The sequence below is a fragment of the Neovison vison genome, chromosome 2, assembly GCF_020171115.1.
Source record: "Neovison vison isolate M4711 chromosome 2, ASM_NN_V1, whole genome shotgun sequence".
Classification (NCBI taxonomy): Eukaryota; Metazoa; Chordata; class Mammalia; order Carnivora; family Mustelidae; genus Neogale; species Neogale vison.
In genome coordinates, this window is record NC_058092.1 from 164,596,140 (window position 1) to 164,708,393 (window position 112,254).

A 112,254-nucleotide genomic window follows, 5' to 3' on the forward strand; every position below is an offset into this window, starting at 1 on the left:
CATTCTGCAGAGAAAGCTCGCAGGTGGCAGCGAGTCCCCGCGGCGGCCTAGAGCGCCCGGGAAACCGCCCGCTGCCACTTTCTACTCTGAAACGCTGCGCGTCCCCTCCCTAGCCCGGAGCCCCTGCGACCGGCGTGCGCTCCACCATCAGCTTCACCGATGGCCCCGAGAGGGTGGCTCCGAACGGCGCGGTGCACGCGCGCCCCATGCAGCTGGCCGTGGCCGTGAAACTCGCACTGGAGTCCGAGGAAGGCCGGCGCGTGGGTGCAAAACCCACTCGTCCTCGTGTTAGATATTCCGCCTGGAGGTTCATACATAACTCACCCCACCGTGCAACACGTTAGTCCTCTTCCTCCCCTCCCTGCCTCGCGTACTCGGGTGACGCGATCGAGTCAGCCACCTTCTGGGTATCGTGTTATTATCCTGGGCAGTGTTTCTTAGTATGGTCCTGGCGCAGGGTGCCGGGCACCCTCGGTATGAAATCTTATTTTATCCTCTCCACAGCCTGATGAAAAGGGCTCTCACGGTTCTCACGACTGCGACCCGGAGAAACAATTTGTCCCCGGGTACCCACTTAGAAAGTAGTACAAGTTAAGATTTAAATTCTGAGATGACGTCACTACGCGGTATTTCTTTCTGTGGGCCCGGCAGGTTTTATGAATTTATAAACATCTTACAAACACTGCTGTTGCTGAACATCCACGGACACTGTTCCACAATTTAGGGAGGAGGCTATTTCCAAGAGAAGTGATTGCAGAGATGGGGAGTGAGAAAAGGTTAGGCTTTTCCTAACCTGCTTTCCTTGGGGAGACCAAACTTCCGGTCCTGGCTCTGCCCCCAGCTGAGCTGCTGGGCCTCGGCATGTCCCACCTTCTTAGGTCTCTCCTCTCCTTGTGTTGGTGTTTCGGGATGAAAAAGTTTGACTCTTGGAGGCGGCCTGCAGCCCTGATTTTTGAAAAGCGATGGTGTCATTGTTTATCTCACTTTGAATTTAGTTCCCAAGTTTAAAATCAGGAAATTTAAGGGAAAGACTTTTGGTGCGTTCTGAAAAGTTGAAAGAACTGGCAACGTTTGGTTCATGGTGGGTTCCAGCACCCATCAGCTGGAGCCAAGTCGGAGGTGTCCCTTTGACCCTGGGATGATGCTCTTCATTTTTCCACAGTCCCCACCATTCCCGTATGCCCCCACCCCACTGACCTTTGAAGATAGGATAGACATTGGAGTGTGCAGTTCCAGACTAGATAATCTCATGACCTACTAGACAATCTAAAAATTCAGTTGTAGTTAAGAAGATCAACCAGATTCCTAAAAAAAAATACTATGAAACAAAGAATTTCATGTGAGCATTTATAGTGGTCATTGATAAAGATCTATGATAATAAAATCATTGATAAAAGATCTACCTAGAATCCAAACTCTCATAAAAGCCAAAATGTCCCAGTACTCACTGTCTCCACCCTCTGGCATCCCCGGAATCATCCTATGACTTCAGTTCAGAGGTCTGTGACACAAACAGGAGACATTCTAAAAATAATGTCATTCTCTATGAAGTGATGTTTGTGGTCACAGGCAGCAATGCCAGAGCTGACAGTTGGACATGTCCAGTGGCAATACCAAGTGATGTCCTACATGACCTATGTGACATGTACTGGTTCCAAACTACCCTACCTGTTTGATGGACTTGATTCTTCAGCCTTCCTGTCTCTTTTGGTTTGCTACCTGCTGGCCTTCCGAGACATCTCTCTTCCGATTAAGTGATCAGAATTGGTTTCAGTGTTTGCCACCAAAACTCTGATCTAGGGACTTTTGGGACGATCCAGGTCTGTCTTCCTTTCACTAATTGAATTAATGAAAAGGGGGCACCAGTGTCTTCATTCTGCTTTTATCTTGGAATTTTTAAGTGTGCTATAATTTTATCTGCACTTAAAAAAAAAAAAAAGATTTTACATGAGCCACGAGCCAGGCAGGGGAAGGGGCAGAGGAAGAGGGACAAGCAGATCACCCTCTACACCCCCCACTGAATCCGGCAGATTCCCAGCCCCGAGCTCAGAACCACAACCAGCCAGAGTAGAAGTCAGATGCTCAATTCACTGGTCCACTCAGGTGGCCCTTTACTAACACTTTTAAAGATTTTATTTTACTCTGAATCCAATGTACAATTTTTTTTAAAAGATAGGATTTCCCCCCCTTACTAATCATATTAGCAAAGATTGTGTTTTAATAACCATTGCCCTCAATACCAGTGAGGGTGCCATGAAATGACCCCTTCGTCTGGTGGTATCATTTTATACACAGCCAAGGAAAGGAATTCGTCAGTGTGTTAACAGAAGCTATGAAACATAGACTTTCCCCCAAGTAATTCCACCCCAGGAGGGAGCTGGTTCTCAGGAAATCTGAAATGAGAAGTAGGATTTCTCCACTGAGATGTTGATCATCACCTTTAGGCATTAAAGTTAGGTTTATTATTTTTATTTTAGATTTTTTTAAATTTATTTATCAGAGAGAGAGAGGGAGAGAGAGCGAGCGAGCACAGGCAGACAGAATGGCAAGCACAGGCAAAAGCAGAAGCAGGCTCCCTGCTGAGCAAGGAGCCCGATGTGGGACTCGATTCCAGGACGCTGGGATCATGACCTGAGCTGAAGGCAGCTGCTTAACCAACTGAGCCACCCAGGCGTCCCTAAAGTTAGGTTTATGATGAGTTTTTTTTTTTTAAAAGATTTTATTTATTTATTTGACAGAGAGAAATCACAAGTAGACGGAGAGGCAGGCAGAGAGAGAGAGAGAGGGAAGCAGGCTCCCTGCTGAGCAGAAAGCCCGATGCGGGACTCAATCCCAGGACCCTGAGATCATGACCCGAGCCGAGCCGAAGGCAGCTGCTTAACCCACTGAGCCACCCAGGCGTCCCTAAAGTTAGGTTTATGATGAGTTTTAAATAACATTGAAGCTGCTGGTGATCCAGTGTGATCCAATGTTAAACAAATCAGGGTATAAAATGGTGTCCATATATAATCTCAACTAGGTGAAACCACAGGGAAAAAATCTAGAATTTATTAAAATTATTCCTAGAAATTAGCTATTGGCAATTATACTTGATTCTTTACATTTTACTATAATTTTAATGTCTTATACTGGGCATTCTTACTTAGGAAAAAAGATTATTTAACAATGACAAATATACAGAATTGGTAGCCAGAAAAATATGAGGTTGTGTTTTTCACAGTGCCTTGTTCATAATGGGTACATAATCAATATTTAAGGTAAGAACAAAGGGAGAAGAAGGGAGGGAAGGAGGAAAAGAAAGGGGTCACATTGTTTCACAAAGAACAGTGAATTAAGGGATTGTAATTACTCTGTCATTCGCTTAGTTGATGGCATATATAGAAACAAGGCAGTGCATTCTAAATTGCTTTATTTTTTTTTTTAAGGTTTTATTTATTTGAGAGAGAGAGAGAGCATGGGCAGGGAGAGGGCCAAAGGGAGAGGGAGAAGCAGACTCCCTGCTGAACACAGAGCCCAATATGGGGCTCGATCCCAAGACTCTGAGATCATGACCTGAGCTGAAGGCAGATGCCCCCTAGGCACCCCCTAAGTTGCTTTATTAAGTCACACTACATTTAAGTGTTTCCCAGTTGTGGTGTGTGGCAAAACATTGAATGTTGGGCGCCTGGGTGACTCAGTGGGTTAAACCTCTGACTTCAGCTCAGGTCATGACTTCAGGGTCCTAGGATCCAGCCCCGCGTCGGGCTCTCTGCTCAGTTGGGAGCCTGCTTCCTTCTCTCTCTCTGCCTGCCTCTCTGCCTACTTGTGATCTCTCTCTCCCTCTGTCAAATAAATAAATAAAATCTTAGGGAAAAATCCCCAAAACATTGAATGTCTTTCTCATTGGAGGAGTAACATAGAACCGGTGCTCAGCCTTTTTCCTGTCCCCGGACATCAGAGAGAGATTCGAGAAAGTGAAAGAGCCACAGGGTCTTGGTGCGCACGACAAGGAGGCCCCCTTTTGCCTCTGACTGGCCGCCATATGGAGGTCTGCCCTTCTCTTTGGGGCCCCAAAATTCCAAGAGTTTGGAACAGCCTCTAATCAGCACATCTGTTGACATCCTAAGAGAATCTTACTTGCTGGCACTCACGGTACAAGGATTAAGTGGGTCGAGTTGAATTTACGTAAGTCAGGAGACCAAAATTACATTCGTACACTCCAGTAATTGTTTGGTGTTTGCTCATAAAGTGATCGTCCCTGGGGTAATAACCTCCTCACTCGTGGTCCTTGCTGAGTTTAGATGGACTGGAGTCCTTGTTCTTTGTTTACAGTTTCCTGGCTCTGGATTATCTTTAAAGTTGAGGGAAAGACAAGAGCTCTAAGACCCAGTTGATTCTATTGCAAGGAATATTCATCTCAGAGATTGTGTGCTTAAAAAGGCTGTATCTTAAAAACATGTGTTCTAAAATTAGGGGTTTGCTGTTGTTCATTCCAATAGTTCTTCAACTATGGCTCAGTGACCCCGCACATCCTTTCAGATGGATTTCAAGATCAAAACGATTTTCTTTTTTTTTTAAGATTTTATTTATTTATTTGTCAGAGAGATAGAGAGAGTACAGGCAGGCGGAGTGGCAGGCAGAGGCAGAGGGAGAAGCAGGCTTCCCGCGGAGCAAGGAGCCCAGTGTGGGACTCAACCCCAGGACGCGGGGATCATGACCTGAGCCGAAGGCAGCCGCCCAACTGACTGAGCCACACAGGCATCCCCAAAATGATTTTCATAAACACATGAATACATCATTTGACTTCTTCACTCTCCTTCTCTCATAGGCTTCCCATGGAATTTTCCAGAGCTACAGGTATGATGTCACCACAGCTGGAACACAGACCCAGACCAGAGAATGCAGCCAGATCTCTGAAGCCAGATGTGAAAGAGATTTCTAAAAGTATATAACAATGCCCAATTTCTCACCAATTTTTGTTTTGCTTGGGAAAATAGCGTTATGTTGTAATGAAAATGAGATATTCCTTTTCACATGTGATCAGTTTCTTATTTTTTAATTAATTAGTAAGGTATTTAAAATTTTTAAATTTTATTTTCTAATACAGTACAAATGGGTAGTTAGAAGTCACATAAACAGAAGCTCTCTGGGGGCCTCCATAGTTTTTAAGATCATTTGAAGAGTGTAAAAAACCCCCAAGACCAAAAAGTTTGCAAACCACCAGTCTAGGCTATTACGGAGCTAGTAAGTTCTAAATGATCTGTTCTTTGAGGAATTTCATCATAACTATGGCAACTAGTCCGCGTCACTGAACACAGGAAGTGCGTTCAAAAGTGCTCCAAAAACAGACACGGCAGGCACCTTTGACTTTTTCCATTTGTGAGATTCATTTTAGTGCTCCCTTCCTGTTAGTTACTCTAGGAACTAACAGATTACTTTATGTCCACCGTGTTCCTGTAGCCAGTACACTGCGTGAGGCTTCAGAATTGCTGCAGCTGTGTCTTCTCCTACCACCCATCTCCCTGAGCCCAGTTTTCCCCCTGGAAACACAAGAATGATGGCTCCGCATAGCTCTCCAGGTGGTCATGAGGCGAATTAATATACAAGCATTTTGCAAACTCGCATGTGCTTGAAAGACTTGCTACTATCAAACATTTCAACACCCAGGCAGACATGTGATGAAGATGTAAATTCTCTCTTGAGCTGATACTATTTGATGCCTTGGATTTAGGCCCATGACATGTGGATAAATGAGAGATGTTTTAATAGGGACGCCTGGCGGGCTCAGTGGGGAGAGCCTGTGACTCTTGATCTAGGGTTTGTGAGTTTGAGCCCCAGGTTGGGTGTATGAATAGTGTTTGGGGTGTTGCTGGACTTTTTTCTACAGATCTTTTTTTTGCAGGTTGTGGGGAAGTCCAGAAACGGAGAGAGGAGGGTAATGATAGAACAGCATCTGACCTTCACCGTCAAAACATGTCCTAGAACAGTCACATCTCCCCTGGGACTGCTCCCACACAATAGAAATCCTTCCATGGTAGGCTTTAAGTATTATTTAAAAGCTATTCAGTAGGTCCAAGGGGCATCCCTTTGAAAGAGAAAGTGCAAAACACACAAGATGGTGTGATATTGGTTCTTTAAATTTAAAAATCTCATTGGTCAGCAGAGAAACGAGGTCATCTTCTGTTATAGGGGAAAAAAAAAAGTGCCCACTAAGGTTTTTACCAGAGTGAATAATACTGTTTTAAAACACAATTCTTGGGGTGCCTGGGTGGCTCATTCAGTGTCTGCCTTTGGCTCAGGTCATGATTCCAGGCTCCTGGGACCGAGCCCCGTGTTGGGCTCCCTGCTTGGCAGGAAGCCTGCTTCTCCCTCTCCCACTCTGCCTGCTTCTGTTCTCTCTGTGTGTCTCTCTCTGTCAAATAAATAAAATCTTAAAAAAAAAATACAATACACTTCTTAAATTTGTGGCTCTGTAGACAAAGACATGACCTTTTCCAAGGACACATAGTTTAAATAGCAGATCTGTAAATATCTATTGGGGCGTAGGCTACTGGGCTTAAAACTCAGGCTCGTAATATGGCTAACATGTACGTCTGAGCCTGCTCAAGCTGCCCCCACCAAATACCCAGACTGCATGGCTTTAAACAACAGAATTTTTTTCTACCTGATCTGGAGACTGGAAGTCACAGTCAAGGGGCCGGCTGATTGCTTTCCTGCTGGGAGCTCTCCTCCTGGCTTGTAGTTGTTCCCTTCTTACTGTGTCCTCACATGGGTGGGGACTGGGGAAGATCTCTATCTTCCTCTTGTCTATTTTTTAAGATTTTATTTAACTTTTTTTTTAAAAGATTTATTTATGTATTTTAGAGAAAAAGAGAGAAAGAGAGAGAGAGAGAGCATGCCAGCAGGGGGAGGGGCAGGAGGAGAGGGGAAGAGAGAGAGAGTCTTAAGGAGACCCCTGCTAAGTGCAGAGCCTGCTGTGGGGCTCGATCTCACAATGCTGAGACCATGACAGACGAAACCAAGAGTCAAACCCTTAACCGATCGAGCCACTGAAACATCCCATATTTTATTTTATTTTTAAGTAATCTCTATACCCAGCATGGGGCTCGAACCCACAACCTTGAGATTAAGAGTCACACATGCCATCGACGGAGCCAGCCAGGCACCCCATCTCCTTCTCTTCTTATAAGGCCGCCAACCCTGTAGGATTAGGATCCCAACCTCATGACCTTATTTAAACTCGATTATCTCCTGGAATCCTGCTCCAAATATGGTCACACTGGGGGTTAGACCATCAACATGTGAGATGCGGGGGGAATGAATTCAGTCCATAGATCTCATTTGCCGTTTAAACATAAGTACAAAATAAACCACGAATGAAACCTCATAGTTTCCTATGTGTCTCTTAGAAACTACAGGATTCTTTGTACTCCAAGGGACAAAATAATCATGAGTGTGTCATAACACACAATGATTTATTCAGTTTCTCTGACTGAATGTCAAAACTTTGCCATCATAGGTACTCTGTCATAGCACATGACTTAATTTTGAGAGACTCAGATGAACCCAAGGAAATACCCCTTCCTCCGGAAAGAGAAGGGGGAAATTCTTTCAAATTTTTAAATTTTTTTTATTAACATATAATGTATTATTAGCCCCAGGGGTACAGGTCTGTGAATCGCTAGGTTTACACACTTCACAGCACTCACCATAGCACATACCTTCCCCAAAGTCCATAACCCCACCACCCTCTTCCTTACCCCCTCCCCCTGGCCACACTCAGTTTGTTTTGTGAGATTAAGAGTCTCTTATGGTTTGCACGAAACAAACTGTGGGTTGCTGGGGGGAGGGGGGTTGGGAGAAGGGGAGTAGGGTTATGGACATTGGGGAGGGTATGTGCTTTTGGGTAAATTGGAAGGGGAGGTGAACCATGAGAGACTATGGACTCTGAAAAACAATCTGAGGGGTTTGAAGTGGCGGGGGGGTGGGAGGTTGGGGTACCAGGTGGTGGGTATTATAGAGGGCACAGCTTGCATGGAGCACTGGGTGTGGTGAAAAAATAATGAATACTGTTTTTCTGAAAATAAATAAATTGGAAAAAAAAAAAAAGAGTCTCTTATGGTTTGTCTTCCTCCCGATCCCATCTTGTTTCATTTATTTCTTTCCTACCCCCCAAACCTCCCACGTTGCCTCTCAACTTCCTCATATCAGGGGGGGCATATGATAATTATCTTTCTCTGATCGACTTATTTTGCTCAGCATACTATCCTCTAGTTCCATCCATGTTGTTGCAAATGGCAAGGTTTCATTTCTTTAGATGGCTGCATAGTCTCCCATTGTATATATATACACATACCACATCTTCTTTATCCATTCATTTGTTGATGGACATCTAGGTTCTTTCCATAGTTTGGCTATTGTGGACATTGCTTCTATAAATATTCAGGTGCACTTGCCCAGAAGGGAGAAATTCTAGAAGCTTGAAGATATTGCCTTTCTCTGACTTAATTATTATTTTTTTTCTTTTTTTTTTCCAGTTTATTTATTTTCAGAAAAACAGTATTCATTATTTTTTCACCACACCCAGTGCTCCTTGCAAGCTGTGCCCTCTATAATACCCACCACCTGGTACCCCAACCTCCCACCCCCCCCCGCCACTTCAAACCCCTCAGATTGTTTTTCAGAGTCCATAGTGTCTCATGGTTCATCTCCCCTTCCAATTTACCCAAAAGCACATACTCTCCCCAATGTCCATAACCCTACCCCCCTTCTCCCAACCCCCCTCCCCCCAGCAATCCACAGTTTGTTTCGTGAGATTAAGAGTCACTTAATTATTATTATTTTTTAATCAGAAAAACCTATCATTCTTTGAGGTGGGAGATAGAGTACATCTGAACAAGGAGAATCTTCAAGTTCTAGAATCAGAAGGTACCACAGATATCAGCTGATCCAACCTCCTTAGTTCACAGAAGAGGAAAGGGAAATCTTAGAAGGTGGTGGTGGGTTGTCAAGGTCACTGTTGCCTACACAGAGCTGTTCCATTATAGTTGGGAGACTGATTAGCTCGCTACGAGCTAGTGTGACTAGATTTTACCTTTATTGGTCGTACGTCCTTTCCCAAGCATTATGCCAATTGGTTCTCTTCACAATCCTGTGAAAGGAAGGCCTTGTGTTAGGGCAAAGGATGAAGGCTTGTGTTTCTAGAAATGATACACAGAAAGGAATGGGGAGAAGAGTACAAATCTGCAAACCAGGGAACGATAAAGCTCAGGGTTAAAATGGGACTCAGATGCCACCTAGAAACAAATGGGCATCAGTTACATATTATAAAGGCTAAGTCAGTTTGTGAAAGTGGACTATTTGCGTGGCAAAGTCATTGATCACAAAGAATGGGGGTACTTAGAGTTGGACAGATTGGACTTCAAAGGGAAGTTGATTACTTCTCCCAAACCCGAGTTTCTTAACTAGTAAATACAGTAAAGTTCTTATGAAGAGTAAATGAAATCACATCTAGAAAGCATGTAGCACGGTGTCTAGCACAAGAAAGGATGCCGAGTCAAGCAATAATGGAGGTTGGAGTAAGATGGTGAAGAGCCAGATGGAAATGTCGACCTAGTAATCCCATGAAATTAATCTTGAGATGTAGACCTCGGGGTCCTCTGCTGAGGAGTGATGAGTACAGCCCAGAAGATGGATGAAAGCCTGAAGGACAGTGAACAGGAAAGGTCTGAGCACCGAAGATTGAGCCTCAATGAATGTCCACGTGTCCAGGGCTGCAGAAGGTGGCTGTGTTTCCAGAAGAGGAGTGAGCACATACACCAGGTTACAGGAATGGCTGAATGCTGGGGCAGGGCTGGGATGCCCACTATGGACCAGGTATCCCAACAGAAGGCAAGAAATAGATGGGGTCCGGGGGTCCTCAGAGCCCGGGCAGCTTCTGCCTCCAAGGTGGGGCAGCAGAAAAAGGATGTGGTAAAAAGAAAATGAAAGACTGTGGGAGTATGGAACGACATAGAGAAAAGAGTAAGATCCTGAAGGGATCTGGACAGGCTGAGATCAAGAATGCAGGTGTGGGGGCGCCTGGGTGGCTCAGTGGGTTAGGCCGCTGCCTTCGGCTCAGGTCATGATCTCAGGGTCCTGGGATCGAGTCCCGCATCGGGCTCTCTGCTCAGCAGGGAGCCTGCTTCCCTCTCTCTCTCTCTGCCTGCCTCTCCATCTACTTGTGGTTTCTCTCTGTTAAATAAATAAATAAAATCTTTAAAAAAAAAAAAAAAAAAAGAATGCAGGTGTGAAGATTCATTTTCAGGAGGAAGAAGACCAAAATGAGTCATGTTCTCCTGCTTTGTAACTCCTCCTCAGCAAGCTTTTGCATTCAAAGAAAAATCCATTCAGCATCCAAACTTTTATTTTTAAATTTTTAAAGATTTTATTTATTTATTCAGAGCAGGAGGAGGGGCAGAGGGAGAGGAGAGAGAGAACCTCAAGCAGACTCACAGTGAGTTCAGAGCCAAGTGCAGGGTTCAGTCTCATGACCCTGAGATCATGGCTTGAACTAAAATCAAGAGTCAGAGGCTTCACTGACTGAGTCACCCAGGTGCCCCAGCATCCAAACTTTAGATGGCAATTTTAAAGCCTTGCTGTGTGTGTCACAAAAATGTTGAAAGTGTTGCTTTCATAATGTTAATTTTTTTCCCTTTTTTTCCCTTGTCTTCTAAATGGTGGTCATTGCAAGGCTTTTGTTCCAAGGCTCCTTCTCTTTATTTTAAATCTGTAAGGCTTCCTAGATTCTTCCTACTGATCTGTTCTCACATTACCCAGATTCCTTCCAAAGGAAGAGAAACCAGGATTAACTTAGCAAGCAAGGGTCCTTTCAGTACCTCCCATTACCTCTCCAACTCTGAGAAAATGGTGGAAGCCTGAGAACCGATAGGAACTTGTATCCTTGTCACATACCATTCATCTGAGACATTAGGAAAGAATGAAAAGTATGGAGTCAAAGATACATTGTAACCACCCCCAAATGAAGTTCTTTTATTTGATATTCCATAAGGTAGAAGTGCTTCCCGGAGCCAGGAGCTGTCTTACCAAATATAAAAATTCAACAGTCATCTGTGCTCAGCCAAACAGCAGTTACTGACTTCACAGCATTGGATTTTAGGATCTTTAGGGAGATAAGGTTTGAATGGATGACCCCTTACACTGTGTTGGTCCAAGGTTTTTCCTCTGTACTTGGACCATTAGCATCATGAACGTGTCTGTAGAATGTGAGTTTATTTACTAAGAGAGGGTCTGCTAAGTAGACCAGTTAAGAGAATGGGTTTAGACTGAGACAGACTTGGTTTGAATCTTGGTTCCAGCACTTTGCAGCCCTGTGACCTTTGAGCCATTAAGTTAACTCCTCTGAATTTGAGTTTTCCTCTCTATAAAACAGGGATTGTCAGGGATGCCTGGGTGGCTCAGTCGGTTGGGCGTCTGACTCTTAATTTCAGCCCAGGTCATGATCTCAGGGTCAGGAGCCGGAGCCCCGTGTCAGGCTCTGAGCTGAATGCTGAGTCTGCTTGAGATTCTCTCCCTCTGCCCCTCCCCCTGCTTAGGGTCTCTCTCCTCCTCTTTCTCTCCAATTCTCAAATAAATAAATAAACCATTACGGCTAGTGGTAAAAGAGAATTTCTGATTAGTAAGTCGAACAGATGGGTAGAGTCAGCTGGAGAGACCTCCCTGAGCTCTCCTGCAAGTTCATTAGCCACATGGTGACACAAAGCTATGTGTTCTGGGGGAGGAGAAAGATGGGGGAGACAGAGTCTGCCTCCCTGTCTCTGTCCTTACAGGCCATTTAGCATGCAGATACCCAAGCAGCCTTTCCTAGAAAATGTTGTGCTCTTCTTAGAAGCCCTGGTTCATCTTTCAGCCCCAATATCAGAGCCAGAAAGTGATGTCTGCAATGCAGGCTAGACTCAGGAGACAAAATGCATCTTTCAGCAGATGTTTCATTAATCTCTGACTTAGCTTGATTAAAATCTAGATTGACCTGGCCTACAGAAGCTGTTGCAAGGGAAACAACATCCCCTAGCGTTACGTCAGTGCCTAGAGAACGATTTCAATTCCAGACGTGCCTGGATGGTGGAGAACAGATTTGTGTGTCATCTTTGCTTTCCTCTCATCCTTTGTAATTTTTCTTTTTTAAGATTTTGTTTATTTATTTGACAGATGGAGATCACAAGTAGGCAGAGAGGCAGGCAGAGAGAGAGGAGGAGGAAGCAGGCTCCCCACAGAGCAGAAAGCCCAATGTGCGGCTCGATCCCAGGACCCTGGGATCATGACCTGAGCGGAAGGTAGAGGCTTTAATCCACTGAGCCACCCAGGCGCCCAATCTTCCTTTGTAATTTTTCTAATTATATTATTTTTCCTAACCTTCCTGCAAAGAACATCTATTACTCGTATGATTGTACAAACTTAAATGTTACGAAGGAAATACATCTCCTGTCTTACTAACACACCAGTGTAAAAAGCCAGTGTGAAAGGAGAGTTGGACCACTGTGTTCAAGAAGATTTGGAGAAGGGAGGACCTGGAGGCAAGCATGTGGGCATAAAGTGGGTTGAAAACTTTGAGTTTATCTCTAATATGTTCTTTTTTTTCCTCTCCTGTCTTCCCATTCACTGGAAAAAAAAAATCCATTATGGCAAGATAGAGATTTCTTTTTTCTTTTCTTTTTTAAAATTAATTTGACAAACAGAGACCACAAGTAGGCAGAGAGGCAGGCAGAGAGAGATAGAGAGAGAGAGAGGGAAGCAGGCTCCCCGCGGAGCAGAGAGCCTGATGTGGGGCTCGGATCCCAGGATCCTGGGATCCTGACCTAAGTCAAAGGCAGAGGCTTTAACCCACTGAGCCACCCAGGCACCCCAAGATAGAGATTTCTGATGCTGCCAAAAAGACGGGGTGGAAGGTAAAGGCTTTGTTTAGGAGACAGACCTGATTGCTCTGAGTTTTATTTAAAAAGCTAAGGCCCTTCAGTAATTCTTCTGATGAGGGGATCAAGGATAAGACGCCCAACAAGCTGCTTTAATCTACGAACCCCTGGTGGGTGTTTTGCCTCATAAATCTAGGATGGCTTTAAAAAAGCTCGTATTCACATCTCCTTCCCCCAGTACCCTTTCTGTGATGATACAAATATTCTTTTCCTCTTACCCCAGGCTTTAGGATGTTGGATTCCATTTGTGACGGTTAATTTTATGTGTCAAGTTGACTGGCTAAGGGATGTGCAGAGTTGGTAAAACATTATTTCTCGATGCATCTATGAGGGTGTTTCTGGAAGAGATTAGCATTTGAGTTGGGAGACTGGGAAAAGATCATTCTCCCCAGTATAGGAGGCACTCCCCACCCCATCCACTGAGGGTCTGAATATGACAAAAAGGCAGAGGAAGATCTAATTTGCTCTCTCTAAGCTGGGACATCTGCTTCTCCTGCCCTCGGACATAGGCTCCTGGCTTCTCAGGCCTTTGGGCTCAGACTGCAGCTACCGTGTTCCAGACTCGTCTGTCAAATGTGAGGGCCTGGGTCTCTCAGCCATTTGGATGTCTTCTTTGCAGAAACATCTGCTCATGTCCTCTGCCCATTTCTTGGCTAGATTATTTGTTCTTTGGGTGTTGAGTTTGATAAGTTCTTTAAAGATTTTAGATACCAGCCCTTAATCTAAGATATTTGCAAATATCTTCTCCCATCCTGAAGGTTGTCTTTGGTCCACTGTTTCCTTTGCTGTGCAAAAGATTTTTATCTCGGTAAGTCCCAATAGCTCATTTTTGCTTTTGTCTTCCTTGCGTTTGGAGACGTGTCTGGCAACGGGGTAGAATGAGCACTGGGTGTTATAGATAACTAATGAACCACCAAACTCTACCTGTGAAACTAATAATACACTCCATGTTAATTAGTTGAATTTAAATTTAAATTTTTAAAATATGCTTGCATAGCAGAAGTCTTGGAAAGTGAAAATTTCCCTATAGAGCGAATGGGTAGACATGCTTACTGCCCATTATAAAGATCCAGTGTGTTCTTCTGTGTTTGGGTATCTATCTCTGGCTCATGGGCTTTGCTCCCACAGGAACTTATTAGCTTGAAAGTAGGGCAAATTCTCATACCCTTTAGCTTTTGCACTTGCTGCTAGAATTGCTCTAAATTGCTCTTTAGAAATGGGAGCCAGTCAATAGAAGAGAAATGGCGTCTCAGCTTTTTCTCTTCTGAACTTCTAATTCTAAGCTCACATGGCAGATTGCTTCTAATTGGTGGGCCTAGATCATGTGATGCTTGGGGTAAAAGGAGTCTGGGGAAATCCAGTATTTGTTTTTCTACAGTTTCCATAGTAGGATAGTCTCCAAATACAGCTTGTTCAGGATGACAGGAAAAAAAAAAAGAAAGAAAGAAAAAGAAACAGACAAATGTCCACTATATCAATAGTTATTCTGTATTTCCCAAATTGATACATAACAGGAATTCTTAGGACTTTGTCAAAGGTTAAATGCAAAGCCAGAGGTCTGTAATATTCCTCAGGGAAAGACTTAATTCCACGGCTCCCAGCGGAGATGTTTGTGTCACTCAGCAAAAAATACGCCAGATGGCGCTCTAAGTAGTAATTATACTTCTCTCCCCTAGTTGCGTTGGGTGCATTGTTAGAGCAGAACAGAATCCTTCTAGGAAAAGAAGATCGATGTGGCCAGATTCCAGTTGTTCCTATCATATTTCTCAAATGAGATGGCTTCTCGGGCTGTGGGTGATTCAGGGCTAGAAGGAACACGTGCTACAGGTGTCCAAGGCCTACCATAACAACAAGCAGTGACTCAGTTGCCACCACCTGGGGTAATAAAGGGAAGGCAGGACTGGAGATGGGAACGTTCTCCAAGAGGATGGTGAGCTGGTAGGAATGAGCAGTCCTCGGGGGAGAGGTCCTAGAGAATCATACTTATTGGAGGTTTTAATCTATTCATTCTACAGAAGTCTTGATGTGTGTGTGTGTGTCTGTGTGTGTGTTATGTTTAAGAGTAACATACATGTAGAAACATGATAAGCTCAGTTAATTATCCTAAAGTGAACATAACCATGAAATCATACCCCAGGTTAAGAAATAGAACTTTGTCAATATCCAGAAACTCAAGTGCCTCCCAATTGCCATTTCCTTCCCTTCCTCAAAGATAGTCACTAATAATTCTAATATCTTATCACTTTTCTCTTTTGAACTTTATAAAAATGGAATTGTGGGGTGCCTACGTGGCTCAGTTGGTTAAGCAACTGCCTTTGGCTCAGGTCATGATCCTGGAGTCCCGGGATCGAGTCCTGCATCAGGCTCCCTGCTCAGCAAGGAGCCTGTTTCTCCCTCTGCCCCTTGCCCTGCTTGTGCTGTCTCCCTCTCTCTCTCTCTTTCAAATAAATCTTTAAAAATAAAAATAAAAATGAAATTGTATGTACATCCTTTGTTGTGTCTAGCTTCTTTGTTCAACATTATGGTTGTGGGATTCATCCGTATTTTTGCATGTAACAGGAGTCTGTTCATTTGTATTGCTGTCTAGTATTCCATTATATTCCTATATAAAATTTTATTTATCTATTCCACAGTTCATGGAGTCCAACTTTTGTCCATTGCAAATAATGCCCACTTGAATTTTTTTATGTCTTTGGTATTTACATTTTGGTTAAGCGTATGCTAAGAGTGGAATTTTTGGTCACAAGTGTACTCATGTATAGAACTGCAGTAGATGTTCCAAAAAAATTTCCAGAATGGCTGTAACATTTTGCACTCCACCTGCACTGGGTTTAAACTTGGAGGGACATCAGGCATTTGAAGATGAATGGAATTTTCCATCTTGGATCCTCAAACTTCTTTGGTTGTTAACTGATGTTGGGGAGGAAGAATTCTCTCTTCCATTCGAAGTCCTTCTAGTTGGAATAAGAATCAAATTGACATTGACATGAGGCAGATTAACAAGAGATAATAAAATTTAATTTTATGTGTATGTAGAATCCACATGGACATGGAAATTCCAAAGACAGTCAAGCAAAAGGAAGTATACATATATACGTATGAGTTAGAACTGAGGTGGTAGGGGTCTGGGACTTGAAAGCGAAGGAATGCCGTTCACAGGAAGATAAAAGAGCCAATGTTTGTAAACAAATCCATACTGGGCCCTTCAGAAACAATGTGACATAGAGGACTTTGATCTAACAGTCGTTGCTAGGTTCCTCCTTGATTACCACACCTAGTTCATAGCATAACGAAGTTATCAATAGTGATATCTCTCTTACTGGAGCAAGTCTTCTATCTGAATTAATTTGAGCTGGAAGGTAAAAGCTTTTCCTGAATCTACTGGGTTTTGATTGTAACTCAAGATGATATTCATGCCCAAGTGGCCCATCTTGGGTCTGCCTGCCCTTGGCCCCCTGCTGAGTGTGTGGGCTGAATGTCTGTATAAGAACCTCTCATATTTCTTTTTTTAAAAATAGATTTTATTATTTATTTGACAGACAGAGATCACAAGTAGACAGAGAGGCAGGCGGGGGTGGGGGCGGGGGGGAAGCAGGCTCCCTGCCAAACAGAGAACCAAAAGCGGGGCTCAATCCCAGGACCCTGGGATCATGACCTGAGCCGAAGACAGAGGCTTTAACCCACTGAGCCACCCAGGTGCCCCAAGAACTTCTCATATTTCTTAGCACCAACTAAGTCACTTCCTTCTTTGTGAGATAGTTCCTTCCTTCACCCACACTTTGTTTCTTCCTGAATCACTGCCAAATTCCCGAGTATATAGTCCCCTAAGGGTCAGAATTATAAACTAGGAGTCAATATTTGGTTCAAATCAGGTTCAAAAGCTCTTGAGGAGCACAACCCCTCAACTCACTTGGCCACACCATAGATTTCTTTAGGGGATGTTTATCTTTTTCCTCTAAGGAAATGTTTTTGCATAATTCTCTCCTTTGCAGTTTCAAAGCCACGCATTGAAATACGGATTTCAGTTGGAAAATAACATTTCTTATCATCTTCTACTTGGAGACATCACATAGCCACAGAGAATATGGATACTTCTGTAACTTTTCTTTTTCTTAGTATTTTAAACACAAAATAGAAAAAAATATTGACTCCTATATGTTTAATATTTTTCTTGTTGAAATGACACAGGAAACCTGACACTAGCTCTTAGCTAATTCAGCTTTTTTGTTTGCCCACCTACAAATAATGCTGCAAATGATGCCATTTGCCTCTGGGCCAATGACCCACTCTGAGAGGGGAACATTCCAAGAATTATGGACTTATCTTCTGTGCCATTTATTTGGTCAGAGTTAATAACACCCACGTTGGAATGCAATGGGACGATGGCTGGACGAGTTGAACTTGAAAAAGGTCAGGGAATCCAAGCTCACGGTGACCAATCGGAGCCCCAGTAGTCTAGGGATGTCTAGCCAACATGAGTCAAGGTCTGGAAATCAAGACACCATCATGGCAGCAAGTAGTCTACCTAGAGGAAGGTTTTTGGCTACATTCTGCCTCTTGTCAGCTGCTGATTTGGGGCAGATAATTTTGCCTCTCAAAGTCTCAGTCTCCTCCTCTGTACAAGTGGGGGTAATAGTGGTGTCAGCCTCACTGGGTGATTGTGAGAGAGCACTAACGTGAACGAGGTCCCTCAGATGTGCCCAGTGAATAGGAAACACTCCGTACATTCAAGCCATCATTTTTTTTTATTATCTCGAGAAATTACTATCCTCATAGTTTGAGCCAGATGATATGTGAGAAGCACCTGGCAGACAGCTTGGCCCTGGGAAATGCTAAGTAAATGAGAGCTGTTGTCATCAATACCAAGGAAATGTTAAGGCAGTCACAAAAAATCATACCGAGGGCTATCTTGTAACAGGAAAGGGAGTCACTAAGTAGCAGGAAAGGGCACATGTGGGATGCCAATAATTGCACAAAAAATATCTCACTTTTTGCAAGCTAATTTATGAAGCACACACACATCCTTAGGAAGATTGGAAGGCTGTTTACCAAAAGAGAGGCCAGATAAGGTGATGGCTCTAGTGATAGATTCTGAGGCCATGTGTCCTGGGTTTTGGCTCTCATGTTGCCATTCAGAGTCAGGTCACCCTGGCGAATTATTTTATGTCTCTGGGCCTCCGCCTCCTCATCTGTTAAATCATTGTTGGGTTTACTGTGGTCAAAGATTGTTGACCACGTTAGAGAAGTTAATATGTATAAAGGGCTCAGACTACTCCCTGAAACACCAAGTATCAACTATGTGTTTGAGGGGGAGAAAGAGGGAGGGAGAGCGCCCCAGCAGGGGGGAGGGGCAGAGGGAGAAGCAGACTCCGCGCCGAGCAGGGAGCCTGACAATGTGGGGCTTGACCCCAGGACCCTGAGATCATAACCTGAGCCAAAGGCAGATGCTTCACTGACTGAGCCACCCAGGTGCCCCCATAAAAGATGTCTATTTTAAAAACTAAAAAACTAAGATTGAAATTAGGTGCAGCCATGTTTCTCAAACTTTACTTCCTGTTTCTTTTTAAGGAAGCTTTGGAGCCACCCCTCCCTAAGTGACATTTCTCCATGAAACTGTAGTGCCACAGGTACATTGGATCTCCGTTTACGTACTGTGTTTATACCTGTGCTGCAGGCACAAAAACCGAGTTTCTCTTCTCCCTCCAAGAAGTGAAGTTTGCTGGGAGGGGAGAGTGACAGCATCCTCATTGAGCACACGTTAGTTAAAAGAAACAAGCAAATATTGATGGCCAAGGAAGAAAAACCTGGGGTAAAAAATGTAGTAGGTCAAAACCCTGGTAGCAGGGATTCAGACCCGTGCGTGAATGTGTTCCTATTCCATGGGTTATTTACCATAAGGTCTTTTTTAGGTTTTATGCCTAGAATAGAAATGAGCAGGCAGTTCTGGACCAAAAATGGCCTGTGGAGAAATGAGTATCATCATTGAGAGGGTAGGGCCATTAAGGTCAGGAATAGTATTTGTTATACAGCTTTATTACTTTTTTTTTTTTAAAGATTTTATTTATTTATTTGACAGAGAGAGATTACAAGTAGGCAGAGAGGCAGGCAGAGAGAGAGAGAGGAGGAAGCAGGCTCCCTGCAGAGCAGAGAGCCCGATGCGGGACTCGATCCCAGGACCCTGAGATCATGACCTGAGCTGAAGGCAGCGGCTTAACCCACTGAGCCACCCAGGCGCCCAGCTTTATTACTTTTAAAAAAATTATTTATGCATTTGAAAGAGAGAGAGAATGAGCATGAATGGGGCAGAGAGAGGGACAAGCAGACTTCCCACTGATCAGGGAGCCTGATCCCCAGACTCCAAGGTCATGACCTGACTCCAAGGTCATGATCTGAGCTGAAGGCAGACACTTAACAGACAGAGCCACCCAGGCGTTGCACTTCATTAATTTTATGTGAAGAAGTCTTAGAATCTCAAACTCAAATGGATTTACTTATCCATTTTTAATATTTTATTTATTTTTTTGGAAGTAGGCTCCTCACTCAGTGTGGGGTTCAAGCTCATGACACCAAGATCTAGAGTCACGTGCTTTACCAACGAGCCAGCCAGGCGCCTCACAAACGCGTTCATCTACAAGTCCAACACTGCCTTTGGAGCCAGATAAATGCTTCCTGTCCAAGCTTCTAGATCAGAAAGATAAAAAAATCACAAGTGGCCATGGACACCAGCTTCAGAATCATCTGGAATGTTTATCAACACGTTGTTCCCCAGGTCCTCACATATTCTGGTATGAGTGTGGGGAATTAACATTTTAGCAAGCTGTCAAGATTTTTGTAGGTACGTTATGGAATAATGACAAGGAGGAGGCTAATAACCACCCTAGCTCATTTGCCTAGAGCCACGTGTGCCGAGACCCCAAGGGTTCTGGTACATCCCAGGAGAGGGAGAAAGCCCAGGGAACTTGAGCAATCTTGGATTTCTTCAAAGCCTCGGAGAGTGGGCTCCACCCACTTACAATCTGATTGAAAAAGTAAAGATGTAGATGTTTCTTATATTCTAAATGGCCCGTGGAATGCCTATGCATCCGTTTCATTAGTCGGTTTAAGCCGTGCACCACACAGCTGACTCATAACATGATTGTGAGAGTAAACGCAAACTGGGAAAAGGGGAAGAGAGGCTGAGAACATAGACAAAAACTCCCATCAGGCAGCATGCTGAGAACCTTCCAGAATGGTTGTCCCCAAATGCTATGCTATGGTTTTTCAGCATTTTAGAGGTGCCATTCTTCATGCTTTCAAAGCAATATTAAAATGGCAACATAATGGAATGTCTCGGGTTCACTAGTTTTGGTGGATTCATGATCGACAGGGAGAAAGAAGGAACGCCTTGAATTAAAAGAATGATACGTGAGATGATGACCTTGGGACCCTGCCTTATTCTATGAGAAATGGTTGGCCGAAAAGCTCTGGGCTTTACCAAGGACTGGGGGGCATAGGTCAAGCTCTAAAGAGGAAAGCTCAGAATCTGGGCCCACCACCAGTCTGACAGGCCTGACCTTAACAACAGCTGAATTCAAAAAAAACAAAACAAAAAGTCCAGAAAGCCACCCTTTATTAGGACATAGAACAAAACAAACAAAACTCCAGAAGAAATTGAGATTGCATTTCATAACCTCAGAAGAGAACGTAATAGGTTGAACGTTAAGGCCCCACGAGAAAGTAGACATAACTTCTCTCTTTGTCAAGTCCCAAAAGGCACCAAGAGCGACGGAAAATTGCAGTTTGAAGTATAAATAAAGTAGGTAATGTCTTCTACCCCAGGACCAAGTAGTAAACCCACACCCTAAAGAGTATAGCTTGTCTCCCATTGTTTTTATTTAAAAACTGGTTTTACTGCAAAATGGCAAAAGCCTTATAATTTAATTCTACCAGCAGGTTCCCCCATCCCTGGAGGAATAGTGGACGGTTTGCCAAAGTAGGTATATCCCGTAACAGTCATCCAATGTAACAGATTCATCAGTGATATAGTGACTTTTTAGCTTCTTTTCTGCTTTTACCAAGAAATAAAAATAAACTCTCATCTCAGATATGTGAAGTTATCTAGAAAATCACAGCATTCCAATGACGGTGGGAGCATGGTATTTACTCTTGATGTTTCCATTACAGCACATGATAGTAACTGATTCTGGGAATACATTATGGAGGGTGACACAGAAGTAGAAGCCTCCGAGGAATTAAATGTGGTGTAAGTGTTAAGCAATGAAGTGACCTACTTCAAATTTAAACTTAAAATGTCAATTTTTTTTTTTTTTTAAATTCTCAGGGATGGCTGACCCCATTTCCTTTCCCATTATCATAAACCTCTTTCTGGAAAATTCAAGACTGATTTCAAATTTGACAAGATTTTTTTTTTAAGTCTTGGAGGAAGGACCCTATCTTAGTACAGAACAACAATTAATGCAATTTGGTCTCAGAATCCGGGACTTTATTTTAAGCGAACAAGCGACCTAAAAAGCTTTCACAAGCAGAATTGTAGAAAGAGATGGCGGAACTCCAATGCATAACACTCAGAAACACAAACATTCTGGTGAGCACAAGTGCTTATTTGATTGAATAGCCATTGTTCACCTTTAAAGGTGCTAAAATGAAAAGAAAAAGTTGTTATGTTATTTAAAGAAGAAATAACCCTATACAGTGAAGCTGGAAACGTGCATGCCTTTCTTGATCTGGGATTCCGAATGTCACTCATCTGTAGCTTCTACACATCTCCAGCGTACTACATCAGCTAGAGCGCAGTAAGGAAAACCATACAACTTACTTTTTTATTTTTCATTTTTATCTGTATTTATGTATTTGTTTATTTATTTATTTGAGAGAAAGCCAGGGCGAGGTGGGGAGGGGTGGAAGGAGAGGGAGAGAGTGAATCTTAAGCAGGCTCCATGCCCAGCACGGAGCCAGAGGCAGGGCTCGATCCCACGACCCTGAGATCATGACCTGAGCTGAAATCAAGGGTCAGATGCTTAACAAATGGAGCCACTCAAGTGCCCAACCACAGTTATTTTAACTGAAAGAATTTAATATAAGGAATTAATAAAGTGGGTCTTTCAGGTCTGAACAGGCAGAGGGGTAACACTTTGTTACACTGTTACAACAAAATGGCAGAAGCAGCCACCACTTCTTGGACTGGGGGAACAAGAACCAGAGGTTGGGGTTACCAGAATGGAGGAGCTGCAGGGAAGGACCCTGGAATGCTGGGGACCCAGGCAGTGAGGGAGGACATGGTCTGCTTGCTGCTGTGGGAGCTCAGGGGAGGAGCTGCACCTCGTTGGGCTGGAGGAGGGGGTGGTGGGAGTCGGTACTTCTGAAGGGCTCGATTCGGCTCTTCCAGGCAGTGCAGGGAAAAGCCAGCCTATGGCTGTTTCCAGGATGAAGGGCTATTGCTGGGCTTAGGTGGATGGGATCAGCTAACACATAGGAATGAGCAGCTCTCTTTCTGCCTCCTTCATCTTGTGTCTTCCTGAAGTGCTCCCTATGGGGGAAATCTAACAGGAGGCCAGTGAGGCAAAGAGAAATATAATTGACAGAGAGCTCTTGTGAGTGTCACAGATCAACGTACAGGGATGTGCTTTTGGTGCCAGGAGGAAATGGTTGTCAAATGACAAGAATAAAGCAATTTAGTTTGATATCCTTTGGACTGGGGGAGTACCGTGCCGCAGGAGGACTAGGACACTCTTCTCAAGGGAAGTGGGGCAGAGGCAAGTTTTATTGAGCGTTAGAAGCAGCGATATGGACACAGGACACCCCCGGCTAGCAGGTCAATCAGGGAATAAGGTAAATGTCTTTGATTTAAGCTGATTGGCCAGGATTGACGATCTGACCTTGTTTAAAACTATGATATTAGCACAGATTCTTGGCAGTTGGCTATGGGGTGGCTGGAAATGCCTCCTTTTTGGTAAAATGGAGCATTTACAGGAACAGGAAAGTTCTCTCAGTTTTGGTTTCCTGATGTGACATTCTGGGCAAGTGTGGCCCATCTTGGGCATAGAAGTTTGTTTCAACACAGCCTAACAATGTATTTTCAACAAAATGCCCCTTATTTCTACCTCCTACCTCCTCTTCTCTCTGTCCCCACTGCTGCTCTCCTGACTTCCGCATGATATCTCCGTAGCCTCTTAACTGGTCTTTCTGTTTTTTCTCCTGCCTGCCTCAAATCCACTTTCCACACAATGGCTAGAGCAATGGTTTTATTATTTTATTTTATTTTTTTGAAGATTTTCTTTGTTTGTTTATGGTGGAGGGAGAGAGAAAGAAAGAGCATAAGAGCACGGGGTGAGGGGCAGGGAGAACCAGGCTCCTGATGAGCAGGGAGCCCGACCTGGGGCTCCATCCCAGGACCCTGAGATCATGACCTGAGCTGAAGACAGACACTAAAAGGACTGAGCCACCCAGGCGCCCATTTCCTTTTAAGTTAAACAACATAGTTGTTCAGTAGAAGCATTCCCCATGTGGTATTTCAGAAACTTATCTAAAATTCAAATTTAACTAAACATCCTGTATTTTTGTTTGCTATATCTGGGAGTCCTACCTGCGGACGAAATCGTCGCTGTTTGAGACTCACTGGCCTGGGGTGTTTTTACCAACTGCAATGAGTCAATTGCTTTTTTACTGGTTTGTTTTTCAGGTTCAACCCTACATCCAAACAGTTCGTCTACCATAATTATAGTGAGTATTGTGCCTTTAGAACCAGATTGTAGGGAAGGAAAAAGAATCTTTCCCCTACCCTTCTAGGTTCTGTGGCTGAGAACCCTCTTCACAAAAGACGGATTAACAAGAGAAAAACAAACCGCAGGTAATAACGTATGTACCTCATGTGTACACACAGGAGACCCAGGAAAACTGAGTAAAATCCCTTGAAATGGCCCAAACCAACATTTTAACCATCATCTCCAGCTGAAGAGAATGGAAGATGGGGGAGGGGCAGTTACGGGACGCTACCAGGAAAAGCACAATAAATAGCATCCGTTGTCCCACAGATTTGTTATTACTTTCTCCGTTAATCGGAGAATTAATCTTCAATGGAGATTTAGAATCAACCTCCTCTTCCCCAGGGAGGCACCTTAGTAACTGGGAAGTTTCTTTTATATATGTAAATGTCCTTTACAAAAAAGTAACTTCTCCTCTGTTCAGAGATTCTCTTGTGTGTCTGAAGGTTTTCAGAAACAACCGTATCAAAACAATCCTTATGTCCAAGAGGCATATGTTAGGGTGGTGTGTTTTGCTACCTTTCTAGATGAAGTCAAGAGAGAGATACGGAATCCAGTTAGGTGAGTTTTGGTCCTGATGGGAAGTTGAAGAATCCTTTGGATCAGGGAGGAAGGAGCTTGGAGAAGGAAGCCAGCAGCAGCCTTAGAGAGGCAGGGAGGGCGAAGAGTTCTGGAGCCAGCAATTTGTTGAAAGAGGTTATAAAGAAGCTGGAAGGGGTTATAGAAGACTTGCGTAAGAACGTGAAGCACCCAGTGGAAAAAACGTTAATGTTTACGTCAAAGGGAAAGATACTCAAATGTCTTAAGTGTTTTAAGAAATGCAAAATCAAACCAAGCCAAAAGGAAAGTCAGCTGCTACGTTAGTGGTTACTGCAGACTCTCATCCTCAACAGAAGAATTCGTTAATTCTTAACTCCTGGGAGGTTGGTCCGAAAGCCAAGTCCAAGGTAAAGTATGTAATTCTTATTATAAAACTCAAAAAAATAGCTCATGATGTCCATCAGGGGAGTAGGAAGAAGTTCCCTGAATATATGTAGGCTCAGGTCTTGGATCCTGGCCCCTTTTTCTTGGCCACTGAAGAAACTTCAGAGACTGGAAAAATCACATCAGTTTGATTGGGATGGTTGAAACTGGTTTTTTCATGGGTATGTGTGGATTTTCTAATTCTGGAAAATTTCCACACTTCGCTGTGATTGTGTTCATAGATAATGTGTGAATGGTTGGCATTATATTTATTATATAAAATGTTTAGAATGTTGAAGAGATTTGTTGTATTACCGTGTTTGACCAAGTGGCCTGGTGATCCCGTTTAAAACATGTAATGCGGCAATTGATTTCAGACTTACAATGTTAAAATTGAATATTATAAAAGAATTTGGCTGAATTTATATTAGAATTTTTAAGAGAATTAATATTTATTATGTTAATAAGTTTATTAGATATATGAGACCATTTCGCTAGGTAAGTATTACTTGTTAGGTTCAGAATTAAAGTACTTATTAAAGAAAATTAAATATAGTGATATTATAAGTATAATTTAAACATTGAAGGATAATTTAATTACCTAGGATATAAATGGGACTGAAATCTTCAAAGATCTGAGTTTTTTCAACTTGAATTGCTCAAGCTTTATTCAAAATGCCCATGCAAGTGAACACATTTATGTCTATAAAATAATATAGCTTAAAAACTTCATCTATTATTTAATTTATTACTTTAATTTATTTATATTAATCAGGACCATCAAGGAGAAACAATTGACTTTATCCATGCTTAAGTACAGTAATCCAGGACTCCTGGGTGGCTCAGTCGTTAAATGTCTGCCTTCAGTTGTGTCGTGATCCTGGGGTCCTGGGATCGAGTCTCGCATTGGGCTCTTTGCTCAGCAGGGAGCCTGCTTCTCCCTCTCCCATCCACCTGCTTGTGTTCTCCCTCACTGCGTCTCTCTCTGTCAAGTAAATAAATAAAATCTTAAAAAAAAAAAAGGATAGCAAAATTCCATAATGACAGTTTAGAAGGTTATTCTTCTATTCCCCTGCCCCCTTTTTTTGAGCAGGATGGGGAGGCAGAGGGAGATGGAGGTGATCTTGGGGCACCAGGGTGGCTCAGTGGGTTAAAGCCTCTACTTTTGGCTCAGGTCATGATCCCAGGGTCCTGGGTTCGAGCCCCATATCAGGCTCTCTGCTTGTTGGGGGGCCTGCTTCCGCCTCTCTCTCTATGCCTGCCTCTCTGCCTACTTGTGATCTCTGTCAAATAAATAAATAAAATCTTAAAAAAAAAAAAAAGGAGACGATCTTGAGCAAATCCATGCTGAGTATGGAGTCTGACAGTGGGCTCGATCTCAGGACCCTGAGACCATGCCCTGAGCCAAAATCAAGAGTCGGCTGCCTAACTGACTGAGCCGCTCAGGTGCCCCTTCAGGATTATTTTTCATGAAAGTCAAGCCCAGGGTAGATATACATGGTTCTATCAAGCAAGTCTGCTCATCCCTAGCCTTTCTCAATAGCCACTGAAAACCAGATTTCAATTAGGGAATGTCTTAACTACCATGCCCTATTTTGAACCCCGAGTCCTTCCTGTGAGGCTGGGAACTTCCCTTTCCCCTTGACTTTGCTCCCTTCTCTCCACATATCACTACTGGCAGAACAAATGTGACTCAGAAACCGGTTCCTCGGGCTTGTAACTTTAGATGATGCACACTTAGGTCATTGCGCTGTAAACCAATGCCCGTGTTGCGTTGGGCTGGGCTCTCTAGTAGGTATGTTGCTGCCTGTGTTATTGGAAGAGTGTTCTACAAGTGTGGGAAGAAAGGACGTGCCACCAGCCTCAGCTTCTAGGGACTTTTCTCTTGGCAGGGAAGGATTTTATGTTAATCAGAAATACTTTCAGAAGATTCAAGAAGCAGTAAGGGCGACGCCAATCTGCAAAGGGCCGGCATGGGAATCCTATACTCTGAGGTATGTGATCTTTCTGGAAGTAAGATTCCAAAGGTGTTGAAAACTGCTCTTGCCTTTCAAATGTAATTTCCTGCTCCCATAAAAATGTGCCTTTTTCTTGTTTAGCTTTCTGTGAGTGTTAAGCCCAAACAAAGAGCTGTGTATTCATCTTTTTGATATATTTAAAATTTTAAAGCCAATTATTTTGCAATTCTAAAACTCTACCCACGTCCAAAGAGAGAGCAATACGCTATCTATGTCACGATGTCTAGATATTTGTGGGGGTAATTTGGATCTTGCAGGAACTTCTGAAAATGGAGTTAATGGAGTTAATGGTGTTTTCTGATGTCAAATTTCCAGTGGAAAAATGAAAATTGTATCCAACTGGATTTTCTAAACATACAAAAATAGACTGGCTCCTTTATGGAACCACAAGGACAGAGCGACACCTTTCAGCTTGACATTTGAAAGAAATTCACTAGCGGCAATTATAAATAGAGATTATCCCTGTATAAAAGAGGATAAATGCAGAATATATTTGTGATACTTTGAGTTTTTTCTTTTCCCATCTGATCAATCCAAAAAATGTTTTCCGCTGTATTGAAAGTAACCTATTAGAATCAAATAAATTTGTAATAATGTGTCAAAGGAGTACAAGTAATGTATACACAAGAGTGTAAGGGGTAATGATGTTATTATGCACAACTTACTCCCTTTCCTCTCTAACACAATTAACCGGTTATTCTGCATTTCATCACAAATGCTCAACGCAACCTCCTTGGGTGGTTCTCCTCCTTGTATTAAAGACAGTTTCTCTGCATTTGCAATTGTTTCTAATACCGGTCCGGTGTGGGAGCGTGTCTGTGCATGTCTTTCTATAGTCAGTATACTTGTTGATTAGTTTAAAATTCCAGGCGTGTCTTTCTCAGTGATTCTAGTTTGGTGAAGAGATCATATATATGAAACCGACAATTACTACCCCAACCCAGACAGTCCATTTCATGCACTCAGTCTGTAGTAGGGTCGGGAAACAGCTTTTGGGGGAGCATCCCAGGTGACTCTCCCATAGGTGATCGGCTTGCCACCCATGGGAGAGAAGCATTGCTGTGAGGCTTGGGCTTTTCAAATTTTAATATGAGTACAGATCACCTAGATCTTGTTCAACTGCAGATTTTTTTTTCTGTAGATCTGGGTGGGGCCGAAGATTATGCATCTCCATTCGTCAAAGCTTATGTTGTTGGTCCCCGGACCACACTTGGCAGAACACACTTGGAGTAGCCAGGTTCGATCTAGGTCCTGAGAATAATTATGTTTAAAAAAAAAAAAAAAGTCTCTGCGCAGTACAATTGTTTGTTGATGGGGTGTTGATTTGGCAAGTAGTTGAATGAGTCAAGGCAAGGTAAGATATGTTGAATTGTTTTTGTTTCGTTTTGTTTTGTTTTAAGATTTTACTTATTTGATAGAGAGAGACACAGAGAGAAAGGGAGCACAAGCAGGGGACGTGAGAGAGGGAGAAGCAGGCTTCCCACTGAGCGACACTGTTGCGGGGGGGGGGTGGGCTCAATCCCAGGACCCTGGGATCATGACTTGAGCTGAAGGCAGACACCTAACAATTGAGCCACCCAGGCGCCCCTGCTGAATTGTTTTTAAGTATTGCTACGGAAAAGAAAATTTTCCTCTACTCTTCAAAATTTCTTCTGACTCGTCTAAGAACCAAATTGATCTTAGATTAACAGAAGAAAATCAAATTTAATTTTGTATATATGGGAACCCTACCAACCTGAGAGTTCAAGGACAGAAAGGTAAAAGGAGGTACATATGCCATCCTGAACTAAGGCATGCAGTAGGACCCAGGATTCAGTGGAGAGAAGGCCATTCACAGGTGAAAAGGAGAACAGATGTTTAACCATGAGATGTGTGCTCTGCTCTACTAATGGTCCCTCAGATAACATTTATTTCTGGAAAAAACTCATTCTGGGAGAGACCCCTAATTTAATTTCTTCTCAGTAGTTCAGGGAAGAGCAAAATTTTCTTTTGAGCCTGCTGGATGTTGATTGCCTCTAGCTCAAAAGATTTCACATGCTAAAAGTGGGGAGACTTACCCTGAACCCCTTCAGTATCTATGAGACTATCCCCAGAAGTGGAATCAGTGTTTCACTTTCCAAATATATGGAGGACAAAGCGACTTGGAATTTACCGTATTTAAAGACAGATCCAACAACCACACACACACAAACCCACATGTATGCACGCACCCCTAAAAATCCCTAACATACCTAGAAGATCAAAGATAATTATTCAAAGCTCATAATTAATATTGAACCAAAGGTAAGCTAAGGTAGTGTTGAATTAGATGTTTTGGCCATGCCAATCCACGGCATGTGGATTCTAGAAACTTCCATCTGATTGTGCACACTTGTCCACTAACTCCAGCATCAGTGACGTGAAACCCATGATCCCTGGGAAGTCCACTGTTTCCAGAAAGAAGGCAGTTGACTATCATTTTGGCAAATAGTTTCTCAACTTGCAGAATTCCCCCTTGATATCAACTTCTTTTTTTTTTCTTAAGGTAAAAGTGGCCACCACTGAGGATTGTAAAGTCATTAGTAGGACTAGCTCTAGTGGCAGGTTTGTACTGGGAGTAAGTGTTAAATCTTCTCCAGTGTCAGCTGGGCCCAGGATGCTGTTTGCGGAGTGGAGGTGTCTGTTCTGAGGTCTCGTTCCGTCTCATTCCTCCCCCATGGTTGATATCGGGAGACCCTCAGCCGGTATGAGCACCCTCTCCCTGGGCTCTGCTGCGGGGACTGCGGCGTGTTTGCTGGCTTTAGATAGAGGGATGGGGCCCAGGGCAGTGGGTTCTAGAGCTGCGCCGATTCTGCCCAAGGTTTTAAAGGTACTCAGTGTCCCCAGATGTCCCCTAGACTAACACTGCGTGTTACTCCATGCCCAGGACTGGAACAATCTGGCCTGAACAATGGATGTAAGCGCTGAGGAGAAGTGGGTCCTTTTTTTTTTTTTTTTTTAAGATTTTTATTTATTTATTTGACACAGAGAGAGATCATAAGTAGGCAGAGAGAAAGGGGAAAGCAGGTTCCGTGCTGAGCAGAAAGCCTGACATGGGGCTCAATCCCAGGACCCTGACCCACTGAGCCACCGAGGCACCCTGGGTCCTTTTAACTCGGAAGAAAGCTTAGCTTGCTTTCTGTAAGCGGCAACTGCAGTCGCATGTGGGGGTTACCTCTAAAAGGAAAACAAACAAAAAAAACTTAGCCTTACTGTCTGGTGTCTTGAGGCAGAAGGTCTGGGGTGGCCCTTCTGTGAGACTCTCCCATCTCTGATTTCAAAGAAGTTGTGATGCTCTGGAGTAATCCCTCAAATACATAAATGTAACCGACCCATCTGTGATGTATGTCCCAGTCTCTCTTCTGCCCTGGGCCAACAGCTCTGCATTGCCTGAGTGTAAAGAATGGGAACCACTAAATTAAGAACAGGGCAAGAGCCCCCCAGGCCTGCCCTTTCCTTGGTCCTAGACTGCCTCAAAGTACCTTTTAAAAACAATTTTAGGGGCGCCTGGGTGGCTCAGTGGGTTAAGTCTCTGCCTTCAGCTCAGGTCATAATCTCGGGATCCTGGGATCGATCCCCACATTGGGCTCTCTGCTCAGCAGGGAGCCCTGCTTTCCCCCCTTTCTCTGCCTGCTTCTCTGCCTAATTGTGATCTGTCAAGTAAATAAATAAAATCTTTTAAAAAAAGACAATTTTAATTCCAGTAGAGTTAACATACAGTGTTATATTAGTTTCAGGTGTGCAGCATAGCGGTTCAACAATTGTCCACATTGTTCAGTGCTCATCCTGATAATTGTGCTCGTCATCGGGCATCTGTCTGAGTGGTTTGAAGTGGTGGGGGAGTGGGAGGTTGGGGTACCAGGTGGTGGGTATTATAGAGGGCACGGCTTGCATGGAGCACTGGGTGTGGTGAAAAAATAATGAATAATGTTTTTCTGAAAATAAGTAAATTGGAAAAAAAATAGAAGACTTTTAGTAGAGTTTAACTCCCCAGTTTGAGTGGGAAGATCTTCTACACTGGGGAGGTAAGCTTGTCATTTATTTCCCTAGAGGGGAGGGAAAAATTCTTTTTCCCTCTATTTATTTTGGGTTGATTGGCTGGAGCCCTGCAAATCTGACTGACAACTGAAATCGTAACAAAAGAAAAAGAAACAGAAGTTCATTGGCGTGGGCCTCGTGCATCCACGTGGGAGGACCCTGCGGTGAGAAACTCCCAGTTACTCTGACAGCATCTCAACCAAGGGACCATACGTTTCTAGAGAAGCAATCGGACCCAGGAGAAACTCAGACTTTGAGTTTGTAGGGGTAGCAGACTGTGGAGGACAAATATACGGTGGAGCTAATGGACTGGGGCTGCTCAGTCCATTATTATGCTGAGTCCTTTGGTGAATTCTCTGAGCTGACAAGGGGGACTTTTGTCCTTCCTGGCAGAGAGCGGAGGGGAAGCCCCTTCATAAATTTATGTCAGGCTTTTAGCTGAATGGGAGGAAGGTAGAGCTTTCCTTATAGCTGCTTCCTCTCAGTCGACTTCAGCACAAAATAATCATTATGCCAGAGGTATATTTTGATACACACACACACACACACACACAGAGTGAGAGAGAGAGAGAGAGAGGGGAATAATTGACATAACATTATATTAGTTTCAAATGCTTCAATAGTTTCAAATACACAATGACTCTGTATTTGTCTGTGATCATCACAGTAGGTTCCGTTAATATCCATTGCCACAGAAAGTTACACATTTTTTTCCTTGTGATGAGAACTTTCAAGATCCACTCCCTTACCTACTTCCAAATACACGGTACAGAATTAACTACAGTCACCACGCTGTACGGGACGTCCCAATGATTTATTCATTTTATAACTGGAAATTTGTACCTTTTCACTCTTTTCACCAATTTAGCACATTTCACCTTCCCCACCCACCCCACCCCAGGCAACTGCCAATCTATTTTCATGCGCTGGATTTTTTTGTTTTTGTTTTTGTGGTTTTTATTTTGGTGCTGTTGACGTTGCTTACATTCCACATATAAATGAGGTCATATAGTATTTGCTTTTCTGTATCGCATTTACTTCGTTTAGCCGAATGCCCTGGAGGTCCATCCATGTTGCAAATGACAAGGTTTCATTCCTTTTTATGGCTGAGTAATATTCCTTGCCATGTATATGCCACACCTTTGTCCATTCATCCATCCGTGGACACTGGGGATGTTCCTGAAGTATTTTTAAGAAAGAAGGAGAGCATAAGGAAGCATTCCCGGATTGTGCTAACATCTGCAACAGAGGATAGTCTTAGAGCTCAGTGAGAGAACCTGGATTAGAATGATCTCTCCGCGCTCGGAAGGCTGGATGCTGAAACAGGGCTGACTCACGTAAGCCCTTATCAAGTGTATTTGTTCACACTCTTTACAACCACAGCAAACATTTAATTAGGGCTTGTTACATATGTGGTCATGTTCTAAGCACTTCATGTGCATTAATGATTTAATACTCAGAATAACCATATAAGAGAATCACTATTATTATCTTCATTTTACAAATGAAAAAAATTGAGGCAAAGAGAGTTTAAGCAACTTGACCACAGTAATGCAGCTAAACATACTTCCTGGCTGGAGATCGGGGGCTGCGAGAGGAGACCTGTGTTTGTCTACTCAAGGGAATTATGCTTACCCCACTGAGGAACACGCAAAGCTCTGTGTCTGCTTGCTTTCTTGAGAGGGACACATGCTTCCTCCATAATGTGTTGATCTTAACTGCCCTGCTCTCTGCCAGTGTGCTTCCCCACTCGGATACACTGTTGCCTGTTTCTCGGAAGAAAAAGAATAGGGAACCCTGAATCCAGGTTCCAGAGAGCTGCCTTCTACCCCTATCCAGCAGACAAGCACTGCCCTGCGCAGTACTCCAAAAATTAGAAAGAAGGAAGATGTGTAGGAACTCAACTCAAAGAGGTCAGGAATTCATGCTTTAGAGAACTGTAGAACATTCTGTAGACTTTTGGCCCTGTCAGCTGGGGAAAAGGCCCCCAAAGAAATGAAAGTCATATCAGAATGATGTATCTCTTTAAACCTGGAAAAGTCTAATGATAAGGAGATCTATGAGCAGAAGGACTCACAGACACATACCCACCCCCACCCCCACCATTAATGTTAATCTTTTGGGCATGGGCCTGCTTGTCAGCGAGGCAGATGTTACTACAGAAAAAGGCACATGGCAAGTAGGAGAAAGACTTATTGACGTATAATGTCCACAGAGCAGTAGAGGTTAAACAGGGCTTTTGGGGAGAGCTGGTAAAGTCGAGGGGAAGAACTCAGGGAGATAGGAAGAGAGTTGTGGGCAATGGGAAGGCCGTTGGACCAAAAGTCAAGAAAATGTAGAATTTATACTGACCACGCTGGGAACCCTGTGGGACTTTCTATCTATAAAATGAGAGCAGGGTGAGATCTGGTTTAGCGTCGAGTCATTCCGTGATACGAGAAACAGAAAGGCAGAGACGATGGAAACAAGATGCCTCCTTCACGATCTTACCAGCTCTCTCTACTTTGTGTGTGGAACCCCTAGTACTGGCACCGTGTATTCAAAAAAGAAAAAAAAAAAAAAGCACTCCTCTAATAGGTTTCTTAATTCTTTCCTTAAAGAAATATTTTTACAAACGATAATGTACCAAGTCACATTTTTAAGAGGAAATGATTACTTGAATGTAGGAATAGGAGCCAGGACCAAAAATCTGTAAATATTTCTTCCTTTGATCACTCATCCATTTATCGAATCCACAATATTTGCTGATCAAACATTCCAAGCCCACGCTGCTCCTGGTAGCTAGTGATAAGTAAATAGAAGTGGACCCTGACCTCTTGGGAGTCACCAGTTTCAAAAATGAATATATGCAGGGCGCCTGGGTGGCTCAGTGGGTTAAAGCCTCTGCCTTCGGCTCAGGTCATGATCTCAGGGTCTTGGGATCGAGCCCCGCATCAGGCTCTCTGCTTGGCAGGGAGCCTGCTTCCTCCTCCCTCTCTCTGCCTACTCTCTGTCAAATACGTAAATAAAATCTTTTTTAAAAAACGAATATACACATGAGGGGCGCCTGGGTGGCTCAGTGTGTTGGGCCGCTGCCTTCGGCTCAGGTCGTGGTCTCGGGGTCCTGGGATCGAGTCCCGCATCGGGCTCTCTGCTCAGCGGGGAGCCTGCTTCCCTTCCTCTCTCTCTGCCTGCCTCTCTGCCTACTTGTGATCTCTCTCTGTCAAGTAAATAAATAAATAAGTCTTTGAAAAAAAAAACGAATATACACATGAAAAAAAATAAGTATAAATAAAGTGGCATCGAGGAAGCATCGGGCTGATGAGAGGATATACAGGGCAGGGGGGGGCGGTGGTTGCACGTATGATCTTTGACCTGAGGCTCCTCTTAGATAGTGACACTGGAGCTGAGCACTGAGGAATGAGCACCAGCCTTGGGAGCTTGGGGCGAGTCCCAGACAGGGGACAGATATGTGGGGAACTGGAAGCATGGACGGTTGAGCCCGTTGGAGTGATGGACGGAGGGTATACGAAGGTGTGCTGGTGACAGCGGCTCGTCCAGGTGCGAGCAACAAGGCTCACCATCTATATGGAATTTAGAGACTCACAAATCTGACTAGAGGTTGTTTTGCTTCGTGGCATCACCCGTGCTCCAGTCATTCTAGCTTGGTCCTCTTCTCCCTTGGGTAGCCATTGTTTGACAGAAGGTCCGCGTGTTCAAGAGGCTGTGAAGCGGGGTGCCTGGGTGGCTCAGTGGGTTAAAGCCTCTGCCTTCGGCTCAGGTCATGATCCTGGGGTCCTGGGATTGAGCCCCACATCAGGCTCTCTGCTCAGCAGGGAGTCTGCTTCTCTGCCTGCCTCTCTGCCTACTTATGACCTCTGTCAAATAAATAATAAATAAAATATTTAAAAAAAAAAAAAAAGAGGCTGTGAGGCTGAGGTTCTTGCTTCCTCCAGGCTCTGCACTCACCTGTTAGGTGGTCGGAGGCAGGAGGGAGATATCTGGGCTTCTGATCGGCTCCATCCTGGCAAATAGAATGCGCCCTTTCTCCTCCTAGTGCGGGAGAGGCTGTCTTGCTTTCTCCCGGTCGTCATCACTGACCTCAGAGCTTCTAGGGTCTGAAGTCAGCAGGGAGGCTCCTCTGCCCTCCCGGCAGTGAAGGCAACGTATTCCCAAGCGGACCTTGTAGGAGAAAGAATACGAAACAGATAACTGTGTGCCCTGCCTCCGTGTCTCCTCATTGCTACCATTCCCCACAATCCAAGCACTTCTGGGACCTTCCTTCATGTTCCATAAAGGCTCCATGGGCCTAATAAAACCCTCTAAAAACAAAACAAAACAAAACCCTGTGCCTTTTAATTGACCCGGAAGAAAGAACTTACCAAGAAATTTCCAAATCCCAATGTGCGACAAAATGAGTCATCAGAAAGAACGGCCAGTGATTAAGTGTACCAATAAAATGAAGCCTTTGATATCATTCCCTAGGATTGCTTAATCTGAAGGGGAAGAACATGTCTTCTTTTGTTTTCTGAGAAGACTTTTCTTGAGTGCATCAGAATTACCCAAATCATTTTGCTTCAAAAAGCACAAATCTTCCTCAGATCTTTGGCTGTGAGAATGGAGAGAAGAGTACCAAGGGACAGAATCATCACGACAGTGTTCCAGTTCTCCACGGGCTTCCCCTTTACCGAGACTTCTCCCAAGTTCCAGAAGCTTCAGAGGTCAACAGAATCCATAATAACACTTCCCTCAGCCCCAGGGGACAGCCTCTTCCTCTTTCTGGGCCTTAGATTTCCCTCAGACTTCCCTCCTGTCCTTGTCCGTGCTTTCGTGACCCCGAGCTGCCCCCTGGTGGACACTGGGAGTTCTCAACAGCATAGAGCCTTTTCTGGGGTTCACTCAACTCCTACACCTCTTGTGTGGGGGGACCCACGGAAACTCTGTACCTGGGATATAGGAAGCTTCGGAAAGATTAAACGATAAAGTCAGGTTGATGTGTTAAGTACAATCCCCCGAATGGGGTTAAGAAAGCCCTGAGAGTCACTGGGTGTCTTTTTTTTTTAATTAAAGATTTTATTTATTTATTTGGCAGAGAGAGAGATCACAAGTAGGCAGAGCAGCAGGTGGCGGGGGCAGGGAAGCAGGTTCCCTGCTGAGCAGAGAGCCCTATGCGGGGCTGGATCCCAGGACCCTGGATCATGACCTGAGCCGAAGGCAGAGGCTTTAACCCACTGAGCCACCCAGATGCCCCTGGCACTGAGTGTCTTAACATTTAATACTGCTGTATTTAGCTCCATTTTGTTATTTAAATTTAAGTGACAGGGCATCTCCCTGGGAAGTTTCTGTGCAGTGTTTGTGCTTAAAAAGAACTAGCTCTCTGGGGTGTCTGGGTGGTTCAGGCGGTCAAGTGTCCCACTCTTGATTTCAGCCCAGGTCATGATCTCAGGGTTGTGAGATCAAGCCCTGCTTTGGGCTCTGTGCTCAGTGGGGAGTCTGCTTGAGATTCTCTGCCTCTCCCCCACCCCTTTGCCTCTCTCCCCGCTCGCATTCTCTTTCTCTAAAATTTAAAAAAAAAAAAAAAATCTTTTTTTTTTTAAAGAAAAAAAGACTATGTGTTGACCTTACTGTTGATGCGGAGGAGGCATTGGTTGGAGAAAGACTTGCAGTCTGGGTTGTGACAGTCATAGGGTGTGACAACACGAAACAACTTTTACTTTATTCCTTTGCTTTGTGACTGAGGACACAGAGACACATAAGGGGAAAATATTTGTCCGCGGTCACCAAGGAGTTAGGCGCAGAATGGCAAGGACAAGCCAGTTTGCGTCCTTTCAAGGGCTCTAGTCACTTCTGCGTTGGCCAGACAGAAAATCCGGGGACACTGCTGAGCCCAGCTGGTGACAGTTCTAGTCAAGGGATGACTTCAGGGTAGTAGAAAAGTGAGTTGTATGATTGTGCATTTCTACTGCATTTCAGACCCCGGTATGGTGCTCATTTCCTTTTGGGGTACAGAAGCTCGCCTCTTCCCTGCTCCCCAGCTGACTTTCCTTTGGGATGTTTCTTTCATGAGTGGGGCCTTGCGTTTAAAAGCATTTTACTTTTAAAAACTCACCGGTTGGGCGTCTGGGGGGCTCAGTTGGTTAAACAGCTGCCTTCCACTCAGGTCATGATCCTGGAGTCACAGGATCGCGTCTGGCATCGGGCTCCCTGCGTGGTGGCGAGTCTGCTTCTTCCTCTGACCCTCCCCTTTCTCAAGCTCTCTCTCTCTCTCAAAGAAAAACAGGTTGTGGCGTTTGGCCATGTTAGAACATGAACTGATTAGCCAATGACCCTGAGGTCCAGCTGGTCCGCCCCAGCTGGCGCTGAGTAACTCGAATCCGTGCTTCTTGAACTCTTGAACTGTTGAGGCGGTGTGCGGGCGCGCATGCGCACACCGTACTCCCGGCTGGTACATACGTTTCACGGGGTGCAGACGGACACGTTTTATTCTCCTCCCTGATCCCCCACAACGGCGGCTGGCACCCAGGGGAGGTCTTTGTTTCCAAACTAAAGAAGGACTGAGTGAGCAGGAACAATAATTTCCATAAACTGAGTCCCATCTCTGTGCCCGGTATTATTCTAAGGGCTCTTTTCTTTGTCTTGTCCTTCTTTCCTTCCTTCCTTCCTTCCTTCCTTCCTTCCTTCCTTCCTTCCTTCCTTCCTTTCTTTCTTTCTTTCTTTCTTTCTTTCTTTCTTTCTTTCTTTCTTTCCTCTCTAATTAAAATCGGTCTGAGGGTATTCAGTATTTGCCTACCGTGTGTCGGTGCTGTGTAAGCACTGGGGATAGGACTCGAATGGGTTCCAGTGATGACTGCACAGAGGTAGCCTCTGTCCGCAGGGCGCGGACAGCCTGCACTCGGACTCCCGGGCCGTCTCCCCTCCCGGGGCCTGTGCCCCGCGATCATAAACCACTAGGAAAAGATTGACCATTACCCAGTTGCGACGAACCAGCGCCGACCCTGTCAGGAAAGATGGATAAAGTAAAAATAAAGTGAGGGTACAAAGGACGGGTCAGCAGGCAGCCAGGAGGGCAGAGAAGGGGAAAATGGGTTTGCACCGAGGGAACAGGGAGGGCAGAGGCCCACGTGGAAGGAACCGAACATGAGCTATTGAAAACAGAAGAGAGATCCAGGGGCACAGTGGGTGGTTCAGTGGGTTAAAGCCTCAGCTTTTGGCTCAGTTGTGATTCCCAGGGTCCTGGAATCGAGCCCGGAATTGAGCTCTCTGCTCAGCAGGGAGCCTGCTCTCTCTCTCCCTCTAGGCCTGCCTCTCTGCCTACTGGTGATCTCTGTCTGTGGAATGAATAAATAAAATCTTAAAAAAAGAAGAAGAAGAGAGGTCCAGAAGGAGGGACAAAGTGAGCAAGGGGAGGTAGGCTTCTGTCTTGCTGGTGAGCCCCCATCATGCTTTGCAAAGCTCCTTCTAACATTCTGGAGATAAAAAGCATCGAATGCAGTTAATTAATTTGTTGTTTATATATTATTTGTCTAAAATAGGTCTTTGCTCCTGTGCTGGGTTCCTTGAGCACAGGGGACAGATGTCTTCATCTCATCTCCCAGGGCTGCCCTCAACTCCCCCTGCCCCCACATGCCTATTTTGTCTTCAGTGAAGTCCTGCCTATCTGACAGGCCTCCTCTACCCAGCTGCCCACCAGGCAGTTTTGTCCCTGACCTGAATCTCCAGTATTGCTTCCACCTTTTCCCTCCTTCAGCAAACACATCTGACTGCCAAGCAATCTGGGAAATCCCAAGAGCTCCTCATGGACTTAGGCTGAGTTTTAAGCCTAGGCAAAGGGAGACCAAAGAGCTCACCTACAAAGCAATATATTACAATTTGGAAACACGCAAGGTTTAAGTGACTGCCTGAGGATTTCTCTTCTATGGGGGGGGGTAGTCTCATTATACCCCTATTGCAAAATCTGCTTCTGTGTTTCCCCCCTCAGCCCATCTGCCAGGCGGCCTACCAGAACGACCTGGGTCAAGTGTGGCGATGGGTGAGAGAAGACAGCGCTTGCATCAATGTGCGAGATGACTTCAATGGAGACACGCCCCTGATCTGTGCCTGTAGGCGAGGACACCTGAGAATCGTTTCCTTCCTTTTAAAAAGAAATGCGGATGTGAACCTCAAAAACCGGGTGAGGCCATTACACACGAGTAGAGAGAGTCAATGACCATGGTAATCCTTTCTCCTCATAGCAATGGAAGTAGTGAATGCCATTCTCTTGTTGCTTTGATACCAAAAAAAATTTTTTTTTGCCTTACTTTAGAGGGACAGATACATACTATTCTATTAGGCTAAAAAGCCAAATAAATCACAGTTCATTCAGCAGGCATATTTTGTGGTTCAGTATGTCCTTGTACTTCTGAAAAGAAAGGTAATGGTTCACTCACTTGACTAGTAAGAGACTAGTGAGAGCTTCTTCCTTTCTTTTCCTCCTCCTCCTCCACGCTGTTCCCTGCCTTCCGGCATCCCCCTCCCTGCTCTTCTTCCTCACTATCACAGAAGTAACGGGAAAGACTTCCTGGAAAAAAAATATTGACCCAGTGGTGTTGTGTCTTTAGGTTTTTATCTACTGGGTCTACTGGTTATCTTCTGGTTTTCCAGAAGATCTGTAGTTTGCTTTTGGACTGAAGGATGCCAGTGAGACATTTGTCAAGGACAAACAAGCTCATGAATCAGAGGCTCCTTGAAGCCACACAGAAAGGCATAAAGATTGTATTTAAGATGCAGGGTTAGCCGATGGAAACTTCAGAATCAAGGAAGAGCAGAACACGTGTGTATTGCCCCGAGCATCCTTTCAGAACACCTTTGAACATTCCGTGTGTGCATCATAGCAACAAGCAACATTTAAAGCACACCAAGTAAATATAAAAAATCATTATTTGTAATAATTATGAGTGCCCTGTTCCCACTCACATATATTCAGTGAGGAAAAGCAGCCTGTAGGGCTTCCTGACCCCTTCCAAGTCAGGTTCAAGACCAGCTCATTTAGAGCAATAATATATTACCAGAAAATGGATCGCTCCTAGGCCTTCTTGTTTGTACTTTTTTTTTTTTTCTTGGTTGGGTTTAAAAGCAAGTCAGGCCTGCACAGGGTCTCACAGATATGCAAGCTTAGTGGAGACTATGACACGCTCTCCCCAGCTCGCAGCTGAGGACCTAGCCGTGTGTGCTTTGCAGCGAGTGGCAAAGACAGACATCTGCGGATTCACGACCTCTGTTGGGAGACATACTTATTCGGAAGGTGTGGGCAGGAGATGCTGGTCGACACAGGGGTGGGGCCCGGAAGGGACAGAACCTGAGCATAGCCCTACTGGATCCTCTGGTATTATGTACATCTTGGAAAGGACTTTGAGGGATACTTTAGAAAATTAGAGATCTTATTACAAGAAGTGTTTGGCTCCCATTTTTTATTTTTAGAAAATTTTAAGTCATTTTTAAATGATTAATCTTCTTAATTTTCCCCCAGTGCTAATCTTGGTATGTTAATAATTTAAAGTGCCTTCTCTTTTCTTAAATCTATGCTTAGGACTTATTTTCAGAAGTACTAAATAAACAAAGGCCTTAAAATAGAACACACAGTTCTGCTGGTGATTTCATATGCACAGACCTAATAAAGAACATCAATTCTATGGAAACAAATCAGATATATATATATATTTTTTGTTTGTTTGTTTGTTTTTGTTTTTGTTTTTGTTTTCCCTGTCAAATTGACCAGGATTAAAAAAGGAAACCACGTGTTGATCAGGAAGGAAGTTTAAATCATTATGATTTTACCAGAGCACAGTTTAGCAATACAATATGAAAAGCATTCATACTTCTCACGTCAACAATTATACTTTTGGAAACTTTTGCTAAGGACCAATTTGGAAATGTTGACAAAGCTTTATGAATGAGGATGTCCACAAGTAGTGTAATTTATAAAAATGAAAAGTTAAAATCTCGAGATGTCCAACAGATAGGGTTTGGTTAAATAAATTAGAATAGCTCCAGTCAATAGGAAGTCATACAGCTGTTATAGTCCTATGTTTAAAAGTTTTAAAGGGCATGGGAAAAAGCGGACATGACTTTGTACATACAGTATGACAATACATTTTAAAATTCGGCATAATGTATTTTATCTCATTTTATTTTAATATTTTGTTTATTTATTTAACAGAGAGAGAGAAAGCACAAGCAGGGGGAGTAGCCGAGAGAGAGGAAGCAGCAGGCTCCCCTCTGAGTAAGGAGCCTGATTTGGGGCTCGATCCCTGGATTCTGGGATCATGACCTGAGCTGAAGTCAGTCGCTTAACTGACTGAGCCAAGGAAGTGTCCCCATATAATGCATTTTAAAAGACTGGAAGACAATATAGCCAAAATGTCAAGTTATTTCTGGGCTATTTGATAATGGATGATTTTAAATTCTGTAATTACATCCTTATCTAGTTTATAAAATTTTTACAAAGAACATATATATTAAAAAAATTTTTTTTTTCTTATGCAACAATAGCACCTCCCTCCAAGTGGAAACTAGCATCTCTTTTCTCTCTGGCTTTCTCTCTCTTCGCATTGATTTGGTTGGTGTTCCAGTCACCATGGACTGTTTTGCATTACATTTATTGGGCTTGTTTCTGTCTACCTTTGTTTGATTATGAGGCCTGGAAGCTTTACATCCCCCCACAACCTCTAGAAGCTTAAGTCTGTTGCCTGATAAATATTCACATATTTGAAGAATTAAATTGATTTAGTTCCATTCTTCCAGCACTGCGTGTATGCATGTAGGAACAGGAAAATATATGCCACGTGGTTAAGATTTTCCCATAAACAAACCACAAAATGAGTAATCATATACCATAGATGAGTCAGGGATAATGATAGCTTTTCACACTGAATTCAGTCCTATGTTTATATCTCAATGTATTTTTCCCCCAAAAAACTAACATGCATGTGAGAATCCATCTTTTAAAAAAAAAATTTATGGGGCACCTGGGTGGCTCAGTTGGTTGGGTGACTACCTTCGGCTCAGGTCATGATCCCAGACTTCCAGGATCGAGTCCCGCATCAGGCTCCCAGCTCCTTGGGGAGTCTGCTTCTCCCTCTGACCTTCCCCTCTCTCATGCTCTCTCTCACTCATTCTCTCTCAAATAAATAAATAAAATCTTTAAAAAAAATTATTCATAGATTTTTTGAGAGATAGCACATGTGTGTGGGGGAAGAAGCAGAAGGGAAGAGAGAGAGGGAGAATCTCAAGCAGACTTCCCACAGAGCCCACATGGGGACTGCATCCCCCAACACTGAGATCATGACATGAGCCAAAACCAAGAGTTGGTTGCTTAACTGACTGAGCCACCTAGGCGCCCACCCTGAGAATCTGTAGACTATACTGTGTTTGACATTCTCATCCATGGAGACATGGCCTTATTAATCAGATACTCTCCACAGAAAGAGTTGCCATGGGTACCCACCATAAAAATAACTAACCTTTTTTTTTTTTTTAAATAATGTAGTCTTTTTTTTTTTTTTAAGATTTTATTCACTTATTCAACAGAGAGAGAGATCACAAGTAGGCAGAGAGAGGGGGAAGCAGGATCCCCGTTGAGCAGAGAGCCTGATGTGGGACTTGATCTCAGGACTCTGAGATCATGACCTGAGCCAAAGGTAGAGGCTCAACCCACTGAGCCACCCAGGTGCCCCCTGCCCCTTTTTTAAAGTAAACTCTCCTGCCTAACATGGGGCTTGAACTCATGACCCTGAGATCAAAAGTTTGCATGCTCTATCAACTGAGCCAGCCAAGTGCCCCACGAATGAAACTTTCTGATACGGCAATCTGAAAATATGAAATTTGAGACAAATGTTAATAAAGAATTTCTTTATTTCTCTATTTTATTTTCTCAATTTTCAGAAAGAGAGAAACTGCTTGCATTATGCTGTGAAGAAAAAATTTACCTTCTTTGATTACCTCCTCATCATCCTCTTAATGCCCGTTCTGCTTATCGGGTATTTCCTCATGGTAAGTAATACAGGTGTGATCAAAGGGTAAATGGAGAGATCAACAGCATGACTCAGCAAGTTTTGCTGGGCCAGTACAGTGTAGAAAAACAGTAACAAAATAAACTCCTGGTTGGTATTCGAAAAATGACATTTCCAATATCCACGTAATGCTGGGATTGAAGGAAAGTGAGAAGAAAAGCAGCCAACTAGGTTGATCTGTGGTAAAATCATCTGTGAGATGTTTATTTAGAAAACTAAATTAATTTTGATTAAGAATCATCTGAAGAAAGCAGAAAATCCCGAATGTTTAAAAAAAAAAATCCCCACTTGTGTCTTTGCACACATTTTTGAGTTTCCGATTTTTCTGGACCTGCCCTGTCTTGAGTTAAAAAACAGATCCCAGGATATTTGCAGCCAGAGGTTGACAAACACCAATTATCTTGACAGAGAATTTAAAGCCAACATTTTCCCTTGACAGAGCTGAATAACAAAAGATACACTTGGTGTAGGAACACAAGTCATTTTATGAGTAGAAGAGTTGAAGTTGAGTAGAAGAGTAGAAGAGTATGAGTTGAAGTGTGAAATGGTTGCATTGGTTTTTTTAAATGGAGCGACAGCTTTGCCCTGACTCATTCCCTTTTTCCCATCTGGTTCCCCGGATTCCATGTCCATCCTTGAGCGATGACTCAGCAGATGTGTCACTTAATCCAATTAAATGACCGAGCTCCCTTCTCCCCGTAGCTAATAGACCGTGGACGTTGGTTATTTTTGCTACGAGAGGCTCCAGGACGATGTCTGCCCGTTGGAAGTGTAATTACCTCCTTGGGTATTTAAATGTCACAATTTGTGAAACTCTAATTAAATATGATAATGCTGATTTCGATGCTTGGATTTACGGAAAAAAGAAAACACAAGTCACTGAGAAACACATCATCTGCTTATATCCTGGAAAAGTTCTTTAAAAATTAATTGCGTATTTAGTGCAGAACATTGGTATATTTGCCATTTCTGGGCAGGCGAGGGATCTGCCGTTCATGTCCAGAACAATCACAAGGGTGATGAACAAGGCTCCTTTAGAGCTTGTTGACACAGAACCCTGCTTTCGAAGATAGTCGGAGGTTTAAAATTAAGCACACGTTGTAGTGGTGAGGGAAGACATTTTAGAGGAAGGAACCAGAAAGGACTGAGTTACTTCAGTGAAAGGGGGAACCTGTCTAGGCTGTGTAGATGTTGTCATGGGAGGGAATTACAAATAAAGAAGGAGAGTGGGTGGGGCTTCCTGCTAGGCGAAGGGGCTGACCTTCAGGGCTTGCCCACCTGTTCCCTGAGAACTGCCCTCCCTAAAGCAATGGGATGTTGGAGGGTTGCTCAACCTGTCCTCTGGTCAGAATCTCAGGGGATGGGGCAGGAAACGTGGATTTCTGAGGAGTCTTGTTCATTTCATTCCTTTGTTCGATCATTCAGCACATGCTTAATGAGGACCTACTCTGTGCACACATGGCTGGTTGGGAGGGATGCAGTCGGGATGCAAACAGGTGTCGTTCTTGTCCTTGTGAGAGTCAGAGAGGACTGAAGAATGGGTCATTAATGAAATAACCACAGAAATGCATGTAACTTACTACAAAGTAGGTGATATGGGGAGGTGATCTTCTCCCAGATGAGAGATTCCACCAAGGGCAGTAGGTCAGAGAAAGTCTCCTGGAGGAAAGAGGGGCTTGGGCTGGGATTTTAAACATGGATTTACCAGGAAAAGGAGGGAGGTCTGGCATGGGGCCACTGAATTCACATTTCCAATTTCCCAGAGGCTGATGCATAAGCCGGTCATAAGCTTGTAGGTTTGCTCACTCAGGACCACACACTGAGAACCCAGGCTTTACCTGCCTGATATCAGAGGGGGCGGGGACGTGGGGGAAATTTTAAGACCGATGCAGAGACCCATAAAGGGGTTGGATTAAAATAAATCTATTGAGTAGAATAGTCTAGGCATAAGATGGAGAAAAGTGTTGTCAATGAACATCTTCCATATTTGCTCTTTGTAACAGGTGTCAAAGACCAAGCAGAATGAGGCTCTTGTCCGAATGTTGCTCAACGCCGGGGTGGACGTGAACGCAGCAGACTGTGTAAGTTCGTGGGTGCAGTCGTTTAGAAAGAATATTCAAAATGCTGTGTGCAGGCAGTGTATTTGTCACCTACAAACTTACTGGCTTTATTTTCCTAGACGCCTCTCCGTTTTCCCTGGCTTTCTTTACGTTTCGCTTGCTTTCTTTTCGTTTTCACTGCTAGTCTGGCAGCCTTGAAGTTGTTAGGCTGTTGCCATGAAAGTCATGGGAATAACATCTTTATTGACTAGAGGACATGTTGTTTTCTATTTTAATTTTTAAAAATTTTTTATAAAGATATAATATATTTTTATCCCCATGGGTACAGGTCTGTGAATTGCCAGGTTTACATACTTCACAGTATTCACCATAGCATATACCCTCCCCAATGTCCATAACCCCACCCCCCCGTCTTCCAACCCCCCTCCCCCCAGCAACCCTCAGTTTGTTTTGTGAGATTAAGAGTCACTTATGGTTTGTCTCCCTCCCAATCCCATCTTGTTTCATTTATTCTTCTCCTACCCCCTTAACCCCCCATGTTGCATCATCACTTCCTCATATCAGGGAGATCATATGATAGTTGTCTTTCTCTGATTGACTTATTTCGCTAAGCAGGATACCCTCTAGTTCCATCCACGTCGTCACAAATGGCAAGATTTCATTCCTTTTGATGGCTGCATAGTATTCCATTGTGTATATATATATATACCACATCTTCTTTATCCATTCATCTGTTGATGGACATCTAGGTTCTTTCCATAGTTTGGCTATTGTAGACACTGCTGCTATAAACATTCGGGTGCACGTACCCCTTCGGATCACTGCGTTTGTATCTTTAGGGTAAATACCTAGTAGTGCAATTGCTGGGTCATAAGGTAGTTCTATTTTCAACATGAGGACATGTTTTAAAAGAACCGCTCCACCCTTGGTGAGAAGTTATGGGAGAAGGTGGCTCTGCTGAGAAACTCCCATCCTCCGTCATGAAGATGCCGGAGTCCGAATGCCTACGTGTCAAACTAGGCTTGTCCCTTTATGCCTGTGTGCGTTGTGGCCTGTCATAAGCTTGTAGGTTTGCTCACTCACAAAGCGAGGATGCTGACAGCACCCACCTTGCAAGGCTGACTGTTTAAAGTGTTTCTCAGAGTGCCTGGCCCAGAGTACCGGCTGCTGCAGCCAAGCTCCCAGCCCACTTGTAAGAGTCCCCGTCTGTTAACTAGATCGGTAAGGATCAAGGTCAAAGAGCCCAGACGGTGGCGAGGGCAGTGACCAGCAGGCAGCAGCCCTGAACTTCTGTTTCTAAATATCAGGTTTTGTTTTTACCTTTCTCCCCTGTCCCCCTCTTCCTCCCTTAAATGATCATAAATGAATCAAATGTTTATTGGTATAAACTTTTATTTGCTTCCATTGATTGGATGAAATTTTGGCTTCTCCACTCAGTATCGGAAAAGTAGGCGATTTGAAATTAGAGTCGAAAAGAACCAGTATTTTCTTTGTGGTCCCAAATTTGTGTGGGAGAACACAAAGGAATAAGTTTATGCAAAGCATGTGTTTCCTTTTATTTAAAATAGGATTTTTGGATTAATTGGAGTAGATGACCACTACACTCCATCGTTTCCTTAGATATGAAATGTACTAAGTAAGATGTTATGAAAGATTAGGGAAAGGTTTGTTGAAGATTTTTCTTGGTCTTCTCATTTAAATTCAAAAGATTGAAAACTTTGTGGTCAAAATTGCTCAAAGATTTTTTTTTAAAGATTTTATTTATTTGTCAGAGAGAGAAAGAGAGAGAGCACAACCAAGGGGAGCAGCAGGCAGAGGCTAGAACAGACTCCCCGATGAGCAGGGAGCCCGATGCAGGACTCGATCCCAGGTCGCTGGGATCATGACCTGAGCCGAAGGCAGACACTTAACCGACCTAGCCGCCCTGGGGCCCCTACTTTTCTGGTCCTCTGTGTGTCTCTAGTTGCATGATGACATTCGAGTGCACACTCTTGTGCACACACACTTTCCCCACCATTTTTCCAAAACTGTCTGAATATTCAGGTCGTTTTTCCACCTCTAAGTGATGCAGTGTGTTGTACTTTTAGGTAATTAGATTCTTTATTCCCCATGGCACGTTGGGAGCCAGATCTTTCCACTTAAACCATCTCACGACTCAATAAAAGTAAGCGATCGCAACATTATTCACTATGATCTCGGAAGAGTTAATAAGGTCTGATGTTATTTTGTCCACGTGCCAAAACCACAGTGGCTTGGCTGCTTTTTGAAAGCCAGAACTGGGGGGGCACAGACACCCCACCTAGACATTTCTTTTGACTTGTAGTTAGTGTTTTAAATTATACCAAGAGCACCGATGCACTGTTTGGTCCTGTTTCAGTATGGCTACACAGCCCTGCATTATGCCTGCCAAATGAAAAACCAGACCCTTATCCCTCTGCTTCTGGATGCTCGTGCTGACCCCACGATCAAGAACAAGGTAAGCATCTGTGGACAAGCATCCGAGGTCCCTTCTAGCAGTAGCATCTTCTGAGTTCGGCTTTTTGTCGTAGTGAATTAATTGCCTCTGATGTTCGGCTTTTTGTCGTAGTGAGTTAATTGCCTCTGATGTTTTTAAGAGCAAAACGTACTGTCCTCATTAAGCAATTAATTTATCCTATTACTGTTAGAGCCAAATGACATTTAAGGCCCTTGCTGAGAGTATGAATCAGTCGATCTGGACTGTTTACTAGACCTTTGGCTTTGACGTTGGACTGTATCAGAGATAAAATGACTCTAATTTCTTTTTCTCCTCAGCGTGGTGAGAGTTCCCTGGATATTGCACGGAGATTAAAGTTTTCCCAGATTGAATTAATGCTAAGGAAAGCATCCTAATCCTTGTGGCCTCGCATGGAGAAGTAGAAAAAGTTAAAGGACTGAATTCTATCTCCATTTTGGACAAGTGGTCTGTGGACCGTTGAACCCGGACGCTGTGATTTTTTTGGTTACCGTGGGTAACCATAATGGTGGTTGCCATGGTTAACATTTTGGAAGAGCTTTGTATTTAGAATTTTCTTTTGCCCAGTGGAGTTCACCATGGTCACCATCCTTCCAGGAGAAACACTAAAACTCCTGGAGTCTCCATTTGGGTCCAAAAAAAAAAAAAGGTGACGTTTCAAACTCAGTCTCTTCCAAAGAAAAGGATCAGGTTTGGTTTTCTCTTCCCAGCTGTGTAGCTCTTACCTGGCAATTTCATGCCCAGAAGACAGCTGTTTCTCTCCGTCCTTTTTGAGTAGTAAGAGGAAGAATCAAAGCATACATATTTGTATGGACCAATGTGTTGGGGGAATGGGAGATGAGCTTCATATGTAAATATTTACTTGGTGAAACAACTTCAACAAAATTATCCCCCACTCGTCAGGGGTGGGAATATTTATGCCACAGTAATCAGCAAATGCCAGGGGAAGGGGCGGAAGGAGAAGGAGAAGCAGACTCCCGACGCAGACCTGGATCCCAGGACCTTGGGATCATGACCTGAGCCTAGGGCAGATGCTTAACCCACTGAGCCACTCAGGCGCCCCTCTGGAGAGCCAATTTAACCAGCATAACTCTAGACATTTTGCTATTGGTTTACAAATAAAAGTCATCATTTTGAACAAAATCCTGTAACCACCGAGACCTTCGTTCAAAAACACCTTTCTGATTCTCCTGTGAATGTGAGGCAGCTACTAAGCTTGTTGATTCTGTTTATGTTCATTGGTAAAATTTAAAATAGCATTGTTAATTATCAGACAAAGGACTTCTTTACAAGAACTAGAGCAATAGGGTGAGGTGGTATCTGGGTTACCCTTCTGGGGGAGAGAGAGAATATTGAAATATATTTCATAACTCCTTCATCAATGAGACCCAGTAGAAATACACACATTTAAAAAATGGTTGAATTTTGCAAGGTGAGACGGAGTCATTAATATCTTCCAACATGGACTAAACCACACTATTTGTGGTAACAAACAGTCTACCGAAAAGATTTACCATCCATGAATAGAATAAGGGTTTAATGAAAATCCGATACAGGAGTATTTATTGAACTATGTACAGAGCCTTATAGTACATGTTTTGTGAGGGACATAGTAGGGTGTAAATCTAGATTCTGAAGCCATTAAGTGTCTCTTAAATTATTTAAGACACATTTGCATTGAATGAGGTCAGCAGGTGGCTCTGGGGAGTGGAATAAACATGAACTTTACACACCAGTGTACCTCCGATTTGGTTTGTAAAATTATGCTCGCTCTCATGTAATCTGTTAACTGTCATCTTTGAAACTTTGTGAACGCTGACCATTTTTCTAAAGACGTAAATCCAGATTTGTGGGTGAGTTTGGGCTCTTGTCGAGATCCAAAGACAGAATATGTGACCGTTTGTGTCATTTTGCTCATAACCTTCTAAAGCTCTCTTCCCGGTTTTTCATTTTTGAAGGCAGGAAACGGGGCCAGGCATTGGTAGCCTCAGGCAGTAAACACTCATAAGAGCTTGGACTTGGCACTAGGTACTGAAACATGGTTGTCCTTCATGCAGGGTGTAATGTACTTACTGGAAAAGTCACTGAATATCTTACCAGATCACTTCCTCTGAGACTGAACTCTTAAACTTGGCCCTTTCTAATGATGCTTAAAATATATTTCGTCCATACCGTTCTTTTTCCCTCCCACTCTCTCTCTCTCTTGCTCTCTTACAGCAGCTCAGCTTCGTGGGAGGGTATGTGCTATGGTGAGTGCTGTGAATTGTGTAAGACTGGTGAATCAGACCTGTACCCACATTACAGGTTAATAATTACAATAATAATAATAATAATAATAAAGCAGTTCAGCTTCCTGAGGTAGTGTGATGTCTTTAAGGCAATAAGGTGAAAGTATCTTCCTTATTGTGTTATAGTTACAACAGTTCAGAGATTCAAGACTTCTGCCTCTGTCCCAATCCATCCCTTTTCTTGACTGTTCCAAAAATATGGCTTCTCGAAAAAAATTAACATTGTAAAGGGGTCTGCCTGAATGACATATAGCTAATGGCCTAGCTAATTAGTCCTAGCTAATTTCTAGTTGTCAGGTAAGACCAACTCTTCAGGATGGCAGAATGTAAAATAACACGTGAAACCTATGTTCACACAATGCAAATTTTAATTAGTTGGAAAAAATTTAAATGTCCATTTTAGTGTCATGTGTACTCTAGCTTCGCCCTCCCTTCTCCACTACTCCCTGACCCTCCCCCACCCCCATATGGGAGGTTTCCAGTTCTTAAAATCGTGAAAGTCCTCCATTCAGGGACCACCCCCCACCCCACCCCCGGGCCACCCAAGACTCGTCAGTATCAAGATGCTTCACAGGCTGACCCCACATGTTCCCTGGGAGAAGCTGGCGTCCTCCTGCTTCATCAGATGTATGATCTCATTGTACACACGGTGAGGGGCGTCCAAGCCCCAGATGAAATCCACATGTGCCCATTCAGGAATGTGCTTATGGTAGATGAGATTCGTCACCTCAGAGAGCAGCGTCTTCATGTCCTCTGGATTTGAAAGCCAGTCCTGACCGCCGGACCACATTGCGGTGGGGACCGTCATGTCTCTGACTTTGTACCTTATGGGAGTTGGCTAGAAAAAAGGAATGGTTTTTTAGCTATCGGTAACATGTGGGCCACAACTTCTATTTCAAGCCAACCGAGTCAAAATCTGCCGTGTGTTGTGCAGAAAGGCGCATGGGCGCCACAGCCAAAGGGGACTGTATTCAGAGTGTCTGTTCAGCCCCTACTTGGAGGTACAGTTGGTTAGCCTTGGTTTCTTCATCTGTAAAAGGGGGATAACACTTGTAACCACTTACAAGGTTAAGTGACAAACCATGTAAGAGACCTTCCACCTTAAGCATGAATTTTCAATTCGTTTTCTCCCTATTAGTAAATATTTAACACATACTTTGCCTTTGAAGGATAATGTTCCTGTCCTTTTAAAGGCTGATTTCACAAATTTCAGAGGGGTCAGAATGAGAGAGATTCTCGAGAGAAAGGCAAGAGATTGGAGTCCCGAGAAGGTTGCTAGGTCTTCACAGAGACTTTCTGGGAGAGCAAAGAGGCTGTGAAGCAGTCCAAGCTCAACACCTGGGGAAGTCAATGGCACTAGAACTAGGGTTGTTTGAGCCTGGGGTTTGGGGGGAAAGTAACGACTAGACTTTTGCTCCAGTCCCTGTCACCCGAAGAAAGTTATGTAGAATTCCAAACTGATGATCTCTCTTATTCAAACGGTGCTTCTTGATCAGACCGGCTGGCTGAGCTCTGATCAGCATCCTTAGATTAGGGCTGAGCTCTAATCAAGTATCCAGAACTTTCCACAGTAAAGCTGAGCCCCAATTCTTCTCAGAAAATCCACCATGGAGCCAAGGCTTCAACCCAGGAGTCCTGGTTGACTGTGAATTTTGAGTTCTAACCTGAGATTGTGATTTGCAATAAGGAGTATATATTAGTACTTTATCCCCATTTCTGGCACAGAACTCTTTACTCTTGGATTTTACCCAGTGATGAGAGTCAGTAAGTGTCTTTTCTTAAGTCAGTGAGGTGACTTTTGGACTTGAGGTAAGGATGGGGGCCATTGGAGCCAAGTGGAGCCAGTGGAGCCAAGCCTGTGATTAGAGGGTTAGAACTTTCAGGGCTGCCCCCAGCCTCTAGGGAGAGGAGGGCGCTGGACATTGAGTTCAATCGCCAATGGCCAATAATTGAATCAATCATGCCTATGTGATAAAGCCTCTATAAAAACCCTCAACAAGGTTGGGGAGCTTCCAGGCTGGCGAACACATGGAGATTTGGGGAAAGCCATGGGCTAGGAGAGAGCTGGAAACTCCTTGCCCTTCCTCCATACCTTGTCCCCTGTATCTATTCTTTCTGGCTGCTCCTCAGTTACGGTCTTTTGTAATAAAGGGGTGATCTAGGAAGCAAAATGTCTCTCGGAGTTCTGCGAGCCAACCTGGCCAATTAATAGAACCCAAGGGAGAGAGCTGTTAGAATTTTTCAGAATTTTTCTGACCGGTGGGTCCGAAGCACAAGAAGAACCTGGACTTGAGACCGCTGTGTGAACTGGAGGGCCGTCTTAGCACACGAGTCCTTACTCTTACACTCTCTCCAGGTAGTGTCAGGACTGAGGTAGATAGCAGGACACCCAGCTGGGGTCTGGAGACTTGCCTGTCTGGGGTGTGTGGGGGGAGGAAATCTCCCCATGCTCCCCTCCCCCACAGAGATGATCAAAGTCACCTTTCATGTTCTAACTTAGATATGAAAGTTTGGTGCATTCCATGGCACAAGTCATATATATATATTTTTATTTCACAGGCACCTGAATTCAGGTCGAACTCTAAGGTGCTATGATTCTAGAATGCCTTTTTTTGCATGCGTGTTTTCTTTTTCTTTCCTGGGGCCTACGTCGTGTGAGCTGCTCTCTCTAGAGTTTAAAACATTAATGTTGGTTATTGAAAACCATCTTGGAGCCGGAATCCTTTCTCCAAAGACATGTTTTAGGAAATGGCGAAGAAGGACCTAATAAAAAGTAGCAGATGGGGGCGCCTGGGTGGCTCAGTGGGTCATGATCTCAGGGTCCTGGGATCGAGCCCCACATTGGACTCTCTGCTCCACAGGGAGCCTGCTTCCCCTCTCTCTCTCTGCCTACTGCTCTGCCTACATGTGGTCTCTGTCTGTCAAATAAATAAATAAAATCTTAAAGAAAAAAAAAAAAGTAACAGATGCCTGTGACTTAGAATTTGCTAGTCAGGGCACTCCCCAGTCTATCCCATTTCCTAGGCTTTTGGATCTAGACTGATGGGCGGGAGTGGATATTATGTATGATCCAAGATTCTCAGAGGTTGGCCTGTGTCTGCCGGGCTCCCTCTAGCTTGATGTTCCTATGGTCAGAATTTTTTTGCGTTCACACACAAGATAACCAATGATCTTCAGTGGGGATCTTCTGCTCAGAGGAGCATAACTCTCCCTTCTGACTCTCCACACCTGTTCATTTTGTTCTAGAGCATTGCCTGTGCATTTTCTTTTTCTAAAAGATTTTACTTATTTATTTGACAGACAGAGATCACAAGTAGGCAGAGAGGCAGGCAGAGAGAGAAAGAGAGGAGGAAGCAGACCCCTGCCAAGCAGAGAGTCTGATGCGAGACTCGATCCCAAGACCCCGAGATCATGACCTGAGCCGAAGACAGAGACTTAACCCACTGAGTCACCCAGGTGCCTGGCTGTGCATTTTCTTAGATAATGTAATAACTTTTCATACTTCTCACTTGCAAATGACAGATGTGTTAAAAGTGTGACCAGCAGAACTCTTAAGGATAATCTAATCCTGGGGGGACCTGGGTGGCTCAGTCAGTTAAGCGTCTGCCTTCAGCTCAGGTCAGGATCCCAGGGTCCTGGGATGGAGCCCTGCCTTGGGCTCCCTGCTCAACGGGGAACCTGCTTCTCTCTCTGCTTCTCCTTCTGCTTGTACTCTCTCTGTGTCACATAAATAAATATCTTTTAAAAAAGATTATCTAGTCCAATTAATCATCATCATCATCATCATCATCATCATCTTTTAAGTAGGCTGCATACCAAGCATGGAGCCCCATGCCGGGCTTGAACTCATGACCCTGAGATCAAGACCTGAGCTGAGTTCAAGAGTTGGATGCTTAACCGACTCAGCCACCCAGGCACCCCAGTCCAGTCATTTTTAAAGATAAAGACATCGGGATCAGCAGAATGAAAGCAGCCTATCCATGATTCCACAGATGAGAGACGGAGGCAGGACTCACAAGCAACCCTTACTTGCTCTTTTATGGGCCATGAAGGAAACTCACCCCAGCCATCCTCATTCCTGGTTTTATTTTTTATTTTCATTTCTTGATCCTAAAAGGGTCCTTCTAGCGACCACCACAGTCTACACTCTTCCCTTCACTAGATCTACGTCATCTTACTCCTCAGAAGCCCAAGGGCCCTGTTCATGGTGGCAGACTCATCAGGAAAGTTCTCCTACCCTCTTAGGAAAGCAGGCAGCCTCTCGTAGAAGCTGGGAACTTCTCTCTTTTCAAAGGGAGTCAATCCCGAACTCGTATTTTTATTCCCGCCTCTACAGAAAACCGTCATTACAACTTCCCTCCCTTTTATTTCAGGAGGGTGTGTTCGATTTTCATACCTGCTTGCCCTTCTCCAGATTTTTGGTCTCGCTCCCCCAGTCATATGCCCGGAGTTCCCCAGAATTCATTGCCTAAAAGGAGACAAATGGACATGGCCTTCAAACGCGTCCCTGGATAAGGGTGGCAGGAGGGGCGAGCAGGTGCTAAGCCAGGGGAGGGCAAAATCTGAGGCTGCCTTTCCCTTCGGTGTTAGGAGAATCTTCGAGAAAGCATCCGGACAAGAGAGTAAGGCCCTTTTGGGAAGAAAGATGCACTGGAGATGCTCTTGCCACCTTTTCCTTCAACTCCAGAAAGTGCATTCCTACTGTGGGCCGCGACAGGTGGCTGTCCCGCGCACCTCCGCGGACTGCGACAGGAGAACGCCCGCTAGAGCCCTGCCGTGCGGTGATCCCGGGAGAAGGTGACCGGAATTTCACCCAGGGCAGACTTCTTCGTTCCTTTTGATTGTAAGGTCTCCCTCCCCATTCACATGCACACACACTCACACACACACAGAACCACGACCTTACAGGAACAATTTAACTAGGCTCTAAATCCTCAGAGCAAACCGGACTGATATTTGTGATTTTTAAATTTCACCCTCAGTATTCTTGAATTCGGAGCCCTCCGGGTTTTGTTCAATGAGGTTATGGCTGGAGTAGATGAGGACCCAAGGTTAGCTATGTTCTGGCTCTCTGTCTTTATCTCCATCCTTATTTCCACAGCAAATCGGTCACCCTTCAGTGTCGTCTATAAGGAGCAAGATTAGGCACAGTGCTTCCTTACAGTGACGCAGGAATTAGCCTCCGCACGGCCCCTGAATGCGTCCTGGGTGATCCGAGAGGGGCTCGTGGCCCCCAGAGACAGAGACAGTGACTGGTGATCGGTGATTGGGGGTGAAGTCTGCAGCACGAAGTTCTCCTCTGAATTAGGTTCTCCTCTGAATTGTGCCGGAGGAGCCCAGAAAGAGAACGGAAACATGATCTCCGGCCTTGTCTATGAGGTGACTAGAGGCAGAGGAAGGTCTCACTTGGACCACCTGAAGTCACACTCTCAAGGTCCACTGAGGATTTCTGGGGCCAACCCTCCCCTCCCCGCCACCAGCTCCTGAAAAGAGATTCAGGGTTCTGGATCATGGTGGCAACAGCATTGACAAGATCATATTCTATCCTGGAATAAATTTAAAATAAACCTTGGCTGTCAAGAGATAAGCTTTGAGTGCCCTAGACAAAGTATGCAGAGACCCGCGGCAAAGACGACGGAGTTAGCCTTCCTACCTGGCTCCAATGCAGGATATTTTGCACGGACGTTCCCGCTAGAGTATGAGCAACGTACACGTTTGCTCGGCTCTGTAACAGAACACAAGTGGTTCGTAGGGCACGGGAAACCCATAAGACGTGTGCCTTGGCCAGACCACGTCTGCAGGGTGTTAGACTAAGAAACGGGAATATCATCAAGTTATCAGCAATTATTCACAGAACAGTAATATACACATGTGCGTAAATAAAAATGCCACTGAGTGTGTCCCAGGACACCTGTATTTGTCATCTCAGAAGAGTTTCTCTTTAGACAACTAATTTCTTTAAAAAAAAAAAAAAAAAAAAAAACAAAAAAAAACCTTGCCAGAATAAGTAAGGACAAAGGAACTAAATTGGGTTCAAATCCCACTTCTGCCATTCCCTGTTTAGGTCGATTTGGGAGTAATTGAATGCATGAGATCTCGGGATACTCGTCTATGAGAGGGGGCTACTGATGACTCCTGTCTCATAGGATTGTTACAGAGAAGCACTCAGCCCGGCACATAACAAATCCTTATCAAACAGTAGCGATTGGTCATATTATTATATAAAAAAAAAAATCTTCTGGAGTGAAAGATGTGTTCCTCCAGCTTCTAGAGACGCTGCTGATAGATAGCAGCCCACTGCTAGGCTTCCTTTGGGGGCCACCCCATGTGCAGAGAGCAGCCCTGCCCAGGGTCTCCTCTGGCGACATCTGTAGCAAATGACAGGTTGAGGTGAGAGTATAGAGACCAACCCTCTCACTCTAACTTGGGACAGCTTAGAAGGGTCACCCCACCTTCACATCCAGCTGCATCACAGCTTGATGTTTTCAATCTACCGAATCCTGCTTCCTTCCCTTCCCTGGCATCATTCCAAGGGTAGAACCCCAAATCGCTGTGCACACTATTTTTTTGCCCCCAAGTGTACTTTCTGAGGAAGCCCCATGGTGACCCCCCTGACAAAGGCTATGCCAAAGCTCAAAAGAAGCTCTGGGATGTCCCATGAATTGACAAACTAGAAGAACCCAAGAAGAAAGATGACTTCCACGATGCCCAGCAGCTCTCTCTTTTGCATACGGTCACCTCACGTAGTAAAGGGGCTTTCAGACCTGTTCCATCCACCATCTATGACGTCTATATCTAGCAATACCCTCATGCCAGCCTCGACTCAGCGTTGAAGTATTTTCCACACGTTAGTATGATTTGAAGAAGACGCAGTAAGCCTCCCCTGGCATTAGCTCGCTCTTAGGAGGTGAGACTCACTCCTCGTTTTGCTTTGGAAAACTAAGAATTGACGAGGTTCCCACTTACCATGTTCATGTTGTTCGTATTAAATCCTCCCATTAGTAACATGACGTTGCTACAGATCTGATCCATAATCATCTGACCACACAGGTAAATAGCAAGGTGTCTGAAGAATCTGGTCTGGTACAGAAATTCCTTCTTGCCAAACAGTCCCTGTTAAAATACGACATGGAATCGTAGTTGTTACGTTACAGTGAAAAAGAAGCGTATCTAGTTTGAGAGCATACAGACCTTCCAAAACTGATAATGGAGTCATGTCCCCAATAAGCCCATTCTAAGTTGCAAATATTGTTAAGTCAAAACCTGGGAACTGTGGCTGCTGCCTACCTCACGAGAGAGGTTTGTCTCCAATATCACTAGCCCAGGAAAAGATCAACATTCAGGGGTGCCTGGGTGGCTCAGTGGGTTAAAGCCTCTGCCTTTCACGTCGGGCTCTCTGCTGGGTGGGGAGCCTGCTTCCCCCTCTCTCTCTGCCTGCCTTTGCCTACTCTCTGTCAAATAAATAAATACAATCTTTTAAAAAAAATCTTTAAAAAAATTCTAAGTATGATTTCTGCTGAAAGTGTATCACTTTTGCACCATCATTAAGCCAGAAGGCCATGAAGTCAAGCTATTGTGAGTGGGGGCTGTCTGTATGTCTTAGCGAGCTGGGTTGGAGGACTCTTCTATGCACACAAGGAATTATCTGAGGAGTCACGTACCTTGATCATCATATCCGGAAGCAACAAAAATTTGGTAGTAGGGCCTTTTGCATGTTTGACAGTGGCTATGGGCGCTAATGCAAAATACATTTTGATTTTCTGAGCCAACTCTGGCATGGTGGAAAAAGCAATAAAGCCTACAAGAGAAGAGACAGGTCAGTGTGGATACTGTGTATCCTAGAATCCATAAGATGCTAATTGTACTCTTACCAAGTTATTTCAGTAACTATGAGTGATTGTATCTTAACTGTCCTAGGAAAGTTTGAGCTCCTTGATGGGGAAAACACCAGCAGCCATACACCTCAGTGTTCCCTACGACACCTGGCATCTACCTTCCAGCTAGTAGGTTCTCCCTGCATTATTGAATTAAACTATTGAGTCTAATGGTACAGACTTTGAGAAAACATATATTCAGAGAAGTAACTGTGTGCTGGACACTTTTCAGGGCACTCTTGTGGTTCTTACCTCATTGAATTCTTAGACTCTCGTGAGGTACTTTTAACAGATCTATACTTCACAGTGAATGAAATTGAGAATTAGAGAACTTGCCTATTTATCAGTAAGTAAGAAGCAGGTTCTGTAGTATAATGGGTGTTGGGATAGTAGGATTTGTCGCCCTCGGCCCGCAAGAACGACAACCAGCCTGGCATGGTGTTAATGCTTCGTCTCTTTATTTCGACAACTTTCTTAGCTTATATGTGTCAGGGTGACCAATAAGGGGCCAAACAATGGGGAGAGCCAATGAGAGTCCTGTTATTATACTGATTAAATTTGAAACAGCCAATGACTATGTCCTCCTTCAGGTGGGCTTCACCAGAAAGTTCGGTGTTTACTTGCAGCATATTTTGCTGGCAGTGAGCCAAGCGCCATCTTGTAATGGCGGGGACTTTCCCGGCCGGAGGCGGTCCCCAACAAGGATTTCCGCTGGCCTCCTTGATGCCTACATTTTCTGGAACCCTAACAGTACCATGATCTAATAGACAAGCTATCTACTGAACTGGGTCCCAGCTCCTATTTTTGTCATAGACCAGGTCTGGGACCCTGGCTAAATCAGTCTGTGCCTCAGTTTTTATGTCTGTGAAAGTCTCTGAGTTAACCAGAACGTGGGGACCATCTCTGTGGAGCCTTGGCAAGAAAAAAAAAAGGCTATCACATAAAGCCACAGCTTGGTCACTGTATTTGAAATACTCTACATCTGTGAACTCCCTGTCTAGGCTGTATTTGCAGCTTGAGGGGGAGGGGAGCTGGGCAGAGGAAGACCTGTATCACGTGACTTCCTCCAGTTCCCGGAGGTGAGTGAGTATTCCTGAAGACAGTGTCCTCCCCCACTGTTCCCTCCATGTGATCAGGCTTGGCAGCCACATGCAAAGGCAGGCCCAAGAGTGACTCATTCCTCTTGCCCTCCCAACTGTACCATCAGTAGGACTGGGTTGGAACTCCATTAAACTCTATTCCTGCTGGATTGTGACCCTATTAGAACTTCCCTTGAATGTCAAGTTTGAGAACTCTAGCTGACTTCTCCCAGCGATACTTCTTCTTTATGCAAACCTAGTATAAGTCCTCCATCTAAGCAGCTCCATGGCTGACAACCAGAAGAATCCTATTATGCTTTTTTGTCCCCTTTCTCGTCTCGAAAGGGCATTTGGTTCATCATCAGCACCTTTGTCTTAATGTCAAGCTGGACAATTTGAATGTAGAGCAAAGAGAACCTCAGAGGCCTCTGGCCATTCGAGCAGAAGCAGGTATTAACACGCTAAATTGCTTTCTGTGAGGGGTGTGGTGAGACGTGTCATCCCCAGAGTCAGTTCATGGTATTGGAAAATCCAGAGAGGAAAATGTGAAAGGCAGACCCTTTTTGCTCGCCAGAGAGCATCAAATAAAAATAAGCCCACTGATCTCCTGCCCTGAGTTCCAGGGAGGGTGTGCTCCCCTGTCTCCTCAGAATCCCATTCCTTGGCCGTCCCCTTTGGGTTTGGCTCAGGGTGAAGGCAAAGAGTGCTCTCTGCCCTCCCAGGAGAGCCTTCTCCTCATGGCACACACTGCATCCCTCCTTGTCCCAGTCTAAGCCAAACACACTTTTCCTGCGGGCTTTGATCTGAGAGAGAACCAGAGGACACAACCTCCACTCCCGTCTCCCTGGCAATGACCTGTACCCAGCAGGGGCCGTGAGTTAAGGTTTCTCACAAATTCACCAAAAGCAGAAGGACAACAGCATGAAATTCCAGACATTGGCCATAGAAGGGTAGGAAAAAGACTTGAATGGAATCCTCCAGCTGCCCTGTCTGTTGTGTAATGATCATTCTTACTGTTTAATGGGATTGAGTGCACTGTCTGGACCAGAAACTGCACTTAGATTTGTGTCTTAGACAAAACCCCTGCCTCACAAAGAGGATCCACATTGTCCCTGAACAGTTTGAACATCTCTAACCCCCCTACAAGGAAGTTACTCTCTTCATGTTGTGGATGAGGAAACTGGGACCACAGGTGTTGGACAAATCACTCGAGGACATTCACCTAAGATATGGTAGAGCCAGATGTGATCTAATCCTACATCTGCCTGCCACCAGAGTCCTTGCTCCTTCTGCTCCTTCAGTCCCTGACTTCCACAGCCCCAGAAGAGTCGCCGAAGAAGACAGGGCCAGAGCTGAGAGAAGGTCGGGTGCCAGACCCCAGGCACTGCCGAGCACCATACGCCCACGTCCCTGACTATACAAACCTGCTCTCCATCGAACCTACCCATGGTGGTGCCCTGTGAGTAGCCGACATAATAGATCTTTTCCTGGCCAGTTTTCTGCAAAATAAAGTTTATGACTGCAGGAAGGTCAAACCTAGCCATCTCATCATAACTATAAAGGGGAAAAGACAAAGTTACATGAAAAATTATAATCAGAAACAATGAAAGCAGCCCCTGGGGTTTACAAACAAGCCCCCGAGTCATCAGCCCCACTAGCTTGTGACCATGCCCCTCAGGATGGACTTGTGTCACCCCTGTGACACATGGGGGTCTTTGGGCTCACAAACCACTTGCACTATTTGCATCCTGCTGTTTTCTCCAGGTAGTATCACAGAGCGATATCATCCTCAATGAACTTATACTGAGCACGTGATCTGCCTCCTAGTAGAAATGTCCTGCTGTATAGTTATTGGAACAGCACCTGGCCTTACGGATTCATTTGTATGGAAAGGATTAAAAATGCCGCAGGGCCCTTCTCTGATATAGGTTGAGATAAAGAGCAGGTTAAATGCTGATACGTAATTTACACAAAAACATTAAAAGCTGTGAGATATGTATTAGCCAAATTAATAATCCCTAGGGCTTAATAGTTTCCCTGGTATCTCTAATGTTGCCTGATCTCATTGCTTTCTGGGGGTACAAGTCCTTGTCATTATTCGGGGGTGGGGGAGTTTGTTCCAGGATATGCATTTACAAGGACATGGACCTACACACCTTCTCTCAACTACCTGACACCAACTACCATTATTAGCCAGGCCTATTAGGCAGGTCCATTCTTCTATAGGGGAAACCCATTCTCCCCACTACTTCTCCCAAATTAAAACAACTGGGGGCTCTCTACCAAGATGGTGCATCCAAAGTAAATTATCCAAATGCTAGAAGTCCTATTCTTTACCCGGTTCTCCCCAAGACATCCGTGTCCGCCTCCACTCGGTATACCTGAAAGCCCAGAACTCATCTTGGTCTACGGAGAGGGTCTTGTGTTTCCGAGACCAGGTGTTTCCCCTGCTGTTCCCCAGCCACACGTCAAAACCAGCATCTGCCAGAATGAAGCCCAGGCTGTTGTTGGGCAGGTTGGAGATCCAGTTGCTGGCGTCCCCAAGCAGGCCGTGCTGCAGGAACACCACCGGCCTCGGTCCTACGCGCAAGAGAATTTCAGCCATTAGACATGTTCTCCACCTTCCTTTTACCCTCTCGTGTGCAAGCGCCTTCAAGTTCAACAGACCCGTGTTCAAATTTTGATTTAGCTGTTTGCTAGATTGATTATATTAGTTGGTCACTTAACCTGTCTGTGTCTCAGTTTCTTTACCAGGAAAACGGGATTTTTGTTAAGACTAGGTAAAATAGCGCACAGGGAGCAGATACGACGATGCCGTGTAGAGAAACGATCGGTAGAGTTCGGGTTCCATTGTTGCCTTTCTGTAGTTCTTCCTCTCACTCGGTGTGTCTGGGCTGAGGATATTAGAAGTGCCCAGGAAATAGCATAGTCTAATAATTAAGGTAATTATGTAATTATAAATATAATGATATATTACATAATTACATATGCATATATAATCATATTATAAAATTATATCTATATGCATTTGCCATAGGTATCATATGTATAATGATTTAATGATTACAGGCCCTTCATGTCAAAAAAAATTCACAGGCCACCTGAAGGAGCTCCCATTGCTCAAATATGGGAAAATTTGAGATTCAAAATAAATAATGATAGCAATAAATCATATCCCAGTGAATAAATTAAGAAAGTGTGAGTCTAGGGGCACTTGGGTGGCTCAGTCAGTTAAGTGTTGACTCTTAATTTTGGCTCAGGTCATGATCTCGGGGTCAGGGTCTCGGGGACCCATGATCGCTTGTGCCCCTGACTCTTTAAAAATATCAAGGTCAAAAGAGACAAAACTTGAGAAATTTGTTTCAGTTCATAAAGGGGACAAAAAGTCATGAAGACTAAATGTGGCATATGACCTTGGTTAAGACAACTGACCAGAAGGAAGATCAAATACAAAGGACTTTGGTATAACTGAAAATGTATGAATATGGGCTATGCAGTAGCTACTAATATCCATAAGTGTTAATTTCCTGATTTCTTGATAGATGTATTGCAATGATAAAAGAGAACATCCATCCTTCTTTTTAGTGAAAGGGATCAGGATAGGACCCAGCCTACTGGGTGATTTTCTCCTTGAAGAGGTCAAATGGGAGGTGCAGGAAAAATACTGGCCACTAGAGGGGAGTATTCTGCACCAACTGGACCCAAAGGGCAGATGGATGGGTGTGTTGAACTCCCTCACTCTGGGGGTTTTGAGAGAACTGTGTACGTAAACAGGATGTGAGAACAGTCTCCATCCACGAATAGGGGTGCAGGTGACCCGGGAGTTCCGACACCGCCGCAGTCGCTCGACTGCTTGGAAAAGCTGTGCCTTGCTTACCTCCTACGATTTGCTGGGCTCAGCAGAAAGTTCTCTTTGCATCTCCAGGCTCTCTGTTTATTTGTATAAAATTCATTCGTTCATTCATTCCACACAGATTTATTGGCATCTAGAATGTGCGTGGCATTCTTTTAGGCACTGGCTGTATAGCTTTCAATAAAATTGATAAAGTCCCAGCTTCCAGGGAGTTTACATTCTGGTTGCGGGAGACAGATAATAAACCAGCAAATTATCTATTATACTAGGGGGTAAGCGCTGTAGGGAATGTAGGCAGGATAAGAGGCCAGACCCTAGTAGGTGGCAAGGGGCTGCTTCAAACACACCAAGGTTGGAGCAGGCTGGACTTATAGAAAGCACAGCTGTGCAGGAGGTATATTAGGGAAAAAAAAAAAAAAAAAGCTGGTTTTCAAAGAGCTGCACACGTATAAATTAGAATAAAATAGAACCCTGAAGCTCGTTTACACCAAAGAGGATAGCCTTCGCCGCAGTCTCAGGTCTTAATTAAGGACGTGGGCTAAAGTGGCAGACAGGTCTTGATTTGAACACAGGTTTTGCAATATTCTAGCAAGTGCTAGCATAGACCTTCTGGGCAAGTTACTTAACCTCTGTGAGAGCGTCTCTTCAGATTATTGTGAAAGTTAAGAAAGACTAATGCAATTAAAGCACATGGCATCCTAGCTGGTGTTTGCAAAGAACACAGTATGAAACTGTATTATCTGGACTCATGGTAAATATTATAGTTGCTGCTATAAATGTCGAGCTAAAGAATTCAAAGAACTCGAGCACACTTTCGTTGGTAATGAATGTGACTATTTTTAAAAAGCCAGCAGTAGCTGAAAATCTCATACAAAAAAAATGGGATTTCATGAAAAAATATATCAAAAAATTAAAAATGTGTATCTATTGTCTGATTTCTTAAACAAAAAGAAAAACAAAAACAAACAAAAAACAACCTCAATGAAAAGCTGGCAACATCCCAAATACTTGAAATGCTTTTTGGATGGGGAATACAGAGTACGCGTGGTGGGTGCCTGGTGCCATATTGGAGTTTGCATTCTCCATGAGCAAGGGTTGGTATGTTCTATTCAAGAGACCATCAGTGGATATTCTAGAATATCTGTATAAGAGGGGTTGGGAATGGGTCAAGAAATGGACCTTTATTGAAGGTCTTTTTTTTTTTTTAAAGCAGACACTATGTTTCTTTGAGATCATTGGGGATATTTGGTATAACTGTGGTGGTGGTGATGGGGAGAATGGGGGGGTGAAGCTATCTTTTGGCCCAAACAGTGGGTTCCAGTCTATAACAAGAATCCAAACTCCCCTCGACACACTCTAACCACAAGGAAATCATTACTATAGAGAAGGCTGCCGTGTTGGGATGGTATGGGGTTGAACCATACCTGTCTTTTTAAGTTGCGCTGGGCCTTGAGGAATTCTGTTAACAGAAAGGATGTACCCATCTTCTGTCACAACTTCGTACTCCTCACAAGGATAACCTTGATGTCGGATGATTTCGCTCTAAGGAAAAAGCAGTGTCTTTTGAGTTTAGTTCTGTATGGCTATACTCTCAATGATCCAAAAGTAAAACAGAGATTCCTTGACTCTGGAAGATAAAGAAAGGAGTCCCTTCTTTTCCCCGTTTACTGATGTTATCTTAGAAGAACTAACCAGCCCTCTCTAGTATTGATTTTCTTTGCCTTTAATGTAGAGAATGGACTAGAACGTGGTTCTCAAAGTGTGGGCCCTGGACCAAAAGGACTGAATTGGAAACTCTGAGGAGGGGGCCCGGCAATTTGTGTTTTAACAAATGCCTTTGGACATTCTGATTCACTCTAATGTTTAAGAACCACTACACCAGAACCCTGATTTCAAAGCCTGGGTGCATGCTGGAATTTTCTGGAGGCACTTAGAGGTACAGTTTCCTAGGCTCACTTCAGATATGGGACCAGATAATTGCAATGAAGTCAACGAGGCGTTCTTCCCAGGACAGCTTCAAAGAACCTTCAGGCCATGCGTTCCCTGCGGCTCTTTTCAGCTCTAAGAAGCACAGGCTTAAGAACAGGAGCTCTTAACATTTTTAGGTCAGGAAGCCCTCAGGGAATTTGAGGAGACTGATAAAAATCGATATACACATGGACACGGGGACTTTTTTTTTTTGGACACATTTTTGTATCTCCTTTTAGGGTTTCCTGATTCCTGGTTGCCTATATATTGACCCCTGTTTAAGGACCCCTACTCTACACAGATATCACACGTAGAAACTCTGTAAAACAGGAAGCTTCAGAAATCTCCTCAGTAGCCTCCCTATTCCTGCCCACCGTCATCACCCAGAGGGGGGTATCACTTCTCTCAGCTTTAATAGGACCGTGAGAAGAAAGCCAGGTGTGAAACGCCCAGTGTAGTGCCTGGGGAAAGGGGGCATAGTAGTTAAGAGAAAGGCCCTTGAGGTCCCCTGCTTGAGTTTTATTCCCGGTTCTAACACTAATACACAAACCAGCTGTGTGATCTTGGAAGAATTACTTAACCTGTCCCTGTTCTTTAATTTGCTCATCTGCAAATCAGCTATACCCACGGTCTTTACTCTCTGGGGTTCTGGCAAGGAATGTGAAGAGATAATGCATCTAGAATGCTCACTAGGTTACCTGGCACGTAGTAGGTATTCAATAAGCAATAGTGACTACTAAAATTAAAAATCTCCCCCACCTTCCCAAGTAACTCCCATTCAGTGGCAGACTTCTGCTTAAGAGATCTTTTTCCAGAAAAACTTCCCTGAATTCCCTGGATTAGGTCCCCCTCTTCTTTATTTTTGTCTTTGATTTCACTGCTATTGTAATTAGTAATGGAGGATCTATTTTCCTGCTGGACTGGAAGTTCCGAACTTGGGTCTTTTGGCGTTCGTAGATGTCTCTGGAACATCACTGACTAGCACATTAACAAGGGATTGCTAGGTGCTCAATTAACACTAGCTAGAAAGACTCAAGCAAGAAGCCAGTTGTAACCCCAAATACAGGCTAGATTATATCCATATAAATCAATCTACAGAATCAAATCCATTTAGGCTCTGAACAGCTTGTATTCTATACATCGAATGTACACCAGTAATTATATGGATTTCCTATTTTACTTTGCCTCTCCAGGCGTAAACACTCAATGGCAGAGTCTGACTCAGTGGGTTTTGGTGTTAGGGTTCCTGAAGCCCCAACAGCGCCCAGTGCTCGGCACACCCAGTGGGTGAGGCTTGGGGAGACCGGTTCTGCCTCTAGTTGAAGACATTGCCTCCATGCAGTAGCTCAGCGGAATGTGTGTAGGATCCTCCCAGGGCCAGCAAGCTGGTGGGATCCTCTTCTCACCCGGGAGGATTGATTGCACGTTGGTTACAATTATGAGCTTTGTGTTCAGGCAGGCCCGGATCTAAACTGTGGCTCTTCTACCTGCCAGTGGTACGGCCTAACTGAAGTTGCTTACAGCTCCTTGTTCTCAGGTCCTTGGTTTTGAAAAATGGGGATGATCCCACCCACTGATCGGGCCGTACTTCGACAGCTTTTGATCACTGTGTCTGCCATGGGGTGAGTCTAACTCTATGGCAGGCATTCCTAAACTCAACACGGAACTTGAAAGTAAGCCCAACACTCTGGATTACCTAAAAGGACCTTGCATCATTCATGAGTCTTACATACATGAGGCCCTCTCTAGATTTCACCAAGGCTCCCTTCTTGCCAGTTGACTGAGATCCCAGTCCGAAGGAGGGTATGAAGAATGGATGCTTCTAGAAGCTGGTGTCCTGACAGTAAGCGGGGAGGACTGAGCCCTTTCTAATATGGGAGCAAAAAGGAAAGGAGTAAAAATCACAGGTGGATTGGAATTGCCCAGGGTCTGGGTGTGGCTTAAGATATCACGATGATTTCTGTGCTCCTAGAATGAACTGAAGAATCCAAGAAAAATTTACATTGTGCTTGGGGCAAAGGGATTAAGTCATTCCCGAGTCTACCAAATTTCTTCAAGGAGGATGAAGGCTGTTGACACATACCCAGGTTAGCATTCCTCCCAGTACAACATACTTATTTATGTCTATGCTCTGCTATCAAAAATCACCACCACATAGAAATATAATATATAATGCAGATAATACACAGATGCAAAAGTAAGTATGTGAGCCACTTCCTTTCCCCCCAAACACAGAAAAACCCCAACTTACAATATTCATGAATGCTTCTGGATCCACAGCTTTCGTTGGCATACATCCTGAATTCACATCTCTTTGGAGCAAATACGCCACCAGAATCAGAAGCCACATCTCCATTCTGTGGGAGACAATCCACACGCCTGACAAGATCCTTGGCATGATCCAACATCTGCATTTATTGGTGTTTTTTTTCTTCTCCTGGCAATGTCACAACTCAATCCTAACGTCAGCACGATCTACAGCTTTAAAAACTTTCCTACATGTTCCATCCAGGATTCTTCCCCCAAATTTGGAAGCAAATCCAACAAGCTTGGTGGACAGGGAAGAAAGAGCTGGAAGCAGAATGGAAATGTGGCCCAGGATGTCTCAATGCCACCAGCCCCTCCCACTCCTCCCAAAACGCACAGTCACCAGCCCTCAGCTTCTAGCTGGGTAGAACCTTCTCTCACACCTCCAGGAGAGATGCGCATATGAGACAGCCCATAAAACCCTTGTTCTTCCATAAGGAAACAGGAACCACAGGGAAGACCATTTTTTCTTTTTTCTTTTTCCCTTGTTTTTGTCTTTCTTTGGAGAGTGGAAAGATACAGAGTCTGCAGAAAACTTTGCAAGCTTCTATAGTCACATTCAAAGACTTCAATGATCAGTCCTTTTTTTTTTTAAGATTTTATTTATTTATTTGACAGAAAGAGACAGCGAGAGAGGGAACATAAGCAGGGGGAGTGGGAGAGGGAGAAAGAGGCTTCCTGCCGGGTGGGGAGCCCAATGCGGGGCTCGATCCCAGGACCCTGGAACCATGACCTGAGCCGAAGGCAGAAGCTTTGCTGACTGAGCCACCCAGATGCCGCCCCCACCGCTAGTCCTTTAACTGCAGATCAGTGAGTTGATAAGTAGTTTTATTTAACATGTCAAGGAATGATGGGACATTTTCTCATCTTAGCAATGGGTGCGATCATCGACTGGAAGAAAATGAATCTTCCACATTTAGGCCATTTCTCTGTGGCTCGACTAAACAGACACACGCAAAAGGGTTTTATTCTGGGTTATAATCATGAGCTAATGCTGAGAGTTTCCTGAGACAAGTACCTGGCAATTAAATCACCTGCAATAACTCCGCTGAGTTGCAGCCTAGTTATTTTCACGACCGGAATGTCCCAATCGGATCAACCGTGGGGTGGTGCGAGCACTTCCTTACCCTAGTGCTGTTGAAGCAGGCCAGGAGGATGGACTTAACTGTCATTGTGAGTAAAGAGTGTGTTAGAATTTAAGAAAAGAAAAGAAAACAAAACAAAACCAACCATTATTGGAAGGGACATATTTCTTTGTTTAGGAAGATGGACGAGCCATGAGAGAGACTCTGGGCTCCGGGAACCAGAGGGTTACGGTGGGGGAGGGGTGAGCGGGGTGGGTGGGGGATGGGGAACCGAGTGATGGTATTAAGGAGGGCACACGTGGTGATGAGCCCTGCGTGTTACAGGCAGCTGATGAATCGTTGATCACTTCATCAAAAGCTACAAAAAATGAACTGAGCCAACAGCAGCCACACTAACTTAGAGACGCCTGGAATGTGGTTGGTGAAGGAGCCGAGGCTAGAACAGGACCTGCGAGTCCCTGACAACGGTCGGCCCACGGTCTCGGCCTCGCCCGTGCTGGGCTGGTGGCAGAAGGGCGATGACGCAAGCCTGAGGCTCTTATCTGGACCCATCTCAGCGTTCCCACCGCGCGGATCTGATGCTTGCTAAGGAGGGGACGTCCGACCTAGTTCAGAAGAGCAGAGCCGTCTGTCCAACAAGGCAGAGAGCCCCACGTCCTCAGTCCCCGCTGAGCCTGCTCGGACCTTCTGCAAAGGGAGACTTTCGAAGGGAACTTTGGCTCCCATCACTGATATCTTGGAGTTTTTAATGTTAGAAAGCTAGAAAAAAAGCAACAACCCAGAAACTCACAGTCGGCTCTTTTTTTTTTTTTTTAAAGAAAAGCATGAAGACTCGCCCAACATTACCTCGGTAGATTGTGGCAACAGGAATACCAAAAATTCAGTTTTAATTCATTGTTTAGTGTTATTACTACATGGAAAAAAATGTGACATTTCAGTGTCCTCGTCCCCATTCAAGCACAGAGCCTTACCAGCGTCCTAAGAAATGGCATCAATCTCTGGAAACTATCTCTTTAAAGCTTTTCTCCTGGGTTTGAGATTTGAGATTATTCTCAATGATTTCATTATAAATTTGGGAAACATAATCTACTCACATTTCCTCCAATATATTCAGGTAAGATCAATGCCCACATTGGAGTAATAAACTTGTGAAAATTATATGGATTTGTTAATAAAAGAATTGATGCCAATTAAACTGCTCAGTTCAGAAAGAATGCCATTTTGGGTGGGTTTTGTTTTCAGCCTTTCTGAGCCACGCCCTCCTTAGGTGCGAGCATAATACAGAGAAAATACAGTTCAATTTGGCTATCAAGTTCTTGGGTGACTTCATGAGCTCCAGCTGTTCTTTTGGAAGCAGGAAAGTGACATTCTAAGACCAGCTCAAGGAGATAAATTTTGAACAAACATGAAATAAGTTCATTTCTTCCCCACTCCAGAATTTTAACTACCTTAGCAACTTTCAAGCCATTGGAAGCATCAGAAGCATTATAAACAGAATGGGGGTCCAGATGTGCCAACAAACTTGACCTCCAGCTGGGAAGTGTTTCTCTACAGAGATTTATCTGTAAAGGCTTCTATCAGGGAACTCTGTCATCTTTTAAAATGGTTTTTTTATCGTGTCCATACCTAAAGATGGAGGGTCTGAAAGACCCCGGTATCTCAAAACTAGGAAAATGGATCTCCCCTAATGTTCATGATGTAGAAATCAATTCAGTATCAAAATGACATAAAAGCAACTGGTCCAATAGGACAGAGGTTAAAGAAAAGCTTTCTAAGAACAAAGTGAATGAAGAATCAGCATGTAGCCTTACCCCAAGTTGTACTGCATGTTAAAACTATAAGGAACAAACAAAACAGAGGTTCCTGGGTGGCTCCACAGGTTAAGCCTCTGCCTTGGGCTCAGGTCATGATCTCAGGGTCCTGGGATCGAGTCCTGCATCGGGCTGCCTGCTCAGTGAGGAGCCTGCTTCTCCCTCTCCCTCTGCCTGCTGCTCCCCCTGCTTGGGCTCTCTCTCCCTTTCTGTCAAAATTAAAACAACAACAACAACAACAAAAACTCTCTCTCTCCCTATCTCTGTCTCTCAAATAAGTAAATAAAATCTTTAAAAAAAAAAAAACCATTAAAATAAAACAAACAAAATAGGACAAAATCCCCCAAACAGAAAACAAATAGTAACATGAGAGTAAGAAAAACAAAGGCAAATTGAAAAAGCCCCTTCAGCTGGGAGAGAAGTTCTCTCTTCTGCTTGAGTTGTGTGTGAAAAGGGTCTTGACTTAGCGCTGTGCTTGCCTGACACTGAATTGAGTTTTATTAAAACAGTTCCTTCAGGTCGTCTAAGCTGAAGCCTGGAGGCCAGTTGGGCCTGGGCACCAGAATCTAACGAAAGTACCAGTCAGTGCTCTGGGCAGACTCTCTTTGCCATCAAATGACAGGAACTTCTGTGCTGACTCAGACTTTGGCCTGGCCTCTTCCTTTATCACAAAGACTTATCTCCAAGGACACCCCAGCCCTTTAGGTAAATGGCCTTTTGGTTTATCTGCCCTCCCCATGTGTCAGACATGCCTGAAAACACAGGATTCTCATTTTGAGACCACTTGAAACAGGACTGCGGGGCGCCCGGATGGCTCAGTCGGTTGGGCATCTGCCTTGGGCTCAGGTCATGATCTCAGGGTCCTGGGAATAGAACCCCGTGTCAAGCTCCCTGCTCAGCAGAGAGTCTGCTTCTCCCTTTCCCTCTCCCCCAACTCATGTGCACTCTCTCTTGCTTTCAAATAAATAAATAAAATCTTTAAGAAAACATGATCATAGAATAAGACAATGGAATGCGCTTAGGTGTGTGTTAGGCGTAAGGAAAACTACAGGGTTTTAAAATAACAATTGCACAATATCATGGTAGCTGGGCGGAAAGAAGGCAGAGCCTCAAATGTGGGTTCATCCCCTTTTTTCAAAGCTCTATTTGTATATTAATTTGATAGAGAGAGAGGGTGGTTGGAGAAGCAGAGGGAGAGGGAGAATGCCCCGCAGACTCCCTGCTGCTCACCCAGACCTAGGCAGGTCTTGATCTCAGGACCCTGAAATCATGACTTGAGCCTAAACAGAGTGGGACACTCAACGCACTGAGCCACCCAGGTGCCTCAGGGTAGGTTAATTTCTAAAACCAAATAGTCATACCCTAAAAAAAGATTCCTTCAGCTTTTGTCTATCGGAAGGATGACTTTGCTGAGAAAGTATTCTCCGTTGGAAGCATCTTAAGCTCTTTGAGCATCTCATTCCACTCTTCCTGGGCTGCAACGTCTCTGCTAAGACCTACCCTGACGGCTCTTTGGGGGCTCCTTTGTATCAGAGAATTGTTTTCCTCTTGCTGCTTTTAAAATTCTCTTTTGTCTCTAATTTTAGACAGTTTTATTACAATGTATCTTGGGGAAGATCGTTTGGGATTGAAATTTTGGAGTGACCTCTGAACTCTTTGAACCTGCATATCCATCTCTCTCCCTAGATTTAGGAAATTCTCCACCAGTTTTTCTTTAAATAAGCATTCTGTGCCTTCCCTTCTTCTCCTTCGTGGACTCTGGCGGTATAGATGCTGTTTCTATAAATCCCATACGCTTTCTTCCTTTTCTTTTCTTCCTTTTCATTCTTCTCTTTGTTTTTTTAGCTTTTGCTTCTCTGATTGGATAATTTCATGGCAAGCTCATGGCTTCGTTTTTTCATTTAAGTCTTCGTTCAAATTCTCTGTTGAGTTCTCAATTTAGCCATTGTATTCTTTAGCCCCAAATTTCTATTTGGTTTTATTTTTTATATATATTTTCTATCTTTGGTAGAACTTTCCATTGTGTTCTCGTATTGTTTTCCTGAGACCATTAAATCGTTACCTGTGTACTTTCAGCCCTCTGAGTAGCTATAGAAGTAGCATTTTGAATTCTTTGTCAGGCAATTTCTGGATCTCTGTTTCTTTGGGGCCAGTTCCTGGAGGTATGCCTTATGCTCTTGCTAGAGTCATGTTTCCCTCATTCTTTGTGATCACCGTAGCGTGGAACGGGTGTCTGTATTTGAAGATGCGGTCACCTCATTCAGACTTGATGAGCTGATTTTGGTGAGGGAAACCTTTAGTCTGTGGGTGGGAGCAAGCTGTGGCCTGCTGTGATACAAGGTCTAATGGCACAGGGGGCCAAGTGCGGGGCTGGGTGTCCGTGCCAGGTCCAGAGGGGAAGGAGGTCTTTTTGACTCAGGCTGCCGAGGTCCATTGCATCAACAACTCTGTGGCCCTTAGTGAGTATGTGGGGGTCTGCAGTGGTGGCCAGGGCCACTGGGGTCCTCAGTAGGCCCAGCAGCTGGGAATCAGGGTAGGCAGCCGTGGGGGCTGACGCTGGTGTTATGTACCCACTGGGCTATTAGTTGTGGGAGTCAAGTATAGACACGCTTATAGTGGCAGTTGTAGGGCAAGTGGCAAGGACTGGACACAGCCGTGGGCACACTGGCAGCTGCCAGGGGCCTTAGCTGTCAGTGTGTACTCTTATGACTGCCATCTCCCACTGGGCATGTGCAAGGCTGTGGCGGTCCGTGACCCGAGTCAGGCTGGTAGTGCACAAGTACAGAGTGAGGGACTAGGCGGCTGCTGCGGCACAGGCGGAGGAGGGCGCGAGAGAGGTGTCTGTGGAGGGGAGTGGAGGGGGGAGGGGAGTGGAGAGGGAAGGGGAGCAGGGACTGGGGTGGGGGCATGGAGGGCAGCAGGGTTTTGGGAGGCTTGTATCTGGGATGTACATGGAGCAAACCTAGTGAAATCAGCAGGGGTCTGTGGGGGCTCTGCTGGCCACTGGCATCTTTCTTCCTTCCCTTCCTTTCCTTCCCTTTCCTCCCTTCATACCTCTTTCTCTCTTTTTAATTTTTATTTCTTTGAGAGAGGGAGAGAGAGATCATGAACGGGGAGGGAGGACAGAAGGAGAGGGGGAAACAGGCTCCCCGCTGAGCTGGGAGCCGGATGTGGGACTCCACCCCAGGACCCTGAGAGCATGACCTGAGCCAAAGGCAGACACTTCACCACCTGAGCCCCCCTGCTGCCCCCGGCCACTGATTTCTTGAGTGGGAAAAGTTGCTGGGTTTGTCCACAGAACAGGTCGCTGGGCACCATGGTGGCTCCTGCCTTGTGGCTGTCATTCGTGGCCCCTGTTCCTAGTTGTCCCTAAGTGTCTCAGCTTTGCCAAATGGGTGGGGTGAAACCAAAGCAGGTCTTTGATGTGGTGTCCTAAAAGGCTGGGGAAGCTCCCCACTTACCTCCTTCTTCCTTTCTCAGCAAGGGGCACTCTCTCAGCTGGGGAGCTCCCTCTTGACACCAGACAACTGGCTCCGGGGCTGGAGGGATGCTGGCAAAATGAGGCTGTCTTCCTTTATTCCTGGGTGTGGTTATTGTCAGAGTATTTGCTACACTGTGTCGCTGAGATTCTTTAGGTGGACTCTGACAGCTCCTAGAGCTCTTTTATTTGTGGATAGTTATCTAATGGTTGATCTTTGTGGGTGGGGTTGGAGGCTGGCACATCCTACGCTTACTGTCTGTGTAACTCTCTGCAACTTTCTTACCCTTGCTGGGACTCAGTGTCACGTTATTTTTGTTGTTGTTGTTGTTGTTAAAGAGTGAGAGCACAAGGGAGGGGCAGAGGGAGAGAGAGAATCTCAAGCAGATCCAATGCCCAGATGCAGGGCTCGATCTCATGACCCTGGGATCACCAGGTGAGCCGAAATCAAGGGTCAGACCCTCAACTCTCTGAGCCACCCAGGCGTTCCCCCATTTTGTACCATGTGAATCGTAATGGCCCTTCTTCCCAGGCTGCTGTGCGGGTTAAGCGGGTATGAAGGCAATGCCTGGTGCAGAGCAGGAAACGAGCACATCTCAGTGAGTTTGCTTCTTGTGGGTCATGGTAGTCGTTGGGCTGGCTAGCTGCTCCTCACCGTGGCCTCCTGCTGGCTGAGTTGATGTTAGACCATAAGCCAGTTTCTCCAGCAACCAAGGAAACTCATTCAGTGTGGAGAGCCGAGGTCATACCCCCTGCAGACGGGTCCACGTCTGATTCCTGACTCCGTCCCTTCCAGCTCTGTGATCTTTGTGGACCCCCTTAGCTCTCCCTGGCTCAGTAAACTATGACATCACCATGATAAATGGGAAAATGTATACAAATGGAATAAGCCCATGTGGGTGCTTAAGGCATCAAACTTTCTTTCCCTGTTTCTTTCCCTCTTGTAGGGTCCTGTGAAAGAGACCCCAGCTGGGTGGCTTAAGTTTTCACATTTACTTCTAACCCAAGATGAATCCAGCCCAATGTTGGTTAGAGCTGAAATCACAGACGTCTGACATTACAGAGTTCAACTTCCTGACTTTTGTTCCAAAATGATATAATATGCATCCTGCATCTTTGCGGCGAAACTTCAAAACACTATACAGCACATAGAATGAGATGTACATCGTACTTTTCTTCCTGGAGTTAATTCTCACTAATAGCTTGATATGTAACCTTCAAGATGCTTTTTATCTGTTTACACATACGTGTAATTATACATTCACAGACAAATGCATGTAACTTTATATATGTGAATAAATAAATTTATTTATATAAATTGTGTTTATCTCCATATTTCTATATAGCTTTGAAATTTTCTGTCAGGGCCGCCTGGGTGGCTCAGTAGGTTAAGTGAACCACTCTTGGTTTCAGCTCATGTCATGATCTCGGGGTCATGGGATCAAGCCCCATGTGGGGCTTGGAGCCTGCTTCGGATTCTCCCTCTCTTCCCCTCCCTCTGCTCCCCCCCCAAAAAAAAACAAAGAAAAGAAAAAACAAAGGAACTTTGTCATATAAAAAGGCCTTTTCACTTCAATATTTTAAATTTGTTTCTTTTGATTTCACTACTGCAAAAAGCCACATTGTAGGTATCAAGATATAACGATGTACCAACCATTCTTTATAGAGGACTAACTTCCTTCTGCTTGTAATATTTATTTATTACAAACAATACCATACCTTCATATCTACATATAGTGTACACATATGAGAGTATTTTTATGGGGTAGATTTAAGGTGGGGAATACGAGCTCAAAGGTTATGCAGTTTCTACATTTTCAGAGCTACTGCTAAATTTCCCCCAAAGGACTGACCCAGGGTAAGTTCTGCTAATAGGGTATGAGAATGATTATTCCTCCCCATCCTCCTTCATCAGTTCCACATTCCATATATTTTTGCCAATCTGATGGGATCAATATGATACTGTAATTTTTGTTTGTGTTCTACTGAGTTATGACTGACTTGGACAATTTTCCTGTGCTCTGGCTCTTTGATTTTTCTTTACGAATTGCTCTTTCAAAATATTAGCCTATTTTCTCTGCTTTTTGAAAATGATTTGTTGGGTTTTTCATTTTTTTATGAATATTGACCTTTAGTTTGTTACATGTATTACAAATATTTTTTATTATGGTGCCTTTATTTAGCTCCTTTTTCATTTTACATAAATGTTAACATGTTACTGCTCCTTTTTCATTTTACAGAAATGTTAACATGTTACAGAGTTAAGACTCTTGAGGGTTTTATTTTGGGCTTCCGGGTTTCCTGATTTTTTTTTTCCCCCAAGATAAATTTTCTTTACTCCAAGGTTACATAAATATATTTTGTATATTTACCAATATTTTCCCATTTAGAACTCCAGACCATTTGAAATCTATTTTTTTAAGGGGCATCTGGGCTGCACAGTCAGTTAAATGTCTGCCTTCAGCTCAGGTCATGATCTTGGGCTCCCTGGTTCTTGGGAAGCCTGTTTTTCCCTTTGCCTTCACCCTACTCTTATGCTCTTTCTCTCTCTCTCAAATACATAAATAAATAAAATCTTAAAAAAAAAAGAAAATTTATTTTTCAATACGGGTGGGTATTGAACCTGGATTTTTAAAATATAAGCAGTTATTTAATTTTACAACTATAACTTATCCTTTAGTCTTTTCTGATTCCACTGCGGTGAATGACACCTTTACTTTTTCATCTTCTGTTAAAAGTTCCAGAAGCCCCAGAAAGCGTACATGATTTTCCTAGAGAAACGCTTCTCAACTGGGAACAATGTTGTTTCCGGGGAGCTTTCTGACCTTATCTGGAGACATTTTTCGGTGGTCACTACTAGGGGAGGTGCTACTGACACCTAGTGGTAGAGTCCAGGAATGCCGCTAAACATGCCGCAAGGCAGGAGGCAGTCCCCAGCAAAGAATTTCCCCATTCGCATCACTGCAGCATATGAATATAGGTCTGAGAAAAGAAATTCTACTTGGAAAAGGTATATGAACATGCATACAATCAGTATTTAAAATTGCTGGTTTTGGGGGGCGCCTGGTGTCTCAGTCGGATAAGCATCTGCCCTGGGCTCAGGCCATGATCTCAGGGGACTGGGATTGAGCCCCGCATGGGGCTCCCTGTTCAGTGGGGAGCCTGCTTCTTCCTTTCCCTCTGCTCCTCCCCCTGCTTGTGCTCTTTCTCTCTTTCTTTCTCAAATAAGTAAATAAAAAAATATTTAAAAAAAATAAAATTGCTGGCTTTTTGTAACTGTCGATAAATCCTCCAAAAGTAGTTTTTCTTATGAGCTAATAATTACCATGATGTAGCGCCTGTTTTCCAGGAGAGAAAGAATGTGACTCTTGGCACTGACATTCTATGAGATGTTCCTTATGCTCCACCACTGAAGCATTTTATTCTCACCCGCTCTTGAACACATCATCTGTTCCCCTGGATGACACACGCACAGACTAACGTGTGCTCTTTCCAAAGTACTGGCTTTGATCAGACCAGGCGGGGCTGAAGTTTTCCCAGCTGACTTTACCTCCCATATTCGTGGAAATTAGACTGAGAAACTTCAGTTTCCACCCTAGGCTGGCTGAAGCAGGATCTCCAGGTTTGGGATCCAGGGATTTATATTTTTACCACCCCCCAGATGGTTCTGGGGGTGAGCTGGGTTTGGGGTGGGGGTCGCTGCTGGGCTGCACTCACAGACCGCCTTCCCGCAGGGAGAGAATCACCCATCGCTGTGGGGCAAATTCTTCCAGAGTAACTCTGACCTTGGAAGGGAATTTAATCCTGACGGTAAACTACAACTGGAGCTTTTAGGGTTAAAGTTTTCCTTGTGTTCACCAGCATCAAAAAATATAGTAAAAAGATGATTCATAATAACTACAACCTCTCTGAGATCTTAAAATATATCAGGGAAAACCATGGGGGTTGAAGAAACAAACATGCGGGTTACTCATTTTTATGGCTGTTAATGACAGCTTGTGTTGGTTCCGTTTGCTTTCATCTCAAAGGGGATTTAAACATTAATTATCATAAATCTGGGTTGCATTTAATAAACAAATATAGCTAAGCCTAGAGAGTAAAATCACACGGATTTGGTGTGCGCGATGCCAAGAAAGTGCTGGGAGTCACCTACTGCCGCCCATGGAGGCGGTTCTCAAATAGTCTGATAAAAGGACAGAGAAGTTTTGCTTCCAGGGTCACACAATCCTAGATAAAAGAGGTCTGAGAATAGCCCCAAAGGGCTTGAACTTCCAAGATGGCTTCAATGAGACCATTGAACTTGGCAGTTAGAAAGCAACAGCAGACGGTTGTCTTGAAGACTTTAGACTTTAGATTCCAATTCTTCTAGCTTTTAAGAGATCCATTATATGTAATATTAAGATGGTTTCCTGGAGAGCGTGTCAAGGAAGGAAGACAAATTTGAAGTGAATAATTGACAAAAATTCAGTATATGTTTGCAAATCATGAAGGAAGATATTTGTGATGAAAGAATTAGTTAAAAAGGTAAGTCCGAGTCCTAGCTAAACATAGTTCCCCGCTGTGTGTGTGTGTTGGGGCCGGGGAGCATTTTGGCAAAAGAAAGTGAAGAGCAGGGGGTACCTGGGTGGCTTAGATGGTTAAGAGTCTGCCTTTGGATCAGGTCATGATCTCCAGGTCCTGGGATGGGCCCCATGTTGGGCTCCCAGCTCAGCAGGGAGTCTGCTTCTCGCTCTCCCTTGTGCTCTCTCTGTCTCTCTTCTATCAAATGAATAAAGAAAATCTTAGAAAAAAAAAAAAAAGGGGAAAGTGAGGGGGCAGAATCCAGAGCATGTCTGAGGACCCTGTAAACCCCAGGGGCCTGGTAATTGATGTCCATCAATTGATATCCACCTGTCATCCTAGTGATAAAGTCTGGCTGATGATTGCCTAGTGTTGCCAAGGAGAGGTATTTTTTCCCATGCATATTACCCACAGGAAAAATTAGAGGACCCAAGTAGCTCTGGTCTGAGCACTGACTTCTCTCCTTCTGAAGCCATGTCCAGAGTGCATGCATTCTAGGGTAAGGGGTCTGGGCTAGTGACTGCAGGTTTATGGCCTTTAGAGAATAGCAATCAGGAAAAAGGAGGGTCTTAGGACTTTCACATCTGTTATTAAGTCAGCAGGCAAATAAGTGTGAGTATTGAACTTAAACTACCTAAAACTTGTGAACACATTTATACAGGTAAAATAAAGCTAGTAGTCATCAGATGTGGGATTCAACCACTTGAGAATGCAGATAAGTAATTTAGGAGCTATCCAAATCAGTGCCTTTGTCCCCAGCTGTATTTTTTCCCCCTAATCAGGAAAAATCTCTACTTTGTTTTGTCATAAGGCCTGAAGTTCCACTGATAAAAAGGACCTTGGTTAGTGAGGCATTCTAGGGAAGTGGCAGGAGCACTGGAGTGGGAGTCGGGGTCTGGGGTCCCTGGAGAAGCTAGTTTTGCGACCCCGGGGAATTCACTTCCCCCATCTAGACCCTGGAATCTATACAATTTCGTTGAAACCAGATCAGTAGTTCTCAAGGTATTTTGTTAAGTCTGGGTTCTGTAGAAGGGCTGCGAGAAGTCTGCCAAGGGAGGCATTCAATTCTGTTTTCGAACGTAATTTTACTCATTTAAATGACATTGCTTCCCGGGTAATCACAAATGTCTATTTGCATATCAAAGTTCACATAAATAGCCATATATTCATTAAGTTATGCTTGAATGTCCTATGCTATCTTATACAATTGAAGAGAATTGAGGTTGTTTGAAACCATTTAATGGTTTAACAACAATTATGACTTTAAGTACTTTCCTGTGCAGATGTTATAATATCACTTAACTCAACATAAAGCCAATACTGAGTCCCTGGAGTAATGTGGCTTATAAAAACTCCTAATTCTGAGGATTATCAAGGTAACTTTATCTTTACCACTTCATAATGGCAGAAGGTCATAAAAGTGAATTTTATCTGATAAATTTAGACTAAACATCTACTATTCATTGATTTTACATGTGTCCGAGCCTTAGGTCCTATTTTTTTGTTTGAAAAGATTTTTTTTTTTTGTCCTAAAACTGTTTGAACATCAAGGGGGAGATGGTTTGTATAATCTCTCCTTTGACATTTAAAATTTTTTTATTTTTAAATATATTTTGTTTCTTATTTTTTTACTTTTTTTGAGGTGGGGAGGGAAAGGAGCAGAGGGAGGGAGAGAATCACCAGCAGACTCCATGCCCATTGTGGAGCCTGACGTGGGGCTCGATCTCCAACCCTGAGATTCTGACCTGAACCGAAATCAAGAGTCAGACACTTAACCGATGGAGCCAGCCAGGCGCCCCCAAGTTGATGTTTTAAAAGTGATCATGGGACGCCTGGGTGGCTCAGTTGGTTGGACGACTGCCTTCAGCTCAGGTCATGATCCCGGAGTCCCGGGATCGAGTCCCACATCAGGCTCCCAGCTCCATGGGGAGTCTGCTTCGCTCTCTGACCTTCTCGCTCATGCTCTCTCTCACTGTCTCTCTCTCAAATAAATAAATAAAATCTTTAAAAAATAAATAAATAAATAAATAAATAAAAGTGATCACATTTATAGGAATACACATATTGAGGCTGACGAAGACCTAGAAGATCAGCTAATTTATTTTATAGATTAAAAGGCCCAGAAGAAGGAAACAATTTGCCCAAATATTTTGCATGATGAGGGCCAAGGCAGGCAAGGAGCACTGTAGAATGCAAAGTGAGAGGAGGAGGAGAGAGGAAGTAAGGTAGAGACATCTCCCTCTGTCACTTCACTGGGATTCAGGGAATGTCCTGGCCACATCCACTGGGACGCTTGAAGAGATTTAGATAGGAAGTGTCTCTGGATTCAGAAGTTGGTTCTCCTTCCTATGAATTCTTGCTTGGGGAGTCTGCCCATGTCCAGAACATAGTAGCCTACCTCGCCCTGTCACTAATGTTGACATAGATCATTTCTAGAAGATTCTCCCCAAGGGTTCCTGCCTTGAAACGTTGATTTGATTGTCTATAATATGCCCGGTATAGCTCATCAGCAGGGAATATGAAGCCTCTCCTTCCTCACATCAATAAACACCAAACAAATAAAACAAACATCAACAACAACAAATCCAGAAACTGTACAATCTTAAAACAAGGTCCTTAAAAATATAGAAAAAAATTTTATTCCTGCTTTTTCAAACCCACAATATGCCTCCTGAATGATAGAACAACTGAGGAACATGAAAGACTGGAAGTATCATTGAGTCTCTTTAAAAATTATTTTCCTAAGGCCATTGTTTTAAAGGGTAAGCATGGGGATGTGTGGGTTCAGTTATGGAACCTGGAAATCCCAACTGAAACCTCAAGGACACCTCGCAAGGCATCCCATCTACCAGAAGCATCGGGAATGGTGGAATCTGACAGCCCTGGGTTCAAATCCCAGCTCTGCTCTCACCAGCTGTGCATCCTCGGCCATATTCTGATTTTCCCTTTTCTTATGTATAAATGAATAGTAACACCTTCCTTGCAGCATTATAGTAAAGCCTAAAACACACACACACACACACACACACACACACACGTGAGGTGCACAGCAGTAAGCCTGGCATCTAGAAGCTTCTTAAAATATGTCATTGGTATTTATTGCCATTCTTATCACGAGACTGAATACCAATTTGTAGGCTTGATGCAGAGAAAACCAAAAAGAAATCAGATTACTCGTACATTTTTTGCCTCACATTTCAGTTAAAATACATAAGGAGCCTGAAGCAGGCGACCCTGACTGTGGACCACAGTCTCTAGGATGTCGGGTTTGTGAGGCTGGGTATGGGCAGAGTTGCCTGATCCCCCGCCCCGTGCTGGGTGGCTCTGACCACCTCTGGCTTTGCCACAACACCACTAGGCAAGGGGGATATCTGGAAGTTCTGCCTCTAACAACCTGCGTAGACAGCTGAGGCAGAAACTGACTTTGCAGCTTTACAATCTGATCATCTGTGTTGATTATAATGCACAGGTCTCTTTCTGTCTGAGGGAATAGGCTGCGACTTTTCTGATAAAGGCCAAGACTTTGGAAAGACCTTGGAAGGAGCTTCCCAATGAGCCATAATGAGGGCTGTCCACCTGCTACACCTTTCTGCAACCAGAAAGCACTGACCTGAGAAGTATTTATAAATTCATCTAAATACTGTAGGAAAAAAAAAAACAAAAACCTCTCACCTATTTTTTGTCCTCTTTAGGAATTACTCCATTTCCAGAGCATCTCTTTCTGCCCTTTTTCTTTCTCCAGCACAAGGTCAAGAGGAAGGCAAGCATGTATCTCGTTTAACAAATAAAATAGGAAGAAAGGAGACTCTTCTCACTCTTTTCCCCAAAAAGGTCACTACTTATTTCCCTTTCTTGTATTCACTCAAACTTGCAATTAATTCCAGAATTAAATATATTTTTGAAAGATTTATTTATTTGAGAGAGAGAGAGCACAAGTGGGGAGAGGGAAGGACAGAAGACCAAGCAGACTCCACTCCCAGCTCGGAGCCAGACATGAGGTTCCAGCTCACAATCCTGAGATCATGACCTGAGCCAAAACCAAGAGCTGGATGCTCAACTGACTGAGCTGCCCAGGTGCCCCCACAATGAGGTATTCTTCATTCAGAAATTTATTTCTAGGACCCATCGGTGACAAACAGAAATAGCATTAAATAGCCAGGTGAGGGAAATGTAACCAGAAAATCTAGTTCAATCTCACAGCAGAGTACTACTCAGTCATTACAGATCTATTGCAGCAAGATAGTAACATGTTCATAATATGTTTCCATAGGGAAGATAAAAGCTAGTAAATAATATTTACTGAATAAAAATAAGGCCAGAAAGAAATCTATCAAAATGTGAACCAAGTAGCTTTTGGCGGTGAGAATTTTGGTTATATATTATTTTCTTTGTTAGGATGGTAAGGACTTTGGTTGTTTATTATTTTCTTTGTTAGTGTCTATTTTCTAAAACGTCTATAACAAACAGATTTTACTTTTACAGTTGAGCAAAAACAAAATAATTTTGTTTGTTTGCTATTTAATTTAAGAGACTATTTCCAAGCCGATTTTAATCCAAAGAAAGGCAGTGCAGTTTGGGAGCAGAAAGAACCACAGGGATGGCCTACCTCAGGGCAGGGTTCATTTGCTGAAGGAGGTCTGATTCCGGAATGCTGCCGTCCAGCTCGAGGACTGAAGCAGGAGAGGAAGCCGGACACTGGTCACATGCAGCTTCCCCTGTCATCTAACAACCAGCTTCACTGCCTCAGGCCCCAGTTCTTCCGCAGCTGCTCTAATCTATGGCTACCTTTTTCCCCCGCTGAACCAATGGCACTCCTTAGGCACTGTTTCCCCAAGCATGGGCTAGATTCCCCTGGGACTATGGGAGATTTCAGCTGCTGCATAGGCTGCTAAATCATTCAGAGGAGTTAAATAACACAGAATCACAGGATGGGAAAGTCAGTTCCTATTGCCACTGTAACAAACGACCACAGAAGTTATGGTTTAAAATCACGTACATTTATTCTCTTATGGTTCTGAAAGCCAAGGTCAAGGTCAGGGAGCTGAGATCAAGGTGCTGGTTGGGCTGCATTCTTTCTGAAGACTTCTGGAGAGAATCTGCTTCCTTATGGTTCCCAGCTTCGAGGGGCTGCCTTCATTTCTCGGCTCCAAGTACATCATACCATTTCCGGGTGTTCCAAGGTGTATTTCCTTTCTCTGACTTTGACCTTCTTCTTGCCTCCTTGTCATAAGAACCCTTGTGCTTCCATTGGGTCCACCCAGATAACCCAGAATAAAATTCTCACCTCCAGTTTCCTAATGTAATGACAGGTGCAAAGTCTCTTTTGCCAAAGAAGATAACACATTCGCAGGCTTCTGGGATTAGGACACGGACATCTTTGGGGGGCCATTATTCATCGTACCATGTCTCCCTATCAAATTTCTTTCAACCTTCTGGGCCATAGGGCTGGCTCAGTCAGTAGAGCATGCAGCTCTAGGTCTCGGGGTTGTAAGTCCAAGCCCCACATTGGGTGTTGGCATTATTTAAAAATAAAACCTTAAGAAAATGTCTTTTCTTTCAACCTTCTGAATGTTGCAAGGCGAGAGTCTAACTTTGGTTTATGTCTTTGTTTCTAGCCATTGCTCATCTCCCTGGCAAAGAGTGCATTTAACAAGAAAAGAAGTTTTTAAACTCTAGTGCCCTGACAAGTCATGACATCTGTTTTGTCACCAATTATGTTTTGTGCTGTTATTATGTTTCTGGTGATTTTCAAGTTTTGGCAAATTATACCTCTCCTTCCATTTATAGTAGCTGCAGGAAGTTTCTTACTTTCTTTCTTTCTTTTGATTTTATTTATTTATTTGAGAGACAGAGAGAGAGCATAAGCAGGGGCAGTGGGAGACGGAGAAGCAGGCTTCCTGCTGAGCAGGGAGCCCCATGTGGGACTTGATCCCAGGACCCCGGGATCATGACCTGAACCGAAGCAGACGCTTAACTGACTGAGCCACCCAGGCACGCCAGCAGGAAGTTTCTTTTTAAAAAAAAATTACAAGAATTGATTCTGAGACTTCTGCATAAGCAGTATTCATCCGCATGGATGGCATGCAGATATAGCAAACATTGTGAATGAGAAATGGGAATGACAAAAGCTTGAGAAGTATTGCCTTGGGTAATTAAAATTAGGGAAGAGTTTGGACATTCAGGGATGACTTTGCTCTTTGCTTAGCTCTGTAGGAGGCCTCCCTTGAGGAATGTGATGTAACTTCCTTTCTGCTTCTGGGCTTCTGGCTGGCTTAGACCACGGAGCCCACAACTCTTGATCTCAGGGTTGTGCTTTCGAGCCTCACCTTCAGTGTGAGGATTACTTAATAATAAAAATCTTAAAAAAAACAAACCCAATTTCCATTCTGCGTCTTTGACAATATGTTCCCTGCATTCTCTATAGAGGATGGGTCAACAAGATTGGGAGATAGACCTTCTTCTTCATTCAGAAAGAATGCAAATCAGCAATGGGGTACGGTTTATTGGGCATGGGCTATGGTCAAATCTCCTTGCAAGTCTTGCTGAGAGCTGAAGGTTAGTTCCTGTGCTCATGTGGTTCTCTGTCTGGTGGCTGATGACAGATGAGGACAATTTAGACAGAAAGAGCTAGGTCTGTAGGAAAAGGAACCGGAAGGTGCTTTAGAGTTCAAATAGTCCAATCCTTTCAGCTTGGAGGTAGAGGGGAGAGGGTAAGGATGGAGGAGATGGCAATGGAAGGGTCAAGGAACTTTTTATGGTGAAGACAGTTTTCCCTCAGGGACTTTACCAGGGATTTTCCCAAGAAGATATTGGGGTGGGAACTTTATCATTTTTCCCTGCTGGCAACCCCAGTACCACGAGCGTCTCCTGAGTACCGACCACTTGCCAGATTGTCTCAGTGATAGGCGATACAAAGCTAGACTTTAATTTTCTGTCTATTAAAATCACGTCTTAGATTATTGGTCTTCTCTTAATAAAAGATGATAAAATGGTTTTTGTTTACCTTTTATGTAATCTGCCTCAGAAGCAAATATTCTGCGTCTTTTTAAATACTTCCTATACTTCACGTTGTCTTTATCAGATCTTTGATTACTTAGAATAACTGAGTTTTTTTCAATATGAAAAGAGCTAAGCGGTTTTTTGTTTGTTTTTTGCAACTAGAACTTCTTCCTATATTTGCCTTTTGAAACCTTAAACTGTTGGAAATAAGGGTATGTAGTACACCAATGCCTAAAATTCCATTTAAAGAACCCACAATATTAAACAATGTTTATAATATTTGCATTTTTCTAATTTTCTATCATATTCGTGTACTTTTTAGTAATATAAATCATATTATCTTACTAGAATATTGAAACCTATGTAGTTTCCATATATCCCTGTGGCAAATCTCGCTGCATAGGTAGTTAACAGTTCTTCCTTTCTTCCATCCCAGTCCTGATTTTTTGGCCTCTGTCTTCTGTGTTTGGAGCTTCGTCCCCCTACATGGCTAATGAGGTGTTTTGATAGAGTCCAGGACCAGGTGTTTTTACCTATAGCAGTTTCCAGAGATCTTTCTTTGGGGAGGGGTATGGTGGCAGGGTATGAAGGTCATTTGCTAGTGTTTATCATTTTTAAAAAATATGGAACCCGTCATGAATTTGCGAGGCATTCTCCCCGCAAGGGGTCATGCTAATCTTCTACTGTTCCAACTCTAGTGTATGTGCTGCCCAAGTAAGCACTTAAAATGCTTATTTTGATGAAACTGAAGGGCACATAGTATTCCAAAAAAAAGTTAACTTTTTCCCCCAGCTCAGTTGACGGGTTTGGTTAAGGAGGCAATTTGCACACAGATTAAAAATGACAAAAACAAAACAACAAAAATTAACAAATAAGCAGAAACGGAAACAGACCTGTAAATACAGAGTACAAGCCGAGAGGTTGTCAGAGGGAAGGGGTGAGAAGATGGGCAAAAGGCGTGAAGCAGAGTGGGAGACACAGGCTTCTAGTGATGGAATGAACAGGTCCTGGGAATAAGAGACACAGCTCGGGGGACAGAGGGCCTACAATACCCCTAGATGGTAACAGATGGGAGCTACGCTTGTGAGCATAGCATAAGGCATAAGCATAAGGCTAGGCTATCGAGTTACTATGTTGATACCTGCCACTGATGTAGAATTATGTGTCAACTAGGTTTCAATCAAGAACATTTTTCAGTGGCAAACAAAGGTAGGAGTTACTGAGTTACTGAGGAGTTACTGAAAAGCAAAGTATTGGTGCCTTTATACTTCACCGAAAGTTTTAATGATGGCACAATATTATTGTCGTGTTTCCTTTCATTTGGACTGGCTCTGTGGGGCTGCGACGATGCAGATGGAGATGTTGAGATCAGTGCCCCTCTCACATCGTGGTACTGGCTGGGGGAGTATTTCATAACCACCAAGGTGTGAGTACCAGGAATCTGTTTTCACTGGACCCCAAAGCACTTCTTAACTTCTAAAACGGAAAGAGAACCACGCGGAGATTTTGCAATCTCTCGGTATCAGATGAAGATAAGAGTGAAGTCAGTGGAAATGCGGAGAAACATTTCCCCTCAGGGCCATACGTACTGCAAGTGTCTGCACAGAATTCAGTGTCGGGTGGGACTAGCAATTAATTCAAATTGACGAACCCAGGTTGAGTGTTTTCTGCGATCAAGTCACCTTGCTAAGCACTGGAAAGTGAAATGGTAAAGCCCCAAACTTGGAAACAACCCAGAAATTCCTCAGAGTGAGAAGTACCGGCTCAGTGGGTAAATAGTTAAACTATAGTGGGGCCACACCCTGGATATTTCTCAGCATTAAAAAGGAGCAAATGTGGGCGCCTGGGTGGCTCAGTGGGTTAAGCCGCTGCCTTCGGCTCAGGTCATGATCTCAGGGTCCTGGAATCGAGTCCCGCATCGGGCTCTCTGCTCTGCAGGGAGCCTGCTTCCTCCTCTCTCTCTCTCTGCCTGCCTCTCTGCCTACTTGTAATCTCTCTCTCTGTCAAATAAATAAATAAAATCTTTAAAAAAAAAAAAAAAGGAGCAAATGTGATACACTTTAACAGTTAACAGTTTGGACGGCTCTCAAGCGAGTGAAACAAGCCACTATCAAAAGGTCACATATTGCAAGATTCCATTTACACAAAGTTATGGAGATGGAGAACAGATTAGAGGTTGTGCAGATTAAGTTCAAGGAGGGCTGGGGAGGGCTGGGCGTGGTTGTTAACTATGCTGGGAAAGCTGGAGGGAAATTTTTGTGGTGATGGGCCATTCTGTATCTTAATTGTGGTTGTCTTACACAATCTACACCCCCCGTGATAACACTGATCTCACACACACACAGGCACACACGGGAGGGCATAGCAAGGTCTGAATAAGGTCTGTGGATTATACCAAAGTCAACTTCATGGTTTTGAGAGCACGCTATAGGCATGTAAGATATTATCTTTGGGGGAAACAATGAAAAAGTATGTGGGACCTTTCTGTACTATTTTTGCAATTTCACAGCCATCTATATTATTTCAAAATAAAGATTTTAAAAAGTTAAAATATTTTTAAGATTTTAAGAAATACCTAGCTCCTTTTTTCAAGCTACATTGGTTAGGGAGATAGACTAAAGAGATTATTCAGGAGATGATAAAAAGTGATTTAGAAGAAGTATTAATTTGGGGGCGTGCGGTTCAAGGAAATCCTTTCAGAAATGGTGGTGTTTGAGCCAGACCTTGGAAGGTGTGGATGAGCTTTGCATAGAAGTACTACGGGGAAGTGGTCAGATCTGACCAAGGCCCTGGGTGGTCAGATAACTTCCTTGCTCTTGGATTAATGAGTCTTGAAAAGCCATTATTTTAGTCCAGTTTCACCTCTCTGAAAGTAATTATACCTCCTCAAAGAAATTCACCAAAGACTTTATATGTGGCATGGAGTTGTACTAGAAATTAATGTTATTATTTTCCTTGTTCTATACAAAATATTAATGGGATATTCAGGCTTGAGAAAGTACAGTTCCCCAGTGAGTCTGTTATGGGGTTGTGAGTTTCCTGCTTTGTGTAAATGTAAGGGTAAGAAAAAAAAGGAGAAACATTGTCAAATTTTTGATAACTTTATATTACAAAGTCTATAACCAAGTTCAGCATCAGTGGATTGCTAGATTCTATGCTTCCTTGGAAGCGATTCTGGTATTTCAGACAAAGTGATGAAAAATGTATTATAATTGACCTGACTAGCTATTTTCTATTCATCCAAATTTTTTATGCAGCCTATTGAGATCTAACTGACATAAAATATTGTGTAAGTTTAAGATACACAATGTGATGATTTGATACACTTAGGTATTGTGAAATGTTTACCACAAACAAGATTAGCACATCCTTCATCTCACACAATTACTCTTTTGTCGTTATGGTGAGAACACTAAAGCTCTCATAGCAACCTTTAAACACACAATACAAGATTGTTAACTATAGTCACCATGCTGGAATAGAGCCCTAGAACTTGCCATCTGAGCTAAAAGTTTGTGCCCTTTGCCACATCTCTTCATTTTCCCCTCACCAAACTCCCCACCCTGCAGCCACCATTCTACTCTGTTTCTTATGAAAATAATTGAGATGATGCAATGCTTTTCTTTCTCTGACTTTTCTCACTGAACATAATGCCCTCAAGGTCCATCTGTGTTGTCGTAAATGGCAGGATTTCCTTCTTTATGGCTGAGTATTATTTTACTCTGTGTGTGTGTGTGTGTGTGTGTGTATCATTCATTCACTCATCTGTCAATGGCCCCATAGTTTGTTTCTATATTTTGGCTATTGTGAATACATTTTTTAAAAAGATTTTATTTATTTACTTGACAGAGAGACAGAGATCACAAGTAGGCAGAGGGGCAGGCAGAGATAGAAGGGGAAGCAGGCTCCTTGCTGAGCAGAGAGCCCCATACGGGGCTTGATTCTACGACCCTAAGATCATGACCCAAGCCGAAGCCAGAGGCTTAACCTACTGAGCCACCCAGACACCCCTGTTGTGAATAATTTGACAATGAACATGGAAGTACATATATCTTCTTGAGACAGTGATTTTCATTCCTTTGGATATATACCCAAAAGTAGGATTGCTGGGTCATAGGGCAGTTCTGTTTTCTCATCTCATTTTTACGGTTAGAGTTTATAAAAAATACAACAACCTCCTTATCCCCCCAAACCCCAAGGCATTTTTTCATCTCTTGCCTTAATTTTCCAAGTAATTGTGGTCTAGGTTGGTACAAACATGATTTTCTCTATGGTGTCACAATGACATTTATATACCATTTGGGCACATTTATACAGATACATACTATTAGATATCCAGGATTAAAATCATGACTCCTTCACTTGTGCAATCTGAGGAAAAGTTGGCTTTTATATCTCATTATTCTCTGTGTCTCATGTGACCATAGTTCTATCCCATAGGCTTATAAGTTTTAAATGAGGGATTTCTTATAAAACTCCTAGCCAAAAAATGAACTATTATTCAGACCTATCATAGTCAATGTATTTGCTACCATATGCAGAGCAAAAAAGCTAAAAAAAAGTAGTGGTATTGGTAAAAAAGTGTTCTTTCCTTCTGTACTTCATAGCTTGTTGATTTAAAGCAGAAAAGTTTAGGCTATTTAAAACACATTTTTTCTTGAAATGCAATGCACAAAACAGAGAAAGTGCACACATTGCAAAGGTATAGATTGATAATTTTTTTAAAAGACTTTTTTAATTTGTCTGAAGGAGAGAGTACACATGAGAAGGGGAAGCCGCCGAGGGGGAAGCAGGCTCAGCAGGGAGCCTGATGTGGGACTTGGTCCTGGACCTGAACCCAGGGCAGATGCTTAACCAACTGAGCCACCCAGGCACCCCGTCTGTATGATATTCTTTACAGCAATGTGTGTAATTACAAAAGATCCTAATCCATCTGAATCTCTGTTGATTATGAATTTCCATGTAGTCTATAATAACGTTCCAAGTGAATTGACAAGAGAAAGGCCTCCAAGATATATTAAGTGATCAAAGTCAAATGTGAAGAAGTAGGTGTAGTGTGGTACATTTAGGTGAAAAAAACCAATGAGTTCTATGAATCTATTTGAAAATGTTCACTACAATCCATAGAAAGTCCTCAAAAACACTGTAAGAAGGAGTTGTCTTTGAAGGGGAGACTGTGGGACCTGGAGCCAAGGCAGGGAGAGGGACATACTTTTTATTATATTCCCTATTTTCATCTTTTGAGTTTTGTGCCTGTCTGTGGTAGGACCGATTCTTTCCCATTTCTGCACTCCCATATCACAGCATTCTGGGTACATGTTCTTTGTCCTGTAGTTTGAGCCTCCTTCCCCCATAGGCGAGGCTGACTACCCCACCCCACTGGGGACAGGCTTGGCTGTGTGACTGGAGGCAGGGAAAAGTGTGGGAGCAGTGGGGCAGCCAGCAGAGTTGTAAACACGCTGCTGTGATTTAGCTAGTCCTCTCCTGCTCTTGGGATCTACCCTGGGAAGAACAGAGTCCCGTTAGCTGCTCGTTCCAGAAGGAACTGGCATGTGCAGCAGACCAGGACCCATCCCACAGGGTTGAGCGGGGTCCTGGTGATCCCAGTGCAAGGCAGAGCCGCCCCAGTCACACTGCAGGGCTGTGAGCACGAAAAAGGAATGTTCGCTGTTGGGAGCCAGTGGGCTCCTCACGACTGTTTGCCGCACAGTGTTACTATAGCAACAGCCAAGTTAGATAAATCTTCTTAGGAGCTCTCTCAACTGACCTCCACTAAACTAGATTCCTATAGGAACCAATGCCTCTTTTCTCTCTTGTAGGCATCTTAACTGATGCTCAATGCCTCTTAAATAGTCCTAACAAATAGGCTTATCTATTACAGTCACATCTTTCCCCTCCTTCCAGCTGAACTGTAAGCTTACTAAGAGTTAGATGTTTGTTCTCCGACTTACTTATGACTCTTCTATTTGTTATAGTAGTTATATTATTTAATGCATTTTGGCTAATTTGGTTAAATGTGACTTTGAAAGACTGTATTGTTTGTATGAAAACCACATTTTCACTGGGTGTTATACGCAACTGATAAATTATTGAACACTACATCTTAAACTGATGATATACTATATGTTGGCTACTTGAATTTAAATTGAAAAAATAAAAAAGAAAACTACATTTCATTCTTCAGAAGAGTTCCATAAAACTCACTTAAAACTGATAAACTTGGATAGTCTAATCTTGGTAAATAAAAGTTATATAAATATGGATGGATTTGCACTTCAAATGGCTTCCCCAGTGTATTAAAATTATTATTCTTCTGAAAGACATTAAAATTAAGGTTATAAATGATGAGGTATGAATTATTTATTAAAGAATGATTATATGGTATTTGACAAAAAGACCCTGGTCCAACATGCAAATATTGGGGGGCTAACATACATTACTTTTTAAAAATTAACTGTGGGAGGTATGTACATTCCTTGAGGGATGTAAACAGTTTTCCGTTAGTGACATCTTCACAGAGGGTAAAGAACTTTTCCAAGTTTCCACTGCTCAGGAATCCAGAAACGGACACAAAACTTCATGCTGCTCTTGGAACTCTGTACTAAATCCTAGAATCAACATCTGGCATCATTTAGAGAATGAAATAGAGCAAGACTTGGAATATTCCTAGTGCCCCCCCCCCACCATAGGCTTTCTGGAAGCTGCTTTAAATGTCATTTGGGTACAAGCCATAGTATAAATCCCACTTTGACCATGAAGACACTGTTAGTGATCAGTTTAACTTATCTTTAGGGCAAGACGTGAGAGATTTATTTCTTATGTGTTGTAACTTCAGAACAAGCAGTAATTCAGCATATCCTACCTAGTCCTTCGTGGGAATACTTCCATTTTGTTAGTCTTTTCCAGTGTGATGTTCTCTTTCCTACTGGATGTGGACCGGAGCTTATTTTCATGGCCTGTTTACAGATGGCCATCATGTCTCTGGCCCTAATGGTGATTTCAAGGAAGTCATAAGATCACCGCCCCCCCAAAATATATTCCCAAATGGCTGCCTTTGCAAAGTCTCTCCTTTTAAGAAATTGACTTTAATGAGGAAAGAAAAAGGCCTCTTCGAACTACTCTCCCAAGGGCATATTTCGCACAGGTGAAAAATGGGGCCTCCCCTGACTGAGGGGGGAAGGTGGGAGAATTTTTAAGCTAATGAGTAGCACAGTTGAAATAATTCCTAGCGGGGATGTCGGGTAAGGGAAACCCTTAGCAACAGCAAATGAGTTGAAGGACGCCAAAGGAGGCCTCCCTGCTGACCAGTCTCTTTCCCAAAGCCTCCCCTGGGCTGGCAGGCAACTTTTAACCAAGAAGGAATTCCTTGCCATCAGGAGTATGACTTCATCAAGGCTATGATTTTACTATACACTCGCTGGGGAGCGTCCAGGCCCCAGATGAAATCGAAGTGGTTCCAGTCAGGCAAGAGGTCGAAGTACTGGAGATTCCTGATTTGGGGGATTACCCTGGCCACATCCCGGAATGTCACAAGGACGTCATGGCCACCAGCCCACATAGCAGTAGGCACCTTCATGGCAGTCAAGTCATAGAGCGGGGGACGGCTCTACGGAAGAGAGAGAAAGAGCCTTTGTGAGAGAAATCTCCTCACGGCAACAGCTGGGTTCAGCTACTGGGCTCAGCACTGACTTCAAGTGCAGCTCTGTCAGGCACCGAGGGAAGTAGAGAGAACGCCTGCAATGGTCCGTATCTTCAAGGAGTGTGGAGGAAGGACGCAAGATAGGTCAACAGACATTTGCCTACAAAGTAGGGTATGTCAAATGCCACTACACACTCTCCAAATACATTGGCAATGAGGGTGAAGAAGACACAACTTCTGGTTGGGAGCTTCTGAGGAAGAGGAATCATCTGAAATGACTCTAGAAGGACAGCTGGATTCTGTCACATAAGGATAAGGGTGAGAGGGCTTCCTAGCAGGTAGCAAGAACATGTACACCACGGTCAGAATGGCAAGCTGTCCAGAGAACCCAGGGACGAAACTGTGTGAGAGAATGCAGGAGGATAGAAGATCAGAGACAGATAGTCAAGGGCCAGGCTAAGGTATTTTGACATCTTTCAGAAGTTTGGGAGGATGAGGCAGGGTCATTTCTCAGAGTTCTGTCTGAGGGTAACTGTAAGGGCCATTGGTCTGAGATGCCTTGAGGAAGGAATAGGCTGGAGGTAGATTCTGGAACAATCTAGACATGCAGCAGGGATGGTCCAGAGAAGGGATCATTGAAGCTATAGGTTAGGACTACATTCTCAAACGGAGAAAGGGAGAGAGGAGGAGGCTGATCATTTGTGAATGAGGGCGATAGAAAGCAGCCAGAGGTGACGGAGGATGAGGGAAATAATCAGAAAGAGAAGGCAAAACTCAAGATCACCGCATTATGGAAGTCTGGGTTGGGGGAGTGAATGGCAAAGGTGCCGTGGGAGCTCACAGAGCATGCATTGGAGCAGGCCACTGGATGTGGCAGTCAAAAGGCACAAGTGACTTTAAATACAGTAGCTGTAATAGAAAGATGAAGACCCAAACTCCAGCTCTGGGGTTCAGGAGTGAGTGGAAGAGGGGAAGAAATGGAGAAACTCAGCCCTTTCAAATATTAAAAAAAATGTTGATTAAAATGAGAGGGTTGGAATGATGAGTGATAGAATCCGTAGGTTGAGGGAAGGCTTTTTTGTTTGTTTTTCATAAAGAACAGCAATTCATTTAAGAGTGTAATGGGAGGGGCGCCTGGGTGGCTCAGTGGGTTAAGCCTTTGCCTTTGGCTCAGGTCATGATCCCAGGGTCCTGGGATCGAGTCCCACATTGGGCTCTCTGCTCAGTGGGGAGCCTGCTTACCCATCTCTCTGTGCCTGCCGCTCTGCCTACTTGTGATCTCTGTCTGTCAAATAAATAAATAAAAATCTTAAAAAAAAAATGGAAGAAAAAAGAATTATGTCAAATCCAAATCGAGAGTCTCCTTAATTCCTTCACATTCTCCCCGTTCAGTCTGCCTTTCTTCCCTCTCTGAAGGTAATTCTTTTCACATTTGTTGTGGCTGGTTTATTTTTTTTTTTTAATTTTGTTTTGTTTTTGTTTTTCTGTTTTTCTTTTTTTCCTGGCCTTATTCTAAGCATTTGCAAATATATGCATCTGTGAATATATACAGTCTGAGGGGCAGAGGAAAACATCTGGGGGTAGTGGTAACTTCTATATCTAAATTATGGCATGGTTACCCAAATGAGTGTGTTTGCCAAAACTCACTGAATTGGAAAATTTGTGAATTTCATTGTATGTAAATTACACCTTAATCAAGCTTAAAAAATAATAAAAATATACATAGCTCTCTTAGTTGTCCTTAGGGCTAGTAGAATCATTTGTCCCACAATTCAATCCATTCACTAATGGAGAAATTGGCTGGTCTGATTGACCATTTCGATGCTTAGAAACAACGTAATTGGTCCATATTTGCACTCATAAATTGCCTTTAACACATCAGTCTGGGAAAACATTGGGAAAACTTAATGTGTTTGGTTCATATGGAGAAGCCCAGCTCCTGAATTTGAGAAAAGAAATGGTGGCAACAGGATTTATCACAGGAACAGAGGGCCTAAATGAGTCTACAAATTCTAGTGTGAAATATCAGATGGAAAAAAGAGGCTAAAGGGCGTCTGAGCGGCTTGGTTGGTTAAGCAACTGCCTTCGAATTAGGTCATGATCCCAGGGTCAGTGGGATCGAGTCCCACATCAGGGTCCCCCTGCTCTGCAGAGACCCTGCTTTTCTTTCTCTCTCTGCCTACTTGTTCCCCTGTTTGTGTTCTCTCTCTCTCTCTGTGTCAAGGAAATAAATGAGATCTTTTAATAAACAACAAAAACAAAAAGTGGCTAATAGCTGAACTCATCATGGGTGGATAATATTCTTTTAATTTTCATGTGGGATCCTATATTTTTTTCTGCTGATATCAAGAACCCGGTATTCATTTTCCCTGTACACGTCTATAGATTTTTAAAAGACAATTTTCATTATTATACAGTCAATGAAATATATGTTAAAAACCACCTCCGTGGCACTGGCTAGGTCCTGTGTAACCATACATGAAAAAGCAAGATTAAAACTTGTGTGATGGTGAGTGCTGTGAAGTGTGTAAACCTGGCGATTCACAGACCTGTACCCCTGGGGATAAAAATATATGTTTATAAACAATAAAAAATTAAAAAAAAAAACTTGTGTGAAAGCGGCGACACTGAGAAGACTAGGATAAATGCAGTAAAATATTAATACATCTTGTGTTCTGTGGGTGGAGGGATTATACCTTATTTTAATTCCTTCGGACATGCGTCTTTTATTTCTATCCTATTTATTTTTAGATGTTCTGCAATGAACACATATTTAAATTAGTCACTTTTTAAAAAGCTCTGTCAATGGGAATGCCACCAATCATCAGGTTAGATTCTTTTCACTCTCCAATAATTTCTTATTATAATGTCTCAAAGCCACCCTTCTGGGGCCGTTCCAAACAGCTCACCTGATTGTAGTGATGCATGTTCTCTGCTTCACTTCCCCAGTCATAAGCTCTGAATTCATCAGATCTGTAAAGCTGAAATACATGTTTTTTGGAAAAAAATCATCAGAGTACGAATCACAATTGTTAACAGTAAATCTTAGAAAACCACTGTGCCCTGGGAAGAAAATAAGACTCCTGGGTCATTAGAAGGATAGAAATACATTTTTACATTTTATACATTTGTGCTTTTAGAAGCACAAGGCCAGCAGAAAGGGAAGCAATGACTGCCCTTGGTTTGAAGGGACAGCTAAGGGAAAATCAGGACTCCTCAGGGGGAAGTCAAAGCTCGGGTAGTTCTCTGTCCAGGAAGGTTCGATCCCACGAGGCTTTCCCCGGTTACCTCCTGCTTCAGCTCAGGATCTGTTTTCCAAGCTCCCATCTAAGACTTGGCTCATTTTTGTCACCTACTTGGTCTGTACCATAACTTGCCCTTTTCCTTACAATCTGGGGAAATCAAACCAGAGATGGTGATGGAGACAAAGTAGAAGCCAGTTTCAAAACTTCTAGGGGGTAGACCTGCTCTCTCCCTCCTTTCAGATGTGCTGAAATAAGATCGGAGAGTCCTTCCATGGCAAAGACACTACCTGTTTTATATGCAGGATGTTCTGCATTGATGATCCAGTGGGAGCATGTGACATATACACATCCATTCGACTCTGGAGGGAAAGAAAACATATTATACCAGAAATCACCCAGGGAAAGGAACGATAGATACCTCCCAGAAGCAGAGAACGAGTGTTCTAAGAGTAGCAAACCAAGATGGGGTTTGGGAAATGACGAGGCTGAATCACCTAGGTAAAGAAGAGCTCATGTCAGGCACCTGACTGTGAGTAAAAGCATGGGTTGCTTCAGCGCAATCCTGCACCAGCTCCAGGGTAATTTGCGAGCGGGGTTTCGGGGCGTGGAGGGGTGCTGTGCGCATGCGCGTGGGTGTGCATGGTCCCTGATCTGCACGTCCCACCACCTGGGCATCAGAACTTAACCCTGTTAATTATAAGCTTTGTGACTTTGGTCAACTTGTGGGTTTCTGTATTTTCACCTATTAAATGAACATACTAAAAATCATACTGTGCCAGGCTTTTTTGAGGCTAAAATAAAATATTGCAGAAGAAAAGCTAAATATAATCACTTCAGATGCACTCTGCTTTGGTCTTTGTAAACATTATAGAGATGAAAATTATTATAGAGATATACTAGTAATGGGAATCCTATGTCTTAGAACTCTGCAGAAGGAAAGTAATCTATTGAAAATATTTATTGTTGAATAAGCACACTTTGAAATATGGTCCTTCTCCAATTTTGGTTTGGCTCAAGTTCGCCTCTTGAATGGGAGTAGGATGGGCTGGCGAGAAGGGTCATTTGGGGACTGGCTTCACTGTATCAGCCTCGCTGGCCGTCATATGCAATGTGACAGAGCTAGCCATCCAACCACAGTAGTCAGCAGATATACACTCCTCCTCCTTGAATTATCCATAACAGGAAACGAAGAGTTGATGAAACAGCCTTGCTCATCTTTTGAGGGAGAAGAGTTCTATCTCTGTTCCATTTTGTCTTGTGCTTTTGAAGTTAAGTGGGGAGTTTTAACCGAGGCCAAAGTCACCCAAGAAAGGAAGGCACAGAGGAAATAAGTTCTATGCTTATATGGACTTCTCTTCTTTTCTGTGATTTTTTTTTAAATGCAGGTTATCATTTCTAAAATCACATTGACTATAGTATGGTGGCTGATAGGGAATGGGCAAAACTCCTACTCATGATGGACATCTGTTTTCCTAATATGACCATGGATGGAAGGATGAACCTGCCTACTCTTCCCCCCAGTTTTCATAATCATGCACCACTGAATACTCAATCTAGGCATAGCAAATCTCTGGCTTTACAGTTTAGAAAACTACATTAGTTTATGCAGCTAATGTAAAAAAAGTGAATCTAAAAAAAGCTGGAATCTCTTAAAGCATCAAATGGCCCCATAATCATTATACATACCATATTCATATTTTTCTTGTCGTATCCAGCCCATAAGGACATAAATTCACTACATATCACCCATAATATTTTATTGTTGCAGATTTTGAGGGCGGGTTCCTTTCCTGTCTTTAGAAATACACCTTTGGTACCAAAAATACCCTGTAAAAATAAGCAATAATTATCCTTTCAAGAACGGATTTCTGGCTTCTTGACATTCCCTTCATCCCAGGAATAAGGATTCTTAGAGATCCATTTCCATTTGTATTTGGTGTTTCTGCTAAGGAGACTAAGTCACTTGGGAAAAGGAACTACTTATGAATCCATCTTATCCAGGGAAGATCAACAAATATCATTTGAAAAGAGATTGCATTCAGGCTCTTCAACTCCAAATTCACTTCTCCGTGGTGGAGTTCCCCTATTCCGTCCAATCAGTGATTGCCTCTGTTTCTCATTTCTCATTAACTGGCAAGAGAGGCGGAACATTTTCTCCTTAAGGCTAGACATTGCCTTGACTAGGAAGGAAAAGCAGGATTTTTCCCTACTACCTATGGGCACACTGTCTTTTTAGCAGTGTCCCAGTGGAGCCAGCTCTTGGACTGGAAAGTAGACCATGGCGTTCGTACTGAGGGAAGGGGACCACTGGACAGAAAATACTTGAAATCATGGGATGCAGCACAGTTAAAACGTGTAGGGTTTGAGAGAGTAAGCTTGGGCGCGGGGCGCCCAGTTGGAAGGACTGGAGTTTCTGGCCACAGACATGAAGTGGTGGGAGGGATCAGGGGATGGCACTGAAAGGGGCAAGAAATCTGACAGTCAGTTATAGGAAACTGAGATAAGCCTCAGACCCTACCTATGCCCACAAAGCCATATATTATAAAAATGATGTAGAGACAGATGTATCTGCCTCCCAATGTAATGTAACTATTTTGTCTGCTCAACTCTACCCAAATGTAGAAAACATCCCAAACTAACTGATGTTAGTCACATTTTGGCAACAGAACCATCAACCCCACAAAAGGGAACTTGCATCACCTGAGCTTATAGTAAACAACACAATAAACTATGCAACAAATCATTAGGTTCTATGGAAATTCATCCTTGTGTTTGCCCTCAAATATTTTTTTTTTCCATTCTCACCCCTTCACCTTAAGCCAGGGCCTCATTTTACATGTGAATTACTGTGAAACCCTTATCAGTCTACTTGATTTCATTTTGGCCCAAATCCATTTTAGCTGACACCCTAAATCGAAGGGGCAATTTTGCCAAAATACTATGTTTATCACAGCAATGTCCTTTTAGAGAAAGAAAAAGCAAACAGAAAAAAATATATATTTAAAAGACTTTTGATGGATAAAGTCCCAAATTCACAATTGGCAACCAAACTACATCTTCAACCTTGGAAAATAACCAATAAATTCTGAACAAATAATTGAGCTGTAAGACATTTAGATTTTGGAATCGTAGCCTTGGTAAATTAAAGCAAACTCCGTTACAGGAGGGGTTGTAGTATTCAGGCTCATGTAATATTAAAGTCAGAAATGTCAGGGATTATAGGGAACTTGAAAAATGTCTTTCATTTGGGCATTGTGAATTTACTGACCTGCCCAGTAGAATAAGAATGGAACAAGAAAACTTGAGTGGACTTTAAGCTACACTGTGCTCACTTCAGACAGAAATTCTGACATATACTCAGATCTGTTCAAGACTGAGTATAGTAAGTTATATATGGGAATCGTAGACATGTACGTGGGTATACACATACACACACACACACACATACACACACACACACAGAGCACATGGTCACAGAGTCTGGTTTCTACATATTTCATGTAAATTTCCTACTTTCCCACTATTGCTTCATAATAGACTTTAAAATAGTAACGGTCTATGATCCAAAATGGGACCCTCAGAGACATTTTGGCAAAAATGAGGAGCCTACCTTGATTATGGAATTTGGAAGTAGAAAAAAGCTGGTAAAAATGCCCGTGGGATATTTGAATGAAACCACAGGACCCAAGGCAAAATTCATTTTGATTCTTTGTGCCAGTTCAGGCATGGTGGAAAAGGCTACAAACCCTAAGAGAACAGGAGACAAGACAATCTTGTAAAAATTAGAAAATACTGAGGCAACGTTTCTACTAACGAAAGTGGGATTCTGCTTTGACACTGTTTCCTTCTGTTGCAATAATCCCATGGGTGAACTGAGAAACTCTTCTGAGTTGTTCTGTAAAGATAATATGCCCTTAGTCCTGTCTGCTTTTGTGTCCATTTTTCTTGTATTCTAGACAATTCGACTTCTCTGGGGAGAGTGAGGGATAAGCTGCGTGAGCCTCCACTGCCGAGGGGTCCCGGGGACAGTTTCACCCCCTCAGTGTGGGCTAAGCGCTGACAATGCTGTCATTTTACCCCAACCCTGAGATGCCAGGGTGAGTCACAGAGCTTCCAGAAGTAAACAGTCGGTTCACGGGAGGGGAACGCATCAGTTCTTGATGTGGTATTATCCAGTGATCCCGCAGCTGCTTTTTTCTCACAGTGCAAAGAGATGTCATCCCTTCCAGTGCTTTACTGGGAGCTGACCGACCTCTAGAATGTTCCCTGATTTCTCTCAGTCCCCTGTGGTCCTGGTAAGGACAGTCATCTCCATCCGCTTTGACTTTTCAGCAACAGCATAGCAAGCATTTCAAGCCCCATGAGGATAAGGGTGGAAAGTAGCCCTGCATGGGCAAGGATGTGGTCTATATGTGTATTTTGGTTCCCTGAGATGCCTTTCTGGGCCCCCGACTGTGTGTAAGCATGTGTGTGTGCGCGTGCGTGTGCACATGCCCGCGCACACAAGCATGCACATGCTTGCTTTTTTTTTTTTCCTCCCTGAAAGTCTTGTTGAAACACTGAAACCATCTTGGCCAGAAAAAGAACTGACTTTGTATTAATTGGCTGAGCAATTGATACAAAGACTGAAACTCGTATACTGGTCTAACACTTCCTGTAGAAGATCTCTGGAAGTGTGTGGAGAAGAGTTGTTCTGTGCTCACACTGACCAGCAGTGTGAGTCGGAGCCTGGGTTGCCAAATGTCTTGTGAAGAGTGGGTCCTTCCCACTTAACAAAAATTGCTCTGCCCCAAGTGCAGAGGATGTCCACTGAAAAATTCATGCCCTACATACAAGGCAGAGCAATGCTGATCAGATATTTTGTTTTCTTTGCAGATCAGATGTAAGAGCACATCTACATCCTGCCCACTTTCTAGACCCTATTCAAGCCATTCTGTCTCCATCTGGTTCCTCCACATGCCCAAACACCCTCACTGGGGGTGGGAGGGGGTGTTCAGATGGACCTAATTTGAATCTGTGTCCTTAAAATTGGAAGTTTTAGTGGAAGATCACTAACAAATTCGCAATATTCATATAATGGATTCCTCTAAATTTTTATTTGGAGCTGGATTTTTTATTTCTTCTGAAAAGATCTAGAAAATCATTAGGAAGTACATTTTCAAAGAGAAAGGTCTTGGACTTCTAAACATTTTCTACATAGTACTTGCATTAAATTGTTAGTCCATAAATACCAAATTGCACGTTAAATAGATAAACCCAGTTGATGTATGCTTTTGTGTATCAACTAAAAGAAAAAAAGTGACCATAGTGATGCCTGAGTGCCTCAGTTGGTTAAATGTCTGCTTTGGCTAAGGTCCTGATCCTGGAGTCCCGGGCTTAAGCCCTGCATTGGGCTTCCTGCTCAGTGGGGAGTCTGCTTCTCCCTCTCCTTCTGCCCCTGCCCCTTCTCAGGTGTTCTATCTCTCAAATAAGTAAATAAAATCTTAAAAAAAAAAAGTGATCAGGGGCGCCTGGGTGGCTCAGTGGGTTAAAGCCTCTGCCTTCAGCTCAGGTCATGATCCCAGGGTTCTGGGATTGAGCCCCGCATCGGGCTCTCTGCTCAGGAGGGAGCCTGCTCTCCACACACCCACCCCCCTCCCCCGCCTCTTCTGCCTCTCTGCCTACTTGTGATTTCTGTCTGTCAGGTAAATGAATAAAATCTTAAAAAAAAAAAAAAGTGATCGTATTATTTTCAATTCATTTAAATGTAAGTATAACCTCACCCTTTTACTATTTTTTAAAATCCCAAACGGGTTGTGAGGAAGGTATGATCGACATGTACTTATTCTTCAGGGATATTTCATGTCATTAGGCATTACTAGTTTCATGCAGAGGGGACCTAGAGACTTACTCTTTGGAAATACATTAGATTTGGGGCACATGGAAAATCTATCACCATTACAAAAGTGCTGTTGTAACCAGAAATGGAGGAAAGATTTGCCCAACATGCAGTTTCTGAAATTCAAGAAAGGTGAACACCTGCGAGGCCCTGACCCTTGCAAAACACTGACATTTGTAAACATACCTATTGTAGTGCCAAGTGAGTGCCCGATGAAATACAGCTTCTCCTGACCGGTTTTATTTACAATTAAATCTACTATTGCTGGGAGATCGTATTTGGCCATTTCATCAAAACTGCAAAATGAAACAGGGGCTTGTAAGTACTGGCCACCAAGTTGAAGACTCAGAGCACCCGCTCACCTATTTTTCATGCCCAGAATGCTGGTGGGCACTTCATTCTTTATCCAATTACATGTGGGCTAGTGTGGCTTCCGTTTGCTGCATTTCTGTGTGTTACTGTCTAATAGCAGGACTGATTTCAGCCTTGTGTGTACGGTCTGAAGGCCAGTCCTCCCCTTCCTCCTCCCCTCCCCTCCCCCTTTCCCTGCTTGGCCTGCCTCTTCTTCAAACAGCCACAGGGCCCTTCCAGACCTTCAGGCTATAGAACACTCAGCTTTGGAAGCAGAACTGGAGGCGGATCATGACTCTGGCTGAAACTCTTGATATATTACTTAAGTGCTCTGAGCTTCAGTTTGCTCATCTGTGAAATGACCATCATGCCCATTTGGGAGCAGGCCTACTCAAGGGACTGGATGACAGGCAAGGCATGACTCAGGTGCACCTGCTGTTGATGTTTCTTCCCGTATCAGAGACATGTTCCGTATCTACCAAAATGCCACAGCACCAGTTCAGCTGGCATTCACGCAGGAGAACAAAAAGACCTTCAAAATACTCAGTGGTTCCAGGTAGCCTATGGGCTCAAGGGTTGCTTATCAAAAGGACACGTAAGGAAATCTGTAGGCTGACACTCCCAAGTATAAGAAAATTCTTGTGATGTCTTACAGCAAACAAGTTCCAAGCTCCCTGCCAAGGGGCAGCGACGCAAAATATTTCCTGATGTTTGTTCCTGCCCAAAGGCTCTGACCCTAACAATTTCTTCTACCCTTCCTTGATTCCCCACCTGTCAGTGGGTGCTGAGTATTTCATTAGCATGGTAGGAATGCACACTCTGTTCTAGCAATAGGCTTGCAAACCAACAGGGAGTTTAGCCTTGCACAGGGAAATATCTTACAAGAATCAGCCTGTCCTCTGGTGACAGCAGAAATACTTTCAGTAAAAGAAGGAGGTAGCATGCAGGGACATTGTTCTCTATGGCCCATCAGCAAGGTTTTAAAGACCTCATATTGGGGTTCCCTTGAAAATGGTATCTACTACAGTTACAACCAGAATTTCTCTAAATAAAATACAGTACTGGCACACACCATCTCTGTCCAAGAGAAAAGACCTGGATTAGCAGCAATAGAATGAATAGATGTTTCATGAAGACAGGGACTTTTCTCATTCTTGAGTGCTCAGAGCCTATAACTGTACATACAGGAGACACTCAGCAAACATTGATTGAATGAGTGTGTTCCCTGGTCACAGGAATTCCCTGAGCTGTCCCTTGGGACACATTTATATTGTATAGTATTGGATAGAACTGGATGTTAAAAAACCATCTCGTTAAAATGATGTAGCTAACTTGTGGGCCAATCAGTGGAAATCTAATTTCCTGCTGTTTCTTTGCTTTGAGATATTAGTAGAAACTACAAGGAACTATGTGCCTTCCAGTGTTATGGATTATTATTAATATCACCCACACTATTATATTCAAAGAAATTGTCTCCAACTTTCCACATGATTTTTCTTAGATGAGGCTTACCTAAAGGCCCAGAATTTTTCTTCAGTGACTGACAGTGTTCTGTGTCTTCTTGACCAAGTGTTCCCCCGACTGTTTCCCATCCAGACATCATAACCTGCATCTGCTAGAAGGAACCCAAGGCTGCCATTGGCATAATTCTCCAACCAAGAGGCATTGTCTGCAAATAAGGCATGTTGCAAATAAACGACTGGCCGGGGTCCTGGAAGGAGGAGGGAGAAGAGAGAGAGGAGAGAAAAAATAACTTATGATAAAAAGAACATCTCAGGAACATGATAGAAACCCCTCCCACATACACACCCCACAACAGAAGAAGCAAAACCCAAAACCAGCATTCACCTTTCCCCTTGTCATTGGTGTAGAGGGGGAGAGTCACGTGCAAGTTTCTCAAGCATGTTTATTACACCTGGTGCTGTGCTGACGGATGAACATGCAGGAGCTTGTTATGGCCTCATGATACCTCTACCGAGTAGCTACTACTTTAAGGATCCTCATTTTACAGCTGCAGAAACTGAGCTTTAAGGTAGTGAAGTACCTTTCCCAAGGGGCCACCTTATTAACAAGATGCAGAGCCAGGATGCAAGCCTAGTTCTGTTTCACACCGCAGTGGGTGCTTGTAAACTGTGCTCCCAGCTCTAGGAATTCACATTTGCATATCTCTGGGGTCTGATTGGCAAAGACAGGAAAATGATCATGTCTGATAGAATCTCTTGCCTCTTCTAGGGAGGAGGAGGATGGGAGCATAAGTGGACAGTGACTGATTTCCTCTCCAAGCTTCTAGCCAAAACCCCAGCCTCTGCCCACCAGAGAGCATTTGAAAACCTCAAATATAATAGAGTCGGCTTAACATCCCTCTGATGACTGTCACATTCTTGAGGGAGAGGGTATTCAGGGAGATGAGGCTGAACCAGCGCAGAAGGTTTCAAAAGGCACCATAATATAGTGCATTAAGAGTACAGGCTCTGGAGCTGGCTGGGTTTGAGTCCTGATTCCATCACTCACTATGTGTGTGTGACTTTGAGCCTGTTACACAGCCTGCTCAGGTTCATCACCTGTAAAATGATTAACTATTCATAGTACTGACCTCTTAGGAATGCCAAGAGGTTTCTCCGATATAAATTAATGTAAAGTTTTTAGAATAATACACCTAATCCATGGTTCTTAACTCCAAACCTTCCCCAAATTCTTCCTCCTTGGCAAGGAGAAAAATGTCCTCCTTTTATGGTTCCCAACCCCCTCCCTCCAAGCCTGGTGTTGCCAGATTTAGGAAAAAAAAAAGAAAGAAAGAAAGAAAGAAAGAAAGAAAGAAAGAAAACGAAGATTAACTGGAAGACTCAGGATGGCCTGTTGACCTGAATTTCAGATATGGGATGAACAATTTTTGGTTAAGTACATTCTAAAGAGGAACTTGTTCAAGAAACTGATTTGTTAGTGATCACAGAGTCAACTTTGACTTCTGCCATTTGTCTCTTACCCTCACCTTTGTCCCACTCTAAATTTTCATTCTGAATCTCTAGAATTATGCCTTTCTTTCTTGGAGGACAGAAGTCAAACAGAGTCAAACAGGGCGATTTTAGCCGCCTCTGAATACGAATGGCAGCACGGACAGCGCAGTGATGGGGTACAGGATTTGCCCTCCTGTCTTCCCAGATACTCTGCTCCTTCTTCTCTGTTCCTCACTCATCCTGAGCTTTGCAGTGACTTGTCCCTACTTAAAGAGTAATTTCCTCTGCTTTTGCGTGGCTGGCTCTTCGTGCTAGAATTTAGGCCACATCAACACCATGCTCCTTCCTCCCACAAAACTTGTGTCCCTCGGATCAAAATATAGGAAGAATGTTCCAATTTTCCTTCCTGGAAAAAGCTTCAGAAATGTCAGGGTCGTCTAATTTGATTTTTTGGTCCTGCCGAAGGGGGCCTATTGATTCTAAAGAGGGCAGGAGAGACTTCATGCAACCCAGCCAACCTCTTTGCGAGTGAGGAAATCCCTTTCCTGGGATGCAGCAATTTTTCGCATGAGAAATGAGTCACGAATGAAAGAAATGTTGGTCCCGCCTTTGCATTCACACCCCCAGCAAGCGAGCCTGTTTGCTGTCAACAAGATCTGTCTTGCCCGTCATATTTTTAGGTTCTTGGCTGTCTTCAGAAAATTGGAAAAGAAGGAGACTCCCTTTAACTGTTTAAAGACTAATCTAAGAATTGAGCCAAGTTTGATAAACCAGTCATTCTCTCAGTGGAAAGCCAGTCCTAAGGTGAGTGATATGCCGTCGCCTTCGCAGGATAGACGTATCTCCTACCTGGGCTCGGGGCACCTCTTCGTCCATGGGGAATTCTGTTGACACTGAGGATGTACCCGTCCTGAGTGGTGACGTCATACTCTTCACTGGGGTAGCCATTATAGGTGATGATCTCACTCTGCCCCGTGAAAACACAGACATTAGCTCTACATCTTCTCCAAAGTGTTTTGGAAGGAACTAGAACAAAGCATCTTGTCTGTCCTTATTGGGGTGAATTATCTGAAATCTGTAGCCCCAGGTAACTGCAAAATTGATTTATTATGTAAAGTCTTGATTTTAAAAAATTAGCAGAATATTTAAAAATGTCTGCTATTGGCAAATTTGGGGGTGGATAGTTGGGTAGAGATGGTATTAGGTATTGACCCATTTTTCTGACAGAACTATATTCTCCAGCTAATTCTCGAGACCCCTTTTGGTTGGGGAGAAGGCGGTCATATATAATATCCAAGGGGCTTAGAATAGAAATTTTTAATATTTTTAAAATATAAATTCAAACAAGGAGGTTGCCTATAAATTCTTTTTTGCTTTACATTACTGGAAAGTGTTATTTACTCAGCCAAAAGGGAAGTTCTCCCTAGCTTGACTCTCAGAGAAACCTTAAATATCACCTATGTTTTATCTGTTCCCTTATTTGAGACTTTTTGCTCTCATAAGACCATGCATCTGCCTTATGTGATGTCCTTTGGGACTTGGCATGACTTACAATATTCATCCACACTTCAGGATTCGCTTCATTTTCCAAATTAAAGAATCTATCAGCATTTAAAGTTCCACAGATCAAACAACAGGTTGTTGTTAAAACCAGCCACATCGTGGGAATGCCTGACGTAAGACATTTAATAATCACAGATTAATTTTATACATCAACGTTGCTTAAGAAATGAAAATAGTGCCCTACTGCAAACTGGACAGACATCCTAGGGACACTGAGAAACTGTGGAAGGGAGCAAACAAACACAGTGAGCTAATTCTGAGCGTGGGAATCCAATCTTCGCATAGGAAGTGCTTTGACCCAATCCATTTCTTGCAAGACATTTCATCAAGCACCAAGACTTATTGTTTTGGTTGTCCTTTAATCAAAGGTTTTCAATTATGTTAAGTCTTTGCTCACCTGCAACTTGCCAGGATACCTGAAGACTCAGAGGACAGGTGTCCAAGCCACGGCAAAGGGAAAAGGGGTGTTATCCTCTACTCTAACCGGCCTCCCACAAAACAAACAAGAACAGTGAGCAGAGAGGAGGGTGGGTTTCCAGTGATGGGATTATTTCTCTTGTGGACACCCAAAGGGGAAGGTTGCACATTTAAATGTGCGATCTCTTCCTTGGCAGGGCTTAAAATAACCTCTTCCAAGGCAGACCAACCTCATGGCAGTCCAGACTGACCCTCCTATGACACCCTCCCCACCCCTACTGTGACCTGACTTTGAGGTCCAGCCTCACCACCGACAAGATTTCTGACCTTGGGCAAGTTATTTTGCAGCTTTGTCTCTTGGTTTCCTTGTGGGTGAAATTAGAATAATAATGTAACCTACCCTACAAGGTTTACAGGAAGGATTAAATGACCTACAAAGCAAGAAACAGGTCAGTCCTTTCACTATTTTTCCTAATCTGAGAATGAGCCAGAAAGTAACATCAGAGAGCTGTAACAAATTAGTGACCGACTTCTAGAAATTTAGAGCTTTACTTCTGAAGATTTTAAATAGCTTCCCATGCATTTGCTGTCTGATTGAAGACGATTTTATATCTGCAAATGTTATATTATTTAAAACATTGTTAAAACTAGCAACAGCTAATATCTACTGAGTGCCAAAGCTTGTGCAAAGAATGTTTCTAAATGCCTGGTGCGTGTATTTTAAATATCAAAGAAACTCCATCAAGTGGGTCCTATCATCCTCCCCTTATGGATAAAAAATACCCCAAGGCTTAGAGAGATTTCAGATCTGCCCAGGTCATAGAGCCCACAGGTGCCAGAACTGGGTGGAGAAGGCAGGCAGCCTCCCAGCAGCGCCCTTGGATCTGACCATCACCCTAACCCGCCTCCCAGTTGTGATAGATCTTGACCTTACCTAGCTCAATGAGCGTCCTCTGCTCCAGAAGACTCCGCACTGACTAAGAACCTCTAAACTTCTGGCTGTGACATCAGGTTGAAGAACAAGATGTAGTTGCAGTGACAGTTAGCAGCTAGAGAGAGCAGAGACTGGAAGCCCATGGCAATGAGGAAACCCCGGGCCGTGGCGCCTCCCAGGGCGTCTTCCTGACGCACCAAATGCCCTGATGTGCTTGCAGATTGGGAAATAGTGGTCTGTGGAGTGCCAAGTAACCAGTATGACTGAATCCTTTATGTTTCCTTGGAGTGGCAGCTGCTATCGGGAGGGTTCAGCTATCTTTTCCAAGCCTGGCATGAATTGGGGAAGTCAGACGGACTCGGGATCCTAACGGACAGAACCAGGCATAGAAGCAAAATCTACCTCCTCAACACCAGACCATTTCTGTTGGGAGTCAGACGAAGCGAAGTCTGGAAAACCACTGATGTCAACTGTGTGGTGTGAAAGGGGGTGACTGACTGTGGGCTAAATGGTGAGGATGAGGCCACCCTGACTCCCGGCTCCCGAGGCCGGCAGGACCTGGAACTAGCAGAGCATCAGGGGAAACTGACACATATGTCCAAGGGAGGCAGTGACCCTTGTGGGCGCTGAACCACAGACCAGTTCACCTCGAGTTAAAGCAAAGCAGAAGCAAGCGCGCCTGGGGGACTTGGTGGGCTGAGTGTCCCACTCTTGACTTTGCCTCAGGTCATGATCTCAGGGTCTTGGGATCGAGCCCCACATTGGGCTCCTTGTTCAGTAGGGAGCCTGCTTCCCCCTCTCCCTCTGCCCCTCCCCCTGTTCTCACTCTCTCCCTCTCTAAAATAAATAAATAAATAAAATCTTAAAAACAAAAAATAAAACAAAAAACAAAGTAGAAGCAGAGGCCAGAGGAGAATGACAACAACTTAGCTCCACCCCTTCCCCAAACACTAGTGGAGGCACACAAGCAGGGTTTCTGTTTCACTCTATAATCTGTACCCCTAGAGGCCCCAGGAATGACTGAAGCTCTCCGGGACAAGAAGCAGGGAGACAGGTCCTACGTAGCAGAGGCAGTAGTTTCCGTTCTCTGAGTCTGGACTTATTCTGCACCCCTTTCAAAAACAAAGCTATTATTTGCATTTGTCCGAACCCTCAGATCCGTTCCACTGGAATGGGGAATTCATGCCAGTTACAGCAACATGGAGTGAGAGGAAGCACTCTGATTGTTGGAAGACGTGGGAAGATGATGGGTTATTCTGGCTCCCCTGCCCCCCCCTCCTTTTTTAAAGACTTTATTTGAGAGAGAGACAGAGACAGCATAAGCAGGGCACAGGGAAAGGGACAAGCAGACTCCCAGCTGAGCAGGGAGCCCTATGCGGGGCTGGATCCCAGGACCCTGGGATCATGACCTGAGCTGAAGGCAGATGCTTAACCCACTGAGCCTCCCAGGCGCCCAGATTATTCCCCCTTTGAGGCAAGACTCCACTGTTCCTGACCCTGATGGCCCAGTGACAGGGGTGAGGACCTGTTGGGAAACGCACATGGTTTCTGACTTTCAGAATCACTTCAAACAGAACTTAGCAAACTCTCTGGGGAGTTCTAGGAAGCACAATGTTATTAGTATTAATGTGGATTTGTGGCCCTGCGTGGTGTGGGAGCAGCAGGAATGGAGCTAAACGTCTCCAGCGTTGATAGGCTGCAGACCAGGGCAAATTTCAGAACTCTAACTCGTGGCCCTACCTCGTGGCCTTCTCAGATCCCCTCTTGAATGCTTTCAACATGTTGAAATGAGCTAAAATGAAACACATTGCAACTTCTTCCTTGGCCCTGTGAAATACAAAACTATAGCTCCTACTTTCTAAAAGCTCAAGATTTCCCTGCTTCACTCCCCCCACGCCCATTAGATGATATTAGAGCTGGAACATGATCTTGGGCAAAATTAGATTAAAGGTCAGTCTTTCTGAAACCCAGTGGTGTTTCTGATACCTCGGTCTGAAGATCATATTGCAGTCTGAGCCAATTTTTTAATGATGAATCCTCTTTCAAATATCAAGATGTCTAAAAACATGTGCCTGAACATAGAACATGGATCCTTGAACTTGGTATCTATTGGTGACAATGATTATTATTTTCCTTCCGATGTTCTAATTCAAAATACTTTTGCTATTACATCTCATCTTTTTTTGTTTGTTTGCTACTTTCTCCCCAAAGATTGATTTTTTTTTTTTTTTGGTAACACATAACTTTGTATCAAAGGGGAAATCATTTTCCCTTGAAAGCAAGTTGAGGTTAAAAAAGTCGAGGTTAAAAATAGAAAGGAATGAGAATTTTAGAAAAACAAATAATTAAACCTTACCCCCTTTAGACAAATTTTCCCCTGGAATAAAAGATTTTGCATGAACAGAAACACAGAATCTGTTGCTAGCTCACCAGATAATTTATCTAATTCATTATGCATCCTAAAATTCAAACAGAGCTTTAAGCACGCACGCGTACACACACACACACACACACACACACACACACAATGATTGATTAGCCCACCTTGGCCTTAGAAAAGGCACTTTAAATTACATTTAACTATTTTATTTTTTTACCCATAAAGCAGAGTTGGCCATACTCGTGACATGTCTAAGAAACAATGCTGTTTCTGAAGTTACCTATCAGAATGGAGCTCGCTCTTTTTTTTTTTTTTTTAAGATTTTTTTTATTTATTTGACAGAGAAAATCACAAGTAGATGGAGAGGCAGGCAGAGAGAGAGAGAGAGGGAAGCAGGCTCCCTGCTGAGTAGAGAGCCCGATGCGGGACTCGATCTCAGGACCCTGAGATCATGACCTGAGCCGAAGGCAGCGGCTTAACCCACTGAGCCCCCCAGGCGCCCATGGAGCTTGCTCTCTTTAATGCTGGCTGGGGTTGGTGAATCTCCCAGTCAGCTCCAGTAGTCTGTATCCACCTTCAATTGCCGGATGGCTATAGGATAGAGAGGCAGAAGAGAGAAAAGGCAAATGAAAAGTTCTATCATAAATACCTGAAATTTTAAAGGTTTTTGAAAAGAGGTCATAAAAAGCTAATTGAATGAACGCTCATCCTGATCGGAAATGCGCAAGGGAAAGATCATGTCCATTTAAAGAGAAGTTATTGGGGCACCTGGGTGGCTCAGTGGGTTAAGCCTCTGCCTTCGGCTCAGGTCATGGTCTCGGGGTCCTGGGATCGAGTCCCACATCGGGCTCTCTGCTCAGCAGGGAGCCTGCTTCCCTCTCTCTCTCTCTGCCTGCCTCTCTGACTACTTGTGATTTCTCTCTGTCAAATAAATAAATAAAATCTTTAAAAAAAATAAAAAATAAAGAGAAGTTATTACCAAAAGTGCAGGTGTTTGTCTTTGATGACTTCCATGTCCTAGAGTGGCTGGATCAGGACCACATTCATGGCAAAGGTCAAAGCTTCAAGGGAATGAGCTGGGAGGAGATTTACAGCATCTAATCCTCCAAGCCTGTTTACCTGCCTGCCTGCCTACTTAATGTGCAGAATTTATTTATGGTATTCCCTACAGCTCATTTTGTATTTGATTCCCGTAGGGGGTATGTTCAAGTGGGAATATTTTTTTTGTTTTGTTTTTTGTTTGTTTTTTTAATATGCACAGATATACACACACACACACACACATATACACAAACACACACAGGACACTTGGCCAGGAATTTACGTCGTATCTAGTTTTAGACACCATCTCATCAACTTGTGGGTAAATGAAAGGCAGTTGGAAAGAGCGACAAGATAACACTGGCTATTTTGATACATGCTCCTGTTTCTTTTCTGAATTAATTTTCTGCTGTGTTACATTGCTGTTAAATCACCTTCAAATCCCCTCAACACCCCTGAAAAATGGGTCAATGTCTTTGATTTCATTCCTCTCTTAATCACCATCAACCTCTAACGTATTTGCTGGGTGAGTGAATAAATAAATGGATGAATCCAGAAGTCCAGAAAACATTGCTTAATTACTGAGGCATAATATTATTATTCATAAAAATAGTGAAATCTTAACTATTTATTATTACTTTGTATCAGGTGTTTTACCTCATTACTCTATAGATTCTACTGGATCTCTTTGCTTTTAAGTATGCTTTGAAGGACATTTTTCTTAACTTCATTATATAGTAGACTTAATAAGAGAGTAAACTCATAGGAAAAGTCAATCTTGTTTTTGTACTAAATGGGAATAATTCCACTGTTAGTCATAGATTACATTGTATAGTGATACAATAAAAAATTACTACTGGAGAGTCATTTTTCTGTTATTATTAATATACCCTTAAGTCTATTATGGCATAATCAGATATCTTTCCCACAACCTCTCTTCCTTAATTTCTCCATACATTTAAAAAAAAAAAAAACTCATCAATGTAGAACCATTCAAGTTTTTTTCTACAAATAACCAGATTTCTTAGGAGATAACCCTTTTCTGTATGCCAGCATTGTCCAATAGAAACGTGATGTGAACTACACATATCATTTAAATTTTCTTATAACCACATTTTTTTAAAAGAATAAGGAAACTGGTGAAATTAATTTTTGTATTATACTTCCTTTAAACCAATAGACCCCTAATATTATCATTTCAATATGTAATCAATATTATTAACAAG

At 43.5% G+C, this 112,254-nt stretch overlaps 3 protein-coding genes, 1 long non-coding RNA gene and 1 other non-coding gene across 9 annotated transcripts; 1 reads left to right on the plus strand and 4 right to left on the minus strand.

Moving 5' to 3' along the window:
* The first annotated feature begins 26,477 nt into the window (after positions 1–26,477).
* ANKRD22 (ankyrin repeat domain 22) lies at positions 26,478–48,335 on the plus strand. The gene is made up of 6 exons (XM_044239491.1): positions 26,478–26,664; positions 38,702–38,893; positions 42,643–42,750; positions 44,774–44,851; positions 47,208–47,306; positions 47,624–48,335. Exons 1-6 carry the CDS (start codon positions 26,644–26,646, stop codon positions 47,699–47,701), a joined length of 576 nt encoding a protein of 191 aa, XP_044095426.1. The 5' UTR covers positions 26,478–26,643; the 3' UTR covers positions 47,702–48,335.
* LOC122900662 lies at positions 31,225–36,865 on the minus strand. Of its 2 annotated transcripts, XR_006383290.1 has the most exons (5): positions 36,833–36,865; positions 35,106–35,332; positions 34,693–34,905; positions 32,380–32,510; positions 31,225–31,923 (listed from the first exon to the last, which is right to left on the minus strand). It is a non-coding gene; the product is annotated as an uncharacterized LOC122900662 (long non-coding RNA). The 2 variants fall into 2 exon arrangements; XR_006383289.1 differs by lacking the exon at positions 36,833–36,865 and having other exon boundaries at positions 35,106–35,513.
* A 1,627-nt stretch (positions 48,336–49,962) lies between the features above and the next one.
* LIPM (lipase family member M) lies at positions 49,963–82,342 on the minus strand. 3 transcript variants are annotated; one of them, XM_044239462.1, is made up of 10 exons: positions 82,234–82,342; positions 66,638–66,743; positions 63,843–63,960; positions 60,947–61,145; positions 60,010–60,119; positions 57,274–57,410; positions 56,579–56,725; positions 55,266–55,337; positions 54,009–54,080; positions 49,963–50,450 (listed from the first exon to the last, which is right to left on the minus strand). In XM_044239462.1, the coding sequence occupies exons 1-10, from the start codon at positions 82,248–82,250 to the stop codon at positions 50,181–50,183; spliced, it is 1,248 nt and encodes a 415-aa protein (XP_044095397.1). In that variant the 5' UTR covers positions 82,251–82,342; the 3' UTR covers positions 49,963–50,180. The 3 variants fall into 3 exon arrangements, with proteins under 3 accessions (XP_044095397.1, XP_044095398.1, XP_044095396.1); XM_044239463.1 differs by lacking the exon at positions 82,234–82,342 and adding an exon at positions 73,051–73,230; XM_044239461.1 differs by lacking the exon at positions 82,234–82,342 and having other exon boundaries at positions 66,638–66,985.
* Positions 82,343–82,647: 305 nt separating this feature from the next.
* LIPN (lipase family member N) lies at positions 82,648–107,766 on the minus strand. 2 transcript variants are annotated; one of them, XM_044239464.1, is made up of 10 exons: positions 107,608–107,766; positions 106,246–106,364; positions 105,543–105,660; positions 103,252–103,450; positions 101,575–101,684; positions 99,121–99,257; positions 97,197–97,337; positions 95,798–95,869; positions 95,175–95,246; positions 82,648–82,921 (listed from the first exon to the last, which is right to left on the minus strand). In XM_044239464.1, exons 2-10 carry the CDS (start codon positions 106,351–106,353, stop codon positions 82,661–82,663), a joined length of 1,218 nt encoding a protein of 405 aa, XP_044095399.1. In that variant the 5' UTR covers positions 106,354–106,364; positions 107,608–107,766; the 3' UTR covers positions 82,648–82,660. The 2 variants fall into 2 exon arrangements, with proteins under 2 accessions (XP_044095399.1, XP_044095401.1); XM_044239466.1 differs by lacking the exon at positions 82,648–82,921 and adding an exon at positions 90,972–92,232 and having other exon boundaries at positions 107,608–107,765.
* LOC122901593 lies at positions 85,244–85,348 on the minus strand. Its single transcript, XR_006383587.1, has one exon. It is a non-coding gene; the product is annotated as a U6 spliceosomal RNA (small nuclear RNA).
* Positions 107,767–112,254: the final 4,488 nt, after the last annotated feature.

Coding starts and splice junctions, on each gene's coding strand:
- LIPN (XM_044239464.1), bottom strand. CDS start 106,353: ATGTGGCTGGTTTTAACAACAACCTGTTGTTTGATCTGTGGAACTTTA. Junction 103,451..105,542: donor AAGAGGTGCCCCGAGCCCAG/GTAGGAGATACG, acceptor TCCTCCTTCCAG/GACCCCGGCCAGTCGTTTAT. Junction 99,258..101,574: donor CTCACTTGGCACTACAATAG/GTATGTTTACAA, acceptor CTGTTCTCTTAG/GGTTTGTAGCCTTTTCCACC.
- LIPM (XM_044239461.1), bottom strand. CDS start 66,784: ATGCCAAGGATCTTGTCAGGCGTGTGGATTGTCTCCCACAGAATGGAG. Junction 63,961..66,637: donor CAGAAGCATTCATGAATATT/GTAAGTTGGGGT, acceptor CTTTTTCCTTAG/AGCGAAATCATCCGACATCA. Junction 55,338..56,578: donor ATACGAACAACATGAACATG/GTAAGTGGGAAC, acceptor GTTCTGTTACAG/AGCCGAGCAAACGTGTACGT.
- ANKRD22 (XM_044239491.1), top strand. CDS start 26,644: ATGGGAATCCTATACTCTGAG. Junction 42,751..44,773: donor TTATCGGGTATTTCCTCATG/GTAAGTAATACA, acceptor TCTTTGTAACAG/GTGTCAAAGACCAAGCAGAA. Junction 44,852..47,207: donor ACGTGAACGCAGCAGACTGT/GTAAGTTCGTGG, acceptor GTCCTGTTTCAG/TATGGCTACACAGCCCTGCA.